This window comes from Setaria viridis, chromosome 9 (assembly GCF_005286985.2).
Source record: "Setaria viridis chromosome 9, Setaria_viridis_v4.0, whole genome shotgun sequence".
Taxonomy (NCBI): Eukaryota; Viridiplantae; Streptophyta; class Magnoliopsida; order Poales; family Poaceae; genus Setaria; species Setaria viridis.
In genome coordinates this window covers 7,813,429-7,927,732 of record NC_048271.2, presented here as the reverse complement: position 1 = coordinate 7,927,732, position 114,304 = coordinate 7,813,429, and the positions used below count along the sequence as shown (strand labels likewise).

General features: G+C 47.5%; 13 protein-coding genes and 4 pseudogenes across 24 annotated transcripts; 10 read left to right on the top strand and 7 right to left on the bottom strand.

Annotated features, from left to right (window-relative positions):
- Positions 1-3,392: 3,392 nt before the first annotated feature.
- Positions 3,393-7,962, top strand: LOC117836611 (putative linoleate 9S-lipoxygenase 3). Its single transcript, XM_034716079.2, has 7 exons — positions 3,393-3,690; positions 4,178-4,470; positions 5,100-5,337; positions 5,486-5,821; positions 5,949-6,034; positions 6,162-6,577; positions 6,669-7,962. The coding sequence occupies exons 1-7, from the start codon at positions 3,501-3,503 to the stop codon at positions 7,702-7,704; spliced, it is 2,595 nt and encodes an 864-aa protein (XP_034571970.1). The 5' UTR covers positions 3,393-3,500; the 3' UTR covers positions 7,705-7,962.
- Positions 7,963-15,580: 7,618 nt separating this feature from the next.
- On the top strand, positions 15,581-21,582 carry LOC117837920 (probable linoleate 9S-lipoxygenase 4). 2 transcript variants are annotated; one of them, XM_034717734.2, is made up of 9 exons: positions 15,581-15,979; positions 16,698-16,987; positions 18,531-18,774; positions 18,863-19,207; positions 19,300-19,406; positions 19,497-19,604; positions 19,709-20,016; positions 20,164-20,427; positions 20,545-21,582. In XM_034717734.2, exons 1-9 carry the CDS (start codon positions 15,769-15,771, stop codon positions 21,329-21,331), a joined length of 2,664 nt encoding a protein of 887 aa, XP_034573625.1. In that variant the 5' UTR covers positions 15,581-15,768; the 3' UTR covers positions 21,332-21,582. The 2 variants fall into 2 exon arrangements, with proteins under 2 accessions (XP_034573625.1, XP_072146491.1); XM_072290390.1 differs by lacking the exon at positions 16,698-16,987 and having other exon boundaries at positions 15,859-15,979.
- Positions 21,583-24,453: 2,871 nt separating this feature from the next.
- On the top strand, positions 24,454-29,402 carry LOC117838364 (probable linoleate 9S-lipoxygenase 4). The gene is made up of 9 exons (XM_034718368.2): positions 24,454-24,821; positions 25,548-25,837; positions 26,441-26,684; positions 26,777-27,121; positions 27,212-27,318; positions 27,403-27,510; positions 27,608-27,915; positions 28,000-28,263; positions 28,350-29,402. Exons 1-9 carry the CDS (start codon positions 24,611-24,613, stop codon positions 29,134-29,136), a joined length of 2,664 nt encoding a protein of 887 aa, XP_034574259.1. The 5' UTR covers positions 24,454-24,610; the 3' UTR covers positions 29,137-29,402.
- Positions 29,403-29,548: 146 nt separating this feature from the next.
- LOC117838363 (protein ETHYLENE-INSENSITIVE 2) lies at positions 29,549-36,571 on the top strand. 2 transcript variants are annotated; one of them, XM_034718366.2, is made up of 9 exons: positions 29,549-29,766; positions 30,016-30,163; positions 30,250-30,609; positions 31,264-31,350; positions 31,504-31,617; positions 31,711-31,923; positions 32,659-32,838; positions 33,403-35,961; positions 36,278-36,571. In XM_034718366.2, exons 3-9 carry the CDS (start codon positions 30,358-30,360, stop codon positions 36,557-36,559), a joined length of 3,687 nt encoding a protein of 1,228 aa, XP_034574257.1. In that variant the 5' UTR covers positions 29,549-29,766; positions 30,016-30,163; positions 30,250-30,357; the 3' UTR covers positions 36,560-36,571. The 2 variants fall into 2 exon arrangements, with proteins under 2 accessions (XP_034574257.1, XP_034574258.1); XM_034718367.2 differs by lacking the exon at positions 31,264-31,350.
- Positions 36,572-36,598: 27 nt separating this feature from the next.
- Positions 36,599-44,854, top strand: LOC117838366 (protein ETHYLENE-INSENSITIVE 2-like; annotated as a pseudogene).
- A 571-nt stretch (positions 44,855-45,425) lies between these two features.
- Positions 45,426-50,249, top strand: LOC117838365 (protein ETHYLENE-INSENSITIVE 2). The gene is made up of 9 exons (XM_034718370.2): positions 45,426-45,490; positions 45,663-46,051; positions 46,319-46,405; positions 46,519-46,632; positions 46,728-46,940; positions 47,055-47,270; positions 47,803-48,699; positions 48,793-49,246; positions 49,712-50,249. Exons 2-7 carry the CDS (start codon positions 45,800-45,802, stop codon positions 48,697-48,699), a joined length of 1,779 nt encoding a protein of 592 aa, XP_034574261.1. The 5' UTR covers positions 45,426-45,490; positions 45,663-45,799; the 3' UTR covers positions 48,793-49,246; positions 49,712-50,249.
- A 2,405-nt stretch (positions 50,250-52,654) lies between these two features.
- LOC117838399 (uncharacterized) lies at positions 52,655-61,688 on the top strand. The gene is made up of 19 exons (XM_034718413.2): positions 52,655-54,215; positions 55,705-55,809; positions 55,927-55,992; positions 56,074-56,238; positions 56,377-56,451; positions 56,534-56,682; positions 57,025-57,160; positions 57,249-57,318; positions 57,395-57,522; positions 57,621-57,677; positions 58,302-58,487; positions 58,741-58,833; positions 59,034-59,119; positions 59,219-59,285; positions 59,390-59,456; positions 59,540-59,676; positions 59,982-60,073; positions 60,179-60,245; positions 61,153-61,688. Exons 1-19 carry the CDS (start codon positions 52,803-52,805, stop codon positions 61,315-61,317), a joined length of 3,324 nt encoding a protein of 1,107 aa, XP_034574304.1. The 5' UTR covers positions 52,655-52,802; the 3' UTR covers positions 61,318-61,688.
- Positions 61,689-62,137: 449 nt separating this feature from the next.
- LOC117836125 (uncharacterized) lies at positions 62,138-65,180 on the bottom strand. Of its 4 annotated transcripts, none has more exons than XM_034715500.2 (3): positions 63,783-65,160; positions 63,106-63,168; positions 62,138-62,674 (listed from the first exon to the last, which is right to left on the bottom strand). In XM_034715500.2, exons 1-3 carry the CDS (start codon positions 64,854-64,856, stop codon positions 62,282-62,284), a joined length of 1,530 nt encoding a protein of 509 aa, XP_034571391.1. In that variant the 5' UTR covers positions 64,857-65,160; the 3' UTR covers positions 62,138-62,281. The 4 variants fall into 4 exon arrangements, 3 of the variants coding, with proteins under 3 accessions (XP_034571391.1, XP_034571392.1, XP_034571393.1); XM_034715502.2 differs by having other exon boundaries at positions 62,469-62,674; positions 63,065-63,168; positions 63,783-65,180; XR_004636020.2 differs by having other exon boundaries at positions 62,542-62,674; positions 62,791-63,168; positions 63,783-65,178.
- Positions 65,181-67,621: 2,441 nt separating this feature from the next.
- Positions 67,622-70,783, top strand: LOC117840560 (suppressor of disruption of TFIIS). The gene is made up of 7 exons (XM_034721078.2): positions 67,622-67,799; positions 67,938-68,101; positions 68,254-68,291; positions 68,429-68,516; positions 68,617-68,850; positions 69,329-69,394; positions 70,409-70,783. The coding sequence occupies exons 1-7, from the start codon at positions 67,763-67,765 to the stop codon at positions 70,604-70,606; spliced, it is 825 nt and encodes a 274-aa protein (XP_034576969.1). The 5' UTR covers positions 67,622-67,762; the 3' UTR covers positions 70,607-70,783.
- Positions 70,784-74,982: 4,199 nt separating this feature from the next.
- LOC117836981 (uncharacterized) lies at positions 74,983-76,962 on the top strand. Its single transcript, XM_034716509.2, has 3 exons — positions 74,983-75,421; positions 75,976-76,114; positions 76,698-76,962. Exons 1-3 carry the CDS (start codon positions 75,087-75,089, stop codon positions 76,779-76,781), a joined length of 558 nt encoding a protein of 185 aa, XP_034572400.1. The 5' UTR covers positions 74,983-75,086; the 3' UTR covers positions 76,782-76,962.
- Positions 76,963-77,023: 61 nt separating this feature from the next.
- LOC117836979 (pentatricopeptide repeat-containing protein At2g13600) lies at positions 77,024-80,103 on the top strand. Its single transcript, XM_072290696.1, has 2 exons — positions 77,024-79,924; positions 79,994-80,103. Exon 1 carries the CDS (start codon positions 77,024-77,026, stop codon positions 79,523-79,525), a length of 2,502 nt encoding a protein of 833 aa, XP_072146797.1. The 3' UTR covers positions 79,526-79,924; positions 79,994-80,103.
- A 1,645-nt stretch (positions 80,104-81,748) lies between these two features.
- On the bottom strand, positions 81,749-83,128 carry LOC117836980 (fatty acid elongase 3-like). The gene has a single exon (XM_034716508.2). It carries the CDS (start codon positions 82,820-82,822, stop codon positions 81,989-81,991), a length of 834 nt encoding a protein of 277 aa, XP_034572399.1. The 5' UTR covers positions 82,823-83,128; the 3' UTR covers positions 81,749-81,988.
- Positions 83,129-84,211: 1,083 nt separating this feature from the next.
- LOC117836982 (uncharacterized) lies at positions 84,212-89,013 on the bottom strand. Of its 7 annotated transcripts, none has more exons than XR_004636217.2 (4): positions 88,260-89,013; positions 87,470-87,609; positions 86,881-86,962; positions 84,959-85,588 (listed from the first exon to the last, which is right to left on the bottom strand). XR_004636217.2 is itself a non-coding variant. In XM_034716511.2 (2 exons), exon 1 carries the CDS (start codon positions 88,772-88,774, stop codon positions 88,289-88,291), a length of 486 nt encoding a protein of 161 aa, XP_034572402.1. In that variant the 5' UTR covers positions 88,775-89,011; the 3' UTR covers positions 86,708-86,962; positions 88,260-88,288. The 7 variants fall into 7 exon arrangements, 1 of the variants encoding a protein (XP_034572402.1); XR_004636216.2 differs by lacking the exon at positions 84,959-85,588 and adding an exon at positions 86,708-86,773; XR_011897032.1 differs by lacking the exons at positions 84,959-85,588; positions 87,470-87,609 and adding an exon at positions 84,212-84,928 and having other exon boundaries at positions 88,260-89,011.
- A 492-nt stretch (positions 89,014-89,505) lies between these two features.
- LOC117835195 (uncharacterized) lies at positions 89,506-92,278 on the bottom strand (annotated as a pseudogene).
- Positions 92,279-92,759: 481 nt separating this feature from the next.
- LOC117839893 (uncharacterized) lies at positions 92,760-95,765 on the bottom strand. The gene is made up of 6 exons (XM_034720324.2): positions 95,288-95,765; positions 94,893-95,007; positions 94,561-94,766; positions 94,428-94,455; positions 93,642-93,750; positions 92,760-93,126 (listed from the first exon to the last, which is right to left on the bottom strand). The coding sequence occupies exons 1-6, from the start codon at positions 95,576-95,578 to the stop codon at positions 93,045-93,047; spliced, it is 831 nt and encodes a 276-aa protein (XP_034576215.1). The 5' UTR covers positions 95,579-95,765; the 3' UTR covers positions 92,760-93,044.
- A 6,697-nt stretch (positions 95,766-102,462) lies between these two features.
- Positions 102,463-108,995, bottom strand: LOC117835194 (uncharacterized; annotated as a pseudogene).
- Positions 108,996-109,164: 169 nt separating this feature from the next.
- Positions 109,165-110,845, bottom strand: LOC117836749 (purple acid phosphatase 2-like; annotated as a pseudogene).
- Positions 110,846-114,304: the final 3,459 nt, after the last annotated feature.

Genomic DNA, 114,304 nt, shown 5'->3' with positions numbered 1-114,304 from the left:
AGTTATTCAACCTCATACATGTGGGACGTCCGAGGTCGCACAAGTGCATTCTCAATGCACGGCTCGTTACATTGCAAGATGGATCGCTTCACTTGTTCATGCAGATCCGATGTTCCTATAACCGTCATCATTGAAACCATCAAAGGATTCACAAATTACATGGTAAATTATGGAAAGGCCTAGAGGGCTAAGCAGCATACTATAGCCATATTGTGGGGTGATTGGAAGGACGTTTATAGTAGGGTTATAAAAATATTACAAGCGATAGCACGCTACAAAAGTTGTTGGCCCTGTAGAGTTGGGAACAAATTTGAATTATATAAAGATCCGTTACATATGAACTTACAATGTAATTCTTGAAAAGACCGCGCTCCGACTGCCTACCACTTCTTGTGACTTCATTGTACTCCGGGAAAACATCTTCTGGATCCGAAGGTAGGTTCTTGATGTTGGCAGCATCCATTGCAACCTTGAGCTTCAAGCGTGTGTTTTGTTTCAGCCAGTCCAAATATTGATTTAGCCCCACCATAAACCCTGTTATTTGCTCATAAATTCCATGTGTTGATTGCGTGTCATAAATTCCATGCGTTGATTGCGTGAATGTGCTTCTCCTCCCAATTCTTGGCACCCCTTTACTTGCAACGATCAATTTTTCATTTATTTAGAAAACCATCAAGGTTAGATGGTTACCAATTAATCAATTTCATGGGTATTTATCGGGAAACTAAAATACATACTGGTGCAGATCTTGACCTGTATTGTTACACTCTGGAGGGCAAGTTTGAAGAACTCCAAATTGCTGCATCACCCTATTTGGAAGATGGTACTCGATGATGTAGAAGAAAATTAGAAGACAAACAGAACGCCGATACTCAGCGTCTATCTTGCAAAAGGGACTAAGCTCTATTTCCTCAACCTCATTCCTACTATACGGCTCCCAAATTACCTACAGATGCAATTTCACCTCCCTAAGCAATTGTGCTTTCCTATAAATACTATATGGCACAGATGGTAGTTTTGAGAAGATATTGCACTTACATGGCTCCTTGTAAGGCAGTCAATGGCGTTGCTATAGTCATAGTACTTTCCTGGGTTGCCGTAGATGGTAGAAACGTTGTTCCACAGGTACCTGAAAGTAGGCAACGAGTCGTCGCCGTCATATGATAAATCCTGCAACACATTACCAAATCGAATGTTACTGAAATAACATGTGTCTGCAAACAAGTTATATAAGGGACCAAAGTGCGTACCCCGTATGCGTGGCGTTCCGGTCGGCCTATTAGAAGGCGCTCTCGCATCCACAATTGGAGAAGGTACGCACAACCATCAAGATTAGCATTATTTTCAAACCTCCTGCAGGCATCATTGCACACATCTGACAATACAACCATGCAAGAGTTGCAGTCCTCCAGCTATAAGTTGCAATGTTCTCTCACCCTTGCCCAGTGATTGGTAGCCACATTCAAGAAATGGTGTTCCTGCTAGAATCGGGGAATAGAGACCCAGACACCATATGCCACAACCATGTATGGACGTACCTAGCAACAACTCCATCCTGAGCAGCAGCGGGTGGGCGATGACCAAAGTGCTGGACAAGCCAAGCCGAACTCACTCCTGTAGTTTTCCTATCCTTCACGTCTTGAGGGAGATCTTCAGGCCTGACTCCAAGCAACAAACGCACCATGTCCCTCCATCCAATCGGATTTATGTTCCCAGTCATCGCTCGTCCATCCACACGAAGTCCAAATAGCATGGATACGTCCTCACGTGTCATCTCACCGAAGGGAAGGTGGAATGTGTGTGTCTCCGGCCTTCACCCGTTGACTAGCACTGTCAGGGCAGCATTATTCATCTTCGGCAGTCCCGCCTTCACCAATGTTGCAAGCGGGAGGAAACCGGCCCGTCGAAGGTACGGGGCATACCTATCATCCCACTCTAGAGGAGTGTGAGTGCGGGGCCGTAAAGTGTTCAAAACTTGCAAACAAAATTTATTGTACAACGTTGTCAACACATCATTAATACCAATCCTCCATGACAAGATTAACTACAACTTCATAAACTTAGAGCTCACATACCTCTACGCGCACTTCAAGCTTCCTCCCACGGTGGTGATCATCGTAGAACATCTTAAGGAGTGGATAACGCGGATGGTGCCATTATTCTAAATCAAATATCAAAATAAATTTTAGAAACAAAACTTCAACCATATGACACAATTCATAACTTCTACATTTCCAATAACATCAACCAACATATAATCACTTTAATATGCAGTAACAAATTCGTAGCTTCAAAATCTAAGCATTAATTTTATATGAAAACATATGTAGTAAGCAATAATCATTTCTAATCAATTCTAATATTCTACGTCTTTATCAATAAATAAACTCTTCCATTACTAACTTCTAAATTTCCATGAACATCAATCAACCTTTTTTGAATTATGAATACATCCCCAAAGCTACATTTTATTTATTCATGCTCTCCAATATAACTTCAATATCTACACCACCAAAATCCATTTAAATCCGAATATGCAATACAAACTACATGATACACAGGCATTACAATCGTTTCCATGAACATCAATCAACCTTTTTTGAATTATGAATACATCCCCAAAGCTACATTTTATTTATTCATACTCTCCAATATAACTTCAATATCTACACCACTAAAATCCATTTAAATCCGAATATGCAATACAAACTACATGATACACAGGCATTACAATCGATCAATGCAACGATACAACGCACCTAACAATGCCCGATTCATACTCAAACCACCATTCAAACTCAAAACCTAACCTAACTCCACTTCAAATCCTACAAATATCACCAAATCTAGAAAAACTACTTGGTTAAAGTGGAGGAGGTAATTTCAAGGAGCAATTTCTCCGTGGTTTCCCCTCGAATCCAGTGGGGGATGGAGAAGATCTAGAGGGGAAGTGGGAGGAGCGGCGCCATGGGAGGGAGGAAGGGAGGGAGGGTCGGGCGGAGGGGAAGAGAGGAAGTGGGCAGGGAGAAACAAAGGGACTAGCGGGCCCAGCTGTTATGTGCTGAGTCGCGCGACGCCACCTGGCGCGACTCAGTTGCGCCAAGGCATGTGACGCGACTCAGCCTGACCAGCTCAGCTAGCTCGGGCACCCCACGCGTCGAGCTAGCGTGGAGGGTCGGTCGCACGATATGCTCTGGCGTGACTCAAGTATTAGTCGCTTCAAGTAGCGTGACACGACTAAAATGGTTTCTTCTTAGTTTGGCACGGGTGTTTTTAATATTTTAGATTAAAAAGGTTAAAAAAACCGCGCACGCCGGCACGTACTCGAAGTCGAAGCCTGCTAGCCGCGCCGCGCGGCTCCGTTGCAGCTCGCCTGGCTATAAATCCCCAGCTCGACCCCGCTGCCTCTCGGCCCCTCTCATCAAACACGCACAGACGCCACCGCAAAACCAAAAGGCACCGGGTAGAGGAGGAGGAGGAGCTGGTTGGAAGCGGTGAAGATGCTGAGCGGGATCATCGACGGGCTGACGGGGGCGAACAAGAATGCGCGGCTCAAGGGCACGGTGGTGCTCATGCGCAAGAACGTGCTCGACCTCAACGACTTCGGCGCCACCGTCATCGACGGCATCAGCGAGTTCCTCGGCAAGGGGGTCACCTGCCAGCTCATCAGCTCCACCCTCGTCGACCCCTGTGAGCACCGCCCTCATTTCCTTCCTTCCATCTCTCTAGATAGAGAGCCTCGATCTTGATTGGCTTGTCCCTCTGTAGCTAGCATGTTTTTTTCTTTCACCATACAAAGTAAAAGCACTATTTGGGTGGCCATGGCTCGGCTAGCTTTGCCTCGGCCCTCGGTCATCTTGGACGGGACATGTAAAGAATCGAGAGCAACACCGAGAAAAAGACAGCAAAGCCTGTAGCTTCAGCTTGAATACAGAGCACCAGATGCTGGCTTGCTCGTGACAAAGTAAAAAAGACACACACAGTTGCAGCTCAAAAATCAAGAGATCAGAAACCACTTTTCACTTTGAACTAGATTCTTTATCAGTTTACTATGCCCCCCAAAGTAATCTCCTGGCGACGCGTGCATGCGCGACACGCCGGCCGACACGCGACGTGCTCTCGCTCACCGCCGGCCTCCCATCCCTCTCGCGCGCCGATGCGTGCTCTGTGTGTGCAGACAACGGCAACCGCGGCAGGGTGGGCGCGGAGGCGAACCTGGAGCAGTGGCTGACGAGCCTGCCGTCGCTGACGACGGGCGAGTCCAAGTTCGGCGTCGCCTTCGACTGGGAGGTGGAGAAGCTGGGCGTGCCGGGCGCCATCATCGTCAAGAACTACCACTCCGCCGAGTTCTTCCTCAAGACCATCACCCTCGACGAGGTGCCGGGGCGCGGTGCCGTGACCTTCGTCGCCAACTCATGGGTCTACCCCGTCGACAAGTATCGCTACAACCGCGTCTTCTTCTCCAACGATGTAAGTCGCCGACGCCGACGACATTCCTGCCCGTACCTGTTGAAAGTCTTTCTCACGACTCACAGTTCTAACAAGTAGTTTATCTCATGTCTTATCAGTATGGATTTTCTAAGATTATTGCTAGTACGTACTGGGACTATGTGTCGATTGGCGTAGGTATGAAAGGATATTATGGTGTGGTGAAGAGAATTCAATGGAGTGGCACCAGTGCAACTGCCACGGTAGTTGAAAAATCTAGTGCTAGGGACTGGAATGATCTCCTGAGTTCTGACACGCAGAGAGAGGCATGTGGATTCACGTGACTAGCAGCACGTCCGTTTCGTCCCCCCGAGAAACTTTTCGAAACGATTGATGCCAATGCACTCGAGTTCACTTTCGAGATGGTAAAAGGTCATGATGATCGATCGAGTTGGTCCGGTCTAAGTCTTGGTCGTCTAGCAAATCAGCTGTTAACATTTGTGCCTTTTTCTGTCGAAGATAGAGTAATTAATAAGGAGTAGTATCAATCAACGAATCAGGGATGGTTAAGTAAAAGTCAGTCAGTCAGTCAACATGTTGATTTTTGTGTTTTTTTATATATAAAAAAATAATATGCTCATCTTTGTCTCCTGTGCCGGACGCCGCCGCAGACGTACCTGCCGAGCCAGATGCCGGCGGCGCTGAAGCCCTACCGCGACGACGAGCTACGCAACCTCCGCGGCGACGACCAGCAGGGCCCCTACGAGGATCACGACCGCGTCTACCGCTACGACGTCTACAACGACCTCGGCGAGCCCGACCGTGGCAACCCGCGCCCCGTCCTCGGCGGCTCGGACGACCACCCCTACCCTCGCCGGTGCCGAACCGGCCGCAAGCCCACCACCACCGGTGCGCGCGCGCTTGATTATTTGTTTGTTTTCGGCGACATATTACTACTTCCGATGACACGTGGGTCCATCCAGACGCCAGGTGGACCCACTGTCAGAGAGAGTACTAGCTGCAGGGTTGGGTTGGCTGACGTTGACTTTGGCCGCAGACCCCAACTCGGAGAGCCGGCTGTCGCTGGTGGAGCAGATCTACGTGCCCCGTGACGAGCGCTTCGGGCACCTCAAGATGTCGGACTTCCTGGGGTACGCGATCAAGGCCATCACGCAGGGGATCGTGCCGGCGGTGCGCACGTACGTGGACACCACCCCCGGCGAGTTCGACTCGTTCCAGGACATCATCAACCTCTACGAGGGCGGCATCAAGCTGCCCAAGATCCAGGCGCTCGAGGACATGCGCAAGCTCTTCCCGCTCCAGCTCGTCAAGGACCTCCTCCCCGCCGGCGGCGACTACCTCCTCAAGCTCCCCATCCCGCACATCATCAAAGGCACGTGTATCCAAGATCCCGCACATCATCAAAGTATCATGCTGTTGACTGTTGAGTGCATGATGGCACAGCGAGAAGCTGGTCGACGAGCTGACTGAATGTTTGCGTTGCGTTCTGTGTGGAACAGAGGACAAGAATGCGTGGAGGACCGATGAGGAGTTCGCGCGCGAGGTGCTCGCCGGCGTTAACCCGATGATGATCACGCGCCTCACGGTGAGCCAACTTACTTCTGCAGAGACTATGAATGCAATGCAAGCGTGTGTGGATGACTGGATTCACCACGTGGAAATCAAAGGAAATGAAATGCGCCTGACGAACGTCTGTCGCTGTTCGATCGCAGGAGTTCCCTCCCAAGAGCACTCTGGATCCCAGCAAGTACGGCGACCAGACCAGCACCATCACGGCGGAGCACATCGAGAAGAGCCTCGAGGGCCTCACGGTGCAGCAGGCGCTGGACGGCAACCGGCTCTTCATCCTGGACCACCACGACCGGTTCATGCCGTTCCTGATCGACGTCAACAACCTGGAGGGCAACTTCATCTACGCCACCCGGACGCTCTTCTTCCTGCGCGGCGACGGCAGGCTGACCCCGCTCGCCATCGAGCTGAGCGAGCCCTACATCGACGGCGGCCTGACCAAGGCCAAGAGCAAGGTCTACACGCCGGCGTCCAGCGGCGTCGAGGCGTGGATCTGGCAGCTCGCCAAGGCCTACGTCGCCGTCAACGACTCCGGCTGGCACCAGCTCATCAGCCACTGGTACGAACTGACAATATCACTTGTTTTGCATGTGCGGATGAATTTACTACTCATACAATGATTAATCCTGAAATTAATCGATCGATCTCAGGCTGAACACACACGCGGTGATGGAGCCGTTCGTGATCGCGACGAACCGGCAGCTGAGCGTGACGCACCCGGTGCACAAGCTCCTGCACCCGCACTATCGCGACACGATGACCATCAACGCGCTGGCGCGGCAGACTCTCATCAACGGCGGCGGCATCTTCGAGATGACCGTGTTCCCGGGCAAGTACGCGCTCACCATGTCCTCCGTGGTGTACAAGGACTGGAACTTCACCGAGCAGGGCCTCCCGGCCGACCTCGTCAAGCGCGGCGTGGCGGTGCCGGACCCGTCGAGCCCCTACAAGGTGCGGCTGCTGATCCAGGACTACCCGTACGCGAGCGACGGTCTGGCCATCTGGCACGCCATCGAGCGGTGGGTGGGCGAGTACCTGGCCATCTACTACCCCAACGACGCCACGCTGCAGGGCGACGCGGAGCTGCAGGCCTGGTGGAAGGAGGTGCGCGAGGTCGGGCACGGCGACCTCAAAGACGCGCCCTGGTGGCCGCGGATGCAGGCCGTGACGGAGCTCGCGAGCGCCTGCACCACCATCATCTGGATCGCGTCGGCGCTGCACGCGGCCGTCAACTTCGGGCAGTACCCCTACGCGGGGTACCTCCCGAACCGGCCCACGGTGAGCCGGCGCCGGATGCCGGAGCCCGGCACGGAGGCGTACGCGGAGCTGGAGCGCGACCCGGAGCTGGGGTTCATCCACACCATCACCAGCCAGATCCAGACCATCATCGGCATCTCGCTCATCGAGGTCCTCTCCAAGCACTCCTCCGACGAGGTGTACCTGGGCCAGCGCGACACCCCGGAGTGGACCTCGGACGCCAGGGCGCTCGCGGCGTTCAAGCGGTTCAGCGACGCGCTGGTGGAGATCGAGGGCAAGGTGGTGGCCGAGAACCGCGACCCGCAGCTGAAGAACCGGAGCGGGCCCGCCGAGTTCCCCTACACGCTGCTGTATCCCAACACCTCCGACACCACGGGCGCCGCCGCCGGGCTCACCGCCAAGGGCATCCCCAACAGCATCTCCATCTGAGGCTGCTGCGGCCTGCACGTCTAGGTGTAAGGTGTTGCGCGCGCGTCTGGAGGCCACGAGAGGTGGCGCTTGAATAACTCTGTCGCTTGTGTGTGCGTGTGCGTGTGTGTGTGTGAGAGAGAGAGAGAGTGCGAGCGTCGTCGTATGATCGATGCCACGTGGGAGCTTGTAGAGGTCGGTTAACGTCTGTGTGAGCCGGCACATGGAAATAACACGTAGTGGTGCTGTACGTTATAAATAAAGTGAACGTTGCACAAACTGGCATCTGAAGTCAGAGAACTGGCACACAAAACTGCCAAAGCTGTTGGTGCATGCTGCATACTCATCGCGATGGGGCAAGCAGTTGACTTGAGTAATGTGGAAACTGTTGACCTTAATGTTGTAGATGCAATCGTTCAACTCTTCACCGGCTGGCATGAACCGCTGCTAGTATACTAATATATCCATTAAAAAAGTAGACCTTACAGATTGGTTGGCACAAGCAGAGTCATATAGTGCAGAACACTAATAATACATAAAAGAAAGCGCATACATCACGCAGGAATCTAATATGAAGGATGAAGCCAGCTTAAGCTTGACTTAAGCAAGCTGAAGCTTGACTTGAACTCCTAATGCCGGCTGCAGGCAGGGAGATTAAGAAAAGCCCGTTAGCACTGCACCCGCGTCAGAACCACTGACAGAGCAATAATGTTCCATGGAAATCTTTCAACTGCATGCTGTACCTACGAACCTTTCGGTTTGGTGAGCACCTAAATTATATCACTCTCTGCGGGGAATTTGGATGAGAGCATCTGCTTAGACCCGATTGGAAAGCGATACGCGATCGCCGATCGCGTTGTCTAGCTCGTCAGAAGAAGCGCATTCCCGCAGACCACCAACCATGAGTCCGCATCAGCCCTTTTCAGTTATCCAGGCATTGACGTGGCTTGAGCTGAACAGCAGAGAGCGCTAGAAGTTTACTTTACCAGTAGTGGCCGGCAGCCCAGCAAGGCTGAAACTTCACTCTCTGTAGTGAGCACATTCTTGTGATTCAGAGACCAGAGCTGCAGGCTGTGGCTGTCGGTTTCAGTCTTGATGAGTTGGGCATTACGGAAGATTCTCCTCTTTTTTAAAAACTAAGAGCAAACAAGTTTAACCCTTATCATATCAATACTAATTAGGAGGACTAAATATGAACTAATTATAAAACTAATTGCAGAAGTCCTAGGCTAATTCGCGAGACGAATCTATTAAGCCTAATTAATCCATCATTAGCAAATGGTTACTGTAGCACCACATTGTCAAATCATGGATTAATTAGGCTTAATAGATTCGTCTTGCGAATTAGCCTCCATCTGTGCAATTAGTTTTGTAATTAGTCTATATTTAATCTTACTATTACTAATTGGAGGCTCCTTTTGAAGCTTCCAGGTGAAGCCACCTAGGATTTCTAGGTGGACACTCTAGAAAAAGAGAGAAATCCTAGAAATTCTCACAAAAAAGCAAAACATCCAACCATTAATCGATAGATTCAAATCATCATAGCCATTGGATCTATTATGTTTTCTAAAAAATTACCCACCTATGCCATTATGAAAATAGCCTAAAGTAACCCCCATAAATCTATATATAAATTACCCACCTCTGCCATTATATAAAATAAACTAAAGTAACCCCTAACCTTCATCCAAATTACCTACATATGCCATTATAAACAATATTTAAAATAACCCCCTAATTTGCAATTGAATTGCCTACCACTATTACTTAGGTTTAAACTTAAAGTAACCCCTTAAATTTCCGTCTATATTACCCACATATGCCATTATTAAAAATAACATGAGGTAACCCTACATTTGAATCAAATATCCTTAATTAAAAATATACAGCAATATATGATTCTAAATTGTCCATATCTTTCACTATTGGTATATCGTACAATTAAGGTCTATACGCATGATGTGTGTCACCATTTATAAGGATATAAAATGATGATAATATAGATTTCTATGCTAAAATTGTATCTCAAACTTAGGGTTCATTAAATAAATTCAAGCGCATACCTACGATGCAAAGTGAAAAGTTAAAGATTATAAATGTGGTTGAAAATATTATAGAGTAATTACGAACTAAAATCGATCACAATTGGATGAAGATATTAAGTATATATCTACATAAATATTGTGTTCGAATATTTAACAAACGAGAGGTAGCTTATGGTAATAGTTTTGTAGCAGTGTAGTCTCATTTTTTTTCCATTGGAGACTCCGCAATAGTTCCCACGAGATAAGCTAGAAAAAAGAGACAAATTCTTATAAAAATTAAAAACATCAAACACCAATCCTGTAAACTCTAATAATCATAGCCATTGATCTATTATATTTTCTAAAATGTTACCCACCACTGTCATTATGAAAATATTCAAAAATGAGCTCTAAACCTATATCTAAATTACCGAGCTCAGCTATTATAAAAAATAATCTAAAGTAACCCATAATCTTCATCCAATTTACTAATACACGTCATTATAAAGCATAACTTAAAATGTCATTCTAAAATTTTATCTGCGTTACCCATGTGTGTCGTTATTAAAAATAACCTAAAGTAAACACGTAAATATTAATCTAATTATCTTCATGTGCATCATACAGAAATATCAAAAAGTAAACTAATATATGATTCTAAATTGCCTATTTATGTCATTATTAATATAAAAATACTAAGTTAAAGTATATGCACATGATGAGTACCACCATTTAGACTATTTATACATGTATGTGAGGAATTGATGAAAAATATTGATTTGTATGCTAAACATAGTGTAGGGAGGATTGGAGGTGTGATACAAAATGGAAAAAGTACGAATATGGATGAAAACGTGCATAGAGTAATTATTAATTAAGAATCAATCACAACTAGACAAAGATAGATACATATATCTATATAAGTATTATGTTGAAGTATTGAAAAATAAGAGAGTAGTAGGTAAATAATTTTGATTATTAGCTAGGAGTTTAATTTCTAAATAATTTTCAAATACAATAGCTTCTAAAAACATTAACCTGTGCGGGAGCACGGGTTGATGGACTAGTACTCCTAATCAGTATCAAATATCTGATGTGATAGGGGCTAAACTTTAGCCCTTAGAAAACAAACACCCCCTAAATCTCTGCATGGAAGATCATCACAATCCTAACAAAAAATCTTTAGGCCTTCCGAAACGAAATCTATTCCGTATAGATTGATTTGATCTAGTTTAAAATTTGACCTAACACAAAATAACCGTTCGGTCGAATCAGAATAGATCTGATTCTATTTCAGTTTGTTTTGGTTATTCCGACCTCTTAGCAGCCTAGAATCAATCCTCATATCTTAACCTCTGGAACAAAACTCTCCGGGATCAAGTAACACAACCGGATTCAATCATTTTTCCCATTTTCCCTTCAGGAACAAATCCACTCCATGCACTCCCCAGCCGCCCAGCGAATACAACTCGCTGGATTTCTGCCGCGCTAAGCTCCAAATGGGGCTGCCAGACTGGAGCGACGTGGTGGGTGAAGCTGCTAGGCTGCTACTGCTACAATAATTGGAGGGAACATATGGAATGATGGGGCGCTGTAATCTATTCTCCTTGCTCATTTTATTCCTCACGTGTTTAGTGAGACTGTGCTTGTGATCTGATAACATCCCTTTTGGTGGTTAGCCTTTTTCCATTATGAGAGAGCACTCCAAAGCAGCACTTAGCACTTGACTAATCGGTCAACTTTTGGCACCTTTCGCATGGTCTTGTTTCTTAGTAAGGCTGCACCTAATGAAAGCATCCAAATCATTAAGAGATCGATCCAAAGGTCTAATTTATCTCGCAGATTAGTTGTCTCTAGCTGGTGTAGTAGTTGGCGATGTTCGTTAGTTTCAGTCTGTACTAGTACTTCCATATAACTTTCTTATCTGCTTTTTACATGTATCTGTTCGCTCTACACTCATCTAATCACTCGTCAAATTTGCGTGGGACATATTATTTGTAGTACCACATCGAATTGTTAGTTAATCCGTATATCACTTAATTTTGTGCTAAGTAATCATGTCACTAGCAAAAATCGGTTGCCTAACATATATAGATTAGTATAGCGCGTATGAGTAGCATACAATATGCCATAGAAGTTTTCACAATTATCATAGTGAGCGACAAAATTCTCACAAAGTTAATCCAGGTAAGAACCAAATGATCCCATAAACAAAAAAAAATCTGTGTTCATCCACTTTAGTTTCCACGGTCTTGATCTGCCATGTTTTCTTTAAAAGGCTTGCTCGGTTAATCCCCTTCCCAAAGGGGTTGAACAGGGACTGAGTGAAATTAAATCTCTTACAAGTTAAGTAGGCCCCCATAACTGCCCTAACTAGAGTCTTGATAATTCCCATTAGTATATTATTTCCTTTCTTAGCATATGTTTTCTTCCACAACAATCTAGTGTCCTTATTAAATGGCGCCCTTATCTTCCATTGAGAATCATAGATACAGCTCCCAAATTTTTCCATTGTAAAAAACATCATTTTTCCATTATCGAATATATAAAGAAATGGTTATTAGTCTTTGAAAAGGAGCAATGTCCTTTTCTATGGGCAAGAGCTAATATGTTAGAATCCGAGTTATTGAGACAAACCCATTTATTCCAATGCAATTATTAATGGTACTCACGTCTATGTTCTTATATTATGCTAAAATGTGAGTGGCGAAGCTACAAGAAAAAAGTCCAATTTCCATTGAAAAATCAAAATTTGGTGCCGCTGGGTCGATGCTGGATCTGCCGTGGTCAGCATGTCCTTTGTATTCTTGTGCTACCAAGAACATTTGTGAAGGATTCATTATCTGCAGGAGACAGATAGCTCATGAAAAATGCATTGGCTGCGCTCATTTGACCCAATATCTGCACGAGTTTGCATAGGGCATCAATAACCGAGGACACTTGATCTTGTGGAACTTCTCGTTGTTGTCGTCAAAACGAGTGACAAATTGTTTCAGGAGGTTGATCCGAGCACAAACCAAACACACCCATAACCTTAGATATCCTAATGTCTGCCATGCGAATTATGCTGTGAAAAGTATAGCCATCCTTTTTCACTCCCTTTTCACTCTAGTTTCCACAGTCTTTGGAAGACCAAGAAATCCTTTGACGCGTGCCAACTAAAAGGAATCGCGCCTTTTCTGATCAATGTTCCTACAAAGGTGTTTAGTGTAACTAATTGTCTCCCAGCGCCTAGCTTGTGGGATCACGAATGATTCACGAACAGATGCTGAACTGTAACGCCATGTGCATCGCAACCAAAAGATCCATCTCGCAAGCCAAAAAAGAAGAAGAGAGGAGGAGGACGGAGGGACTATTATGACCTGCCCCGCATGCTTTGGACGTTCTCAAAGGATCATCAGGGCGTGGACCCTCGAGCGCAAGTGTTTCACGTGGCAACGTGCTGCCCGTACCCGTTAGATCCAAGGCGGAATGTACCTAACATTAAATAAACGTGGAATGATATTTTGCGTACCAACCAGACCGTACAATAATCGTTTCTGTAGCATGGCCCGTCTGACACCCTCTGCATCTCTGCTGCTATTGAAAATTTGGATCAGCTTTGTCCATCCAATCGTCCAAGACAGATGATCCAGGTGCGCTGATCAGAAGGCGTAGGATTCGGTCAAGTCGAGAGCAGAGAGTTGAACAGGAGGAGAGTGATTTAGTTATCGAGACCGACCGATCGTCACAAAAATCTATAGGGTGTCCATGTGAAAGAGTTCTCTCCCCTGCGAAAATTCGTTACTACCGACCCGACTTGTTCTTGCATTTTTGGCATTGAATCCATGCCTCAGAATAGCAATCCACGCGTCTTTCCCTGAACTTGGTTTACAAGCCAAGACCGGCATCCTCCTGAATTCCTGATGCTTGCATGGACCGAAAACATGAGGCCGACAGTGCCTATCCAGGCAACACATTAGTTTCTCCTTTTTCGATGGCTCACCTTCGCCGCAAAGCTTCCGGAATCAGTTGCCGTGGAATAATCTCGCGCGCATAGCCATATACGATCCGTCATCGGTTACCACGCGACGCACCTGCCGTCCGTGATCTCGTTCCATCTACAGCTCTTTATAACAGACAGTAGAACTGCGCCAGATCTGATCAGGAAAGCCGCTGGCTGCAGATTAGGACGATCGCAGGTTAACAGTTTTTTCTCCCAGGTCACCGTACCGCCGTGTGTGGCCATCAATGGACCGCTGGCCAAATGTGCGGGAACAGTGGTCGCGGGCCCAAGTGGGGCCTTTGTCGTCGTGTTACACGATGACACCGGCTGCTGTAATGTCAGGCCCGCCGGATTGATCAACACACACATCCTAGTGTCCAAGACGCAATGACAAGCTACTACATACAGTGGCAGCAATCAAGCCCCGTAACATGTACAGGTCTCCCGGCTTTAAGTAGTTCCAACCATCACCGATAGTAACTTGAACCCAACGGCCGTCAGGCCTCCTGCCTAACTCTAAGCATCTTAGACCTGGTTTGGTTCCCTGCTTATTTTTAGCATCCGTCACATCGAATATTTAGATACTAATTAGAAGTATTAAACGTAGACTATTTACAAAACCCATTACATAAGTGGAGGCTAAACGGTGAGACGAATCTATTAAGCCTAATTAGTCCATGATTTGACAATGTGTTGCTACATTAAATATTTGCTAATGATGGATTAATTAGGCTTAATAGATTCGTCTCACCGTTTAACCTCCACTTATATAATAAGTTTTGTAAATAGTCTACGTTTAATACTCATAATTAGTACCTAAACATTTAATGTGACACGTGCTAAAAATAAGCAAAGGAACCAAACGCCCCCTTAGGAGATAATCTTTCCAATAATTTAACTCTGAGCACATAGCTTATAACATGAATGATCCCTACATCATCATCACGTATTGTTGAAGTGCGTGTATGTTATTAAAATATGAGAAAATATTCTATGAGCGAGTCATATGTAATGGAGGATGCCGTGCTACTTGCTCTTCCGTTTTAGCTGGCGTACCGTGCCCAGCCACTGTGACATGGAGACTTATCCGTTAGATTGATGTCGGATCGATAGAGCACGACTACTAGCTCCTGGTGGCTAGTACTAGCTCGCAACTGTCCGTCGATGGTCGTGTCGCCCTCGCGCCCAGCAAGGGCGCCGGCGACAGCTCCGTGTGATTGGCATGTTAGTGCCGATGAAGCCTTAAGGCCCGTTCGTTTCGCACTCACAACTTCACAAGCACAACGACACGACACGACGCCTCCCCTCTCGCTCTCGGCCTCGCAGGCAGGCTGTGGGTGGTCCATCCGTGCGCTAGTGGCCGCGCGCTGGGCCAGCCACAGCCAATCCGGGGACACGCACGCATGCATGCACCAAACGCGACGACCGGGTTGACCGGCGAAACCGCCCGCGGCTTTCCGAGCCCGAGCCCCCGTCTACCGTTTCCTCGGCGCCTTGTGCTTGGGCAGTCAGCTCGAACTTCTCCTCGGCGACGCCCTCCCTCGGTCTCGCCTGCGCGCGTGCCGTGGAGTACGTGGACCTGCCGCTGCCGGGGAGCCGAGCCGGAGACCCCAGAGAATAGGAGTAGAAAAGAGACCGCGCATGTGCCGGGGCCAGCCCGAATGGCGTTTTGTTTGCAGGGCCACCGTTAACCAGCAGCCGCACGATCCCCACCCCACGTCACCTGCGACGCCGACGCGCACCGTCGGATCCGCGTTTTTTTTTGTAAGAAATTTTTAATCGTCTAGTCGTCGCCGTCGCCATCGCTGGCAGGAGCAGCAAGCGGATACGGCCACTCGGGTAGGCTGCGCGCCTGCGCGTCTGCGCCAGCCGTGGCCGCGGCCGCCTATTTATCGCGGCGCGGGGCGGCAGCAGTTCAACACGCCTGCCCTGATTGCCTGCCTTTGCTTGCTCGCTGGCACATCACATTGGCGAGCGAGCGAGCGAGCGAGCAGGGGAATCAATCGCCGGTGGTGACGACCCCGATCCGCGGAGCCTTCCCGTCCGGTGCGGTCCTCCCCGAGGAGGAGAGCGAGGATGTTCTGGCACGGGGTCGCGGACCGGCTGAGGGGGAAGAACAAGGAGGCGTGGAACGAGGGGAAGATCCGCGGCACGGTGGTGCTGGTCAAGAAGGAGGTGCTGGCCGTCGGCGACTTCCACGCCTCGCTCCTCGACGGCGTCCACAAGATCCTCGGCTGGGACGAGGGCGTCGCCCTGCGGCTCGTCAGCGCCACCGCCGCCGAACCAAGTAAGCGCTTCCGGCCTACCGCCCCCTCCCTGTCTCCGGAGTTCCGACACCGCCCCGGGCGGGCCCGCGCGCGGCGGCCGCGGGGGTCAGACGCGCCGCCCGGCCGCCGAAACGCGCCGCCCGCGTCCCCCCGTGCGTTTCGCCGTCCATGTCGGTTTCCTTTTTTCTGTTCGCTTGCTGTCTCGGCCTCGGATTCCCGTAGCCGTTTGGTGCCAATTGATTTTTGCCCCCAAAAAACAAGCCCGATCTCGCAATAAACCTTAGTGACGAAAATCTGTAGAATCTGTTCTCGTCCAACATAAGTTGTGATCATAATGGAGGGAGCCATGGCATGAGCAGGGGATATGGGTTTTGGCGTTTCGCCGTGGTATGCCAGAGGGGGCGTGCGGTTTCAAAGTTTGAACCGAGCAGCTTGCTCCAACCCTCTCCCACCGTGGGGACCCTTGGAGGAGTTGTTGGGGTGCATTCAATGCAATTGAGGGGGAGCAAGAAGCATTAACTAGTGGAGGGTCGAGGTGGTGTCACAGCGCAACACGACACTGGGAACCTGAGATTCGCTGTAGCTTCATCGTCAATACTCAATTCAGGGTCGACGGGACGCGCAGGCGTTCAGGGCCCTCGGAGATTTTACTGAAAATTCTTCAGGGAGCATTTTCTTTGGATTTAGCTGCGGCAGTTTGTGTAAACGGGTTCTCCGCTGTCGTGGATCGATTCGCAGGCAATGGAGGCCGGGGGAAGCTGGGGAATGAGGCGCACCTGGAGGAGGCGGTGGTGTCCCTCAAGTCCAAGACGAACGGGGAGACGGTGTTCCGGGTGAACTTCGAGTGGGACGAGTCGCAGGGCATCCCGGGCGCCGTCCTCGTCAGGAACCTGCAGCACGCCGAGTTCTTCCTCAAGACCATCACCCTCGAGGGCGTCCCCGGCAAGGGCACCGTCGTCTTCGTCGCCAACTCGTGGGTCTTCCCGCACAGGCTCTACACCCAGGACCGCATCTTCTTCGCCAACGACGTGAGTAGTACTGACACCTGCGCCCTCCCTTTGGTTGCTTCCTGCCGCATCACGGATGCACAGTGCATTGTGTAAACAAAATTTTCGATTATTTTATATGGCTTGTGTAGCGAAAATCACCATCCGTTTTGAGTAGAAACATGCGGAAATCTCGTGGTTCCATCAAATGCATACAAGAATCTGCCGGTCCAGTGACAGGCCCTGAGCTTGGAAAAACTGAAACATCATTGGAGGCGGTGGTACTATACTTGATGATAACTTCACGTAGAGAATATGATGCGATGGGTGTGAACAGTAGTTATAAGGAACTTTGCATATATGTATGCCATATAAAATTCGAGAGTTCGTTTTCGCTGCTAATAAGAAACAAAAATGCTAGTTTGATTGCTATGAAATGGTTATGGACTATGGATCGGATGCTGGTCAACTTTAGATTTTTAAAAGCCTGTGTATGGAACTATGGATTAGGTGCCATGTTAGGTGTACCAAGATCCTAATGGTACGCATTGTCTACTGAAAAGTACAAAGCGCCGTGATGCAGAGTGATTGCTACTAACCTATTTTAATAACCCCCCTGGGTAGGATAGACCCGAGTTAGCCGCCAAAATGGCGAGCTTGGTCTTCCAGCGCAAGTCCACAGTTGGCCTTATTGGTACCAACAATCATTGCCAGAGCTGCACACCACAATGTGTTATTGAAAAGAATATTTAACATATTATATGTACATCTTGCGGGCAGTAAAAGGATTAAAGTTACTGTCTTCTGCAGAATATAACACTGTCTTAGTGACATCACACAGTAGAAAAGTAGGCTTCTATTGTTTCCATGCGGAAGTCTTAGTCTTGCAGATATTAAAGAACTTGGCTTGCCTCATCCGTTCAGGATGACTAAATCTAGTCTTCTACTAATTGCCTTAGATTACAAGAGCAAGTTGCCCATGATCAGCAGCTCCCTGGTACGTTTAGTAACAGTTGATTAAAATGTCAGCAAGTTGTGAGTCTTAATTAAGCTTTGGAAAAAAGATCCATCATGGCATATTCATTATGCTCATATGTTGATCCAGAACTGGTTGGTGGGTCTCAAAAGCAAGATAACAAGTCTGATAAAAAAACCATAATTCTCTCTTAATAACCAAAAGAAAAGGAGATAGAAATAAAGGGTTTGTTTCAGTAACGTTGCAAATTGAACACCCCGAAGTCTGAATTTGCTCATGTTGTACCATAATAAGCACATATAGATTAACCAGTAGTGGAAACAATCTAGTGGTTGATATGACTAGATAATTTGCTGAGTGGTAAAAAAACATATTCACTTCAACTCGCCATGCTTTGTAAGGCTATATAGTTTTCCAATTTGACTATATTGGCACTAGATCTGTCTGACAGAAAAAAAACTCAAGTCAATATAGCCGTTGCGGTGCTCTCGTGAGACATTGTGGAAAATAAGCATACCTACCAATTAATCATCATACGTTTAACTTCTGCCAGGACTTTTATCAAGGCTATAGAAATACAGGTCAGCTCACTCTATTCCTATGTTGCAGACCTATCTGCCAAGCAAAATGCCTGCAGCATTGGTGCCTTATCGGCAAGATGAACTCAAGATTCTCCAAGGTGACAATAACGCTGGACCATACAAGGAGCATGACCGTGTCTACCGTTATGACTTCTACAATGACCTTGGCGAGCCAGACAAAGGTGAAATCCATGCACGGCCGATCCTTGGTGGCAGCCAAGAACACCCATATCCCCGTCGCTGCAGAACTGGCCGGGACCCAACGGAAACTGGTAAGTTCAAGACTTCAAGGCACTACATTGTTCATACAAGATCTCACAAATTTGGCTGAAATCCTTTGTTGCTCGACCTTTTATCCAGACCCAAATTCGGAGAGCAGGCTTTTTCTGCTCAACCTGAACATCTACGTCCCGCGTGATGAACGCTTTGGACATCTCAAGATGTCAGACTTCCTTGGGTACTCACTGAAGGCAATCATTGAGGCTGTTCTTCCAACAATAGGAACCTTCATTGATGATACGCCGAAGGAGTTTGATTCATTTGAAGACATCCTAGGACTCTATGAACTTGGTCCAGAAGCACCCAACCACCCAATAATAGCAGCGATAAGGGAGAAAATCCCCAGTGAGTTCCTTAGAAGTATTCTGCCAAATGGTAGTCATGACCATCCCCTAAAGATGCCCCTTCCAAATATCATCAAATCAGGTAACTGAACTTCTTGGTATTTTTTGTGTTAATCCACTGTTTGAACGGGAAAATAGTTTTTATTTGACTGTGTAAATCTTGGTATACATTAGATGTATTGAAAAAGGCTCCAGAGTTTAATTTTGGCTGGAGGACTGATGAGGAGTTTGGAAGAGAAACCCTTGCAGGCGTGAACCCAGTAATCATCAAACGCCTGACGGTTAGCATCTTACATCATTTAATAATTGACAAATACGCTTGCCCCACAATCGAGTAAAAGAGCCTTAAAAGTTCTCTTCCATGATCGCAGGAGTTCCCTGTTAAAAGTACCCTGGACCTAAGGCAGTATGGAGACCATACCAGCAAGATCACTGAAGCTCACATTCAGCATAACCTTGAAGGCTACACAGTGCAGAATGTATGCTGGACTGAACACATGCACATATAAATATATAATTGAGGGATTCAGTGCAGATAATTTCCTAAAACTGTTGATTGATTGTCATAACAAACTGTGTGCAGGCATTGAAGAAGAACAAGCTCTTCATCCTAGACCACCATGATCATTTCATGCCATACCTCGACCGGATCAACAAGTTGGAGGGCAACTTCATTTATGCCAGCAGGACCCTGCTGTTCTTAAAGGACGATGGCACCCTGAAGCCCGTGGCCATCGAGCTCAGCCTGCCCCACCCTGATGGTCAGCAGCACGGTGCGGACAGCAAGGTGTACACCCCTGCTCACACTGGCGTTGCCGGCCACATTTGGCAGCTTGCCAAGGCTTACGCCTGCGTCAATGACTCTGCTTGGCATCAGCTGATCAGCCACTGGTACGGATACCACTCTGTTCCTTGATACCAAAACTCTAATTGTTTCTGGTGCCTTTATGTATGTACAGAGATATACGCTAGTCAAAATAGTGCTCTCAATGGTGATGGAACGGAAATAGTGATCTTTGTGTGCGTATGTGTTTGCAGGCTGAACACGCACGCAGTGATCGAGCCCTTCGTGATCGCGACAAACCGGCAGCTCAGTGTGGTGCATCCCGTGCACAAGCTGCTGAGCCCGCACTACCGTGACACGTTGAACATCAACGCCCTTGCACGCCAGACACTCATCAACGCCGGTGGCATCTTCGAGCTCACCGTGTTCCCGGGGAAGTACGCGCTGGAGATGTCCTCTGACGTGTACAAGAGCTGGAATTTCAACGAGCAGGCTCTCCCCGCTGATCTCGTCAAGAGGTACGTACATAATACATAGAGCAGCAAAAACTTATAGCAGTGACGAGATCCGAATGCAAAAGAGCTTCCAGAAACACTTTGATTCTGATGGCTTTACTCTTTTGGTTGTGCGTTCAGAGGTGTGGCCGAGCCAGACCAGTCGAGCCCGTACGGCGTGCGCCTGCTGATCAAGGACTACCCATACGCCGTAGACGGGCTGGTGATCTGGTGGGCAATTGAGCGGTGGGTCAAGGAGTACCTCGACATCTACTACCCTAGTGACAGTGAGCTCCAGCGCGACGTGGAGCTGCAGGCCTGGTGGAAGGAGGTGCGCGAGGAGGCCCACGGTGACCTCAAGGACAGGGACTGGTGGCCCAAGATGGACACAGTGCAGCAGCTGGCCAGGACTTGCACGACCATCATCTGGGTGGCGTCGGCGCTGCACGCGGCCGTCAACTTCGGGCAGTACCCGTACGCCGGGTACCTCCCGAACCGGCCGACCGTGAGCCGTCGGCCGATGCCGGAGCCAGGCACCAAGGAGTACGCGCAGCTGGAAGCTGGGCAGGAGGAGGCCGACAAGGTGTACATCCGCACCATCACCAGCCAGTTCCAGACCATCCTGGGCATCTCGCTCATCGAGATCCTCTCCAAGCACTCCTCCGACGAGGTTTACCTCGGCCAGCGCGACGAGCCGGAGCGCTGGACATCGGACGCCAAGGCGCTGGACGCGTTCAAGAGGTTCGGCAGCCGGCTGGTGGAGATCGAGAACAGGATCAAGACGATGAACGACAATCCGGTGTTCAAGAACCGGAAGGGGCCTGTGGAGATGCCGTACATGCTGCTGTACCCCAACACGTCAGACGTGGACGGTACGAAGGGCGAGGGGCTCACGGCCATGGGCATCCCCAACAGTATCTCCATCTGAGGTTTAGCAGATGTATCTCGTGGGATGGTAGGTTGACGCTGTGGCCTGTGGCGCAGCACGTTTGGGCACTGTGAATCTTTGGTGCGCCACGCCGTAATGTGTTTCTTCGTTGGTTTTGTGAGGGTGTAGTGGAGAATTTAGATTGATTTGTAGGGTCGAGAGAGCAACAGCCGCAGTGAGGAATGAAAAATGTTGTCGTGTATGTATTCTTTCTTGATCATGAATAAAGGTACACCAGCTCATTTCTTGGACACGGAAGCCTCCAAACCAGTCATTTCACTATACTCCCGTCAATGAGCACCTTTTAGATGAGGTTTGATTCCGTTAGCCAGACACACTAAGCAAGTCATAGGGCGCCAGGACTTGCCTAACTGCTAGGCCATCCAGTGGTTTTGGAGTTCTTAACCGGGCTAACTTAGGAAGGATTTTGCAAGTTCTGATTAATAATGAGATAGTCTGGTTCCGCACGAAAACAATCCATGTTTCTTAACTTTTTTTTCTTCTTCTCTCTATTATTAGTTATTACCTTGTCTTTCCATCCCCGTGTTGTTCATCTCTTGCTCTTGGTGACTTAGGTAGGTGCCAATTGTGCAGGACACAGAATGAATCCAATGACACGCACTGTGGCCAAATGTTCATATTCCAAGGCAGCCTAGACTCTGTAAACACGTGCGCAACTCAGACTTTTGCATATTGGTGAATAGACTTGTAGCTTCCCCAAAACATTTGAGGAGTTGTTGCAGGTTGGTCATGTCTTTTTTCTTTTATCGAATAAGCAAGAGAATTGCGCACCTTCGCATAAAGATAGAAGAAGTTTAAGAATTACAACAACGCGCTTCACAGAGCGTGCGCCTCCAATTCCTAACACACTATGACGGACTATTACAAGAATAGATAGCAACGGGTGTAGGTATGTGGTGCCAGTGGGTAAGCTTGGGCTATTACTCGCCGACGAGACAACCCAAGTTCAAACTCCTGCCTTGATCCACCAGAGCTCACCCTCCGCCTTGATCTTTTGGAGAAGGAGATTCAGCTGCAAACGATCTCCTCTGAACACACATGCATTGCTCTCTTTTCATAAATCCTATGTGACGGTCATGTCTTGAGGAGAGGGTCGGAAGAGTGCGGCATCGTATGCATAAAAGGCTTGTTTGGAATTTGACGGGGTCTGCTCCAACTTACCATAAGCGCTAGGCGAGGTGACTATAGAAACAAATAGCTTATGATGATTTGGTCATTATCTCAAAGTTACTTATGAAGGTATGGTGAGCGGGCTTTATAGAAATTTTACCTATGTGCGTGTCATGTACTGTTTTCTTTTCTCTTTTATTTTTGATTGTAAAAGTTCATATTTTTAAATGCTCCAGAAAGCTATGAATCTAGAAAACCAAAACGACCTACAATTTGGAACGGATGGAAGTATTAGAAAGGAATGGATCTATCACAGAGGAAATCCGGTCTTGAATGCCTATCATACCATATGGGTCTACTCCCTTCGTTCTAAAAAGACTGTTCATTTAGCCTTCAAAACTTGTCCCACAAAGAGTATTTATATAACTTCCAGACCATCCAACAAAGACCCTCATAATACCTTCTTGCCCAGTTAAGGAATCGATCATTTACTCCTACCATTGATGCCCGAGCTAGACTCGCTAAACAAGAAAGGATAATAGGTCCCATAATTATTGCAAACGTACATGCATAATTAATTCTACTCGGTAATCTATCTGATTAGGAAGAGCTATTAAGTACTCGGTAATCCATCTAATTAAGAAGAGTTATTAAGGATATTTTAAATTTTTAGCATTGCTACTATCTTATTTAAAATTTTCCAAACAAACCGAGGGATTACAGCTGTTAACACCAAAATTTGGAAATATGCTGTGAAAGGAAGGAATCGGCCGATGATGCACAAAATGACGAAATCTCCTAACTAAGGCTATTTGCGAGCTGGCCGTAGAGATCAGGAACATGTGCATGAAGAAAGAGAAAGCAAGAAAGCTAGAAGATTAAAAGAAGTCAACGCACACATGTGCACGACAAGAGTTCCAACAGTCTGGCATCCAAGGGAAACGCACGTACGGGAGGTTGTTTTATAGAATAAAATATTTTGGAGATAGAGTTGGTTAGGGATAAGCTTGGTTAGAGATAGAGTTGGGTTAGTTAGAGATAGAGTTTTGATTAGAAAATATTATGTACGTGACTTGCCTTGTATGTGATTAAAATGTCAATTATGTAACGTCAAAGGCCATCCGCCCTATAAATATAAAGGGTCCTGGCCATAGTAACAAGCAAGCTTTTGTTGTCAACAACAGCCTTATCTCAAGCTAAGGCCAGTCCTAGTGCAAGGTTTCATTGCACTATTTCCAAAGATGTCACATCATCCCATGAGGTGTATTCTCATGAATGAAACAGGAAGTCCCAGGGCACAGTTTCATTTCACGATTTCATAGGATGCCCATGATATTTAATTGTGAGGCATGTGATTGGATATGGTTAGATGAAATGAAAATCTATAGCCCCCAATGCAAGTTTCAATAAGTTTCATAGTCTTGGAAACAGTGTATACACAGTTTCATCCTGATGAAACTCCTTCCCTCTCTCACTTCATAACTACCATGCTATGTCATCACATATGCTGATGTGTCACCATATTTAATGTGCATGAAACCTCTGTAAAACCCCCGCTGGGATTAACCTAAGGCCAAAATCGCTCGGATCCAAAGCCGAAGGGCGCTCGTACGGACCAGTCTGTCTGGGAACGAACTTCGTCCGTTGAATCGGCATCACCACTTCACCAGACCCTACCAGTCCTACGGCTTCCTGGGCCTCGCTCTCGCGGCAGGATTTGCACGTGTTTCCCCGCTACCGAGCTGGGCGTCCGTGTTCCACGCTCGCCCTCGCATGCATAAACGGACCCAGCCAGCCCGGCGATTGGCTGTCATCCTCTCCGGCGCGGCATGGGGCATACATTCATTACATACATAGTGACATATAGTGTGAACAGGGGCGACCGAGACGATGGGGGTGCCAGTATGCATGCCTCCGTCCCGGTCCCCCCACGTGTGGCACGACACCTTGCCCGAGTTGCCACGGCCTATAAGTTTCAGGCTCCCAGCAGCTCGTGTCAGCAGCAGCAGCAGCAGAGCTCAGTAGGCCACGTACTGTTCCATAGCCGCTAGCAGCTTGGTTTGCTGGGGGGCAGCACGTTGGCAGGGCAGGGGCAGGCAGCAGGTCACTCTTTCCTTTGAGAGCGCGAGGAGGAACAAGCTAGCAAGCATGCTGCTCCACGCGGTGGCGGACCGGCTGGCGGGGAAGAACAAGGCGGCGTGGAAGCACGGCCGGATCCGCGGCACCGCGGTGCTGGTGCGGAAGGAGGCGCTCATCTTCGACCACTTCCACGCGTCGCTCCTCGACGGCCTGCACCGGTTCCTCGGACAGGACACGGGGCTCGCGTTCCAGCTCGTCAGCGCCACGGCGGCCGACCCCAGTAAGCTCAATATTAGCAAATGATGGACACGTGTGGTGTAGTAACACGTTCAAACTCAATATTTTTCTAAAATCTGTTATATTGATTTTGAGAATATATTTGTTCCGAACTATTGTTCCTTGACATATAATTTTAATATAAAATAAATTTAATTATATTATTATTACCTTAAGATCTTTGTACTGTACTGTTACCCGTAGCGATGTACAGAACAATCAATTTTTTTCTCTCCCAATATTGAGGACGAATGTAGAGACATAGTTAACATAATGCTCTCTATAAACAATGTACTAAGTAGTGAACGAATGGATGTTTCTATATTTTCTTGATTAGGTTATTTTACGATGGAACCTGTACTTATTCGGATTCGAGTCCTCTACTTAGTGGGTGCTTGTATTGCTCTAAAATTTATCCATTAACGGTGCTATTTTAGTAAGTGGCGTGCCCTCGAGAGGTGAGGTAGAGCTGCGTGCCTTCATTTAGTGCTGGTCCAGGTGCCTCTCGAGAGGTTGAGTTTGTTTCCTGGAGAGAGAAATGACACGTGGAATTTCACGAGAATTTCGTACCAAGCTATTCAATTCTCGTAAAATACTAAAATCAGGGGAAATCCTGTTGTCTTTGGGCCGTTAAAACAAAGGGGGCGAGGGGCAGCCCACGCTCATCTCCTCTCCTTTTCTGTTCTGCACTTCTGCTGACTGTTGTCGTGGGCATGGCGATCGATTCCAGAAAATGGGGGCAAAGGGAAAGACGGGAAGCCGGCGCACCTGGAGGAGCTGGTGATGACGGTGAAGTCGACGGAGGCGGGGGAGTCCATGTTCCGGGTGAACTTCGAGTGGGACGACTCGCAGGGCATCCCCGGCGCCGTCATCGTCAGGAACCACCAGACCGAGGAGGTCTTCCTCAAGACTCTAACCCTAGAGGGCGTCCCCGGCAAGGGCACCGTGGTCTTCGTCGCCAACTCATGGGTCTACAACCACAACCACTACGCCCACGACCGCATCTTCTTCGCAAACGACGTGAGTTGTTCTCCTAGATTCCTTCTCCCTGAATCACTCTCTCCTGCGTTGTGCGTTGTTTCCCATTTCTCTGCTGCTGTAGTACTATCCTGCTTATTGATGGACACTGCAGTGTATATACATAATTTGTGATTCAACTAACATTGCACATAAATTTTAGACGTCTTGTAAAAAAAATCCCATCCGTTTTTAAGGTGGAAACATGTAAACTTTTGAGGATCATGTAAGCAAGATAGTAAAAAACAAGTTACTGTCTCTTCATAATCAGAGACGATATGGAGACAGAAATTCGAGGTTCATTTTAGTGCACACAAAATGGCTCACATTGCACAAAGATAAGCACGCACAGATATAATTCATGAACGGAAAGAACTTAATTGTTGATATGACTAGATCATTTTGCTTACTGGTAAGAATATACAGCGAACTTGGCATGCCTTTGCTAAAATTTAGAATTTATACTCTGATATGTCAATGCACAAATATAAGCATACTTATGTTATCATATAATTATCTCATTCCATACTTATATCAGCAATACTTTTGTTTAATGTTACAAGAGAACCAGCCACCTCAGTACATCACCCTCTTTCTACATTGCAGACATATCTGCCTAGCAAAATGCCTGCGCCATTGGTGCCTTACCGGAACGAGGAACTTAAGATTCTCCGAGGTGACAATAATCCTGGACCATACAAGGAGCATGATCGTGTCTACCGTTATGACTACTACAACGACCTTGGTGATCCAGACCATGGCAAAGATAAGGTACGGCCGATCCTCGGTGGCAGCAAAGAACACCCATATCCTCGCCGTGGCAGAACTGGACGGCGCCCAACGAAAACAGGTGAGTGCAGGTCACTGCATTTTCACCCATACAAGGTTACGGAACCATGCAACATTTGGCTGATATCCTTTGTCTCTTGATCTTCTATCCAGACCCAAATTCGGAGAGCAGGCTTTTTCTGCTCAACCTGAACATCTATGTCCCGCGTGATGAACGCTTTGGACATCTCAAGATGTCAGACTTCCTTGGGTACTCCCTGAAGGCAGTCATTGAGGCTGTTGTTCCAGCGATAGAAGCCTACACCGATGATACGCGAAATGAGTTTGATTCATTTGAAGACATCCTGGGACTCTATGAACTTGGTCCGGAAGCACCCAATAACCCACTAATGGCTGAGATTAGGAAGAGGATACCCAGTGAGTTGCTTAGAAGTATGTTGCCGGTTGGTGCTCACGACGACCCCCTAAAGATGCCCCTTCCAAATGTCATCCAATCAGGTATAAACTTTCGGCGAACATTTAGTGTTGATCCGGTAGTTCGTACAAATAATTGTTTCGTGATCTTGCCTAAATCTTGGTTTGCACTAGATGCACGCAACAAGGTTCCACAAGATAAGTTTGGCTGGAGGACTGATGAGGAGTTTGCTCGAGAAATGCTTGCAGGCGTGAACCCAGTGGTCATCAGACGTCTGAAGGTTAGAACCTTGTATCGGATGCATTTTCTCCCATAGGAAGTTTTAATATAGTATGTTAATTTTTTTCCTGTTTGATGATCACAGGACTTTCCTGCTAAAAGTACCCTAGACCGAAGAGTGTACGGGGACCATACCAGCAAAATTACTGAAGCCCATATTCAGCACAACCTGGAAGGCCTGACAGTGCAGGAAGTATGCTGAACAACTTAACCGATGCATAACTGAAACATTTGGTACAGAAATAGTTGGCAGGAACTATTGCTTTATTCTGATAACACAACATTTGCAGGCGCTAAGGAAGAACAGGCTCTTCATCCTGGACCACCACGATCACTTCATGCCATACCTTGACCAGATCAACAAGTTGAAGGGCAACTTCATCTACGCCACCAGGACCCTGCTGTTCTTGAAGGAAGATGGCACGCTGAAGCCCCTGGCCATCGAGCTTAGCCTGCCCCACCCCAACGGCCAGCGGCATGGCGCGGTGAGCAAGGTGTACACCCCTGCTCACTCAGGCGTCGAGCGCCACATCTGGCAGCTTGCCAAGGCTTACGTATGCGTCAATGATTCTGGATGGCATCAGCTGATCAGCCACTGGTACGGAGATCTGCCTCCATCTGTTCTGAAACACTGCCAGAGAAAGTTTGCTGTCCCTTTGATGTTTCGTGTGCCTTTTTGCAGGCTGAACACGCACGCGGTGATCGAGCCGTTCGTGATCGCGACGAACCGGCAGCTCAGCGTGGTGCACCCCGTGCACAAGCTGCTAAGCCCGCACTTCCGCGACACGATGAACATCAACGCCCTGGCACGCCAGACACTCATCAACGCCGGTGGCATCTTCGAGCTCACCGTGTTCCCCGGGAAGTACGCCCTCGAGATGTCCTCTTTCGTGTACAATAACTGGAATCTCACGGAGCAGGCCCTCCCCAACGATCTCATCAAGAGGTACGTGCAGATATAGGAACTTGATCAGGATGCAACAGCGCGATACCCAAACTGTATGGTTGATACGGGATTTCCCGAGCTTGCAGAGGCGTCGCCGTGCCGGACGCGTCGGACCCGTTCGGTGTCCGTTTGCTGATCAAGGACTACCCGTACGCCAAGGACGGCTTGATGATCTGGTGGACGATCGAGCAGTGGGTCAAGGAGTACCTGGCCATCTACTACCACAACGACGGCGAGGTGCGGCGCGACGCGGAGCTGCAGGCGTGGTGGAAGGAGGTCCGTGAGGTCGCGCACGGTGACCTCAAGGACAGGGACTGGTGGCCCAAGATGATCACCGTCAAGGAGCTCACCAGGACGTGCACGACCATCATCTGGGTGGCGTCGGCGCTGCACGCGGCCGTCAACTTCGGGCAGTACCCGTACGCCGGGTACCTCCCGAACCGGCCGACCGTGAGCCGGCGGCCGATGCCGGAGCCAGGCACCAAGGAGTACGCGCAGCTGGAAGCTGGGCAGGAGGAGGCCGACAAGGTGTACATCCGCACCATCACCAGCCAGCTCCAGACCATCCTGGGCATCTCGCTCATCGAGATCCTCTCCAAGCACTCCTCCGACGAGGTGTACCTCGGCCAGCGCGACGAGCCGGAGCGCTGGACGTCGGACGCCAAGGCGCTGGACGCGTTCAAGAGGTTCGGCAGCCGGCTGGTGGAGATCGAGAAGCGCATCGTGAAGATGAACAACGACCCGGCGAACAAGAACCGGACCGGGCCCGTGAAGATGCCGTACATGCTGCTGTATCCCAACACGTCGGACGTCACCGGCGAGAAGGGCGAGGGACTCAAGGCCATGGGCATCCCAAACAGCATCTCCATCTGAGCAGAGCAGAGATTTTCCCCTAGATGATTCTACATGTTGCTGCTCGGTAGCTATGCGTCGTTCCCCTTTTTCTCAAGTCTGTGCGTGTGGCGTGTCACTGTGCATATGGTTTGTCCATGGGCTTTTGCCTGTGTTGGGATGGTTGCAGTCAGCGGAGTCTTTGGCGGAGAGAGGGAGGGGTCCGCTCGTCGGTGAGTGAGGAAGAGTGTGCTACTTTTCTGAAAAGCTACCACAGTTATTCCATCAAATGATTTTTCCACGACTCACAGCTACTTCTCCGTAATCTACGACCCCAGCTACTTTCTTTTTTTTTATATCGCTGCTCAACCAAGCGCACCCCTGAATCATCATACGATTCACTGCCGTCGAATCCATTCTGAAACAGCCGACCCGGCGAAACCAATGGCCTCCGGCCACAGCCCCCCGCCCGACTCTTCCACACCCGCGCCGCAATCCGCTTCGCTAGTCGGCTACTCGCGACGTAGTACATCCTATTCACTCACGCCCACGCTGGCCGCCGCCGCATCCTTGCTCTTGCTCGCGTCGCGCCCGCCTCGGCCGCGTCCCGCCTCCGCCCCACGCTGGCGCCCGCCGGCCGTCCTTGCTCGCCGCCGCCACCCGACTACCGAGGTACGATACCGTTTTGCTTTTCGGAGTCCTCGGTGGCTGGTGAATCCCAAGCAAAAAAAAGAAAAGGTTCCTTGTTTTTTTTTTGGTTCAAAACTGATTCGAGGCACTGAGCTACGCTGAGCTGGAAAGAGTGCTCCTTGGTCCGACGTTTCGCTGCCGCAATTTTCGTTTCTCATCATTTGAGAAGAGCGGAGTGCTTGATTTCGGTTTGCTTTCCCCTCCTCATATGGTGCCTTGATCTTGTTTCAGGTCGGCCCCCTAGGTGTTGCTGCTTCAATACGGCGGCGGTGTGGTTCTGGAATAGTTGTGGTGGGAAAGGCTGGATTTTCGTCTCCGGTTGGGAGGATACTCGGCCTGGTCGCCCATGATTAACTCTGCTATGCGTCTCACCATTTCGGTATAAGGAAACACATCATATTCTCACAGTCCACAACCATTGCAACAATTATGTAGTGTTTATTCTTTGTCAATTGTGGTCATCAGTTTTGGAGGATTGGATCAAGGTAGATAATACGAGGACCTGAGCTTGATAAGCAGCTGGGTATTTGGTTCGAAGGTGTGGATCCAGACTGATCCCGTTATTTCTACACCATGGATGGTGTGTGGAGCATAGAATCTCTGGCTGCTGGTGATGGCCGGCATAACCTTTTACGAACCCTTGGGCCGACACTCCTGATTTCAATGGGGTATATTGACCTTGGAAAGTGGTTGTCGACTGTAGATGCTGGATCTCGGTTTGGGTATGATCTTGTGCTGCTGGTGGTACTTTTCAATTTCACAGCTGTTCTATACCAGTATCAGTCAGTTTGTATCGGCATGGTCACAGGGAAGAATCTTGCAGAGGTACGAATTTAGTTAGTCCTTTCTTACTTAGTAGAATTCTCACCAGGACTATCGCATAGAGACAACCCCGATTGTAGCTGATAGTACAAGATATTAACAGAAAATTGAGAGTTTTGGTATTTTATATGTATGTCGAGATCTTAATTTCACAAATCCCCTTTGAGTCAAGCAAACATTTTCGAGTAGATAGAGGGCTGCTTAATTAGATCAAACAAGTGCCAGGTTTCATGTTCATGTGCCTTGGGGACGGTTTTATTACTGCTATTATATGAAATTAAAAACTGTGGTGTAAAAGAAAATATTTTTGCACTTGTTGCAGCAAAACATGATGGTTATAGAATAGGACTCACCACAGAAGAGATAACTATGACAGTACAACATTGTGGTGCCAGTGTTATTTTTCCTCTGGAGATTGAATGGATGATTCGGCGCGCGTGCGCGTGTGTGTTTTGAAACCTCTCAGATTTACCCCTTTTTTAACAGAAGACAAGGAACCTCGTTCTCATGAATTAACATCTATTTACCAACTTTGTAGTTTGAAGTTTAAGTTCTGTTGGGAAAATAATTATGTGATGTACATTTTCTTCAGCTATTTCAGCATATTCTTCTGCTGTTCTTAGCATCTTACTTGTGTTAGTTTTACATGAACGATAGATTTGCCACCAGGAGTACAGTAAGACAATCTGTTTTGTTCTTGGTCTTCAGGCAGGACTGTCCTTATTTACTGCAGAACTAACCATGGTATGCCTGCACACTTTGGACGAGTCTATATTCCGTCAATGCTTCCTTAGGGGATATTCATGTGCTCATGCTATGCATACATTACTTCTAGAGTAAAGTCTACCAGATCATGGAACTAGCTCCCATCTTTCTAACAACTTTTGTCTATTTTAGGTTGCAGGCATAGCAATTGGGTTCAACCTTGTGTTTGAATATGGTGATGTCATTACAGGCATATGTTTTTCAAGTGTTTTAGTTAATCTGCTACCATACGCTGTCTCCCATCTGGTAAATTTAATCACTCCAAAGAACTGCATCATATAAGGACGACCTGCTCTAATACCTTATGTATTTCTGGTTTTGTGTGCGTGCCCATTCTAGGGCAAGAGGATGGCTGGAACATTCAATGCTTGCCTTGCAGGCTTTGCGCTTCTTTGTTTCGTTCTAGGTTTGTTAGTCAGTCAACCAAAAGTCTCCATCAATATGAATGTGATGTTCCCCAAGTTGAGTGGTGAGAATGCTTACTCACTGATGGCACTTCTTGGCGGAAATGTAATAGCACACAACTTTTATGTTCATTCATCAGTGGTTCAGGTAAATCAAGCTGTCTCTTGCTCGTGATTAGTTGCAATTATCAGATAACGGCATAGCACATATAGATTTACATTTGTTGTGCTACACCATGCCAAACTTGTCTTCCATAAAAGGGTGATGTGTCGTTTCCTTTTTCTGGATGTGTCTTCTATGGTGTATGTGACTTTCCAATAATTAAATTATACTACCAGGACCTCAATTTTATTCAGTTGAAAGTGCTTTATTTTCCACCTATGGCAGAATTCTTATATAACACATCATTAGAAACACTATCTACTATAGTTTCTGGTGACTGACAATGAAACTATCTTTGGTAGCATGTCATTTACAGTCCGTAACTTGATAACCTGAGTGATAATGAATCTCAAACAGAGAAACGTAGGGGTCTCCCAACTGTTTCAGCTCAAAAGAGAAGCAAAGAAACAGATAAACATATTTTGATACTCATCAATGATCCCTGTTAAATCCTTGACTATTTCAGATCACCTTCATCAGTGACAGCCTGATGGGCCCCGAATGTATAGAGAGGGCACTAATTAATGACACACTAGAAGTCTTACTGGATTGTCATACTCAAATTGCATAACCACTCACTCAACCATTCAGATCTTTCCTTAAAATCTACACATCAAATCATTGCATTATACTTTCGTAGTCTCCATTCCATTCTGATAAAACAGATCACTTTCCTTGATCTGCCTTGGTTGTATGTTAATTCAGATATCATATTTGCAGATTCAAAGAAGATCTCCAGCTCCTACCCTTGGTTCCCTGTTCCATGACCATCTGTTTTCTCTATTATTCATATTTACTGGGGTTTTTCTTGTGAACTATATTCTAATAAGCTTGGCGGCAGATGAATCCACTAACATAGTACTCAGCAGCTTTCAAGATGGTATAGAGTTAATGAACCAGGTGCGTCCAATTTCTATTTATCTGTCAAGCCCTTTGTGCTACTGCCTATTACTATTAGTATTCTAGCAGCAATCGAACTCAGAAGTTCAGGATCTCTAGCATATCTCTGTTGGATTGTTTGCAATTGTCCAAAATGGTTAAGAGTACGAGTATATTGTCCACCTTTCCTCAGCAGTTTACGCTTTCGAGTGAACTAGGTGTGGCTTGAGAGCTTGTTGGTAGGGAATCCTCTTTTCTTAACTTGATGAATAATGAGTCCCTGCTCATATATTTATAGTTGGGACCTCCTAGCACATCCAAACTTACTAAAACATGTCGATGGACCTTCTACCTTAAAAGAGATAGCCGTCTAATGTAAATATACCGGGTAATATCCTTACTGACCTAACTTATATAACTGTCGGGCCAACAGCTAGAGGAGCCAGTGGCGTGTGGATCAGTCCGTCACCTTTACGTGTCTTGTGGGCATTACAGCATGTAATTCAGTAAAAGTACCATGGCTTTGAATATGGATTCTGCATTACTGCTCCTTGCTGAGTTCATGTATATCTTCATCTCCTGCAGATGTTTGTGAGTCCTGCAGCGCCAGTTGTGTTGTTAGTGATCCTTCTCTTTTCTAGCCACATCATCTCATTGACATCTATTGTTGGTAGTGATGTGATTTTAAAGAACTTTTTTGGCGTTAAACTGCCTCATTCTGCGCATCATCTGCTACTTAAGGGCTTCGCTGTGATTCCTACTATCTACTGTGCAAAAGTCGCAGGTTCTGAAGGGGTATATCAGTTACTTATTATTTGCCCAGTTATCCAGGCTATGTCCGTTCCTTCATCTGTTATCCCCCTTTTTCGTGTTTCCTCATCAAGATCAATAATGGGCAGCTACAGGATATCTTTGTATGCTGAAATATGTGCCGCTCTTGCATTTCTTCTTATGCTATTTACAAATATCATTTTTGCGGCGGAAATCTTGTTTGGTGATAGCACCTGGACAAACAACCTCAAAGGAAACACTGGAGGCCTTGTATTAATTCCATATACCGTCATGGTCCTAATTTTGTCTGGAACTATTGCTTTTACGCTGTTCCTTGCTGTTACTCCACTAAAGTCAGAAAGTAATGAAGCTGAAACTCAGGAGTTGTCTGTGCACCCACAGAGAGAAACATCGGACATTACTCATCATAGAGAAGAGACTTATCTGGAAAATGTTGCGCATGAAGAGGTTCATTGGCCTTCTGTTCCAAAGGATTCATTGGAAGGACATGAGAAATCAGCTTTGGGGCATACCGAGAGTTCTGAAATCTCTACAGAATCTGATCATGATGCTCAACCACCAACTGCTCATAGGGAAATCAATCCAGAAGCTCACCCCACACCATCTATATTCTGTGAGGAGCCAAAATCTGTTGAAGCTGATTTGACAGGGCCAATATCAAAAGTTTGTACTGATGCCATAGTAGAACAAAGTACCGCAGACAATATCAAAGTGGAGAGGGCAACTGAGAAGATTGTTCAAGTAGAAACAGATTTTTTCACACAGAAGGATACTGATGTTTCACATGATTTGGAATTTGAGAAATATCCTGGAGGTAAGGCACCTTCTTTCACTTCTGATGGTCCACCTTCTCTTACACTGAGCAGGGGGAACACTGATGCTGGTAATATCAGTGGTACTGATACCCTCTCAAAACAGCCTGTACTGGGCCGCGCAGCAAGGAGGCAGTTAGCATCAATTCTTGATGATTTCTGGGGGTGTTTTTTTGATTATCACGGTAAGCTTACGCAAGAGGCCAGCACTAAAAGGGTCAGCTTTTTTATTGGACTGGACTTGAGAGCAGCTGGTTCTGCTGTGAGAAAAGATAATCTGTCCATTGAAGCTTACAGGAGCCCCATGATGAGAGATGAGATGCATGGGTCAGCTACTGCACTGAACAAATGGGACTCTAGTGATAAGGAACTCTCTAATCCAGACCTGAGTTTTGGGCTCCAGATGGGTGCCATGGGTTCGCCAAGCTGGTCTCAAGGCACGCATTTACCAAACAGAGATAGTCCCAGTTCTGGCAGAACCTTCATTGAGCAAAATGCTGAACTTTTTTCCAATTTCCATGCACCATCTTACTCAGATAACCAGTTTTATCAGCCTGCTACCATTCATGGGTATCACCTAGCAAACTATTTAAAAGGCATGAATGCAAGTCGAAATCTGCAGTCAAGCACTCAACTGGACCCACGCCGACTTCCTAGATCTTCTGAATCTGCTATTACTGGCTCTACGATGAATGCTCATAACCAGGATGTGCTTGGATCACTGGGACCTAGCTCTATGCAAAGCCCAACATTGAACCGCTTAACTACAATGGCAGTGGATAGATCTTATTACGATCCTACCTACGTTGGTGAGAGTGTAGGCTCATCTGCTTACTCAAAGAAGTACCACAGTTCACCTGACATATCTAAGGTTATTGCTGCAAGCAGAAATGCTTTCTTGGATGAAGCAAATTTGGGCGGTCCTGCTGCAAATCTGTCATACCTTAGTAGGTTGGCATCTGAAAAATCACGGTATATGGACTCAGCGGGCAGGTCCTCATCTCCATTTAACATGCTCTCACAACATAACGCTCAGAGAGAGAACTCTATGCAGTCGAGTATGAATATCAACACCAAATCCCTTTGGGCGCAGCAGCCATTTGAACAATTGTTTGGTGTGCCAAGTGCAGAGTTGAACAAAAGAGACGTGAACACTGCCCGTGGACCAAGTAGTGCCACAAAGGAGGATTTCTCTTACACAGTGGTTGAGGCAGAACTCGTTAGCTCTCTTAGATTTTGCATCATGAAGCTGTTGAAGCTGGAAGGATCGGGTTGGCTCTTTGGTCAAAACGGCGGTTGTGATGAAAATCTAATTGATCAAGTCTCTGAAGCCGAGAGAGTTTCACGAGAAAAAACAAGTGATGACAGAGACGCCAATGCCATGTGCAGAGGGCCCAATTGTGGAGATTATTGCATTTGGCAGGCTTCCCTGGTTGTGAGTTTCAGTGTCTGGTGTATCCATCGGGTGCTAGACCTTTCCCGTGTGGAAAGTAGGCCAGAACTTTGGGGGAAGTATACTTACGTTCTCAACCGTCTTCAGGTGATCCTTCTGTCTCCATGTCTATTTTTCAGCAAATTACAGAGCATGTTCTTACTGCTAGAAATGGGATAAACTTGAGAAATAGATTACGCCATTGGTTGTGCACTTGTGCTGGTGCCTTGGCAATGCAACAAAGTTTGTTAAACATATTTGAACCAAGTTCCATTGTCCTTTAAAATGTTCCATGCCAATTGATTAAAGCAAAAAATCAGACATATATCAGCTTCGTTTAGAGTTTGGGAATTTTACGTCATGTTTACTCTTGGGGTTCATTTTGTCTCCCAATATTTCTGAAAAATGTTTATTCTTGATGTAGGGAATCATTGAACCTGCATTCTCCAAGCCCCGGAAACCCCTAACGGGGTGCGCCTGCCTCACGAACGCAGGCACGGTTGGCAAGCCCATCCCCGGCAGCTTCACTACGGCTGCTGAGATCCTGGAGGTGATCAAGGGCGTGGAGCAGGCTGTCTCTGGCCGCAAGGGCCGGATTGGCACGGCAGCTGGAGACGTCGCCTTCCCCAAGGGGAAGGAGAACCTGGCCTCCGTGCTCAAGCGATACAAACGTAGGCTCTCCAGCAAGACGCTGGCAGGGCACTAGAACCGGGGGGGGGGGGGGGGGGGGGGGGGGGGGGGGGGGGGGAGGCCATATTCTTGCATGCTGGTTTTGCAGGCCGACTAGCCACTACAGGCTGTCAGGCCGTGTGCTATTTTGCTGCTTCTAGTGTCATGGGTTGCAAGATTTTCCTTTGCACCTTTTTTGGCCTCTGGTCCGTCCCAGTTTTTGCATTTGATGTTCCCAACAAGCGGCCGAGGGTTGTCCGATGTACGTCATGAGTTGTTGTTTCCTGAAGCAGACCTGTTGTAAAAATGTACAGTTCAGTGTAACTCCAAGTCTCCAGCTCACTTTTTTGGCCTTCGGTGCCGTACCATGTGAAATTGTAGGAATGCTGCTGCTCTAAAAAAAATTGTAGGAATGCTGTGTTTTTGTTTACAATAACGGCAAGGTTGCGGCTGAGACTTCCCGGGATCATTTTGCCTGGTTCCTGAATGTCCGGTAGTTCAGGTTCAGGGATTTCAGTTCAGATGCAGACCATATGTCGCCGAGGCCCGTCGCTCCGTCCCCTTGTGAGATGCCATGGGTAAGCCGCCACGCGACCTTGGGGCGAGCGGTTCCGGCGTGGAGGGTTCCGCCGTTCCGGAACAACGCCGCATCCCTGTTCCGGCGCCATGGTGTCATGTCTCCATCTCTGTAAGCGGTAAGCCCCGATACGTGGCGGCCATGCCTTTAGTTTCAGTGATGGTCTAGGGGACACAATGGCCTACTGCTCGCCGCCATCCGCCCGGCCTGGCGGTGGCGGCCTCCACCTCGGCGCCGTACAGAGCTAATAAGATGAGGGCAGGCTTCAGTTGTCTTCTTCAGTTCTTCTATCACTGTATAAGAAGAAGAAAAAACATCTGGAGTAAGTCATACGGATTTGGTTCTTCGCAGGCACGGAGCTACACCTAGTTGTTCTTTTTTTGAGCGTGTCTGAGTTCTTTTTGGCTATTCCTGCACTTAATTGGAAAGAGGATTCTTGGTCCGACAACTTGCTGGCTTATATGGTGCTTTGATCCCGTTGCAGGTGGCTCGGTGTTAAGGTAAGACACTCCCTGTACTAGTTCATGGTTACCTCTGCAGTGCTTCTGCTCACCATTTCCATAAGTATATATTATCCTCAAATCCCTAGTAGTCCCAACCGTTTGCAAGAATTCAGTGGTGTTCATTTTTTGTGAAGCTAAAGATTGTGGAATGTCGATTGTGATGGATGGAGCTTAGATCAGGAACGGCATGCCCTGGTTTTTACAGTGCTAGCTGTGGATGGTCATCATCTCTGAAGAGTGTGGTAGTCGACTGCTTGGATCATAAAGACAGAGAGCAGAGGGCTGGAGTTTGATAAGTTGCCTCCTGCCTAGGCTCAGTGGTGTGCCCCCATACTGAGCTTTTGCTCATCATCATTGTTTCCACAACATGAATGCTGTGCAGAGTATACAATCTCTGGCCGCTGGGGGTGCTCAGCGTAATCTTTTCCGAACCCTTGGACCAACACTTCTGATCTCGATGGCATATATTGACCTTGGAAAGTGGTTGGTCGCGGTGGATGCTGGATCTCGTTTTGGGTACGATCTTGTGCTACTGGTGCTGCTGTTCAATCTCTCAGCCATTTTATGTCAATATCTGTCAACTTGTATCGGCATGGTCACCGGGAAAAATCTTGCACAGGTACAGACTTACTGAGCACTTTCTTACTGTTAAAATCTGTGGAACTCATACCAGTCACCAGTCACCACAACCACCACCTGATATCTCACCGGTTCTAGCTGGTATAATTGAGTTTAGCATTATTACCTCGAGAGTTGTAAGTACTTATGTAAGTAATGATGATAATTTGGCAATCTCTCACCTGTGTACCTATCAATTATCTTGGAGTAGACAAGGATGCCTTCAATTACAAAGTTTTGGATCCCCTGTTCATCCCTTCAGAATGTGTGTATCAGTTCTGTTTAATAAATACAAAGTCTTGGTCTTGAGCCGCACCCCAAAAAAACGTTTCTGAACAGAACATGATATGACTGAAATAGTTACTATTTGCTGCGTGCCTGTATTGTTATTTGTGAAATTTACTTCAGGGTTGGTTGGAGGACTCCGGAAACTGCAGAAGTTTCTCACAATAACCCTAATTTTTATATATACAATGACAGTACAGAATACAGATCACATGTTTTATTTAAAATCTCTCAGTTTTCTTTTAATACAAAAGGAAAAAGTGTTAGATATTCATATCTGACAGCAGCCTTTGTAGCTTTGGGAAAATTCTATCTAGAAAATACTCCTTTTATTCTATATTTCCTTAAGATGTTTTCTGGATAGGCTTCTGGATATCTTAACTTACTTTCTACTTTAATTTTACATGACCAAATAGATTTGCCACCAGGAGTACAGTCAGGTGATATGTGTTGTTCTTGGTCTTCAGGCATGGCTATCCTTGTTAACCTCTGAGCTAACCATGGTATGTCTATAAACTATAGATTTTTCCTTCTCTAGCAATGCTTACTGGAGCATGTCAATGGCTCTAATCTTTTAAACACTTAACGTCTGTCTATTTTAGATTGCAGGCGTGGGAGTGGGGTTCAACCTTGTGTTTTGAACGTGATGATCTTATCACAGGAATATGTTTTGCAAGTGTTGTAGTTAATCTGCTACCATACACACTCTCCCGTCTGGTAAATCTGTAAATCCCAAAATAACTGCATCATAATAAGATGACCTGCTCTAAGTTTATGACCTTCTGTGATTCTGGTTTCCTGCTCGTGCTCATTCTAGGATAAGAGGGTGGCTGGCATGTTTAATGCCTGCATAGCTGGCTTTACACTTCTGTGTTTTGTCCTTGGTTTATTATTGAGTCATCCCCAAACCCCTGTCAATATGAATGTGATGTTTCCCAAGCTCAGTGGTGAAAGTGCTTATTCACTGATGGCACTTCTTGGCGCAAATATAATAGCTCACAACTTCTATACTCATTCATCATTTGTTCAGGTAAGTTTCAACATCTGTTACTAAGGCTTGCATACAGTTTTCAGATGACACGTAGATTTGGTGCACTTAGTTTTGTGAAACCTATCTTGCATTAAAAGTTTGTGTCCTATCAATCCTGAATGTGTCATTTACAATGAAAGTGATGTTTCATGTTTTACCACAAGAGTGCTGAATGTAATGAATACATAGTAAGAAAATGCTTTATCATGATGAGGAACAGGATTGTTGGTGTTTTTTTTTCCTTGAGAGAAAGGATTGTTGGTGTTTTTTTTTTCCTTGAGAGAAAGGATTGTTGGTGTTTGGTCATGCTGCTGCTTTCATGTCTAAAGCAGCCTATTCGCAGCATATTTTTTGTTCGTTCGTGTTGCCAGAGTTCTCATAGTATGAACAAGTCTTCTGCATTGTTGTTGTATGATCGATTACTTTATAAATTGATCTTCATCAAGAAATCATACTGCGTTGATTAACAAAAGCAGTACAATGGATCCAGAAAATAAATGGTAGTTAAGGTTGTTAGTGTTTTAAGATATCATAATTAACAAAACACATCAAGTGATTGCAATTTACTTTGTACCCTCTTCTCTTTGACAGACCAAATCACATTATTCTTGGTTCGTTCACTGATTATTTGATCTTCTATGGTTTGTTGTGTGTTGATTCACATATCGTATGTGCAGGTTCAGAGATCTTCGGTTGTTACCCTTGGTTCCCTGTTTCACGACCACCTTTTCACTATATTATTTATATTCACGGGGATTTTTCTTGTGAATTATATTCTCCTGAGTTCAGCAGCAGATGAATCCAGTGCCACAATGGTCATGAACTTTCAAGATGCTATGGAGCTAATGCACCAGGTTTCTCTCAAGTTTCTTCTTATTATACCTTTGTTCACTTTCTGACACATATTAATGTTTGAGCAGTGTTAAAAAAAAACAAAAGTTAGGTATCTAGAATTTCTCCTATAACTCGCATGTTTGGATTTGCAACTGTATGAAATTTGTTGAAATATGAATACAGTGTCTACCTTCCCCCCAAAACTTAAGCTTTCGCGTTTTCCATTGGTCATCGGTGCATTGAATTGTGATATGGTATTCTTGACCTGGCCTGCACAATTTCAATAAAAAGATAATTGTAATACTTTTTTAGCTCATCTCCTGGATCTTATGGAGAACAGAAATAAGTGGTGTCATTGAATTATGAGCATATTGATCACTGTTCTTCAAGAACTTAAGCTTCTGTATGAGCATCATGTTTAATAAAAGGGAGAAGTCTATTTTTAACCATCCAACTATCGTATCATCTCGGTTTGGTTTTGACCGTCGAATCGCAAAAACAGAAATCTTTGACCACCCAACTATCAAAACCGTTCCAATTTAACCCCCCTTTGGCATGGCTCTCCCACTGGCTCTTGCAGCAGGTTTTGCACAAGCTGTACCAAACGTCTCAAATGAAAACAGCTTCAACCTGTGAGCCTTGAACCGCACAAAAGCCGCTGGCCAAAACAACTGGACGGGATGAGCAGCAAAAAATGGCTTCGCCGGCTTCTCCCCATCCACGTACGTGATTTTCCATCCTTCTCCCCGGCTGCTCTCCTCCCCGGCGCACGCGCGCCGACGGTCACCTCCCTGCGCCGCGCCCCACCGCCTCCTGTGCCGCGCCTCGCCTACACCCCGCCCGCCAGGTGCACGCGCTCGCGCGGGGCCACAGCGTGGGGGCATGACCGCCGGGAGGGAGAGTCTGGGAGGGAGGAGGGAGGAGAGAGGAGGGGCCGGCTGGGATCGGATAAGGAGAGAGGAGGGGCGGTCGGGATAGGATGAGGAGAGAGGAGGGGAAAAGAAAAGAGGGGGAAAGAGAAATAAAAAAGGAAAGAAAAAGAAAAGGAAAATGAAGAGAAAAAAGAAAAAGAAAAGAGAGAGAGAAAAATATAAGGGTATTTTGGACATTTGACATCTTCTTTGTATTCTAAAAAGCTAGCAGAAGCCATTTTTCCAAATGTTTTCGTACAAAATAAGATAGAGCCAGAAAAAGTTGCTTTTCCATAGGAGCGAGAGCTCTTTTTTCACGAGTCAAAGCTGTGCCAAACGGGGCCTTAGCATGTGTTTGGTTTGGAGATAAGAAGATAAGAAGGGATAGGACGGTGCCGTTCCTATTTTTTTGGGATGGGATCATCTCGTCTGATGTTTGGTTGAGAGGGATGGATTCATCCCAGTTTTTTGTTTGGTACGATGGATTAAAAATGAGGGACGGATGACTGCATGTGTTTAGTGGGACCCACATGTTATCTTCTTTTCTTTCTCCTCACCCTTATCTTCTCCAACCAGCCCCATCTCCCCATCCGCCGCCGGCCAGCCGGTTCCTGCGCCCGCCGGAGGTCCCTGCCGCCCCAGGCTGCGCCACCCCCGCCGGAGATCCCTGCCGCCCAGGCCGCACCGCCCCTGCTCACCCCCGCCGGAGGTCCCTGCTGGCCGTGGGCACCGGTCGCGCCGCCGGGGGTGCTCGCCCCGCTGGCCCTGGGCACCGGCTGCCGGAGGAACAAGTCAGCCCCGTTCGCCCCACCGACCCCGGTCGCCTCGCTGGCCACAGGCCGTGCCGCTGGCCGTGGGCACCGACCGCGGCGCCGGGGGCGCTCGCCCCGCTGGCCCTGGGCATCGGCTGCCGGAGGACCCCGCCGGCCCCGTTCACCTTGCTGGCCACAGGCCGCGCCGCCAGAGGACCGCACCCCCGCCAGCCTTGGCCCCAGGCTGCGCCGCTAGAGATCCCGCCCCTGCAGGCCTTGGGCCCATGCCACGCCGCTTGTGGAGTCTCGCCGGAGACGGAGAAGGAGAAGCCCCCGCGCCAGTTTGGTCCGAACGGAGAAAGACGAAGCTAGACGGCCTCGAAGTGGGATGACCCCGTTCACTCGTTTTGGCCGGACAGGATCATCCCGCATCGTGATATTCCCATTTGTGGACCGTCTCATCCCTCGTAGCTCCAAACCAAACACTATCAAATATCAAATTTGGGATCGTCCCGTCCCGTCCCCGGTACCAAACGCACCCTTAGCCATCGGGCTGTGTTGGTGGGTGGCTTCGATGGCGTGGACGCCACATGGCGGTGGGGGCCACATGTCAGACTCTCTCTCTCCTCACTCTTTCTCCTTTCCTCTCCCTCGCTTCTCTCTCCGCCGCCGGTCGCCCTCCCCCGCGCCTCCCCTGCATCGTCGGAGGTCGAGCAGGAGGAGCTCCGCCACGGGCTCAGTCCACCGGATCCGGCGCGGCGCGGGACGGCCACCGGAGACCGGCGTGAGGCGGGGGCGACCGGCCGTGGCGGTGAGGGGCGTCGGAGGCGCGACGGCCTAGGCCCCGGCGCGGATCCAGATCTAGGGGGTCCGTGCGGGAGGAGCTTGAGCGCCGCCGCTCGCAACCCGCTAGTCCAGGCCGCGGCGGCCTACGAGCACGGCGCAGACGCGGCAGCCTTAGGTGTCCGCGCGGGACGACCTCAGCGGCGACCTCGGGCACCGCAGCCTGCGTCCCCGGGTCCAGGCCTCCGAGCGGGAGGAGCTCGGCCGCGACCTCGGGCGCTGCTCGGTCCTGCAAATCCGCGGCGTGGCTAGCGACGGGCCCCAGCGGCGAGCGGCGGCGACCCCGCCCCGGCCATGAGGCGCCGGTACTCCTCACGATGCAGGGGAGGCGCGGAGGAGAGATAAGAGAGGGAGAGGAGAGAAGAAGGAGAGAGGAGAGAGACGGTCCTGACATGTGAGCCCTACTACCACGTGGCGTCCATGTGGCGTCCATGGCAGCGAAACCACCACCCACCAAAACTCGATGGTCAAATTTGAACGGTTTTTATAGTTGGATGGTCAAATATTTCTGATTTTGCATTTCGATGGTCAAAATCAAACCGAAACAAAAGTTGGATGGTAAAAAATGGACTTCTTCCTTAATAAAAACAGCCATCATTTTTTAAGTTTGGATTCCACATGAAGCCCCTTCCTGAATTCTGTGGATTCTTGTCTTCTGCAGATATTTACAAATCCTGCGGCACCAATTGTGTTATTAGTGATCCTTCTCTTTTCTAGCCATATCATCTCATTGACATGCCTTGTTAGTAGTGATGTTATTTCAGAGAACTTCTTTGGTATAGAACTGCCTCTGTCAGCACATCGTCTGCTACCTAAGGGTTTTGCTATGATTCTTAGTATCTACTGTGCGAAGGTTGCTGGTCCTGGAGGGATATATCAGTCACTTATTATGTGCCCAGTTATCCAGGCTATGGTTCTTCCGTCATCATTTATACCCATTCTGCGTGTTTCCTCATCAAGATTATGGATGGGAAGATACAGAGTCTCTCTATATGTTGAAATATTGGCCTTCCTTGCGTTCCTTCTTGCGCTGTTTACAAATATCATTTTTGCAGCGGAAATTCTGTTTGGTGATAGCACTTGGACAAACAACCTGAAAGGAGACACTGGAAGCCCCGTCGTACTTCCATATTCTGTCGTAGTCCTAATTTCGTGTGCATCGATTGCATTTACACTGTTCCTTTCTGTTATTCCGCTAAAATCAGCGAGCAATGAAGCTTAGACTCGGTTGCTGTCAGTGCACTCACAGAGGGAAACATAGGAAACTACTTATAGAAAAACTGAAATATATGGAAAAGTTTGTACGTGAAGAAGTTCAGAGCTCTTGTGTCGGCGCTGTTCCCATGGATTCACTGAAAGGAAAGTTGTGCACAGGGAGAGCTTAAGAGGTCTTCCATTGGCACCGTCCCAAGGGGTTCATTGGAGGGTCATCAGAAATCATTGGAGGGTTCATTGGAGCTTTCGACTGCTGAATCTGATTGGGTCTCTGGGCAATTGAATGCTGCTGATACAATGATTAATCCTGAAGCTCACCCTCACCGTACAGAACCCACGAGGAGTGAAAACTCAGTTGGTGTTGATTGGACAGAGCTTCTTGCAGAGGTTTTTACTGCCATCGTAGTAGAACACACAGCTGCAGAAAATGCCGGAATGAAGAGCTCAAATGAAAAGGCATCGTCGAGGAGATTAACAGTGCTACCATCTTTTCGCGCTTTGCTAGCACTGTTCCAGGCTGCCTGCTGTTTCTCAGGTCCTGGGCGCCTGGGCCTGAGAGCCTTTTCACCGTTGGCCACTTCCTTTTTTTTTTTTAATTTTGCATGGGGATGTTCTTGCAGTGGCTAAAGGTGTCCCTGCATCTGCTACACGAATGAGAGGCCTAGAGGTTGTACATGAGATGCAATAATTTGCTGAACCAGCATTGTAAACTCCTGAGCAGAGCTTATGTCGCTATATGATACTACTCCTATTATAGAGAGTTAGAGACTAGAGCATGGTAGACAGTTGGAGAGGCTCTATCTCCTGCTGGCATGAATCTAAGGAATTCGTTTACGGATCCACACGTGACACGTCGCTGAGTTGTGTTGTGCCTGATCAGGGATCACCGAAAGATTCTCTTTGTGGTTCAGGCCACCTGGGCCAGCTTTCTCTCCACTGGCCCTCTCCCATCTCTTCTTTGCAGCCCATGCATACAAGCCCAGCACCTGCGCACGCTCTCGAGTCTCGAGCCGCTCGGCCGAACAAGCAGGTTCGCCCGGCGCGGCGGCGCTCCAGGTCACCGCCGTCCGCCAGTCCCCGTCAACCTCGCGCTTGCGCTCGACTTGGATGCGGGACCACGTGACGCCGCCGTTGCCAAGCCCCGCTGTCCCTCCTGCATGCCTGCCACCCAGCTCGCCTCTCGCCACGCGTCGTCGCCCCGCTGCACACGTCGCGCGGCGCGCCCGCGGACATCATGGATCGCGCGCTGTCCAGGGCAGCCACACACGGCGTCTACAAGGCTACAGGCCCCAAACCTAGCCAGAAGGCGACCTCCTCTTCTCCGACCTCGTTTGGTGGTTCCCGCGCTCATCATCGCCCGCCCGCCCGCCCGCCATCTTCGGGTCGTCGCATCACCGCGGGTAAGCAAGCCACCACCCGTTTCTCGCGCTCGGGGTCCGTCAACCAAGCCTGCGAGGCTGCGATCGCCTAGCTAATTAGGCTATTGGTTACGAAGCCTTCACCATTTGTCTATTTCCGTATAATGAAACTCCTATTATTCCCTCGCTCCTAACAGCTGTTGGCCATTTGCAGGAATGATGCACTGTTCCTTTCTGAAGCTAGTTGACCAAAGTAGTGGATTGTGATGGGTGCAGCTTAGATAAGGATAATACCGAGAGCTTTTGCTTCTTTAGAAGCGGCTTTTGTTGACCATCCTTGTTTTCTGCACAATGGATGGCGTGCGGTCTATAGACTCTCTGGCTGCGGGGAATGCTCCACATAATTCTTTCCGGACCCTTGGACCCACACTCCTGATTTCGATGGCGTATCTTGACCTCGGAAAGTGGGTGATTGCGTTGGAATCTGGGTCTCGGTTTGGGTATGATCTTGTGCTACTGATGCTGTTTTTCAATTTGTCGGCCATTCTATGTCAGTATCTCTCAAGTCGTATTGGCATGGTCACCGGGAAGAACCTTGCAGAGGTACGGTTTTTAGTCCCTTTTCTTGCTATTGCAAGTTGTAGAGCTCTCATCAGGGCCACCGCGTGGTAGTCTTACTGGTTCTTGCTAATTTTCAAGAGATTGGCAAAACTTTGAGAAATTTTTTTAGAGTTTGAGATGCAAAATTTTCTGAATATGTCCTGAGTTTTGTAGTTACAGTGACATACTTTTAATAAATAAATAAAGGAATAATGTCATAGTCTTCCAGAGATTATAACTTGTCTGTAACATTTGTACATGAACAAATAGATTTGCCACCAGGAGTACAGTCAGACGATATGTGTTGTTCTTGGGGTTCAGGCAGGACTGTCCTTGTTAACTTCCGAAGTATCCATGGTATGTCTACAAACTTCAGAAAAATCATTTATGATGCTGCTTTATCCTGGATGTTTACGTGCTCATGATATACACTTTACCAGAGCATTTAAGTAACGTTTGACATTTGTCAGATTGCAGGCACAGTAGTTGGGTTCAAACTTGTATTCGAATACGATGATCCTATCACAGTCATATGGTTTACAAGTCTTGTAGTAAATCTGCTACCATACACGCTCTCCCTTCTGGTAAATTTTTAAATCCCCAAATAACTGTATCATAGAAAGATGGCCTGCTTTAGGACTTCATGTAATTATGGTTTCTGTATTTGTGCTCATTCTAGGACAAGAGGATGGCTGGAATGTTTAATACCTACGTAGCTGGCTTTACACTTGTTTGTTTTGTGCTTGGTTTACTAGTCAGTCATCCAAAAAACCCTGTCAATATGAATGTTATGTTCCCCAAGTTGAGTGGTGAAAGTGCTTACTCACTGATGGCGCTACTTGGCACAAATATAATAGTACACAGTTTCTATACTCATTCATCAATTGTTCAGGTATGTTCCAGCATCTGTTGCCCATTCTTAGTTATAATTGCCAGATGACTTTGGTGCACTTTAAACTGATTTTTTTTTCTTTGATTCATTCGCTGCTTACTTTTATCTGCTTAGGCTTCGTATGTGTTAATTGAGATGTCCTACGCACAGGTTCAGAGAAGATTTCCGGTTCTTGCCCTTGGCTCCCTATTTCGTGACCACCTTTTTTCTATAGTTTTCTCCTTTTCTGGGATTTTTCTTGTGAACTATGTTCTGCTGAGCTCAGCGGCAGATGAATCAAAAAATGCAATGGCCATTCACTTTCAAGAGGCAATACAGTTAATGAATCAGGTTCACATCTCCAGTTTCTTTCTTATTCGTCGAGTCATTTGTTCACTTGCATTTTTAGTGTAGAGCAGCAATCAAATTCTCAAAATTACGAGGAATAACAATGAGTTTGTTATTGTGGTATGTCTACTATACCTTGCATGTTTGAATTTGCAGTTATCTTGAGTAGCTGCTAGTATGATTACATTACCTACCTTTGTGCGGCAACTTGTGCTTTTGTGTGGATTGATAGTGCATGGAATTTCAGTATGTTATTGTTCGAGTCGAGATAATTGTTCAAGTAGCACAATTTTTAGAAAAAGATAATTCTATACATTTTGGCTGAAGTCATAGGCCTCATGGATCCTCTAGTAGACATGTGGTAGTGTTGAGTGAGCTTATTGCTCACCTGAAGCTTAAGCTTCTACATGAACTGGTTGGTGCAATTTTTTAAGGAATGGTTGGTGCATATTCAATAAAACTGTTATCCCTTTTGACCTTGGAGTTTGCATTGAAGCTCCTTTCTGAATTTTATTTGGCTTCTTTTATTCTGCAGATATTTACAAATCCTGTGGCACCAATTGTGTTATTAGTGATCCTTGTCTTTTCTGGCCACCTCATCTCAATGACCTGTATTATTGGAAGTGACATAATTTCAGAGAATCTCTTTGGTGTTAAATTGCCTCTGTTTGCACATCATATCCTACCCAAGGTTTTTGCCATGATTACTACTATCTACCATGCGAAGGTTGCAGGTTCCGAGGGGTTATATCAGTTGCTCATCATCTGCCCAGTTATCCAGGCTATGTTTCTTCCTTCATCTGTTATCCCTGTTTTCCGTGTTTCGTCATCAAGATTATTGATGGGAAGATACAAAATATCGCTATATGTTCAAATATTGGCCTTGCTTGCATTTCTTCTTACACTGTTTACAAATATCATTTTCGCGGCGGAAATTCTTTTTGGTGATAGCACTTGGACAAATGACCTGAAAGGAAATACTGGGAGCCCTATTGTACTTCCTTATGCTGCTGTAGCCCTGATCTCTTGCGCATCGATTACCTTTGCACTGATCCTTGCTGTTAATCCACTAAAATCAGCATGTACTGAAGCTGAGGAACTGTTGTCATCTGTGCGCTCACAGAGAGAAAAATTGGACAAAGCTCGTCAGAGCGAAGCTGCTTCTCTGAAGCATTCCAAATCAGCTTTTGAGCATACCAGTCATTCCAAATCAGCTCTTGAGCATGATGGCAATTCTGGTACTTCTATACAATCAACTGCTCATATTATTAATCCTGAAGCTCAACCCTCACCGTCTATAAACTGTGAGGAGACAAAGTCAGCTGTGGTTGACTGGACACAGCCAATGTCTAAAGTTTGTACTGCCACCATCGTAGAGCTTAGTACGCCGGAGAACTTAATTGTTAACAGCTTGAGTAAAAAGGATGCTTAGGTAAGTGCAAATGCTTGGAGGAACAATGACTCTGTTGTGGCACATAATCTGGAATTTGACTTCTAATGGGTCGCCATCTTTTACTTTGGGTAGGGAAGAAGATGGTGATGCTGGCTGGTAATGTCAGTGGTAGCCTGTCAACAATGTTTGGGCGTGTGCTGCAAGAAGGCAGTCAGGCACAGCGACTTCCTAGATCTTCTGCATATTCCTAAGTATACTGACTTGGTCATGCATGTTCGTAACCAGATGTGCTTTGAGCTGCATTTGAAGAATCACAATGCGTGGACTCCACAACCAGGCTCTAGTCTCAAACTTGCAGATAAGTGGGGCTCTTGCAGCATAAGCTTCAGAGAGAAGTCCTCTCTGTGCAGTTGGAGTATGAACAGCAACATTAAAAAATCCCTTCAGGCCTATCAATCATTCAGTGTAGAAAGCGATTAAGTAAATGAGAGTGAGGTGATCATTGGAAAGGGATCAATTAGCGCAGCCAAGGATAATTCTCTTAAACGGAACTTCTAAGAAAGTATGCTTGCATTCTTAACTTGAGGTGATCTTTCTGTCTTCTTGCTTTCTCAGCAGGCTAATTAAGAATCTTTCTGTCTTCTTGCATTCTTAACTGTAATCTTTGCACTGAAAAGATGTGCACCCTGAGAAATAAATCCAACCAATGCACCATCCACGCTGGAAACTTTGTTCTAATTAAGAATCTTGGTTTACGTTTCTGCAACAACTACGTTTCACATTGCAGTTAAAAAAAATATGCCTGATAATTAGAACTACTGAAGGTTTGAGCATACATCAACTGACAGTGCGATTTGGAACTTTATTACATCATGAAGCGGATGCATATGCCTTCAAATAAAATTGGATTTAGTCTGTTTTGATTCAAAAGAACTTATGTGCAGTTTAGTTTTTCTTTAGTGAACATGCAGCTGCCCAAACTTCTATTCCAACTGAGCTCATTTTCGCTTCCAGTTTGCTGATCATTGGTTTTCTACTTTTCCTGATGTAGGGGACCCTTGGACCAGTATTTCTTCAGGCCCCAAGAAATGTGCTTTTCCTGAGAGAGCAGCTGCAGCCTGGTTGCAAATGCAAAGGTCATCCCTGGCACGTTCACCGCAGTAGCTGTGATCTAGTAGTCGATCAGTGATGTGGAGGAGGCGACGTGCAACATCCGGCGCATGAGATGTGTGCGGGGGTGTAAATTTCACCGCAACCTGCGCACTTCGGAGTTTGGACGGGCACATCACAGAGTTCAGCCCGGGATTCCTTTGAAGACCATGTAGCTCAGGTTAAGGAAACATGCATGAGTTGAGCTCAGATCAGATGCAATCTGCCGTCATTTGGATTTGATGGTTCTGCGCGTACGACTTGTGCTGGTGTGCAGCGCGCCAATGCCAGGCCTTTTTTTTCTTTTTGATACTGGTGCTTGTGCAATGCCAGGCTTGGAAAGAGATTTCCATGAGAACATCCGAGTCTGCACGACGTGTGCCCATCCGCTAGTTGGTTGGATCGTCGGGTTGTTCGTACCCGGTTCGACCGTTTTGCTGCTTGGTTGGAGTTGCTGACGTGTACCAGGCGTGAAATTTCATTCTCAGTCATCTCTCTGAGCTTGGAGCATCTATTACATCTCCAGGTCGTCCTAGTTCCTACCACCTGCGTACTGATTTGGCAAAGAAAAAAAAAGAAGGTGCCTACCACCACGTTGTGCTTTTTGCCTGTTGGATGAACGAGCAGCACAGATCTTGGGAAGCACAGGTGGCGTGCGAAAATTGGAGCGAAGCAAGGGCAAGGACACCGTGCGCGCTGCACGGCTGCTTCGATTACAGGCCGTCCCAGGGCCCAGTTGTGTGGGTGCGCCGCCCTTCGCCCGTGCGTGCCCTCGCAGCAGAAATCCGCGGGATCTGGCGCCGCTGCGCTGTCGCATCTGCTGCAACTGCAGCCCTGCGCCGTGTGGGCACTGTGCACGTCCAGATCGATCGCCCCCAACCCCAAGTTGGAAACTGGCGCGGGTGACAGCCGGGGTCCGGGGACCGCCGCTTCCTGCGATCCGGCGGGCCGGCGCGCGATCGTTGTCGCGGCCGCTGCATATACGATGATGCCACCGAGACGTGCCCCTGAGCCGCGCTGCCGTCCCACCCCGTACGAGGAGGCACTGCTGCGACGCCTGGGTGGCGCGGCCTGCGGGAAGGGACGGGGGACCTCTTGCTTCCTCCTGTCCAGCTATGCACAGAGCACGGCCAACTTGGCAGCTGCACGATCCATGACGTTACCTGTTTGTTAGAATGACACAGCGCTGGTAGTCTGATACCGTGTGGCCAATGGTTAGACGCTCCCAAGGCGTCACAGAAAGAGCTGTACCTGCCAGCGCTAGGAGGCGATGAAGCTCACGGTTTGCTTTGCCTTCGGCGCTCGCTGTAACGTCGGGTGTTCCTGTGCACGTCCCGGACTCCCGCGCCGATCAAACTCCACCCCGTGCACTGTGCTCCAAGCTGGAAGAAACTGACGCAGGTGATCGATCTGGACGCTGGACGCGTCCATCTTCACGGGCACTCCCGGCGTCCCGCCGTCCTGCGGCGCGCGCGTTCGCAGCCGGGCGGAGCCGATGGGATCCTGCGCGCCGCGCCATCGTTTTCGCGATGCCGATCCCGGTGCCCGTGCCATCGGTGTTGGGACTCGCGAGTCCCCTCCCGCCGCCGAACGGCCCCCGAGCAGAAACGGCTGCGGCGTCACGGTGTCATGGGGTACGCCGTACGCGGCACGTTGCATTGCGCGGTGCGGATACGTACTCAGGCCGCCGCTTTTCATCAAGACATCAAAGCAGCTGGAACGCGTGCAGGCACGAGTAAATGAAGCGCGAGGACCGGGCCGACCAGATGTCGTGCCCGCTGCACGGCCGCTTCCATCCCGTGCAGCTCCGGGGTGCGCGGCGGCGCCTACTTCATGCCTCCATCCATCATGCGCACCCCCCCCCCCCCCCCCCCCCCCCCCCCCCCCCCCCCCCCGCGCTACAGCTGCTTTTGGCTTGCCTTTTCCGCGCGCCCTCGCAGCAGAAACTCTTGCGATGTCGCCTCTGCGATCTTCATGCCTATACGGACGTGCGCCTTTGCAGCCAGACGATGACCCGGGATGGGATCGAGCGCGCGATCGTTGTTGGGAGCGGCGGCGAGCCAGGCGCCAGCCGGGCCGGCAGTTGTCTCGACCCGATGAGTGACGGCTGGCTTGATGGTTTCTGATGCGCCATCAAATCTGCGGGTTCCGCATCAAAAGATTACTAAGATCGCTGCCAGATTTTTTAAGAGGTTGTTGGATTAGGCTATTGGATTTGCTTACATGATGCTTCAGACTTCTTGTTGGATTAGGTTTCCAAGCGGCCAAGCCTGTTGCGCGTTTTTCACAAATATTAAGTGATTCATACGTTCTAAAGTCCTGCAACACAAATTATAACGAATCTACAGATCCCCTGCCTTCACTTTAGATTTTTTTTAATCAAACGGAGCCTTATTTTTTGTTAAATCTGAAATCCTTGAGCTTATTGTGGACAATTCAGGAGTATTCATAAAAGAACAGTTCCGTACAGATTTTTTTAAGCCAGGTAGCCAACCGCCCAACCTTTCGAAGGTAACCAGAAAAGAGAAGCCACTAAATCAGAATATGATTGACCTTAAAAAAAAATCAGAATAGCGCTTTAGCAGAGTGAGCTGTGGCCTGCCCTGCTCTGATTTTGAGGATCAACCGGGGCCCACTTCTCATGGACCAGCTCAAACTCCTCCCCCACCCCCCCCCCCCCCCCCCCCCCCCCCCCCCCCCCCCCCCCCCCCCCGCCAAGCCTCTGGCCCCTGGGCCCCGTTTTCCAGCACGGCACCACCCTCCAGTGTCCGCGGCCCGGCCGTCTCGACTCTCGACTCCATCGCCCCACCCCTCGCTCTTCCGCCCGCGCCTCCCTCCCCTCGCCTCACCGCGGCGCTAACTTCCGCCCGCCCTCCTAAAATTCCCCCGCCTCCCCTCGCAAAACCATCCTCCAAACCAAAAAAATCCCGCGCGGCCGCCCGAATCCCCCCCTGTCCGCTCCACTCGCGCCTCCCCCGCGCCGCCCCGTGGCCATGGATCCGCAGGCGGACGCGGCAGCGGTGCTGGGCGCCGACCCGGCGGCGCTGACGGCGCTGCTGGCGGACCTGACCTCCCCGGCCAACGAGGCGCGGTCGCGGGCGGAGCAGCAGTTCCACGCGCTGCGCGGGTCCCACCCGGACGCGCTGGCGCTGAGCCTCGCGCACCTGCTGCTCTCCCCGGCGCACCCCTCCGCGCCCATGGCCGCCGTGCTGCTGCGCCGCCTCATCGCCCCGTCGTCCCAGGCCTTCGTCTACCCCGCGCTCGCGCCCGCCACGCAGTCCTCGCTCCGCGCGCTGCTCCTCTCCGCCGCCTCCGCGCCCGCGCTCCCCAGGTCCGTCTCCAGGAAGCTCTCCGACGCCGTCGCCGAGCTCGCCTCCTTCCTCCTGCCGTCCAACGCGTGGCCCGACCTGCTCAGCTTCCTGTACAAGTCCATCGACTCCCAGTCCTCGCCTCCTGGGCTGCAGGAGTCAGCGCTCAACATTCTGGCCCGCCTGGCCTCTCACCTCGCCGCCGTCTTCCCCAACCTCCACGGGCTCCTCCTCGCCGCGCTGTCCCATCCCTCCTCCGCCGACGTCCGCGTCGCAGGGCTCAATGCGGCCATCAGCCTCATCCAGTCCCTTCCCTCCGCCGGGGCCCGCGACCAATTCCAGGACCTCCTCCCGGCCATGATGCGCGCTCTCGCCGAGTCGCTCAACTGCGGGAACGAGGGCTCCGCGCAGGAGGCTCTGGAGATGATGATTGAGCTCGCTGGCGCGGAGCCGCGGTTCCTGCGCCGCCAGCTTCCGGACGTGGTCGCCTCCATGCTGCAGATTGCCGAGGCCCCAGGACTCGAGGATGGCACCCGCCACCTTGCCGTCGAGTTTGTTGTGACCCTCGCTGAGGCAAGGGAGCGTGCTCCCGGGATGATGCGGAAGCTGCCGCGGTATGTTGGGCGGCTCTTTGCAGTGATTATGACTATGCTGCTCGATGTCCAGGATGAACCGGCGTGGCATGCCGCTGTGTCAGAGGAAGAAGATGCTGGAGAGACCGGAAGCTATGTCTTCGCACAGGAGTGTCTGGACCGGCTGGCAATTGCTGTTGGTGGTAATACGATTCTGCCCGTTGCAGCTGAGTTGCTTCCATCATTTTTCTCCTCTGAGGATTGGAAGAGGCGGCATGCAGCACTGGTGACAATAGCGCAGATTGCAGAGGGTTCTGCTAAGGTGATGATTAAGAATCTGGAGCAGTTGGTTGGGATGGTGCTGAATTCATTCCAGGATCCTCATCCTCGGGTGAGGTGGGCAGCGATTAATGCAGTAGGGCAGCTTTCAACGGATCTGGGACCTGAGTTACAAAATCAGTTGCACCATGTTGTACTACCTGCACTGGCTTCAGCAATGGATGATGTCCAGAACCCACGCGTACAGGCAAGTGAATTGCTGTATCTTTTTTTATTTCACTTGCTTCATGCAATTGTTCCTTTTACTACCCTTTTTTCTGTGTTGGTTTCTGAAAGCAGTAATGATCCTGTACTCCACGGGCTTAATGCCTATGGCTAATTACTTGGTTTTAGTTTATAAACACTGCTGCCTTAGTGTGTGATGTAGTATCCACAGAAGTGTAGTTAACCAAGTTAATTTTGAGTGCAGTGGGTAAGGGATAGCTAATGACTGTTTTTGGATATGGTAATGCACTAATGCACATTAGATGATTAGAGAGTGGTTAGGGTTTCATTGTTGTATTTAGTGTATTAGCTGCATCATAGTATCCTTTTACTAGTTTGTGTGTGCTATGTAGAAGCCTTGAGGTTGGCCATACTTTGGCCTTTTCTTTGAGTCTATTCAATATTGATAAGACATAACATAATGTTTTAGGTCTGAAACATATAAACAGGATTCACCATTCTTAATTTGTTTTTGGAGCCAGCATCACAACAGTTGTTACATTTTGGCCATTTTGTTCTTCAATTAATTTTCTATACCTTCAGCGTTGCACTTTGTTGCTAAGATGTTTATGCATAGTGCTTGCTGAATGTTTTGTGTCACGCATGACATGTGTAATTTACTCAAGTTTGGAGATGTTTTCATGATTACGTCTACCAGATTGATTGTGAGGCTAGGAGAAAGACCTGCTTCAGGTGCCTCTTTGATTTTCTAAAGAACTCATGCCTTAGATATATCCGGTTAAAAAACTAGAAAAATATTATAAATGGATCATCAGAAGGTGTGCTCAGTACTCTGAGCAGTTATAATTGCAACTAATCCATAATACAATCAAACTAGTGATTGCATATGAACCACGAAAAACATGTGCCTTGTGTATTTTAGAACTGAGCTCTGTGCATGCTTGCCACTTTGGTGCCATAACTTGAGATGCTTGAGGTGCAAATTTGTCTATGCATGCACATATTGTCTATGTTCAAAGCATTGACTTCTATTGTTGCTGCTGCTACTTTGGATAATCATGTATGAGGTGCAAATTAAGATGCATAAAAGGTTCAACTCTTCAGAACTGATGATTGCACTGGAACACCTGTTGTAACACTATAGTTATAGTTACTACGTTTTGTTGTCAAATTGAATCAATTTCCAGCAGTTTTAGTACCATTTTAGTTCAGTTTTGCTGGTTTTCTGGCTTTATGTTTGTAGTTCAACTATTCTTGCAAGTTATTCAAGTTAGTAATCTCTGATGAATGTAGTGGTATAGTTGACTGCATTGGTTTATAGTAGAGTTGAGGGCTTGAGGTTGAGGCTGGTGGACATATGTGTATCAGACACGCAAAGCCCTGCATGCATCTGATTCTCCTGCCACATGCTTTTGTTTGTTATTTGACTTGCCATATCTGCTCCTCATCAAGCACATCAGCTGACCAACAAGGCATGCTCAAATAATTATTTTGTTTTCCTATGAGTTCAGGCACATGCTGCATCAGCTATCCTAAACTTCAGTGAAAACTGTAGACCGGATATTTTGACACCATACCTGGATGGAATAGTTGGGAAACTTCTATTGTTGCTTCAGGTGGATCTCACAGCTAGTCTTTCACCTTAGCTGTACATACTATAGACATCAGATATGAATATAATGTCTATTCAATTATTGTAAAAACTTCTATATATATATGTTTTTTTTATGTAGACTGGAAACCAAATGGTGCAAGAGGCTGCTCTAACTGCTTTAGCATCAGCAGCAGATTCTTCTCAGGTATATCTGAATTACTGTTCAAGGCTTCAAGCCCTCTGGTCAGCATTCTTTCTAACAAATTTTTTTATTTCATCAATTCAGGAACACTTCCAAAAATATTATGATGCAGTAATGCCATACCTCAAGGCTATTCTTATGAATGCAACTGATAAATCCAACAGAATGTTGCGTGCCAAATCTATGGAATGCATCAGTTTAGTTGGTATGGCAGTTGGGAAACAGAAGTTTAAGGACGATGCTAAACAGGTAGGGGTTCGCTCGTTGTCCTTCTGGAAAGGCATTTCAAACATTATTATTCTTTGGCCTTTGTTTTGAATAAAATAAATAAATTAGATTGTAGGAATGTTATGACTCATGTTGTTAATTCATTTATTTTTGTGTTAGGTGATGGAAGTTCTCATGACTCTGCAAGGATCTCAGATGGAGGCTGATGACCCTATAACAAGTTACATGCTGCAAGTATGTTAGAGCTTGAAACCTTATTCTCAATCTTTGCCAATTCAAATCTGTTTCACATTGATTTTTCTAATCGCCTCTGTAGGCATGGGCAAGACTGTGTAAATGCCTTGGTCAGGATTTCTTACCATACATGAGTGTTGTTATGCCGCCTCTGCTCCAGTCTGCTCAGCTCAAACCAGATGTGAGTGTCACCTCTGCTGGACCAGAAGATGGTGAATCTGATGATGAGGGGTACGTTTAGTTTTTTCTTTCTTATTTTTGATACCGTGGGATTTTTGTTATGTTTTGTTATCCTGGATAAATTTCATATGTCGGTCAGATCCATATGATGAAAATGGTGATTCTGATGTGCGTGATTATTGGCATATCTTAAGAATTTTGGCCATGTCATCAATGCTTGTTTGTTATCCTGTATTGAATTCGAATTTTTCGGTCATCACATCCATCTAACCAGCAAGCTAATAAAAAACTATTTATATTAATGGTTTGGTATAGAAGGTTTTCTAGGTCTTATGCTTTTATCTATCTGATTGTGCTGGAATGTGAACTTACTTACAACCTGCCCTAGTGCAGTGTTGAGACTATTACACTGGGTGATAAGAGAATTGGCATCCGGACTAGTCTACTGGAGGAGAAAGCTACAGCATGTAATATGCTGTGCTGCTACGCTGATGAGCTCAAGGAAGGTTTTTTCCCATGGATTGATCAGGTCATATTACTATTTCAACCCCTTCCCCTTTCTCTTTGGGTTCTATTTTCTTGAAAGAGGCGCTACAACTATATCTGGATTTGTACAGGTTACAACTACACTTGTACCTCTCCTCAAGTTCTATTTCCATGAAGAAGTTAGGAAGGCAGCTGTTTCAGGTATGTGATGAGCACTTTTAATGTATTTGCGTTTTTCGCATGCTATTTAATAGTATACATTATATGATCTTTGCAGCAATGCCAGAGCTTTTACGTTCAGCAAAATTGGCTATAGAAAAAGGTCAAGCTCAAGGTCGTGATAAATCTTATCTTAAGCAACTATCTGATTACATAGTTCCAGCCCTTGTAGAGGTCATGCACAAAGTAAGGGCAGCATGCTTAAAAGTCATTACTTCTTCTTGATCTTTGTTATGTTGCTTTAACATTATTTGATTTAAGCATGTGATTGGAATTCTACACAGGAACCTGAGCCACAAATTTGTGCAAGCATACTGGAATCATTGAATGAGTCCATACAGGTTTGTAATACGTATTATAGTTTATTTGATATTTGCCCTGAAAAAATGACCATATTTCTTGAGAAATTAGAAGCGAAATCCGTACCTCAAGCACAGCTAGCTCTTTCTTGTTTTCACATTCTTTTGTTAACATGGCTGTTCATCTGACATGGTTTTATTATGCACTAGTCTCATCCACCTTACCAGACTACAATTGTGTACACTTGTTTGAATACATACATGCCACCATGCAAACCTAGATACACAGGCATGGTTCAAACAGTGCAATAATAAGATTGTTCAAGCTGACTTGTTTGAATTATTGCTGGTTTTCAGCATTTTTATTTTGAGTGAGTTCAGTCCTGAGTTTGCTTGGTTTGAGATGAAGCTCATATTTGACATGGTCCTACTACCATGCTAATCGGCTCTTCTGACACTTACCCACTACCCAGTTAGGCAGTTACCCTTCAGTGCAACTGCCTACTTTACCTTTTTTACAGATAAAGTCTCAATAGTTTTTTTATGTCTATACCAGAAAACATATTTATTAATTCTTGTAATCAACTAACCCCTTTTAGCTTTGTATTATATTTTTTCTTGTGCGCTGGTGACTCCAATAATCTGTTATCCATTTTACTTGATCAGATATCTGGGACACTTCTTGAGGAAAATCAAGTAAGATCTGTAGTGGAGGGAGTAAAAGAAGTTATAGTTGCAAGCGCTAATAGGAGGATAGAACGAACAGAGAGAGCAAAGGCTGAAGACTTTGATTCTGAAGAAGAGGAACTACTCAGAGAAGAAAATGAACAGGAGGATGAGATTTTTGACCAAGTAAGCTACTGAAATACTCAAAAGTTTCTAAGAGTCGTGCTCAAAAGTATATCAGATCCACTCATGTTTCTGATGATACAAAAATGTGTGTGCACTAAAACTGAGATATATACATAGACGCTAATTAGAAATGTACATGAAAGGTGGATGCATTATTGTATTGTACTTGGAACCTATTTATTGTGTGGGGACTAGTGCTTATTGCTGAACTTTATTGGAAATACCTTGAAAAACTTTACCTTTGTTACTGCAGGTTGGTGATTGTCTAGGCACTCTTGCCAAAACATTCAAGACATATTTTCTTCCATTCTTTGATGAACTCTCCATGTATTTAACACCTATGTTGGTAAGTGAAAAGTTGAACTATTAGATTTGGAGTCTGTGTTTTACTGGTGTTAGGGTAGTACCAGCACCGAGCACTACATCACAAGTTGGTTTAACTCTAATCTTACCCTGGAGCTCATATTCACAGGAACTGAAACTGTGTGTTAAATGATAGGTAAACCTAAACATTCTATGTACATTCTTAACTTTTCATTAATTTAGGGAAAGGATAAAACATCAGAAGAAAGAAGGATTGCCATATGCATTTTTGATGATGTCGCTGAACACTGTCGTGAAGCAGCAGTTAGGTAAAGGTTTTATGATCCCATGCAGAGCATTTGATGACAGAGAAAGATCATTTGTGGGTTGTGATAATTTTACATGTTTATGTGATATCTGATTCTCAGGTATTATGATGCATATCTCCCTTCTCTATTAGAAGCCTGCACAAGTGAAAATCCAGATGTTAGGCAGGTTTGTATTTCTTATTTGATGTACATCCCAGTTCAGCTAAATTTCTTAACAGCAGCCCTTCATTTCTTAAGAGTGTGTTTCCATTTTCAACTTTCTGTTTCCAGGCTGCAGTTTATGGAATTGGCATCTGTGCTGAATTTGGTGGTTCTGCATTTAGGCCTCACACTGGGGGTATGTGTTGAATTTGTCATGAATTAGATTTGTCTATAGTTGCATTTGTCTTCTGATGTTAATGAGCTTGTTTATTTCTACAGAGGCCCTATCCAGATTATACAATGTAATCAAACATCCTAATGCGCTGGATTTGGATAATGCGATGGCATATGACAATGCTGTATCTGCTCTTGGAAAGATATGTCAATTCCATCGTGATAGCATCGATGCATCTCAGGTATCTTATGCTTTCATGTGTCATATGTTTTTATTTAAGATACTCACCTGAACCCAGCAATCCTTTAGAGTTCCTTATTTTCATCTTTCTGAAGAGAGGCATATGGTTTGCCCAGCATTGTCATGGCATCTACATCTAGCCCGCTCCATTTGAGTCTTATTGTCTTATAGCATATTATTTTGTTTCTTGGTGCAAAAGTTAAAGTAATGACATATTCATATAACTGTTGATAGTTTGTTGCTGCATCATTAATTTCTGAACCATATAAAATTTCGTGATCATGCATAACTTGGTTCACTGAACAGGTCATTCCTGCTTGGTTAAGTTGCCTGCCGATAAAAAATGATTTAATTGAGGCCAAGCTTGTCCATGAACAGCTGTGTGCAATGCTTGAGAAGTAAGTGATCACCACAATTTATTTCTGCAGAGTTAATGTACTATGGTCTAAATTTCTATTCTATGCTATGTTTTTTAACAGCTATTACTTTTGTGTAATCAACAGGTCTGAGAGGGAGCTTTTGGGTCATAATAATCAGTACCTTGCAAAGATTGTGTCTGTTTTCGCAGAGGTACCTTTTGCTGTTTCTTAGTTTCTTGATTTTTTAGTTTTCTTTGTAATATCCTCATTTTGCATTCAAAAGTCTATACTAGAAAAACTGCAACTCATGCACTGTTGCAGAGGCACCATAGAGGATTGGTACATACTCCCTCCATATTTGATATGACATTTAGGACAAACTGATCAGTTACATTATAAAAGCATACAATCTGACCTTTCTTAGTGTGCTTGATAATCAATAATTGTATACAGGGTGGTCCAGAACTACTGATGGATTATGGTGCAAGCATGTGACTCTTGGAACTAGATGTTAAAATTGCATGTTTACTTGCCTATTGGAAATTTTACAAACATTAAATCACCTCTTAAAGCATCTGTTTACTGACTTTCATGGGTCAATTTGACTCCATTGCCAACTAATGAATATCTAGTTAAACCACTCAACTTCTGGGTGAAAACCTGAACGCGTAGGTGCTTTCGTGTTTACGCTATGTTGTATTTTATTTGAATTTTGCTACCTTCCACTTTACACCAAAGCATTATCTCATTCCATTCCAGAACAAAGTTTTGTGTTGGCCATCTATGAATGAGGTCCAAATTTTTTCAAAATTCAAATTAGGGTAACTATGAATGTATACAATGTGACTTGACCATGGAATGGAATATTATCTGCTTTTACATCATGATGCGAACATCTTAAAGGAACTCTGGAATTAAAAAAAAGGATTTTCAAGTCTTATTTAGTTTCAGCTGATGCTGCCATTCTAATGTGCTAATACCACACCCTAACACCCCAGTTCAAATGGCTGTAGCTTCTCAGGCTCTGTGGAGATGCTAAGGCCATTATATGCCAAGCAAGATCTCAATGGCTTTAGAACACTAGTTATTTAATCTGGTCTCTTGTATATAAAATGCAGATATTATGTGCTGGGAAAGATCTAGCAACAGAACAGACCGCCAGCAGGATGATTAATCTATTAAGGCAGCTTCAGACAACGTTGCCTCCTTCAGTATTAGCGTCGACATGGTCTTCTTTGCAACCACAACAGCAGCTTGCTCTACAATCTGTGCTGTCGTCATAGCAGACCAGAATAACCTCAATGGTGTAAAGCATATGGTCTTCACAGTTACCTTTTTGTGTTCTATTTATGTATGTTTGGAGCCAGGGTAGGGTTCCTGGGGTTTGCTTAGCATACATGGGCCCTTAGGTTTTGTATGAAGGGCAAAGCTTGCATCAGGTGTGTATATTGGTTGCAGAACTGCACGTGGATGTGTGGCTGGGCTATCTCCACATCACCGATGAAGTTGTAAAGCAATATATCTCGTTCATTTAGTAATTTTAGGTGGATTGAAAGAATTGTAAATTAAAAACAATTTTGATAGTTGATTTTGATGCCATATTTCTTAAGCCATCAGCTTGGTGCACCTTGTAGTGTAGCAAGCCTTTTCTTGATATCCTTCTGTGTGTGTGTGTGTGGGGGGGGGGGGGGGGGGGGGGGGGGGGGGGGGGATGGACGTCACATTTGTCAGTGCTTTCAGTTTGGTAGACTTACTTTTATCAGGGCAAAGCCTTTGAAGAGCAGTTACAGTGATGGAGCGCAACCCATCACCTGAACCTAAACTGTAGCTTCTGATTCAGTGATTTATTTATTTTGTTGTGGCATTGATTCAGATTGTTCATTTTCCTGCGCTGTTTCGTGATTACTACAATTTTTTTCTGGTAAAAGTATGGTTGATACTGGGTCGAGCTTACCTTGTTTTGATACGTATGGACCCGGGACGTTTATCTTTTCTGCATGACGATCTTTGTCAACTGTTTATTTTGATATTTGTGTGGAATGATTTCTCGAACAAGCAAGACATGTCTACAAAAAACGTGAAAATTCAGAGAAAAAATTAATATGGTCGAACCCAGCAACGTCCAACACTAGTATTTAAACCTGAATTCCAATTACAGTAGCTTCCACAATCCTGTAACAATCAGGTATGCAATTCATGTTCATAAGAATTAAGCAGTTCTCGAATCACGAATGAATCACACAAGAATCACGAAGCTGCCACTAATTGAAGAGTTTCTTCTGAATTCTTCGCGTTCTGCTCCGCCAGGAGAGACTGCAGATCACTTCCATTTGCCAGGCTGTTGAACTCCACTGACCTTGATGGATCAGTGGGGTACTTCCTCTGGCAGAATGTTATGAGTCTCTTCACGGACTGCAGGTACTTTCTGGTTGTCTCATCATTCATGATGTGAGCCACGCTGTTCGTGTAGATCTTCTCGCGGGCCGATCGCTCATGAATACCAACCATGGTCACACCAATTGGCCATGGCGAGTTGCCGATTGCTAGCTTGATATAATTGTCCACTGCAGCCAAATAGTCTCGTCTCATGCAGCACTTGACCACCTCCAACAATGCCTGTCGGACGTCAGGAGGGAGAGCCTGCAATTTGAGGCAAAATAATGAATGGGAATTGTAATACAGGTTGTTTGCACATATGAACCAAAGAACCCCTAGAGTCACTTAGAATTTAGAATCCGCATTAACTGTAATTTTACCTGTTATTACAGAGAAGACAAGTATCCTATAATGGCAAAATCTGACATACTAACAGATAACAGATCAGGCAGGTTAGGATCATAATACCCATTAGGAAACAGGTATCCTTTTCTTAATGCTGAATATGGCAATCCTCCAATCAAACATATTATTCTAAGCATACAGTGATATGGCTGTGACAATAACTTGCGATAATTACAGATCCTCAGAAATAACTAGATAATGTCACATGAAAGGTTTGATTGTGCTGTTATTTGGCGGGGAGATAGTAACCTGGGAAGTTGGGAAGATTGTAAGCGAATTAGCAAGCTTACTGAAAGCACAAGTTGCAACCTGATCATCAATTGTTGTGTTTGTGGATTCAGGATGACGCCCTCCTATTCAAGGGCAAAAGTAAATTGTCAACATATCCCTTCCTGTGTTACAGAGATTTTTACTCTCTGAACACATGAGAAGGAACATAAATAATACCAAAACCAATGAGGTTAAGAACACTATATATCATATCTGTTATCTTCCGTGTTTTCGTATTCCTTAAACCGATTGTCAGTGCTGTGTGAATCTTCATTCTATAGAGGGAATAAAGGAAGAATACAGATTTAAACAAATATTTGTCAGAAACCTTATGGAACTTTTAGAGTGCATTTCATCCTTTTATGAAAAATTAGAGCATCTTAAACATAAGCTAAAATAGACACGCAGTCTTAACAACAATACGAGCCATTCTTCTTTCACTGAATCATATGCAATCCACTAGCCACAGGAAGATATCATTCACGCTTTCTACACTTCTTTTGTCGCTAAATTAGTTGGAATTCATCGCTGTGAAAAGTATCGCAAAACGTACAAAGCATTTCACTTCAAGAGTATATCAGAACTCAGAAGGAATTAGAAATGCTATAAATTCATCCAGCAAATAATCAGTGTGACGATTCAGTCATTCAGGATACCGTAAGTAACACGAGCCAGTAGGCACATCCATGGTCCATACCTTCTTCTTGCACTGCTTGAATAGCGGGTCGAGGTATCGCGCGCACTGCTTGCAGGTGGCCACCGCGGCCTTCCCTTTGGCCGTACGCCGCTCCGCCTCGGGCATCTCGTCCATCTCCTGGCTCCACTCGCCCATCAGCCTCCTGAAGAACGCGGCGATCTTATCCTCGTCGCAGAGCTCCTCGAACGGCACCTCCCTCTCCTCGCCGTCGCCCTCCCTCCGCTGGGCCTCCGCGCCGGCCTTGGGCTTCGTCGCTGCCGCAGCCTTGACCCGCAGCGCCTGGATGTCGCGGAGGAAGTCGTTGGTCTGCCCCTCCCCGATCTCGTCCGCGTCGACGTCGGCCAGCGCGGTGGGGTCCTCGAGCACGTCGTTCAGACGGCGGAGGCGCGCGGCATCGTCCTCGCCGAAGAGCGTGGCCGGCTGCCGCAGCACGCGCAGGCGTCGGATGACCTCGTCCCTCGGGAGCGACTCCGTCTGGCCACTCGCACCATTCTCCGCTGGTGGCGCGTCGGCTGCCGCGGAGGCGGGCGAGGAGCCAGAGTAGGTACCGGGCGGCGAGGAGGCTGCCGGGTGGGAATCCCGGAGCTGCTTTTGGAGGAGGCGCCGGCGCTCGGCCTCGCGGATGCGCTGGAGCTCGCGGGCCTCGATCTCGGCGCGCCGGAGGATCTTGCGGGCGCCGAAGTCGGCGTCCAGGAGCTGGCGCTTCCGCTGCAGCTCGCGCTTCAGGACATCCATTGCCAGCTCCTGCGGTTGCTGTGGCGAAGTTCGCGATGGCGCCGCGCGTCGCGTCGTTAGGCTAGGGCCTCGATCTCGGCCGGGGCTGGATCGTCGGAGAGCTGCGGCCGGGGTGGGGAGGAATTGGTGCCTTGGCGGGGTCTGGAAGGTTCGGCTCTGTGGTGGATTTGGTGTGCCGGAACTTGAGGAAGAATGGAGAGCTCGAGTTCTCGCGCGAACCTTCTGGAGTCCGAACTCCCCGAATTCCGGATTGGGGGGCATTCGGCAATCAGTTGGGTGAATTTGGGCTGGTGGGCCAACCAAATTTTGTAGGACGAGAATGAGGCCCAGAATACACATGGGTACAGCGTGTCGTTGACCTTTACTCAAGTGGGCCGAAACTGAAGCTGGAAATCCCTGGATGGACGGGCAGCAGTAAACTCGCGATGGATCGTTGGCTAATGGCAGCAGAAAAGCATCAGGTCCCCCGTGGAATACACAACACAACAATAATCGCACTCGTTGGATCACGGCTACCGTTCTACTCCGGCGACGCGACGATAGGTGTTGCCACTTGCCAGCATAGAAAAAGGTCGCCGGCGACTCGCGCCCGATACCGCCATGCCGGCCACGTTTCTCGAATATAATCCGAGAGCGAGATTTCACTTTGTCCCGTGCATACCAACACTTCCGCCGTGAGCCCGTGACTCACACGACCCAACAGCTCGCCTGCCTTAAAGCGTACAAAGCCATAAAGCTAGACAGCTAGTGGGAGTGGCTGATGGGAACAGGCAGGAAGAATATCTAGGCCTTGTTTAGTTGGCTAAATTGGGAGGTGCCAAATTACTGTGCTGGCACTGTAGCACACTGTAGCATTTCGTTTGTATTTGTGAATTATTGTCCAAACATTGACTAATTAGGCTCAAAACATTCGTCTCGCAAAGTACAACAAAACTGTGCAATTAGTTTTTAATTTCATCTACATTTAGTACTCCATGCATGTACCGCAAGTTTGATGTGATGGGGAATCTTCTTTTTACATAGTGCTAAAGTTGGGAGTTGGGGGTAAAGTAAACAAGGACCTAAGCCACCGATCCGACCGGCGGTGTGTCCGACAGGCACAGCGAAACCGAGCGCAGAGCCAGACCGACCCATCAGAGCAAGTTTAATAACGCAGTTAGCAAGCGGGCTGTAAGGTTTCTCTCAGTCTTTTTCTAGCCCACTCGTACAATGGTTAGCTCTTCACCATTAATACATGGCCCACAAGTCATTCTCACAAAGTTTCTTGGTTCCTGTGCCCAAGTCAGCTGTAAGCTTATAGCCCGCTTCTCCTCTCTCACCTCTTCTCTCTCCTCCACGTCAGCATTAAGCCAGCTTACAGCCCCTCATTATACTTGCTCTCACGGAGACAGCCGCGTACGTGGAGCCCGGCCGCAGCTTGCTTGTCCCCTTTCCATGGTCCCAGCCGTGTCCCCCAACACGTGGAAGCCATCTATTGGCTCCCCTCTAGGGGCTGGCCCTATTTTTTTTTTTCCGTTAAGGCGTCAACAAGCCCGCATCGAGAAAATGGAGACATCTCATCAGTTCCATCCCCACGCTAACATTAGCAGCAGTTAGGAAGTCGATTCCGAAAAAATGGTGCTAATTACAACATATTGCTTCCATTAGCGAGGGAACATTTAAAATCAAAATAATAATGAGAAATTTTAGAGTGCTCGAAAAAAAAGAGAGCCGTGCTTCCGACGAAATCGAACAGTGCAAATAAAACAAGTATCGTGAAATAACTAAAGAGAAGTACCAAGAAGTACCAATTTAGTGGAACCAAGTACAAAAATAGTGAGAAATTACTACGATGCCCTTTTAATTATGGGTAAATCTATTTAATGCTTTTTAAGAAGGATAAGAAAGAAAAGTACCTGCAAGTACCATTGGTATTTTAAAAGTATTGTAACCAAGCTCTATAATAATTATCAGATTAGCATCTCCCCTTCGTCCACAAAATAGTAACGGAGCTGGATCTTCGACTGAATGTCTCATAGCAAGGTATTGTAACCAAGCTCTATAATAATTATCAAATTAGCATCTCCCCTTCGTCCACAAAATAGTAATGAAGCTGGATCTTCGACTAAATGTCTCATAGCAAGTTGAGTTTCTTTTGAGGTGCAAATTGTACAGAAATGATTAATCCAATTTAGTTTTTCGATGAACTAATCTAACTGATTGGAAGTGTGTCAACCTGAGGTAGAAAAGTACATGTACCTGAAGAAAAAAGAGCACAAACATAAGACTACTTGCTGACCGGACTAAAATGACTTGCTGTCGTACTACACTATAAAGAAGAGATCCTTAAAGGAATTAATGCCTACCAGGTCAATATCCCACCACGACAACCTTGACTCGACGACGCAGCCAGCCAATGAGAAAACACCAAAAATAAAATTCCTCACCACCCAAATCGAGATCCTACATCATGAATCGAGATCCCGACCACCCAATTCGAAATCCCGAAGCAGGAATCGAGATCCCGGTCATGCAAATTGAAATCCAAGCAGCCAGTATTGATTGAGGTCGATTTGGGCAGAAGTTGCTTCTGCCCAAATCGACTTCCTTGTCGCTGAATGGAAGTTTGCCGCAATCCAAATCGAGTTTTGTGCCGTCGCTCTAAATCGATCTCCTCACAGCATATGCCAGCGAGCAGCTTCCAGCAGCAGTGGAGGAGAAAAAATGGGAGGAACGGGGCTGACGGACGGCGCTGTTTTCTCGTGGCATGTCCACGTGGAGCTGGACGGGAAAAAAAAAAGAGGGCCCGGCCCCTGGAGAGGAGAGATTTGATGACCTCCACGTGTTCGAAGACACGGATGGGAACACGTTAAGGGAACAGGGAAGATGAAGCCCGTGGAACCCCGCCCTGGCTTCGCCGCGCGCCGTGTCGCCGCGAACGCGCAAACCGCCGCAAGGAACACGAGCCGCGAAAAGCGAGGGAAGAACCCAACCCAACCAAACCGAGTTCCCAAAAGAAAAGAAGGCACGTTGGTCGTTTCGATTTCGATTACCGCACCACATCCTCGTGATCCACACCCACGGCCCCACCCCTGCCACGCCCGGAGCTCTATTTAAACGACCCGCCTCTCGCCCCCTTCTCTCCCGCTCTGCTCTGCTCCCCGACTGATCTTCTCGAGCTCCAGAGATAACCGCGCAGCTCGCTCCCGTTCTGCTCCATCGCCGTCTCGGCATCTCCTGTTGCTAAAGCTCTTCGCTTTCCAGCCATGGCCGCGAACTCCCCCTTCGACTGCGTCCTCCTAGGTAAGTATAGTAGTGTCGAATTCAGGAGCGACGAGACGCTGCTGCCTCCGCCGCCGATTCCGATCACACGCCTCTACCATTTGACGAGCCGTAGGCATCCGATTAATACTTACTCCGATTGGTTGGTCTCCGCTGCAGACCTCGACGACACGCTGTACCCGGGCGACACCGGCCTCGGCCCGGCCCTGAGGCGCAACATCGACGAGTTCCTCCAGGCCAAGCTCGGCGTCTCGGCCGAGCGCGCCGCCGCCATGCGCGTCGAGCTCTTCCGCACCCACGGCAGCTCCCTCGCCGGGCTCATCGTACGTTCTCCCTTCCTTGCACACCGCGCCACAGACCTGAATTATTATTCCCCTTCCTGGATCGTGTGGTCGTGGCAGAAAGCATCCTTTTCTTCTCGTAGTATTTTCTGAATTTCTGATTGGTCTTTGGATTTCGTCATCGATTTCGGCAGGCGCTCGGCTACGACGTGCACCCGGATGAGTACCACAGGTCAGCAGAGAGCACGCAAGCAACACGCACACCACAACTTTATTTTATAATTCCTGCCGCCGATCAGCACGCATTAGCTGACTGCATTTCGTCCAAACCAAGTAACCAACTGAATTGAATCCTGCTTGGCGTTGCAGCTACGTGCACGGCAGGCTGCCGTACGACATGATCGCCGCCGACCCGCAGCTGGCGCGGACGCTGCAGAGCATCCCGCAGCGCAAAGTGGTGAGCGCGTCGATCCATCGGTCGCCCGGATTCTTCTCATCTTTTCAGGTGAAATTCATGTGCGTTCATTGCAACTGATCGGCTGGAGCTTTTTTGGCAGCTGTTCACGAACTCGGACCGCGCGCACATGAAGCGGGCGCTGGAGCGGCTGGGCGTCGACGAGGCCGTCTTCGACGACGTGGTGTGCTTCGAGACCATGAACCCGCACCTCTTCGGTGAGGCGAGGGAGGAGGAGCGCGCCGCCGGCGGTGACCCCCCGGTCGTGGTCCTCAAACCGTCGGTGGACGCCATCGTGGCGGGCCTGCGCGTCGCCGGCACGAACCCACGCCGGACGGTAACTACTCCTAACTGCCTGTTGCTCAACACTTCCGCGTTTCAACATCCTAATCCTGTCGCAAGTTTTTTTTGAGTTCTGTAGTGGACCAGCTGGTTGAAATCGACATTAGAGTTTCTGTCGTTCTCGTATAGTATGCTATGTTCGAGACAAACTTTGCAAGGTTCTTCAGGGTTAAACAAAGACAAGGGACTCATGTACGCTAAGATATTCTAAACCACATGCGTTTCATAACCATCGTAGTTAACTAGTGGTCACTCTTGGATGGCACCGTCGTCTATTGTGAACCCTCTACTTTAGTGACACTACACGAGGATACGATTAAACAGAGCACATATGCTTGCTGGAAAGTGACCTAATAGGTTGTATAGTACTACTACTTAAAAAATTATAATCAGTAGAACCAATAATCCGGCCCTTATCAGCACTAGCTTTGCATTATCAGCGATCACTAAAACTACCCTTGTTGCTCTGTCAGCTCTTCCTCGACGACAGCGAGAGGAACATCGCCGCGGGGAAAGCGCTCGGCCTCCGCACCGCCCTGGTACGTAAACGTAACCAACCAACCTCACTCTCCAACACACCTCTTCTTCTTCCACCTCGGTCCAAGCACAATCCGTGACGCACCCGCCCGGCTAAACGACGCGGGTCGCCCGGCGTCGCCAGGTCGGATGAGTACGTGGGTAGTTGGCCGATCGATCGGGATCAGGTGGCCGGTATGCGGCTTGCTACCCACCACCACCCGATGGCGACGGTGATGGCGCCGGTGCCCGCTGTCTTGTGATCGGGCTAGCGCTATTGGGTTGTCCTGTGATCAGTGGCCTTGCATTATTATTGCATAACATGCATGATAATCTTGATTGCTTTTGCTCATGCCATCATGCGCGCTTGCTAGCCAGCCAGCTGATTAAGTGCTCTGGTTAGTGTCTGTGGCTGGCAACGGGTAGGTGGAAGGTGATGTGTCTGTGATAGGATCATGCCCATGCGTCATTACACGATCAGCATAAACCAGATCTTTTTTCTTCGATTTGTAGCGATAGAAAAATGCAAAGGCAAATTTGCTTTCGTTCCCTCAGGTCGTTTTTCCATGTCCATGTTGAATCATTTTGAAGAAATTCTTTTATATTCTGATTTCTGAATATTATCAGCCGAAAAAGTTGAATTGAGCTGTCCCATCTAGCAACGTGCCGATGGAACGGTCTCTCTCTGCGCCACAAATCCGCGCAGAGCAGAGGAAAGAAAAAATATCTTCGTTTTGGGAAGGAAATAACAAGGGCATGGTGCGTTTTCAGTTGTAGCCGTACGTGACCTGTCAATTGCAGTTGGCCCGTCACGCCAGTCGCAACACTGTCTGGCTTTTGGGTGATCAGGTCGGTGTGCTGATACAGTACACACAGACCCAATGAACTGGGGCCTATTTTTTTTTCTCAATTAGGCATTTCAGATTGTAGCTAACCGTGGCTTGCATATGAGCGCCAACATATTGTTGCAAAATTCTCAATTCCTCTCTGAAAACCAGCATTAATTGATCATTCAATTACTTAATTTTGTCCATCAGGTTGGCAAGAGGGTGCGGAGCAAGGAGGCGGACTACGCCCTGGAGAGCATCGGCGCGCTCCGGCGTGCCATCCCGGAGATCTGGGGCGTCGCCGGCGGCGGCGAGGGTATCAGCGAACGCTCGGACCACGGCATCGACAAGACGCCCATGAGGTCCGACCTGGACTCCATCATCCAGCCCACGTCCATCCAGGCCTAACTCCATCGGGTTCCCCTGATGATCCTGCACGATCGATGATGCCACTAATAAAAGCTCTCCCACCCTCACTCAATCATCGTGTAAATTATTCTGATTGCTGATGCGTGTGTCCGTGTGTGAATACATGTACCTAGCTAGCTGACAGGCGTGTACAGTAATGCATTTCTGATCAGCTCACCGGCGTGTTCTAGAACTATCCCATTCTCTGGCTGGCATCGATCGGCATATTAGTTTATTCTCCGCCGGGCGCGCCATCGTCGACGGTCGTCCCCGTCACGTCGCGCTGTCGTCGCTATCCACACACCACGCCGCGGCGCCGGTCTCATCGTTTGCCGTCAGCGTCGGCGTGTCACCGTCGGCGCTGAGGCAGCTAGCTAGCTTTGGGACGAGACGAGGGATGCGACGAAGTGGCCTTTATCGAGGCCGGTAGCGCGTCTAGCAGGAGAGGGGGCAGCGGGGATGAGTCACGGCTCTTGTCCGGCGCGATCGCATCAGGATAGGGTTTCTGTTCAGAGCCTGCTGGTACAATCAGGGTGTTTGGTTCACCCTGCTTATTTTTAACACCCGTCACATCGAATATTTACATACTAATTAGGAGTATTAATGTAGACTATTTACAAAACCCATTACACAGATGGAGGCTAAATGGCGAGACGAATCTATTAAACCTAATTAATTCATCATTAGCAAATGTTTACTGTAGCAACACATTATCAAATCATGGACTAATTAGGCTTAATAGATTCGTCTCGCCGTTTAGCCTCCACTTATGTAATGGGTTTTGTAAATAGTCTACGTTTAATACTCCTAATTAGTATCTAAATATTCGATGTGACGGGTGCTAAAAATAAGCAGGATGAACCAAACGGGGCCTCAGTAATGTTGCCAGTGGACATCGTGTTGGACTGTAGTGGACTAGTGTGTCCGGCCTGAACGCTGAGGCGGAAGAGGCGTGCGTGTAGGGGATAGGCGGATAGCATGAGGATCAAGGATGGTCCTAATTTTCTTTTACACGATCTTCGTGCCCGTGCGTTCCTATAGACTATAAATTATTTATATTGTAATAAATGATGTATCTCACAAAATAATAATAGTGTGAGAATGAGTACAACTATTTAAAAAGTATTTATTAGAAGAAAATAATTTCTGAATTAAACCAAGATAGGTATGTAGTGATGCATGTCTATGCATAAGCGATCGATACAACGATCATTGTCAATTCCAGTGCCCTTGATGCATAAGCGATCGATACAACGATCATTGTCAATTCCAGTGCCCTTAACCTCAAGGCCTCAACGTATTTCCTGAGCCTGACATAAGAACACATGTTGATTACCTATCAGCACAATGAAGGATTTTGGTGTAAGGCTTCATCGGGATCAGTTTATTTTGTCAGCATGATGGTTCTTTAGTTGTGTACAAACATCCTTTCAATACATAAGTTGTAGGCAGGACTCCACGACAGTCCTTTCAAAAGTTAGCTTACTTGTGCTAAATGACCCCATGCGACAATTAAAACCATCGAAATGGGCTATCATCCAGTTGGCCCGTGTTTCTCGAACAGGTACTTGAAAAAAGATTTTTACTCTTTTAAAATTCCGTGAACCATCTCGGATTGCACTAAAGGAGAAGTACCACCTAGAGCTTTGACAACATCTTTCATCCATCTAATATTATTGATAAGCTACATTGTATGTAAGTAAATTTAGAAATTATTCACATGTAGTAAAAAATAGATTACAAGAAGGAAAGAATATTACTATGTTGGGAATTGCTTCTTTATTTCGATCGGCTTTTGGCAAGTCAATGACGTGATTAGTGAAGTAAATTCGTGAAGGACGAACCAACACTGGTTCCTTGAAATGTAGTGTCCACGGCCGCCACCACCACGACGAGAAGAACTTCCACTTGCCATAATTAGCCTAAATTGTCCAAATAAATTTGTGATAAGATAATTTGCCACCATTTTTCTTAACTAGTTAACTTTGCCACCAATAATACATTATCATATACGCACATCATATGCATTGAAATAAATATAGCCTTATGCCACAAAATATAATTACTTGAGCATCCGATACAAATTGATATCCAATTCAAGCAAAATCATAGCCATTTTAATCCAATACGTGTAGAAAAATCATTTTAATGCATCAAAAAATTATTGAAAAAAGACTAATAGAGAAGGGCGCGCGGGGCAGGCGTGGTGGCGAGCAGGGGAGGCGAAGGAGGGGGAGGTGCGACGACGGCCCGCGGGGGAGGTGACGGTGACAGCCTGCGAGCGGTGACGGTGACGGTCGGGGACAGGGCAACGGAGCCTGGGATGGGGTGGCGGCGGTCTGGGATGGGGCGACAGCGATGGGGACGGGGCGACGGAGCCGGCCTGCGGGTGGTGACGGGGCGATGGCGGCGGTCGGGGACGTGGGCGACGGAGTCGGGAACTGCTAAGTGTTTGGAGAAGATGAAGTATATGTAGGTGTGAAAATTTAGTACCGGTTGGAAGACCTGCCTGGTACTAAAATTGCTCCATTTAGTACCCGGTAGAGCTACCAACCGGTACTAAAATTGGTAAACTGGCGCACACTTTCTTTTATTTTCCTAAGCTTCCTTTCCCACGCGCACTGTTTTTTATTTTCCAAAGTTTCCTTTCACTCATTCTAAAACTCATTCTAAAAGACTCTCCATTATCCTCACTCTAATTCTCATGACATACGTAGAGTATTAACTAGAGTAAATTATATATATAAAATAGTAGAGATAAAAATTCATTATATATACATACTAAGTCTTACATAAATGAGATATTTAGAACTTAGGATCGTCCATATCACGACCGTTAATTTGGGAGACAAAAAGATACACGAATCCTAAAAAAATGGTACAACATAAGATCTACGAGTCCACCTACTCTGGCTAAATTAATATCATAAAGGAATATTGAAATAATTGTTCAAATATCTTTTAGAGCAAGTGCCACATTTTCATAATAGAAGTATGGTGGTCCAATAGCCTGTCCAGTCAAAATGACCTATTCACTCAACATGGCCCATTTTGGCAATCCAAAACCTACCAAAAACTGATGGGTTAAGGTCAGTGAACAAATCTCAACCTGAACCGGCTATTGTCCATCATACTTCTATTATGAAAATCTGGCTCCAAAAGTTGTGTGGAAAACTATTTCAAGATTTTTTTGTGAAGTTCAGCCAGAGTTTATGGACTCGAGGTTCTTCTGTTCTCCGGTATTGACGGAGCGGAGGTGTTACATCCATTGCCAGTCGATCTGTATTGTATTAAGTGAAAAATGGACATAGAGCTTTGTATTAGATAAAGAACTTGATCAATATTAGATAGGGGAAAGATAAAGTAAATATGTTTATAATATTTAGTCCTCACTCTAAAAAACTCTCCACTCTGCTCACTCTAAAAGATGAACAAGTACTTCATTTGTAACATAAAACCCATTCTAAAAAACTTTTCATTCTCCTCACTCTAATAAAACAACAAGTAGTCCATTTGTAACATAAAACTAACTTATTCAAAAAAAATCTAGAATATTGTGACCAGAGGAGGGAGAATAAAGTTGCTAACCGATTGATCGAAGAAAAACGAAGCCCGAGCAAATGTTTGAGCTTGCTCGGGGAGGAAGGAAGCAACTGATTTATAGAGCAAATGATTAGATGGGCTGGTAGCTTCAACCGGTACTAAATGGTTACACTTAGTATCGGTTCAAGCTACTAGCCGGTACTAAATGTTATTCTTACCATTTAGTACCAGCTAGTGACTAGCCGGTACTAAATGATTTTCCGAGGACTTTAGCTGTTGGTCATGCGGTCCGCGTGCCGTCATTTAGTACCAGCTGAGGCTACAAATTAGTACTACAAGGCTCCCGTGATCCTATGCGTGACGACCGATACTAACGCCGCACGTTAGTACCGGACGAAAATGCGTCCGGTTCTTTGTACGAATGCTCAGTTTTGAGTACTGATAACGATAAGTTTTGAGTACTGATAACGATAAGGAATCGTTTGGTGAGCTGAGTGTACAAGCACGTGTGTTGGTGCTTTTCCTGTATGAAACAGACGTACAGTTGCCAATTCTTAATCCATTTCATAGTTGGATGGGCAACCATGCGTGATCTTCAGCATGTTTGGTATACCCTGTCTCTTGCTGGTCGTACTCGTGGAGTCGTGGTCGTCTTCTTTTGCAAATTTTTTTAGGGGAACCAGGCCGATATGAGGACTTCCGTCCATTTCGGAAGGTCCATTTCCGCCCCGTTTTGCAACAAGGATGCCTATTCTGCTGGGCCGAAAATTCGGCCTATTAAGAAAACCAACTGCTTTCTAACTGCATGATGATACACTGCCCGATTTTGCCAAGATATCAAAGCAAACACTGGCCATAGTCGCAGTATCGGTAGCCGTACAGCCGCGGGCGGAAGCGGAACAGAGGGCGACGCCGTACAGCGAGCGGAGGCCGAGAAATGGGCGCGCCCTGCCTACCCTTCCCGTCCACGCCGCCGTCCTGCCCATGCGGCGCCGGCGTGGCCCGCTCGAGCGTGCCCATGCTCGCGGCCGCGCCTTCCCTTTCCTCCCCCTCGTCCGCTGCCGCCAGCGCCGCTACGCGGTTTCAGCTCGGCGTCAGGAGTCGGGGGCGCGCCGGCGTGGCGCGGGCCGGCGGCCGGGGCGACGGTGAGGGGGCCAAGGACGCCGGAGCGGCGGCGTTCTTTGGAGAGGACGGGGTGGTGGAGGACATGGACGGGTACCTCGACTACCTGTCGCTCGAGTACGACTCCGTCTGGGACACCAAGCCTGCCTGGTTCGTCCCTTTGCTTTGCTCCTTATCAGGAACAGTTTCTCGCAGCATATTTGGGTTTGACAAAAATCGTAAAAGCTGAAATTGACGAAACTTAGGATGGCTCAAACATTTAAGCTTGATTTGTTTGCTAATAACACATATCATAGAGATATCCCAAACTTGATACCATCGCTGTTGTTCATTGTAAGGTGTAACAATAAATACTAAATCACTTTAGTGTTACTGTCGTAAAAACTTGTTTCTGACAAACACAAAGTACATTTGCTAAAGTGCCCTCGCTGGAAGTTGTTGCTGCAGATATCTGCTCTCGCCCTGTCATTTCTTTAGTGTAATCAAGGCATGACTTAAGTGATATCTACACAGTCACATCATCCTATTTCTAAAATTCAATATATGGTAGTAAAGCTAGGCAACTGGTATCATATATTCATATGTCAGTGCAAAAGGAATTGATAACTTTTCCTCACATCTTCTCATCATCTTCATTTTTGTCAAATATTAACAGCTTGTATGCTCAAGTATTGTCATCATGACTATATTTCCCTCCTTTTCAGGTGCCAACCTTGGACAATATTGCTCACTGGAACTGCTGTGGTTGCGTGTAGTTGGGTGCTCCAGTCGGTTATAATTACTGCAGGAGTTTCTTTTATAATATGTGCATGGTGGTACATATTTCTATACTCCTATCCTAAGGTTTGTACAGCAACTGTGCAACAATTTAATTTCTTTTTTTGTTATTTTTAGATGATTGATTAGAGGTTGATATCATAATAATATATGTAACACAGGATCAATTTAGTTTTTTTTCAGCAACCATGAAAAAGATTCTCAGTCTTGATCAGGGAAGATAGCACATTTTCTTGATTTCAATGTACCATGTAGGCAACTCGTGTAGCTACAGCATGTCCTTTGACATAATTGCAATTGCAAAAAAGTAGGTATTGGATTTTGCATAGTGTGTTTTCAAACCGCAAATGGTACTCTTAAAATCAATGCAGAATTACCTTCGAAGTGGTCTGCCGTATTCTAACTAAGAAAGAAAATTTTTGGACATAGCATGGTATTGGTATCACTTTTCAGGGTAGCAACTACCAGATCGTCCATACTTTGTTGCCACTGGCTCCAAAACTTCTAGTTCATAAATGGGGACTGGCTATGTGGTCAACATGAGTCTGTGCTAGTTTCAAACTGGAGCTTATCAGTCAATCAAGCATTTCTTATGTGCCAAATACCTGTCCAAGAATGAACCTGTTCTAACTCTGGTGAATTCTCCCAGGCATACACCAAGATGATTGCAGAGAGAAGAAGAAAGGTAGCCAGTGGAGATGAAGATACCTACGGGATGGAGAAAATCCAGTGAGGATCTCCAGCAGTGCTGCTGTAGAGTGCAGAGCTTTCTTGTTTCTAGCATTGCTTGCTGAGAATGATAGTTAGAATGATTGTGCAGCTCAGGCTGTAGCACATAACACCAGTTGGCTTCAGAATGTATTTCCCAGAAATTGCAACATCATCACGGAATCATGCTGCCTTGTTTGTCCAAACCTTCAGTTTTCCATCCGTGTTTTTAGAAGATTCTGTTCGTGTTCACGACAGTAGCTTTGTATGTTACTAATCCGGGCCAAATTGTCCCAACCCAGCCCAGGTGACCGTACAGGCAGCCCAATTATCGCGCCTGATAAAATGCCAATATGCCACTCCCTCAATGGCGGAAGCTTACCGAACTTGAATCACGGGACTATGAGAGCGGCGGCCCGCGTGAGGCGACCGCGGCTGCAACGGCCGCTGCTGGAGCCGGCGCGGCCATCTCTTTCGCCGGCGGCGAGGGCCAAGACGGAGAAGGCACCCGCTCCCCTAACCCTTCCTCTGAAGGCCTTCAAGCTCCGCCTGGCCAACGGCCCACCGCTGGCGCCAACAGCGAAGGCCTTCAAGTCCTACGCCGAGACCTGCGCCTCCCTGCTCCGCCTCTGCCGTCATGCCGCCGCCGACGCCAGCAACCGGCCTACTTCCTCGGTCTCCTCCGCCCTGCCGCTCGTCCTCTCGTTGCACGCGCACGCTCTCCGCTCCGGCCTCGGCGCCGACTGCTCCGTCGCATCGAACCTCCTCACCGCCTACGCCGCATTCGCCCGCGCCGCAGACCGCGACCGGGCCTTCCGCGACTGCGTCGCCTGCGGTCCGGCCTCCTCCTTCGTGTACGACTTTATGGTGTCGGAGCACGTGAAGGCCGGGGACATCGCCTCAGCTCGCAGGCTGTTCGACAGAATGCCCGATCGGAGCGTCGTGTCGTACACAACCATGGTGGACGCGCTCATGAAGTGCGGGTCTGTGAGGGACGCGGTTGAGCTGTATGAGCGATGCCCGCTCCACTCAGTTGCCTTCTTCACCGCGATGATTTCTGGGTTTGTACGGAATGAACTCCACAGCTATGCACTCCCAGTGTTTCGCAAGATGCTAAGCTGCAGTGTGAGACCTAATGTGGTTACACTGATTTGTGTGATCAAGGCTTGTGTGGGTGCAGGTGAATTTGATCTGGCCATGGGTGTGGTGGGATTGGCGATCAAATGGAACTTGTTTGAGAAGAGTATTGAGGTACACAATTCTTTGATCACTCTGTATCTAAGAATGGGAGATGCAGCTGCAGCGCACAAGGTGTTTGATGAGATGGAGGTGAGGGATGTCGTCTCATGGACTGCATTACTTGATGTGTATGCTGAGTTGGGTGACCTTGAGGGAGCTCGACGGGTCCTTGATGCAATGCCTGAGAGGAATGAGGTCTCGTGGGGTACTTTGATTGCAAGGCATGAGCAGAAAGGTGATGCTGCAGAAGCAGTAAGGCTTTACAGTCAAATGCTCGCTGACAGTTGTAGGCCAAACATTTCATGCTTCTCCAGTGTGCTCAGTGCTTGTGGTACCCTTCAAGACTTAAGAGGGGGAACTCGGATACATGCCAATGCCCTGAAGATGGGTTCTACCAGCAGTTTGTTTGTATCCAGCTCTTTGATTGATATGTACTGCAAATGCAAGCAGTGCACTTATGCTCAGAGGATATTTGATTCCCTCCCACAAAAGAGCATAGTATGCTGGAACTCTCTTATTTCAGGTTATAGCTGGAATGGCAAAATGGTGGAGGCAGATGAGCTCTTCAAGAAGATGCCTGCAAGGAACGCAGCTTCATGGAACACGATTATTTCTGGTTATGCAGAAAATCGACGATTTGTTGATGCACTAAAATCTTTCAGTGCAATGTTGGCTTCAGGGCAGATTCCAGGAGAAATTACCTTGTCAAGTGTTCTTCTTGCATGTGCAAACTTGTGCTCTTTAGAGATGGGCAAGATGGTTCATGCTAAGATTGTCAAGCTTGGAATCGAAGATAACATCTTTATGGGGACTGCACTCAGTGACATGTATGCCAAGTCAGGGGATTTGGACAGCTCCAAGAGGATATTTTATCAAATGCCTGAAAAAAATAATATCACTTGGACTGCCATGGTTCAGGGACTTGCAGAAAATGGCTTTGCAGAAGAGTCTATTTTGTTGTTTGAGAATATGATGGCAAATGGAATATCACCTAATGAGCATACATTTTTAGCTATTCTATTTGCTTGCTCCCACAGTGGTTTGGTGGAACAAGCCATACATTATTTTGAAACAATGCAAGCGCATGCCATCCCACCTAAACTGAAGCACTACACCTGCATGGTAGATGTCCTAGCTCGAGCTGGTCGTTTGACAGAAGCTGAAGAACTTCTCATGAAGGTTCCAATTAACTTTGAAGCAAATGCATGGTCAGCTCTTCTGAGTGCTTGCAACACTTACAGCAACAAGGAGATTGGTGAGAGGGCAGCAAAGAAACTTCATGAGTTGGAGAGGGATAATACAGCGGGCTATGTGCTACTCTCGAACATGTATGCATCTTGTGGAAAATGGAAAGATGCTGCTGAGATGAGGATACTGATGAAAGGAGCTAGCCTTAAGAAAGATGGTGGGTGCAGCTGGTTACAGTTAAGGGGACAATATCACGCCTTCTTTTCTTGGGAAGCAAAGCATCCATTGTCATTGGAAATTTATGAAATCTTGGATCTGCTGATGTGGGAATCAACTATTTGAGTTTATTTGGTGGTTTGCTACGAAAGGGACGATTTTCTGAGAAAATGAGGATTCCCGTGTCTTCTCCAAATTCATGAAGACAAATAGCAGCACAGAGTTGTTTATGGTTAATTATTGGAAGGGAAATACTTCCCAGATACTGGTTTCTCGAGTCTTGATGCAATGAGTTACCCAAGTATTCAAGGATATATGCTTCTTAAGAATCATGAGCAACTTCTGGGTAGATCTTGGTTCGTGAATGATTTCATGGAGGAGAATGATGTTCTAAAGCCACTGCAAATTAGTTCATTGATTTTGATCCTGAAGCATTTGGTAATGCATTATGGTATACATGATTTGATGTAAACCAGCTTCAAAAAAACAACAGAGAAAATGCAACACCCCTTGCCGAAAAGTCTTGTAAGCTAATGCTCACTCATCTTTTTCTTCTTGAAGACCAATAAGTCCTGATGCTTCTGATGCACTCAGCTATGGCTCTTTGCCTCCACATGGCCACATGGGATGATCTCTGGGACCGCGCAGATTCTTCGATTTCTGAGTTGCCATCATCATCATCAGTTAATAAAAACTCAGATGCACATGTGTTTCACTTCCAGCAGTCTAGCAGTCAGTGTCCTGTTGCACTACTCACCGACTGAACCGCAGGTTAACCTGATCGGTGGCAGCCATCATCTGCCGCCTGCCGGTGTGTACGCGCGGGCGCGGCTTGACTCTCCGCGCCCGCCCGTCCGACCCGTCACCCGTGAGGCCCGGACACCTCAGCGGCTCGGTGGTTCACGTCGGCGGGCCCGCTCTTTTCTTTCTTCCGAACCTTCACCACTCTGCCCATCCGAGTATCCGACGCGCAATCAGCGTCGGGCCAAGCCAAGGCACCATCACTGAATCGCAAAACGCGTCGCCCTCAGGGGTCAGGTGCGTCTGCTGGGTTCTTTCCTCGCCTCCTCTCCCCCCACTCGACCACTGGAGCTCACACCACAACCGCTCCACCTTTACCAATCCCTCTCGTGTTTTCTTTTCTTGTTTGGTTCCAGAGAGTGTTGATCTTCTCACCTTGGCCGGTGGTCTGGTCGGCGTCGGTGGCGGGGATGGAGCCCCTGGAGGTGGCCATAACGATCATCTTCGACGCGCTGCTGCTGGTGTTCATGGTGAAGCTCTTCTTCGCCATGTTCCAGATGAAGCTCGTCGTCATCCTCTTCTACCTCGTCATCCTGCTCTTCGCCATGGCCTTCTCTGGCCGGGCACCCAGTAGCTTCTAGCAGGTCGTAGCACTAGCAGGGACAGGGAGAGCAGGTGACGAAACCTTTCTTTCCCCTCTTTTGTTCCTTCTTCTTTGGAGGGTAGATCGGTGGACTTGTGCAGAGCTACGTCTTGTGGGAAAATCATCTCGGTTTTTGTTTGAAGACTAATTTTTGTCCATGTATGCATGATCCGAGGAGTTAATTGCGTCAGCTTGAAGAAACCCTAATTTTAGTCAATCAAGAGCTTCTCCTACAGTTTCATACTTCTATTTCTAGGCAGATTCATGCTGCGCTTTTTGCCTGTGTGCCTTTTATTGTGGTTTCGTGGCTCGCAAAGAGCAGTGGTGCAGATGAAAAGTGATGATCAGTGAACAGTGTCGTTGCACAAATGCCCCCCTTTTCTTCTCCAGAAAAATTGCCATGTTTTTTTTCATCAAGTATAATACAGTTTTTGCATTTCTTTTGTCAAAGGGCCAAAGGGGCTCCAATTTCTCCTAGAACCCTAAATGTCGCCGTGTGATTTAAATAATTAAAGAAGCTTCCGGAAATGCCGAAGTGGTAGTCTTTCTCGGCTTCACGCGACGCAGATTTATTTTTCAATTGAAAGGAAAAGATACTTGTATGCAATCACCAATGACCTTTTGGCGTCTGCCTCGTATTTAAACATCAAAGGATCGCCTTTCTGGTATCAGCCTTTGCACAAGCTTTTGTCTATTCGCATTACATTCTCGTCCTGATGATGGATTGCTGTCAAATTCTCTGATGCATAAATTGATGCAGTCAGCGCACTATTTTGGGACCTGAACGTTCTATCATGATTTTCTTTTTGGGAACGTTCCATCATGATTTATGTTGCTTTCTCCAAATCTTTCATGCTAAAGATTGTTTAAAATTTGGTTGAAGATGTCGAAGTTGAATCAACGTTACAGCTTCGGTACCTGAGAACACTTCCATGCTGCAATTACTAAATGACATTTTTCCTAGCTTCAGATAAATGGTTCTACTTTTCCCTTTCACGATGTTCAGATAACTGATTCACCTACACCAATTCCCACAAGAAGGTTGTTGTAACATGATTGTAATTTGGGAACGCAAAAGCACAAAACTGAAATCAGAAATGATGCATGAGCCATTACAGAGGCATAATGCTAGAACCCGGAATTCTCACGAGCAATTGCTGCCGCCCTTGTTGATCCGGCAAATTAAGCCCTTGTCGGTGGCCTCGTCATTCCGCTTTCCCCTTGCTGCCACCCTTGGCGGCTTTGTAGGCGACGCCGTGGAAGTCGAGGAAGAGCGCCAGTAGCGACGCGTTGAAGACGGCGTTGAACACCCACCCGGCCATCCCCTCGCACCCGCCGGCGGCGAAGTGGAGCCACAACATCACGACGGAGGCGGCGAAGCTGAAGAGGAACTGCACGATCTGCAGCTCCGTGACGGCGCGCTTCAGCCGCCTCGGCCAGCGCAGGCCGACGCTGCAGGAGAGGTAGTAGGAGTACATGACGACGTGCACGCCGGCGTTGGTGACGAGCGCGATGGGCATCAGGGACTGGCGCGTGGCGAGCCAGAGGTAGCACATGGCGATGACGACGGCGTGGTGGTAGACGTGCAGCAGCGTGAGCGGGCGGCGGCCGAGCAGGATGAGCAGCGTGTCGCCGAGCTCGTACACCTTGGACAGGTAGAACACGTGCGCCCAGAAGAAGACGGGGCCCGACGCCTCCGTGGCGCCGCCCGGGGGGAAGCAGAACGGCCACGCCCACCGCGGCGCGGGCGCCGTGGCCGCCGTGGAGAGCGCGCACCCGGCGGCCATGGCGGCGGAGAGCGCGAGGAGGACCGTGTTGTGCGCCGCGGAGGCCAGGCGCAGCGCCCGCGGCGGGAGTGGCGGGAGGCGCGGGAGGACGAGGCGGTGGAGGACGAGCACCGCGGCGAGGTAGCCGCAGATGACGGCGGCCGCGAAGGACGGGGTCGCGCCGAGCGTGCGGCCCGGCTGCCAGCGGAAGGACGCCACCGCTGGGTGCTCCACCAGGAGCCACCGCGCCCGGCTCAGCAGCAGCGCCGCCATCGGGAACGCCTCGGCCTCGCTCGCACCGGCCGCTCAGACCTCGCCTGCTCCTTGCTGTGTGGTCTCCGCCCTGACACGTCGCGCGGACGGGACGAGCCGGTGCCCGGTGGGTAGCGTGGTGGCCTGGTGGGTGCCGTAGCCGTGGACCACGAGGCCCAGAAAGCCCACATCTTGAGAATTTGGGCACACTCACTTTTCTTTCCGAATTACTGTTCGACGAGAAGTCGAGACGCATGGGAAACAAATCGCATTCGACCGAGTTCACAGCAATTTTAGCTAAGCTAAGGACCCTACAAATCTGTACACAATAGATCAAATGTGTGCTGATAGAAGCATAAACACTTCAATTGGAAATCTATGGCACCAGCAACCTTAACTGTGATCCCTGAAAGTGGAAAGGTGATTTTATCATCATACCTAAATTCTTGCCTGAAGATCAAGAAAATGGTTCCAAGCAACTACAATATTGTTCTGGAAAGCAAGTGGAAATAAAATAGTGCACACAGTTCAAAGTAATGCTTGGATACCACCCATATTTGATCGGAAGTATATCCTGTTTTGACACTCGAAACAATGACTTCGCAGTTTTGACATCCCAAACATGAGGTCGCTTGATTCTTTGACATTTTACATTTCTAATATGTTTTCTTTTCTATTCTCATTATTTTGGCATATGAAATTACGATACTACCCTTGCCCTATCTTTCTCCTTCCCTTCCGTTCCGTTACCTCTACTAGAAACCGAGGCACGGCTTTGCTGGGCCGCGCTTGGATCGTTGTGGTGTTGTGGTCTTGTTCCCGCGTGTTGCTCCGTAGCTTGTTTAAGAGGAGACGCAACAATTTTACGATCTTCAGGTTTTGCTATTTTGGAGACATGATATCCGCAAGCGTGGAATTTTTATATATTACTATCGATATTGTACAATGGGCATGGAAGTGGTTACATGCAGAGTTGGTGCCAGGATTCAGCTAACAACCATTCGCCAAGTTTTGGTGCTATCAGGAACATATCAGATGAACTCTAGACATGGATCCACCAGTTCTCTGTTGCCAAGTTGTCATGCACTCCTCGACCCATTCGACATTCGACAGAATCTTTTTTTACCAAGAAGTTCTCCTACTTTTATAGAAATCCAATAACAGGCAGTTCATACAGATGACATTCGACAGAATCTAACTCCTTGATCATTTTGGGTAGAATAGAAGGAAGTTTATATTTAAAGTTGTGCACATGAAAGTAATTCAGTTAGCAGCTGCAAGTATCACACCAATTGATTACATCATAAGCAAGATGGCTTAGAACAATCAATAGAATGGGGAAATTGGTACTCAAGGACTCAAGGCTACATGCATGAAACATTAGTTAAAGCCTGAAAGGACAGTTAAATGTAAAGGAAAAATGCATAAGCAAAGAACTTTTCAATTGATAACATTATAGCACAGGTCGACTGATGCAATAGAGTATGTGTAAATGCTAGGTAACACTGTAACAGTAAGCAAGCATTTGTTGAACTTCAAACATTTGGTGCTGGGAGCACAATAGAAATTTTTTTTAAAACATTTGGTACAGATATTTGCTCTGAAAATCATATGAAGAATACATATCTAATTTCCACATAACTTACTGCAAGATTGTTCCGTTCAGCTTATCTTCCAACTTGATCACCAAGTCAGTTGCAGCAATAGTATCAGTTAGCCTAGTAGCAGCCAGTTACAATCAAGCGAGCAGGTACCAAAAGGAGAATTCAATGGAAGAGTCTCGAAAGGGAGCCTACCGGCAACTCTTCCCTTTGTAATCGCATTTTCAACTCGAGTGCAGTTTTCAGACATATCACCTTGTTTTTCGAGGTGCAGGAGATAGCTAGCGGTGCCAATTAAATTGCTTTTGTCATAGCAGAGTGCTTCCTGATCTTGTGATGTGAACATGTGGGGTTGAATCCCGATCTTTCGATGAGAGAAGGTGGATAACTCGATTTGGGGATGGAGACGACTTTCATGGCCCGACTATAACCATACAAGAATGTTGTGCCTTAGTAACCGATACACCACCTCTAATGATCACCGCGATCTTATGGAGCACGATCAACCAAACCATTAGGGTAATTCCTGCAAGCAATCGAGGAAAACAAGCAAGAATAAGTAGAACAAACAACTCAATTGCAAATATGAAGATAAAAACCAATCTAAAATCACAAAGTTAGGGTTCTAAATCGAGTATATCAGATGGTCTAATCAACACACGCGTCTACAAGGAAGTAGCAATGGCTAAACTTACATCTAAACAAAACCCAGTGATGGCTAAGGGGTATATGGACTTGGGAGGACGACCACCATGGTGTTGGGGTCGTGCTTCAACCCTAGGACACGTTCCTGATGGACTCAACTTGATACACGGCCCATTGGACCAAAATAAGGTGACACAACACCATAGATAGAAAAAAGCCTATGTAGTAAAATGACGATCGCGGCCGCCTCAGAAAAGATATGGATGAGTCTGGATCCATATGAAAATAAACTTGATAAGGTTTCCATGTACTTGAATGCCCCAATTCGAATCCGTATGCGACCGTGGGACCATCACAATTTGTGATGTTCTGCAGTCTGAATCCAACTCCGAAACGTGTTGGATTTGATCTCTTTCTTAAAGTGACGTGGTGGCATGCTGGGGAACGCTGGGAATTCTTGGATTTGGTCCTCCATCAATTTCTTTGGACCTCCATGCATTCCATGTGTGTTTAACACTTTTTTATATCTATGTATGTATTTCTGAAAATGACAATGATCACGCATCATGGTACAACATCAGTTCATCAAATGTATCAAATACAATCATGACAAACAATTATTCCATTTTTGAATTAAAAGTTGCTATTGTGGTTGTATCCGAGCAGGTGATTTCCTTATCTTGATTGATTTAAGCCGACCGTGGTAATTCATTGCATTTCTCGTTATCTGAAATGCTATCTGTTGATTCTGTATCCCCGTGCCTTAAGCACTGCTCTCATCGCCTGTCCCCGGGGCGGTGCTGGTCTGCTGCAATGGCATCGGTCTTACGCCCTTCTACGACGGCGGTACCCGTGGCATACTGCCGCAAGCTCACGGTCACCCACTCACCCTCGAGCCTTCGCTGAGTTTCTCGCCGGAATCTGTCGAGGACAGCGGCGGCGGCAAAAACTCTGTCGGGCTTTCCCGCGCCAACGCTTTGCGATCGTCCTTCTTGACCTTCTTGACGGCACATATCAAGAACGGCGACGGCGACCGATGACGACGTGGAGACACGCGCACCTATGGTGGATTGAATCAGCTGCTTCTATCGCCCGATTCGCTTGCAGGCCGCTAGCCGCCACGCCACCCCAGGCGATGTCCCGTGGCAGCGGACGGGAACGCCGGCCTGAAGCACCGCCAGCATGGGGACGCACTAGACATTCCACCACGTCAAGGTAGAGAGGGGAGGGACAGAGTCACAGGAGGCACGAGTATATCGGGTGGGCGCATAGCCCTGCGGCGACGCCCATCAAACGAAGTATTGATGGGGTGCTTCGCGAGTCATGGCGAAACTGCAGAGGTCGGGAGTCAGGACGAGTCTAAGAAGGACGACGGCTCGATCAGCTTCCAAATGCACGGACGACGTGGCTCAATGCGCGCTCGCGTTTTGTCCACAGGTTTCGTCAAAGAGATTCCTTCCGTTCTTTTTCTTCGCGAGATCCAGGAGCTTCCCGTCGCTGCTCGCCTCGGCTCTCCGTCGTCCGCTAACCCCTCCCCAGACGACGACCCGAGGTCAATGGCGTGGACGTGATCTGATCTGGAATGGAACCTGCGAGGGAGAGCAGCACGACGCGGCCCAGAGCCTATTGCGGGGCTCCTCCGCCGGCTCTTTCGACGGAATTGACTTGCATGTATGCCGTGTGTATTTTGTTTCCAAGTGCTGTTACCAACTGCCATATGTGTGAACTATATGTGGAAGTTAGAACTACTTGTGTGAACCATGTCTGGATGTTGATGAACTATGTGAACCATATGTGAACTTGTGCCATCTTGTGTTGCACTGTTTGATGTACCTGGTCGGATGTTTGTGATGAACTATTTATGTGTTGCTGTCTCAGGTATGCTCCAAGGGCTAAGATGGTCATTTTAGGTGTCCTGCACAGTGAAAAAGATGAAAATGTCAATGAATCAAGCAACCTCATGTTTGGGATGTCAAAACTGCAAAGCCATTGTTTCAAGTATCAAAACTGCGAAGCCAAATATTTCGAGTGTCAACATTGCAAATTTCTCATCCTCTGCAGTACCGCTCTCTACAATTGAGTCACTAATGCGTGGGACCAAAGTTCACGTGTCAGTGATTCAACTTCAGCTACATCCACATTCCGCCTAATTTCAAATTTCGCAACATGAGAAAATGCAAAGAAGATATTTACCAAATTCACATGAGCTAAAACCATGCCCGAAAATGTAAAAGCATGCCCGAAAATGTAAAAGCATCTATCAACATCACCATAAAAAAATTATCCACAGAATCAACAAAAAATCACGACTGAAAAACAGAACCTGCACTGAAATACATTCTGACTGTTTTGGTTGGTGATAGTAGTTCTTCAGAGTTGCATAGTTTAAAACTTGCACAGCTTAAAATGGCTTCTGCCATACCTCTAGGTCTCAGATATCTGTTGCGTCAAAGCAATCAGTGGACACCCAATTCAGGCATTCAGGCCATCCATGCTAACTCCAACACACCATTTTTCCAGGAAGTCAATTAAATCATGTCTCCAGCCATTGGTACACAAAGCCTAGCAACACAAAAGATCTTTTGAGTTTAGGTAGGTTCGTGTTGCTCCTCACATTCACATATTCTTCAGCTAAATAGTTAGGTATGTAGCCTCATTTAGCACATTTGGGCAAAGATCACGGTTGTCGCAATCGGATACCATGACCAAAAGATCTTTTGAAGTTGAGGTAGCTTTGTGTTGCTCCTCAGTCCTCACATTCACATGTTCTTCAGTCAAATAGTAAGATCACACTTCAGATACCATGACAACAACAGTGTGCATAACATCTTTGTATTCTAGTTCCATGGATCACCGTCATACGAACATATGATGTAACATACTTGGCGAATCTGAATGCATTCAAACGCTGGATATTTATATACGGCTCAATGTGCTGCATATCAGAAGGTGATCAACGAAACTCCATTATATTTACACAAATTCTTATTGGGAAGCGGAGTAGACACTGATTCTGAATTTTAGCATACTTTTAACTTCACCCATGCGATAAAACAACTGAGCCTTTAAATATTCCTTTCATCTAGGAGCATAGTAACAGGCAGATAGCACAGGAACCAAAATATCATTTCATCAGAGCACAAATGTAACCACACTCAGCCATTGAATTCATCAAGCAAGACAACTACATTGAATTAGCCTCAGCACATCACCTCCGGCATAGAAGAGGCAGCCCACGAGCTCAGAAGCAGCAGTCGCAGTCGAAGGGGCATAGCGCGGTGCCGCCAGCATCTGCCTTGCCAAACCCGAGCTCGTCGGCCGAGTATATGGCGAGCCCGTCCGCCGTTCGCCGCCGCGGTCTCTTCTCCTCGAACTCGTCGTCGTCGTCCGCCACCCGCCCCTTACCCTTACTCCCCGGTGTCTTGTTGATCTTCTTCTTGCTGCTGCCTCCCTCCGCCTTCTCCTTGGGCTTCTTCCTCTTGCCCCCATGGGCCTCAGCCTCCTCCAGCTGCGCCGGCTTCCGCTTCTTGCTCGCCTTGGCGGCGCTGAAGATCTCATCGATCTCGTCCCTTGCCTTCTGCTTCTTCGGTTTCTTTTCCGCCGCCGCCTGCACCGGCTGGTCCTCGGTGGGCTTCGGGGGCTTGGGTTTCTTGTCGGAAGAGGCGGCTTTGGGGTTAATAGGAGGGTTGGCGGCAGAAGGCTTCTTCTTGTGGGATTTGGTGGCCATCGGAGAAAACAGAGTAGGGGATTCGCCGCCGCCGCAGGAGCTGACTGGGTTCGTGGTTGAGGAAGGCGGCGAGAAGGGTTTGCAAACCGGGCTCCCCGTCGCCGGCGAGGGCGAGGGCGAGGGCGAGGGCGAGGGCGAGGGCCGGCGGGGAGGCGCGGGCGGCGCTCGCGTCGAGGGGCTCGGGCGGCCGGCGTGGGGCGCGGGCGGCGCTCGCGGCCGGCGGGGGGGGGGGGGCGCGGGTGGCGCTCGCGGCGAGGGCGGCCGTCGGGGGCGCCGGCGGCGAGGGGGCGGCGCAGGGAGCGAGGGAGATGGATTTGGGGTTGCGGCGCAGGGAGCGAGGGAGATGGATTTGGGAGGTATATACCTAGGTTGTTGTTGTTGGGCTGGGCTAGTTTTTGGGCCGAATTGTATACCTAGGGCAGCATCCACATCATTTGCTTCCTCATGTAGCCAGATTGCTGGATCGGCTATCTCCATGGCTCCGCTGGGGAGAGCGGCCTCGGCAAACTTATGCAGGTCCAAGGAATCTTTGAACAAGTCGTCAGTAGGGCTCCTTCCAGTAAACATCTCAAGCAACAATATGCCGAGACTGTAAACATCCCCAAGGGTTGAGACAGCACAATACTCGCCATACTCTACATGTATTCAGATTTCAGACATTGTTTGATCAGCACAATTGTTTATGTAAATACATGCATTGTTTATGGAAAAACATGCAAATGCAGAATATGCTAACAACAGTGTGAGTAGGATCTCCGGTTACCTGGAGGAACATAACCAATGGAACCTCTTATTCCAGTCAAGCTAACTGAATTTAACGGGCTCATGCCTGTGTTATCAGTTAAGATTTTTGATATGCCAAAATCTCCAACTCGGGCACTCATGTCTTCTGCAAGGAGAATGTTACTTGGTTTGAGACCGCAATGGACTATTGGTGGCTGACACAGGTTATGAAGATAGTACAGAGCATCAATGGTATCAATGACGATGTCTAGTCTCTGAGCTAGGCTGAGCGTGTTGCTTAGAGTGTGTATTTCAGATTCTGGATGAAGCCAATCTTTCAGACTGCCCTTGGACATGAATTCGAAAACCAATGCCTTGAATTCATGACCTTGTGGATCGATGCTTGAGCAACAAGTTATGACCTTTATGAGACAACGATGACGCACCCTTTGCAACGCCTCACATTCGGCCACAAAACTTCTAATAGACCCAGACTGTTGTATGTTGAACACCTTTACAGCTACTGTAGTATCTTGATCATGTAAAGTGCACTTGTAAACCGCACCATAGCTTCCCTGTCCGAGTAAATTGGCCTCTGCAAATCCATTTGTTCCATTTGACAACACATGATAGGAGACTCTTTCATACTGTTCATGCAGTGCCATGGGTATGAGTTGGATCCCCTGTATTTGTCTGAGCTTCTTTTGGATCAACTGAATGATAGCAACAACTAAAACTATGAATACCAGCCCACTTATTGATGTCAGGATGATTACAAAGGGTTTTGACAACTGTTTTTTACCTTTTTCTGCAGTAGGCGTGGAACATGGAGCTAAATGAAGCTGAGGGATTCCGCCACAAAGCTCACCATTTCCATCAATTGACAAGTAAGTTCGATTTGAAAAAACACCCCCTTTCGGCACTTCACCTTGCAAATTATTGAACGACAGACCCAGTTTTGATAACGATGTCAAATTCTGGAGAACTGTGGGTATCAGACCTGACAATTTGTTGTGTGCTAGATACAGTTGTTGCAGGCCGCCAATACTACCAAGGAAATCAGGGATACTCCCGGAGAGCTTATTCAAGGTTAGGTTAAGCAAAGTGAGACCTTTTAAATTCTTCAGAGATTGAGGTACGGTACCTTCAAACGAGTTATGGTCTAGCAACAATTGTTCCAACGATTGCAACTCCCGATGCTATCTGGTATGCTGCCTGACAACTGGTTTCTTGACAGAATCAGTTGGTCAACCTTTGCCAAGCTACCAATTTCACTAGGAAGTGGCCCAGATAATGAATTGTATGATAAGCCTAAGTAGATAGAAAGTTAAGGAAGTTTCAACATCTCTCCAGGAATCGTGCCATTGAGTCGATTCGTTGAAAGATCAAGGATAAACAGATTCTTCAAGTTTCCCAGGCTCGCCGGGATTGGCCCTTCCAACTTTCCGTAGTACGCATAAAGCCTAGTCAACTGGGTAAGATTTCCTAGTGATGAAGGTATGAGACCTGACAAACTAGTACTGTAAAGGCCTAACTCAACCAAGTTTTCTAGCCTACCCATGCTCTCCGGAATCACTCCGGATATGGAAGTATTTGCCATCTCGAGTGTTTGTAGACCAACCAAATTTCCAATGTTTGATGGAATAACCCCAGAAATCCTATTGTCTCCCAGATAAAGAGTTTGCAGAGTTGTCGACAGGTTTACAATTGAGCCAAGCAGTTTTCCATTGAAAGAGTTGTCAGCAAGAACTAGGCGCTGAAGCTTGCTGCAGTTTTTCAGCGAAGCGATGAATTCCCAGCCCTCCACGTCATTGGCTTCCAGCTTGTTTCCATTCAAGTACAGGTTAGCGAGACCTTGCAATATCTCCAGAGCAGGAGGAACATATCCGGTAAAACTGTTGCCTGTGAGGTCAAGGTCTGTGAGAGCAGAGGTTGGAGAGCGAAGGCGGGATAACTCCACTGAATCTATTGACACTAAATCCAAGAATATCTATGCTGTGGAACCTGCCACTAATAACAGAAGGAATAGTTCCACAGAGCATATTTCCTGCCACCAGCAACTCCTTCAGCAAGGACGAATTGTACATAGAGTGTGGGATCATGCCCGAAAGATTATTTGCAAGGAGTGCAAGGACCTGCGGGCCTTCAACGTTGCCCAGTTCCGGTGGGATATGACCCTTGAGCTGATTTCTGATCGATCAAGATACTGCAGGGATGACAGGTTGGCCAGTGATCCTGGGATGGCACCCGTCAAGCTGTTGTTCCTAAGTGACAGAACCTGAAGGCTTGTGAGCTTATGGCCAAGCTCGACAGGGACACGCCCATGGAGCCGGTTGCTGCCAAGCCTCAGTGACAGTAGGTTGATACAGAAGCTCAGGTTGGCTGGCAGCATACCGGAGAAGGCATTGTAGCTCAGGTCAAGCGTTTGCAGACGTACCAGACGGCCAATGCTTGCAGGGACCTCCCCCTTGAACCGGTTGGAGCTCAATTGAGCATTCTCAGGGATGTAAGGTTCCCGATGGCCTGGGAGAGGGTGCCGGTGAGCCCGTAAGAGGGCAGGCAACAGCATGCAGCATCTCTCTGGAGCGTAGTGCACCATTCCCTTGTGTGAAGACCGATTCATGATGCTACATTGCAATTCAAAATTTGTTTCCCTTCTTGACTTTTTGTTGTACCCTTGAAAGCCGTCTGTCATTCAGCGCCAGTGTTGACACGGCAAAGATTCATCCCATGCCATTTGGCTTGCTATTCTCGAGGGAAAATAACATATCGACCAGTCATTGCCGTAACACTGTTTTCCTTCTAGGAAATTTCCCTCCTAAACTTGTGCGGCTGTCTCAGTCACCCCATGTACTTGCAAATTAGACTTTGATAACCACATCATCTCGTCTCCGTTTGCAGCATTTGTCTTACATATTCCGCTGAGCTGTCAGGCATAAACCGAGTCTGACTCAGGTTAGCATAGCACGTTGATTCACAACAAGGAATACATGCTTTATACTCCCTCTGTTCTCAAGTGGCCTCCAACTGAAGTGCACAGTAGCACAATAACGAGAAATCCTCGCTGCTGAGGGGGCTTTGCTTGTCAGACTAGAGGGACTATCTGACAAGCTCCCAAGCATGAGTGAGCATGCTGATCTCATCGTATCAAAAAGCATGAGCGCGACTCGCAGATACGTTCAACGGCTCTAATGCATCATCAACTGAGACACCTCAAGCAGATGTCGCATTTATCCATATAAATTAGATGACAATTCACCACTTCTGAGAATCATACTTCACATTGCAATCACGTATGTACAGCTGATGCAACGAGCTTTCTATGCACAACTTGCTGATCACAGCACGTGATCATGATATCATAGCTCGTCTGCAGTTACAGCAGCGTCTATGAAAAGAAAATAAATGAAACAAATCATCACGCCTGGACAATCATTAATTCATGATAGAACACGTTGCAACCACATATGTACAACTGACGCGACTGAGTTTGTATTTACATTTTACAACTTGCTGATCATTCCACATGATGCTGGTGCTATTGCACTCAGAGAGCCTTCATAACAAATCTGGCAGATGCGGCAGCACCCTTCGCTGCCACCTTCAGGACATGACGGCTCTTGTACAACCTGAATCCAGTTCAAGAGGTAACGGTGAAAACAAGAGCCACTGGAGCACAAATTAAAAGACGCTAAGAAAAAACATGATGACAAGAAAAATAAAAAAGATCAGAATATTTTGCGATTATTAGTACTAAATTCCATCATACTTCCTCTGTTTGGACATATATGAGTCCATCGGGACATCAAAACAGTTTTAAATATAACACTTATACCAACAAGTATCTATCTATAAAAATATATTGTCTTAAATGGAAAGAGTTATGTATTATGAAAGTATTTTACATAATGAATGTAATAAATTAGTAATGTCAATCTTATGTGTCATTAATCTATATAAAATTTAGATATTTCCAATCAGAGGAAGTATATAAGATGATGAGAACCAATAGCAGGTTAGCATTGCAAAAATACTCTACAACCTAATCAAAAAAGAGAAATAGAAAGTTTAAACAATGATACACCATATGGGAGGTCGAGCGTTTTTGGTGTGCAACTGCAGATAGACATGGTGAGAAATTTACCCTGCTAATGTGATTCCCCAAGTAGTCAAGATATAAATAACTTGTCCAGCCTCCCAAAAGGTTGACCATCTCCACCGAGATTTCATGCTATCTAATGCCTTTGCAACAGCTGCTTATATATGTTAAATCCAAAAATATATTAGATTATCCATGAAGACAGCTTATGCAAATCCATTCACATATATGACACTAGCAAGGGGGAAAAAAACAAAGTTCAACCTACTGTGTGTTAACCACCCAACGTATTTCTAGGGTTAATCCAATAAGAATTTGAAAAACTACAAATATAGCATAGACTAAATCTGCACCGTCATCTACAGGAAGTTCGAAACTATTCATTTATTTGAGCCACACAATACCATCTATAAACTAGAAAGTTAGCATTCCCAGCTTGACCTTCACCAATACTACCTCATCAAGTATAGCAATCTGAAAACCAAGTGCTAAGAACACATAGACAACCTCGGTTGATATCTACTTTAGCTACGGTATTATCTCTATGAAGATTAACTTATGCTTAGCAACAGTGTACATCATACACTTGAGTTGCATACTCTCAAGTATTGTAAGGTGCCAGATCAACATCTTCTACAATTCCCAATATCTTGTATAATCAAGGAACTATGTGCATAAAAAACACGGTATGATGATCATTCACACATAGTAAGATACATAGCATAGTTGAGAATCTTAGGCGACGATTTTGAAAATGATGAATCCAGTAACCTGGACAGCTATTTAGGGGTATAACATGTAACTTGGGTGCAGAATGGAGGATAGACATACCCTTTTGGAGCTGTGCTGGTGATAATGACTGAAGGAAAATAATACAAAACAGTTAGAACAACATAGCAGTGGTGAAGAGGATGCTCATCAATCCTTGATAGCCTCTCAAAATAACTTTTAAACAAGCAAGTACCTTGGACTTTGGATCTTCAAGAATGCACCTAGCAACAAAGGTGGCAATACCATCAACTATGTCATCTTCATTGATTATAACATAATTTTCATCATCAATCCCACTAATTTCCTCCAAATTAGCCCCAGCAGTGTCACAGGCAACTAAGACCCATGATCCTTTCTTCCCATTACCCATTTTGTCTGGAATGTCTCCAATTTCCACCTCTGGTTGAATTAAAGCAGAAGGTGGAAATGAGTTAGGTTCTAAACACTTTGGCAGAATTCATTAGAAGAAACAATAGTGACCATAAAGTTTAGTAACAAACTTCACAATGTCTAGCGAGCATGAACCTGTCATATTGCCAGAAGATAGTTCAGTATGTTGACGTGCTGACTCATCCTGTAACTTCTCAAGATGAGCAAGGAAGCTAGCATTGTTAACCGCAGCCATCAGCCGATTGGATAGCTGCATCACAAAATCAAATTCAGAAACAATAAAATCACAAGAAGTATACAACTGTAAGCTGGACAACGCATGTGAATACACTAAAATGAATATTAGCTATATTGTGTTTCTTCTTATCTGAAAACAGTTAATAAATTAGCAAGTATCACACGGTAAGGTTAATCTACCATGCCCTGTAACTGATAACTGTGTAAGATAGTGCCAACTTCCATATGAAAAAAAAAAACTGACAATCAGCAACAGCATAATTCAAAGGGAAGGTGCCACACAGTATGCATACATCAGGAGGGCACTCCTTTGATACGCAGGGCGCGCCGTGGAGCTCTCGGAGGAGCGAGAGGTCGTCCGCGAGTCGGGCGCGGAGCATGGCGTTCTCCTCCCGAAGCCGCGCGGCCTCCTCGCTGGCGCCCCCGCCGCCATCATCCACCGGGGGCAGCGTGGTCGGATCTCCGTCTTGGCCCGCATGGTAGCCGGGGCGGTGGTGGTAGGCGTAGCGCGCGACCTCGGCGATCTCGACGAGGGTGTGCGCGACCTCCAGCGGGATCTTGTGTGCCGCCGAGCCCAGCGTCATCGTCGGCTTGATCGATCGATCGGTCCGTGAATCGCTTGGTCTAGCCTGGGGATGCCTTGATGGAGGCGGAATCTAGAGGAGGGCGGCGGCGGCGATGAGACGAACCCTAGCCGCGCAATACGCAACCTCGCCGTGGCCGACGAGTTTGATTGGGGTTGGGGGAAAGTGTTGGCCGAAAGAAACTGGGGATTAGCCACGTCCAAGTGGACCCCGTATATCGTTTTTTAATCAGCCCAGCTCGTTGGGCGTCACCCACGACACGATCATCGTCGTCCCCTCCTGTAGATGGCCAGATGGGCCAGACCCGCTGGACGGTCTGAGGCCCGGCCCTAAAAAGCTCAACCCTAACACAGTTCGGCACGAGGGCAATAGTGCCCGGGCCAGCCCGACCCTATGCACAGGCTAGTGCCTGGGCCGCAACCATGGCACGCCGAGCCAGCCCGAGCACGGCACGGTTTTTAGGTCGGTCCAATACTACTCTGATATAAATACATGAAATCCTAGTATTTCACTCATTTCTCCCCTCCCTCACCTTACAGCAGCCCTGTCTCTTTCCCTAGCTCCCTCCTGCTCCCCCTCAGCCTCTCCACCGCCAAGCACCACCAGGCCCTTCCTTCTTCTCCGCTGACTGTCGCCACCAGGAGCCGCGCCTGCCGCCACCAGGAAGCATGGCAGGAGCCCACGTGGGCCTTCGCCGTGGGGCAGGGCAGGCAGCCGCACGAACCCCAGCCTGGCAAGTGGCCACGCAGGCCTCCGCCGCAGGGGCATAACAGGTGGCTGCGTCGGCCTCTACCGTCGTCGGGTGCCACAACTAGGAGTCACGCCACCCGTCGCCGATAGGGGCACTGATGGGGATTTGTTGTTGTTGGATTTGTGTGATGTGTGTATATTTTTATGATGGATCCATGAACTTTGTGATGTGGTGGCTGGCCTATAGTGCCTGGCCTAGCACTAACACCGTAGTGCCAGCCATGCTAGCGAGCCGGCCAGGCATGATAAAAAGACCATCATGCTCGGCCTGGGCTAGTAGTTTGGCACGCAGTGCCAGCCCGGCCCGGCATGAAAAGGCTATTGAGCCTAATAGTGCCGTGCCTATTCGGACCGGGTCAAATCAGGCTAGTGTTGGGCGGCCCATCTAGCCATCTATACCCTCCTGGTGCACCTGCAAAACCATAAATCCGATCCCAAGATTGAATCTTTTTTCACCTGAGAATGATGGAGAGACAAGATTCCCAAGAAGAAAGTAGAGAAGATTGACGATGACTCCTACTTGCTGCGGCGCATTGTAGACGTCGGCGTCCAGTGGCATCTCCACCGTCTTCTGTTGGTACTCGCTCGTCACCCCGGCGTCCGCGGCGAGGACCGCCACCAGGCCTAGCCACCGGCGACCGCCCGACATGCTTGCGCTACCACTCTCCGGTTGCTTCCCCCGTTCTTGTTAGATATTCAGGCATAATTCGGTGTATTTTAATTCCAAAATTAAACATGTAAACATTAATATTATCATGACAAAGTGAGTGAATCAGAATAGGTGCACATGTTCATGTTTAATACAAACATAAGCATGAACAAAATGAAACAAATAAGTCTCAGTTTGTACCCTAGGATGGGGACGGTGCTGGAGGCACCGGATGCGCCGTTACCACCTGGATTAGTCATAATAATTGTAGGGTGCTCAGTCGATGTAGTCGTACAAACCGATGCAGGAAGAGGTACGTAGTGCAGTCCCTCGAACGGCACCAGGAGATAGGTGAAGTAGTCGTATGAGCCATCGAGATGTAGATGACGTAGTCGTTCAGGGAGCGAGCAGTCGCGTGAAGATGCTCCCCAAAAGGCAGATTGCCCACTATCCCATGCAGGACCTAGGCTTTGGAGGTCTGCTCTCGCCAGAGCTGTGCACGCAGCGCTAGCGATGGGAATGCAAGGTAGCAGTAGAATATAGTGAGGAGAAAGAGAGATCTCCTGAATAGGATTACCTAAGAGTTAAGGGGTTTTGCTCGTGTGAGAGCAAGAGGAGGTGCCTCTCTTATATAGGTTTCAAGAGGTGAGGTTCATCGAACCTGGACATCATAATACGATGGAAGTTACTAGCATTTTATTGATTGTGTTAATTGAGTGAATCAATTCTCATAATCAACAATAAACACCTCTCCTCAACCCCTAGCATTTATCGAACCTTTTAATTCTTATTTGATTAATTGAAATAAATGACCTAACCCAATTAATCCAACAGATCCCCCCGACAACTTGGACTCTAGAAACAGGGCAGAAGGAAGAGCCTGCAATGCAATGGAGACGGAGGCTGGAGTCGAGGCCGTTTATAAATAGATAGATCCCTTCTCCACTGATTTTTCTGGGATTAAACCAACCCGAGTCCAGCCTGTAGAAGAGTTGTGCTTTGGATCCACAAGTAAACTCTGTACTGCAGTCAAGAAATGCATGTCTCGTATTCCTACTTTTGATCCTGATAAAAAAATGCTAGGAGGATAATGCACTTTTGTTGCTTTAATTTCTCTTATTAGTATGTTCTTCAGGAGTGCAGTGCTGCATCTAAAAATGAATTTCTACCAAGACACACGATATAATAAGCAAATCAACCTCGAGGACAACAATGTGTCGTGAGTCAAATGAATGAACATGCAGCAAAAGATTTGGCCCTACAAATGCAGAGGTTTAGCCTGTATGGAAGTCCTTGTCCTGCTTGACGGGGCATCGTCAGGCTCTCTTTCACATGATGCATGAGGCAACCTCTGTGACACGTCACAAGCAGGCTTCAATAATTTGATTCATCATCCACCCAATTGATAAGAGTCTCGAGTCTGACTTATGCGACCAAGACCAACCAATTTGGGCTATACGCCTACGCTGATAGCAAAGCATTTTCGCATCCCATCTCATGCTGATGTCATGACGCCATAGACTAGAGCACAACCACTGATCGAGTAAAGTTAACGAATGTTTTCAAGGATGAACCGAATCTGTAATTCATAGTTTTTCACTAATTCATTTTCTCTGAAATGAAATGGATTTTTTTTTCTTCTCCGGACAAGCAGCAAGAGATTCTGAGGGTCGCCACGTCGCCATCAAATAAGCTGCAGCAATTTCCTTGGCTGAAAAAGAAGGTAAAAGGAGCACCGGCCGTTCGGTCAAGCTAGTTCTTTCTCGTGCAAACAAGCAAGCAAAGCCGAAAAGAAGGATTTTTGTGATGGGGCCATGCGTATCTTTGTTTCCTTTTCCTCTTAACTTTCTCTGTTGAAATCCACCTGACAATGATGGGAAAGAAGATCGATTCACGTTCGTGGTTTCTGGGGTTGAGTTGAGGGATGTAAAGCTTGAATCCGCATCCTATCCAATCAAAGTAGTTTTTTGCTATTTCTTTTCTTCCGAAAATCAGTTGGTACTGACTGATTGTAGAGGTTGAGGCTTAAGAGCACTGCAAACATCGCTGGGCCGCCTCCTTTGTGGGCTGAAAATGTGACTGAGTTGCAATGCTCTGCAACCAACCATGGCTTACTAACTGTCCATGTTATCACAAAACTCTACCCAGCACCAGCATCAGTCACCACTCTTGATTTGCTCTGACGAGCAAGCTTCTGAATCGACCAACATCCGCAACTTGCACCAGCCCTTGCAGCATTCATGCTTCATGCCTGTCTACTTTCTACAACTAAAGCTCGGTCTTTCAATTCGTAATTTGTGGTTACTGAAATACATTTTCAGTAATAAGGATCCACTCTGGAAAACTAACACCAGAGTTTATTGGTCACATAATATAAAGTTCAGTTTGTTCATTGAACGTTTTGCACCAAAATTCAAAACTACACCCTTAAACAACTTGAGACATTTGGTCTAAACCACACTTAAAACACATGGATTTCACTAGTCCTGCACATAATAAACCATATTCGCCCGTGTTTCAAAGAAGACATTTATTACTCCATTGCAAGCGCCGGATCAGTAGTGACATAAGCATAACATAATAGTAGCTCCGAACACCAAAACAACCCTACATATCGGGCTCAGGCAGCAAGGAAACATACACCATAACCATAGCAGTTTCCTGGCAAACACCGTTACCTTGCACGAATGCCAAAAATCAGATAAAGTAACTCTGGTAGGTCACCCTCCTGGTGACAAAACTCTTCCCAGCACCAGCAGCAGTTACACCTCTTATTTTGCTTTGACAACAAACCTTTGCCCTTCCCCGGAAAATACTTGGGCCTACCGCTACACACACGAAAGCTCCGGAGAGTAGATGTCCAACCTCTAATTGACAAGATCGGTGCTAGATTGCCGGGATGGAAAGGGAAGATGTTAACCTCAGCCGGAAGAGTAACACTAGTTAAATGTGTCCTATCATCACAGCCCATTTACCACCTAACGGTCTTCCCAACGCAAAAGTGGCTAATCAAACAGACCGACCGGACAAGCAGGAGCTTCCTTTGGAAGGGAGAGTAACCGGAAAGGGTCAATGAAGGCCACTGCCTTGTTAACTAGCAAATTGTTTGACCACCTAAGGAGCTGGGCGGCCTCGGAATCCTCGACTTCGAACGATTTGCACAGGCACTACGCCTGCTGGTGTTGGTTCAAATGGAGAAACGAAGACAGACCTTGGGTCGAGATGGACATACCTTGCGACAAAGATGATAAAAATCTGTTCCATGCATCCACACAAGTTAAGGTGGGTAATGGAAAGAAAGCAAGTTTTTGGCATTCTAATTGGCTGGACCGGGCTTCACAAAAAAACATAGCATCGCTGCTCTTCCAAAGATCACGACGAAAAAATTTCACAGTACACAGGGCACTGCAGAACAATTACTGGATTCCTCAGGTGTGCCCATTAACAACAGGGGAGAAAATCATACACAAGATTATGATCCTGACAGGGATGTCAGATCCACTGGAGATGGACGGAGAACGGCAAATACTCAACACAGAGTGCATACCATATTCAGTTCCAGGGCCGCACAAAAAAAATCAACATCGGTCTGATATGGAAGGCCAAAACAGAACCCAAATGTTGGTTCTTTGCATGATTCATAGGAAAATTTTAACAGCAGACAATTTGGAGAAGAGAGGATGGCCTCATGACCCCCCTGTGCAAGCTCTGCACCTTGGAACCTGAATCACCGACGCACCTATGCAAAGATTGCACGTTCACGCGACAAGTCTGGGAACATCTAGTGCTATGGTTTCACATGAATGACCTCCCTCCAAGCTCAGGGACGACATCGATCCTTGGATGGTGGAAAAAGTGTAGAGTAAAAGTGGAAAAACAGCACAGATCCACTTTTGATGGTCTCATGATCTCATTCGGGTGGAATGTTTGGAAAGAACGGAATCTGCGGACTTTCAACCAGAATACAAAACAGTCGAGGAAGTAGCTTTCTTAACTAGAGAAGAAGTTCAGCAATTCAACTTCGCAACACAACAACACGCGACCCAACACCCAAGCTAGCAGTTTTTTTTCCTTTCCAGAGTAGTGGACCTTCGTTTTCCTTTGGTTTTGGTTTCTCTGTTGTAGTAGTAGCAGTCGTTTTTCTTTTTGTCAAATTGTTTCTTCGCGGCGAGTGGTTGGCATGCTGCCAGTTGTAGTTCTTCTTTTTTCTCCTAATAAAAATTTGGCAAAGCTCTTGCCGTCCTTTCAGAAAAACAAACCTCCTCAGTCCCCCCCCAACATCCGCATCTTGCGCAAGGGCTCCTACCTCACCTGCACCAAACATAACACAAAAGGATTACTTCTTCCCGACAAGGGTGATCAGCAATCATGTGGATTTTTCTTTAACTGATTGTCATAAACGGAGACTCAAGAAGGAAGTACATGTGATGGTTCAATTACAGCTACTAAATGTAATGTTCTACGATCCACTCCAGTGGAGCCAACCATGTCTCTTTTATTGCTATCGGCGAAAATCATATACTACTATTCTTCCAATGTTTTGACTACAACCATATACTAGCTAACAAAACAAAGAATTTGCAATCAGGTGGTGCCCACACCACGCCTCCCAAACGATCTTGTTCATGTCTGGGAAGATGATCCTAAAAACTGGTTTCTGTAGCCAGACTTTTTTTTTTGAAAAGTAGCTTTTTTTTTGAAAAGTAGCTTTGTAGCCTGACTTGTCAGCCCAGGGGATTTACTACCTAGTGAAACAATTTAGTTTTGGCCGGCATCCAGTAATAACAATAGCAAAAAAAATAGAGAAAACACTTTATCTTAGGGGGTGTTTGGATACGAGGTGCTAAACTTTAAACTTTAGTAGGGTCACATCGGATGTTCGGATGCTAATTAGGAGGACTAAACATAAGCTAATTATAAAACTAATTGCACAGATGGAGTCTAATTCGCGAGACGAATCTATTAAGGCTAATTAATCCATCGTTAGCAAATGATTCCTTTAGTACCACATTGTCAAATCATGGACTAATTAGGCTTAATAGATTCGTCTCGCGAATTAGACTCCATCTGTGCAATTAGTTTTATATTTAAACTATGTTTAATACTTCTAATTAGTATCCAAATATCCGATGTGTGACAGGTGCTAAAGTTTAGCAGGGGTCGCAATATTTGGAATCAAGCTACTACGTGCTCAGTTCTATCCTCCTATATTAAACTAACGACCAGTACATTTAGGCCAGAGTAACCGTATCCACATAATATTAGCACCCTCTTAGTGTTTAGACGTATCAAAATCATATCCGCTGATTGGCGTCAAAATACTAGTACTTCAAGTTTTTTAACAAATTGACTGGAGCAGAGGATATCACTACTGTACAACAATCACCCCCTTAAAAGTGTTTGATAAAAGCAGTCAAGAAATTCAAAATTATAACTTGGTACCAACTGCAGGTTTTGTGATTGACCACTTGTGCGTGCTTATAGTTTATTTAACACTGTCAGTGTGTACCATACAGGAACCAACCACATGATCAGTTACAGATTGATAAGAGCCACCACATGCATACATGGCTATATAGCAAACGAAGAAAGAATAATTACCTTTAGCATTTATCAGATATTTGGAGATCTCGGTGTGATGGTAGCAGCGCATAAAACAATTATTTTTCCTGCTGTCGAGCTCAGCAATGCCCCGGAGCTTCCTGTCCCTCGCACCAACAGCGATCACCCATGCCTTACGGTCCATGTAATCCACCTTGGACAGCAAATAAATGACCAAATCACCATACCCGTCCAGCTCCAAGGTGGGGTGAGCTGTGAGCAGCCTCCTCAAGCTCATGGCCGCGCTTACTGGATCAGTGCGTAGCCGTGGCAGCGGCAGAAGCAGCTCAGAATGGCTTGGGTTTTCAACAACGATGTCAGTGACATCAACCTTGCAATCCTTGTCCTTGTGCCAATCCTTCCATGAAGTAACTGGAACTGGCATGGTCCAGATGGTGGCATTCCAGTATCACTACGGGAAAGTTAAAAATTGCCGAGTGTATTTTTTTTGCCGAGTGTTTTTTTTCGAGCACTCGGCAAACAAGCTCTTCGCCGAGTGCCAAGCCAAAAACACTCGGCAAATAAAAACACTCGGCAAATCGGGGCTTTGCCGAGTGTCAAATAAAAAACACTCGGCGAACCCACCTCTTTGCCGAGTGTCAAAAAAAACACTCGGTAAAGACGGGGGTTTGCCGAGTGTCAAAAAATGACACTCGGCAAAGAGGGGGTTCGTGAGTGTTTTTTTTGACACTCGGCAAAAAAATAATTTTTTTTCCTCTTTTCACCATGAAATTTTTCCTACTTCCCACATACAACATGTGGTACTCCACGTTAAAATTTGCTATATTTTTTGATTTATTTGCTATATTTATTTAATTAATTGTATTTCAAGGAAATTTTTGGTATAAGTCAAATTTGAACTGCAAGTGATTCAAATTATGGAACAAAATGAGTAGAAAAATGATATTCATGTTTTTCGGCCCAATTTGAGACCTGACCCATGAAATGACAAGAAATTTCGAACATCTTGTTCAGGAAACACGACCATGAACGTGTGGCACTGGTATTTTTAAATTATAAAAAAACAAGCAAAATCTGAAAATCATGAGATTTGTCATGATGTGATGATATCATAGGTGGAGGCTGTGGAAAAACATTGAGAATATTTTGCACATTTCGTCACGTACGATGTTTACAAACCAAAGTATTTCAGAAGAAAAATAGTAACGTTGAGAAGGATTGCATAAGATTTGGAGTCAAAATGACAGTCCAGTTTTGATTTGACTACAAAACTTTTTGTACAGTCAATAGAGAATATATATTATTTCATGTAAATTTTTGATAATTTTTTGAAACTGTTGGATATTTTTCAATTTTTTTTTAAAATAACTTTGCCGAGTGTCCTAGGTTAGACACTCGGCAAAGAACCCTTCACCGAGTGTCACCCCTAGGACACTCAGCGACTTAATTCCCCGGCTGCCAAGGACTTAAGTCTCGGCCGCACCGCACCTCTTCCCCCGTCACTCCCACTCGTCACCCTACTCCCACCTCTTCCTCTCTCCCTCCCGCCGCCGCCCGCCGCCCAGCGCCCCCGCCGCCGCCCGGCGCCCCCGACCCCGCCGCCCGCCGCCTGGCCCCCGGATCCGCCACCGCCCGCCCGGCGCCCGGCCCCCGGCCCCCGGATCCGCCAGCGCCCGCCCGGCCCCTCCACCGGATCTGCTTCCGCGCGGCGCCCCCCCCCCCCCCCCCCGATCTGCTTCCCCACCCCTCCCCTCCGTCACCGGCGGCGCCCCTCCCCGGATCGGGCGGACTCCGTCTCGGCCGTCCGGGGAGCCCACCGAGGGATGCAGCGGCGTGTGGTGGTGGCTGGCGGGGGCGTGTTGTGGTGGCTGGCGTGGGGGCGTGGTGGCAGCGAGCCGGTGCTGGTAGTGGCGGGGTTCATGGCGTGGCGGCAGGAGGCAGTGGCGGTGGCTGGCGGCGGTGTGGATGGTGGCGGCGGCGGTGGCGGCGAAGCAGGTGGCGGCGGCGGTGGCGAAGCAGGTGGCGGCGGCGGCGGAGCAGGATGTGCTGGTGGCGGAGCATGACTTTTTTTTATTTTTTTTCAATAATTGGTTGCCAAGTGTTTTCTGGGCACTCGGCAAAGTCTTTGCCGAGTGCCCGACACAAAACACTCGGCGAATCAGTGTTTGCCGTCAGGATTTTTGCCGTGTGTCGTTTGCCGAGTGTTACACTCGGCAAACGCTTCGCCGAGTGTTACACTCGGCAAACGCTTCGCCGAGTGTTACACTCGGCAAACGCTTCGCCGAGTGTTTTTGGGGCTTCGCCGAGTGCCCCTGGCACTCGGCATCTTCCCTGTTTCCCGTAGTGTATGGGGGCGATGTACAAATCACACTCAGCATCATCATCAGAGCCGGAGTCGTCGGAGGTGTCCACCGACTGCCGGGATGGCGGCAGATCCTCCCCAGGTCTAGTTTCCATCTCGATGTACTTGATCTTGGTTTGCTGCTGTTACCCTGGCAATGTGACGACAACGATCTCCCAGTAACGGTGCCGTCCTCCTCTGCAGAAGGAGCGCCTGTTGGCTTGCGACGGCCTGGGCAGCGGCACATCACGGAGCACGGGTTCCTCATCGAGCACGTCGCAGTGCAGGATGCCTCTCCAGAGATCGACTCAGCCGATGGTAGCCCTTGGGCCTCCGAGCGTGATGACCTTGGTGGTCTCGTGGAAGAGCAGCTCGGTGGCCGTGAGGGGGATTGGTAGCACCTCGTCCCTCACCGGCGCGTGGACGGAGAGCAGGGTGGAGGTCCAGTTGCCGGTGTCGGAGTCGTAGCGCTGGAGCTTGAACTTGCTGGCGCGGACGGTGTTCCTGAGGCCGGCGATGATGTAGCGGGAGGTGCCAGAGCAGCGGAAGATAGTGACCTCATTGTCTTGGAAGACGGCGCCCTTAGGGTGCGGGTGCGGGAGGCGGTCGAGTGAGGAGGCGCCCGGGCGCGGGCGAGCCGTGTAGACGAAGTAGTCATGGTGTCGGTGATTGGTGACGAGATCCAGGGCGCCCGGGAGCGGCACGCGGAGGAGAGCTAGGTCGGCGTGCGTGCTGATGACTTCGAGGGCCTCCTTGATGCACCGGACGACAGGGGTGTCGGCGGGGACGTCGGCCGGTGGCGGCGGGGCCTGGGAAGTGGGCGCACATGTAGGAGAGGCGCGGGGGTCGGGCGAGGCAAAAGCAGACGTGGATGGGTACGCCGGTACTCATCTCCCCGACGGCGGTGGTGGCGTTGGAGACGGCGGCGGCGGAGATGTAGGCTGTGGTGTCGAGGAGGATGGAGCTTGGGCTTAGGCCGCTGTCCTCCTCCGTTGGTAGGGAAGGAGAGGAACCAAGCAGGGAACGTAATCGTCCATGGAGGTGGATGATCTCAGCAAGGATTCCGATCTGATCTTACCGGAAGCGGTGGGGACGAGGAGCCCTGACCGTTCGTCGAACAAGAAAGCAAGGAAGGGGAACATGAAAGAAGGGACCGCTGCATGGACTTGCATTGCATCTCGAAACGAAAAAAAAAAGAACAAAGCTTGCAACTGGCGCCAGGGCATGCCGTTTACAGCTGCTAGATCACCTTCACAGTGGTAATGAACTTCACTTGACGATTCCTTTGTTCAAGCCACTGTTAATTATTAATTACTGATGCTTGATGCTCTAGATCCTACTAACGCTAGAAGAATCCTTGGTTGTCACAGGCCGGATTGTCCTGGGACTTTTGGAGAAGACGTTCCTAAAGCTCTGCTGCACTGAACCTCGGCCCTGTTTTTCATTTCCATTTTTTTGCCACCCCAAATCAACTTACTGTTAGTGCTCCTGTATTGCTACGTGGATCAAGCAAGCATAGCAATCAATTGCAGTCAGTGCACTCTTTTCTTGGGATCCTTGCCAGTTGCCATACAATCCTTGCCGATGGCACGGGTCATGGCCGCTGGCCGGTCACACATGGATCTCAAAGATCCATTAGCCAGTGGACGAGGTGTCGGGAGCATGCAAAACAGTAGCAGTTTGCTGGCCAATGTTCTCGGACGGCAAAGGAAAGGTATAATAACAGTTACAAATACGCAAGAACCAAGTACCTGGTAACTGGTAAAATAACAGATTCCCTGCATAATGTTACTGTCTTACAGGGAGATGACCCAAATGAACTACGGGACCTATGTAATCCAGGTCACGAACCTCCTCGCTGCGCAGCTCCAGCAGCAGTTGCACCCCTCAAATTTTGATCTTGAAAAGCAAGCTCCTGAATTGCCCCAAAAACCACATCCCATATCTCTTCACCAGCTTCATCATAGACCACACTTAACGCCTCTGTCTACTGAACCTGGTTCTTCTTACAAGTCTCCCTGCCTCACCTGCATCAAGAACAAAACATTGTGGATTTACTTTCTTTCCTAACAAGGTTAAACTATACTCATTTGTTTTTTTTTTGTTTTTCAGTTGACCATTTGTAAACGGAGTTCAAGCAAGAATTACTTTGGGACAGTTGAGTCCCTGCTGCTAAATGTTATAAATACACCCTTGGAGCCAACTACAGAACCGCATTAAATTTTTGCCAACAAAGACCATATTATCAGAGCAGGGGCAAACCAAAAATAAAAATAAAACAAAAGAGGTCTTTAAGCTGGGTCAAAGACAAGTGAATGTGACAACAATTCCTAGCGCTGAAACACTAAAGCATTATGCTCCAGAACTGAAACATGAACACGATAGCCATGGCCTTTTCTGATTGGTTGCTCCATGATGCTGATCCACCAACTTGCAAGATAGTTGATGCCAGTCCATTGTGCCACATGATGCCAAGTCTGAGCCTCCTGCAAAGGGAGCAGGTTGGCGAGTGCAGCCAGAGCAACACTGTCCCAGAGTCTGGTCTATTCTGATAGACTGATCAAACAAAGAATTTGCACTTCCAGGCCTTCTAGACAAACTTGTTCATGTCTAAGGGGGTGTTTGGAAGGAGGGGGCTAAACTTTAGCCCTGTCACATCGGATGTTCGGATACTAATTAGAAGGATTAAATATAAGCTAATTATAAAATTAATTGCAGAACCCTTAGGCTAAATCGTGAGACGAATCTATTAAGCCTAATTAATCCATCATTAATGAATGGTTACTGTAGCACCACATTGTCAAATCATGGACTAATTAGGCTTAATAGATTCGTCTCGCGATTTAGCCTAGGGATTGTGTAATTAGTTTTGTAATTAGTCTAGGTTTAATACTCCTAATTAGTATCCAAACGTTTGATGTGATGGGGGCTAAAATTTAGCCCCCTCCTCCCAAACACCCCCTAAGAAGCATGGTCCTAGAAACTGGGAGTTGTAAACTGACTTGGCAGCCCGGAGTATTAAACTTGTTCATGCAGGCCTTGTGATTGGCTACACATGTTTAGTTACTTTATTTTTGAACAAAAGAAAGTATACCATACAGCCATACCAGATGACATTTGTAAGATGATAAGACTGTCACATGCATACTAAGCTACGCATTACGAATATAAGTAGATGAAGATAGTATAGTTAGTTACCGGTAGCCTTGGTCAGATATTTGGAGATGTCAGTGGAACAGTAGTAGCGTCTGAAGGAGAAGTTTTTCCTGTCGTCAAGCTTGGCTATGCCTTGCAGCTTGCTGTCCTTGGTGCCAACAGCAATCACCCATCCCTCACGGGCCATGTAATCCACCTTGGAAAGCAAATAAACAACCACATCACCATTCATGCCAAGCCCCAAGGTGGGATGAGCAGTGAGCAGTCTACTGAAGGTCACGGACACCTCCTCTGGATCAACGGTCAGCCTTGGCAGCAGCTCACGATGCATTGGGTTGTCGATGGCAATGCTGGCCGCATCAATTGTGCAATCCTTGTGCGTGCCAATCCTTCCATGAAGCAATTGGCACAGGCATAGTCCAGACGGTGGCTGTCCAGTAGTCATCAACATCATCATCATCGGAGCCAGAGCTGGAGCGATCCACCTGCTGTCCTCGAGATGATGGGACATCGCCAGGACGAGTTCGCATCTCGACATACTTGATGCTCATCTGCGATTGCTCTGGGAGTGTGACGACAGTGATGTCCCTATGACCATACGGGCCTCCCTTGCAGAAGGAGCCCCTGTTGCACCTTTCAGGCTTGGGCAGCGGCATGTCACAGAGCACGGGCTTTTCATCGAGCACGTCGCAGAAGAGGATGCCCCTCCAGAGATCCACCCAGCCGACGGTGGTGCATTCGAGCGCGATGACCTTGGTGGTCTCGTGGAAGAGCACCCCGGTGGCCGAGTCCGGGATGGGTGCGCCGGTGCTCATTCGCCCGGCGGCGGTGGTGGCGTTGGAGACGGCGGCGGCGGAGATGTAGGCCGTGTCGTCGAGGATGACCGAGCTCGGACTCGAGCGGTTGCACTCCTCAGTTGGGAGGAGAGGTGGATCCAAGCAGGGGATGTATTCATCCATGGCGACACGGCGCGATCCGATCAGATCTCACCGGAGACGACGGCGAGGCTGAGGAACCAAACCGTCCAACAAGAAAGGGGAATACACAAACTGGTCATGCAGCCATCTTATTCTCATGTGTAAATACACATCTCTTGCATGAAGTAGACAGAATTCTACATCACATCCATTTTCATGGCAGCAATATCATGCTGAACAGCCATCTTATTCTCATGTGTGTACATGTAAATACACAAGTGCACATGTCCTGCATGCATATATATGTAGGTAGAACTCTACATCATCGTATCGATTTTCATGGCAGCAATATAAGTAATAGCCTTATTATTGGCAAGCAGTGCACAATTCTCCTGCATTATTGCCTACGCGTAGGCAACGTTTGAGTCGTAGACGGAGTCGTCGTGGTTGGGCATGTGGTAGCGGTTGGTGAACCAGGTGGTGCCGGCGGTGACCTTGTTGCCGTCGTAGTTGCGGTACCAGGCGTAGTGGGTGTGCGTGTGGTTCTTGATGTCCAGCACGGCGTGGCCGTAGCTGTACTCCCGGAACGCCGAGTAGGCCGGCTGCGGCCAGGTGAGCTCGTCGGCGAGGCCCTCGATGTTACCGCCGTCGCCGATGACGATGTAGACGGGGGCGCGGCGGTCGGCGACGGGCGTGCACTTGCCGTCGGTGACGTTGTACTTGTGTTGGAGTACCGGTGGCTGCGCTCGTAGGTGTGGACGTGGCCGGCGAAGACGATGTCGACGCGGGCGTCGACGGCCATCTGCTCGAACTGCACGCGCGTCGGCTCGCCCTCCATGAAGTGGAAGTTGTTGCTGTTGTACCAGGGCAGGTGCGCGCTGATGAAGAGCCACGGCGTGGTCTCCCGGTCCACGCGCTTCAGCTCCTGCTCCAGCCACTTCCACTGCGGCGTGTACTTGCCGAAGGCCAAGTAGGAGGAGAGCACGATGATGTGCGCGGGCCCCATCTTGACGGAGTACCATACGGCTCCGACGAGCCGCTGGCGCGGTACGGCGTCGGGTATCGGTGGGAGAAGGGCTTGAACGCCACCGTCTCTCCGATCTCCGGCGCGTAGTCCATCTCGTGGTTGCCGGCGGTCCAGATCCAGGGCTGGTACGCGACGCTGCGCTCGGAGAAGCGGCCCCAGGTGTCCCAGCGGTTGTTGTCGTGGAGCGGGTGCTTGTCGGCGTAGGAGAGGTGGCCGACGAAGAGCACGGCGTCGCTGGTGTGCTGCTCGTAGTGGGTGAGCGTGCTGTTGGAGTCGGGCATCTGGCCGAGGTCGCCGATGAGGCCCAGCCGGAGCGGCGCGCTGGGGCCGGGCGGGGGCGGCGTGGTGAACCAGAAGGTGCGCACCGTGTCGCCGAACCCCATGACGTAGTAGTAGCGGGTGCCGTGGTCCAGGCCGGTGAGCGTGCAGTGGTGGATGAAGCCGGAGGTGTAGTTGTAGAAAGTGTAGCGGGTGGTGGCGCCCTCGGCGGCGAGGTCGAGCCGGTCCGCGGCGCGGCCGTAGAGGACGGTGCTGTTGCCCTCGGCCTCCACGGTGACCCAGGACACGAGCATGGCCGTGCCGGTCTGGTCCCCGAGCGTGATGTGCACCTGCTGCGGCGCGTTGCGGCCCGGCGGCACCGCGAAGACGTCCGCGTCCATCGGCATGTCGTCGGAGGCCTGGTGCTTCCGGCGGTACGTGCTCGTCACCCCGCGCGGGCGGTGCGCCGCCTCGCCGACGGCGACGAGCGCGGCGGCGAGCACTACTACCAGCGCCGCCGCAACGGCGGCCTTCCTCCTTTCCATGGAGGCCAAGTTTTGCTAGCTGAGCGGAGACTGGAGGTTCAGGGGTCACTGCCCTGCCGTGCTGCATGCTACTGGTAGCTTTAAGTAGAGGCGTAGAGCGGAGGCAGGCCATGATCAGTGACGAGGCAGAGTGCAAGGACGAGAGGGACAGTAGGCGTGTGGTTGCCTGCGTAGCAGACGACGTGGATCCATCCGCACCATGCGCATCAAGTCGTTTGGAGCCTAGCTAGCTAGAATAATATCGCCGGGTTTTTTTTTCAAAAAAGAGTAATATCGCCCTGTCAGCCTCGTATCCATATCTCTTACATCGTGACTCGCTTGTTCATAGTAATTGGCTTGTTGCTACCTTCCGATTATATATCAGATTGATGTGTATTAGCTCAAATGTAATTGGATATATGCCATTGCAAATAAAACAGAAAGGAGACAAAATGTAATTGTTGGTGATGATCATCTGCCGAGGCAGAATCATCATATTTGCAGAGGTAATCATTCTGCCTCGAAATATAGTTAGTTTTAATTTGGCAATTGCTATATCACACTCGAGTAATTTTATTCTTCCCGCACTCGAATTTAGCTACTAAAGCTTCCTCTTAACCTCCAACAACAGCTTCTTCTTCACCTCTGGCAAGTTAGGGTTTAGGATTGGGTTTAGGGTGGGGGTTACCCGTTGCAACTGGGTGTAGAGGGAGTTCCGCGGTGGCTCGCTAGCCAGCGGTGGCGGCGGTCGAGACAGCGAGACGCCACCGAAGCTGGGTGGTGGTTGACCTCCCGGTTGGGCTGTGAAGGTGGCAGGGCGTCAATTGTCAATTGGTTAGCAATAGCGGCGGCAGAGGCGGCGTTACGCCGTCAGAGCCAGGCGAGGAGCTATCTGCAGCGGGGGATCACAGATGGACTTCAGGAAGAAGATGATCGGGGTAGAAGCAACATTGGGCGAGGATTTAGTGCCGGGTTGTGGTGGAGGGTGGCGGTGGAGGTGGGGTCGCACACGGCGCCGCCTGCGCATCTGCGGCGCTGCGATGGGTTCTGGCAACAGGGTGAGGATGAGGAAGGCGATGGTAAAGATAAGGTGTAGAGAGAGAATTAAATCGCAGCCGTTGATCTGAGATCGTGTGGATGAAAAATTCGAGTGTTAGGGAAGATTCCAATGCTCGCGCATGCAACTTTAATTTTGGTCCTAAATCAAACTTGTGATAAAAGCTAATAATTTGATGTTGGTGCATGAATCAATTTCGAACCCGGTTGATGCATATATGCCATCTCAGAATTATTGAAGGTGATGGAAACAAGCTTAGGCCATAGCTGGCAGAGGTGTGGCAAGCAGGCGCCGTGCGATGCGTTAACGTTCCACGCGCGTCTCCATCGATGCATTCATTTTTGAGCTGATACTGATAGGTATAGCTAACCTGTCTTGTTCGTGCAATATTGTCACGTGGATAAAAGTTAGTGCTGCGTCTCGTGGACAAGACAGAGACCTCTTGATCGGCTAGTTCAATTCTTGGCTCCGTACCGGGTCAAAAATCAACCGGTACTTAGAGTTAGAATCAATGCTCAGTTTTCCAGTTGTGCTACTTCACCTGCATCATGCGACGTGGTCGCTGTGTCGGTCCGAGCGTTGAGGTCCAGCGATGTGTGTCGGAGTCGTCGTAGCGCTAGCTGGAGCCGGTTGTTGAGGGTGGGTGTTCCTGCGTGGACTGCGACGACGACGTAGCTGGAGGCCCGGAGCAGCGCAGGATGGAGCGTCCTTGAGGCACCTTACGGCGGCGGACCCCAAGATGGTGCTGACGACGGGGCCTGGGAAACAAGGAGAGGCAGAAGGGATACGCGGATGGGTGCGCCAGTGCTAGCTCATGGCCTGCTGCGGCGGTGCTGGTGTTGGAGGTGCCCTACGTCGAGGAGGACCCAGCTAGGGCTCAAGCCGCCGCCCTCCTCGGCTGGGAGGGAGCGAATACGGGACAAAGGATTCGGATGTCAGCAGCGATCCACCGGAGACGACGGCGTCGATTCATCCTACAGTAGCGGATTGTGAACTCGTCATTACCTTTTGAGTAAATTACACCCACCATACAACAACTTGCGAGGTAGGTGCAGATTGGTCCAACAACTTGTGAAATATTTAATCTATTAAAAAACTTATCAGGTGCATGCAAATTAGTCTAACAACTTGTAAAATGCTCAATTTAGTACAATAATTTGATAGGTGGGTGCATATTGGTCCAAAAACTTGTAAAAAGTTCAATTTAGTGCAATAGTTTGGCAAATTGATGCACCTACAGTCCAAACATTACAATAACAACGTATTAAGTTCCAATCAATAATTCTTATTTTTTGTCAATAAAAGTAGTTGATCGTGACATGTCTGTTGCTTCTCAAGTGTGTACGTAACTTATTTTTTCATTAGTTAAATTTTTTCATTAGTTAAAATTGAATCAAATTTTAGAATTATGTTATTAGCATCATCAAAAGACTAAAGTCCACAAGAGAAATCCTGGAACCTTAGGTTTCTTCTGCGCTTATGCTCATGTATTCAACAACCGTAGAGAAGCATGTATGTCTATGCTTTTTTAGCCCATTTTTACTTTTTAAACAAGTACAAGTGGCTTAAAAAAATATTATGCCAAACTTATAAAAGGTGTTGTTAGTATGCATTAACATATTTTTTAGCTGAACAAAAATGCATATAATTAAAATGTAAAATCAATGAGGGTGAACTTATCAATATTGAATATGAAATTAAATATTTCTAATTAAAATTAAATTATTATATAAAAAATTAATATGAAGAAATAGCATTAATTTCTAAACACTTAAGGTTCTATATCAATGATAAAATAATAATTAACATATTCCGAGTATGTCACCCTTGCGAATATCAATGATAAAGTGTTTGGAAATTGATCTTCTCAATTAAAGTATGTAACTTTGTGATGTGATCGAAACTTATCCAATTTAAGTTCGTGTAGTTTTTGCAAAGAGACCAAACTTAGCATTTTGCTAGACTTTAGTTGGCATCTCAGGGCCACAAGATAGAACAGTAGTGAGATGGAAGAGCAGAGATATGCAAGTCGTGTGCGTTAAGGGCAAAGTGCGTAAATTGGACACCCGGCAACGGAAGTGCAGATACAGGAAGGATCAGGTTGCATCACAAACACATGCAGCTTTGTGCAACACCAACAGACTCAAAACCGCCACTTTGTGCAAGGCAGCAAAGCCATAGTGTAGGCAATAGATTAGAAGGAGAAAACATATGAAGGATTGTGATGACAAAATCACCATGAAAGAGGGCCATGCCGGCACCAGTGATAGTGAGGCGGTTACCATAGCCATTGGGACGTGTGAGAAGTAGAACACTTGGGACAAATTTGACCAGCTTCACTAAGTGCTTGCATGATGATGAGGCCACCGCGCAAACCTCACACATTTCCATCCACTACTCCAGATCGGCCTATCACCACTAGCCCTAAACCCAACATCATCGCCGGTTTGGCCTCCAATTGGATTTGGATCGGCGGTGATAGTGT

Excerpts from the sequence above, each read along its gene's own strand:
- LOC117836611 (XM_034716079.2), top strand. The coding sequence starts at position 3,501 with ATGCTGAGCGGGATCATCGACGGGCTGACGGGGGCGAACAAGAATGCG. Across the intron at positions 3,691-4,177 it reads CTCCACCCTCGTCGACCCCT|ACAACGGCAACCGCGGCAGG; the intron begins GTGAGCACCGCC and ends CTGTGTGTGCAG. Across the intron at positions 5,338-5,485 it reads CCGCAAGCCCACCACCACCG|ACCCCAACTCGGAGAGCCGG; the intron begins GTGCGCGCGCGC and ends CTTTGGCCGCAG.
- LOC117837920 (XM_034717734.2), top strand. The coding sequence starts at position 15,769 with ATGTTCTGGCACGGGGTCGCGGACCGGCTGAGGGGGAAGAACAAGGAG. Across the intron at positions 16,988-18,530 it reads GCATCTTCTTCGCCAACGAC|ACCTATCTGCCAAGCAAAAT; the intron begins GTGAGTAGTACT and ends CCTATGTTGCAG. Across the intron at positions 19,605-19,708 it reads AAGGCTACACAGTGCAGAAT|GCATTGAAGAAGAACAAGCT; the intron begins GTATGCTGGACT and ends AACTGTGTGCAG.
- LOC117838364 (XM_034718368.2), top strand. The coding sequence starts at position 24,611 with ATGCTGCTCCACGCGGTGGCGGACCGGCTGGCGGGGAAGAACAAGGCG. Across the intron at positions 24,822-25,547 it reads CGCCACGGCGGCCGACCCCA|AAAATGGGGGCAAAGGGAAA; the intron begins GTAAGCTCAATA and ends GATCGATTCCAG. Across the intron at positions 27,122-27,211 it reads TCCAAATGTCATCCAATCAG|ATGCACGCAACAAGGTTCCA; the intron begins GTATAAACTTTC and ends GGTTTGCACTAG.
- LOC117838363 (XM_034718366.2), top strand. The coding sequence starts at position 30,358 with ATGGATGGTGTGTGGAGCATAGAATCTCTGGCTGCTGGTGATGGCCGG. Across the intron at positions 31,351-31,503 it reads TTACTGCAGAACTAACCATG|GTTGCAGGCATAGCAATTGG; the intron begins GTATGCCTGCAC and ends TGTCTATTTTAG. Across the intron at positions 31,924-32,658 it reads TTCATTCATCAGTGGTTCAG|ATTCAAAGAAGATCTCCAGC; the intron begins GTAAATCAAGCT and ends TCATATTTGCAG.
- LOC117838365 (XM_034718370.2), top strand. The coding sequence starts at position 45,800 with ATGGATGGCGTGCGGTCTATAGACTCTCTGGCTGCGGGGAATGCTCCA. Across the intron at positions 46,406-46,518 it reads TAACTTCCGAAGTATCCATG|ATTGCAGGCACAGTAGTTGG; the intron begins GTATGTCTACAA and ends GACATTTGTCAG. Across the intron at positions 47,271-47,802 it reads CAATACAGTTAATGAATCAG|ATATTTACAAATCCTGTGGC; the intron begins GTTCACATCTCC and ends TTTATTCTGCAG.
- LOC117838399 (XM_034718413.2), top strand. The coding sequence starts at position 52,803 with ATGGATCCGCAGGCGGACGCGGCAGCGGTGCTGGGCGCCGACCCGGCG. Across the intron at positions 54,216-55,704 it reads TCCAGAACCCACGCGTACAG|GCACATGCTGCATCAGCTAT; the intron begins GCAAGTGAATTG and ends CTATGAGTTCAG. Across the intron at positions 55,993-56,073 it reads CAGCAGCAGATTCTTCTCAG|GAACACTTCCAAAAATATTA; the intron begins GTATATCTGAAT and ends TCATCAATTCAG.
- LOC117836125 (XM_034715500.2), bottom strand. The coding sequence starts at position 64,856 with ATGTGTATTCTGGGCCTCATTCTCGTCCTACAAAATTTGGTTGGCCCA. Across the intron at positions 63,169-63,782 it reads TCAAGCAGTGCAAGAAGAAG|GAGGGCGTCATCCTGAATCC; the intron begins GTATGGACCATG and ends GCCCTTGAATAG. Across the intron at positions 62,675-63,105 it reads GGTTGCAACTTGTGCTTTCA|GCTCTCCCTCCTGACGTCCG; the intron begins GTAAGCTTGCTA and ends CTCAAATTGCAG.
- LOC117840560 (XM_034721078.2), top strand. The coding sequence starts at position 67,763 with ATGGCCGCGAACTCCCCCTTCGACTGCGTCCTCCTAG. Across the intron at positions 68,292-68,428 it reads CACCCGGATGAGTACCACAG|CTACGTGCACGGCAGGCTGC; the intron begins GTCAGCAGAGAG and ends TTGGCGTTGCAG. Across the intron at positions 69,395-70,408 it reads TCGGCCTCCGCACCGCCCTG|GTTGGCAAGAGGGTGCGGAG; the intron begins GTACGTAAACGT and ends TTTGTCCATCAG.
- LOC117836981 (XM_034716509.2), top strand. The coding sequence starts at position 75,087 with ATGGGCGCGCCCTGCCTACCCTTCCCGTCCACGCCGCCGTCCTGCCCA. Across the intron at positions 75,422-75,975 it reads TGGGACACCAAGCCTGCCTG|GTGCCAACCTTGGACAATAT; the intron begins GTTCGTCCCTTT and ends CCTCCTTTTCAG. Across the intron at positions 76,115-76,697 it reads TTCTATACTCCTATCCTAAG|GCATACACCAAGATGATTGC; the intron begins GTTTGTACAGCA and ends GAATTCTCCCAG.
- LOC117836979 (XM_072290696.1), top strand. The coding sequence starts at position 77,024 with ATGTTACTAATCCGGGCCAAATTGTCCCAACCCAGCCCAGGTGACCGT.
- LOC117836980 (XM_034716508.2), bottom strand. The coding sequence starts at position 82,822 with ATGGCGGCGCTGCTGCTGAGCCGGGCGCGGTGGCTCCTGGTGGAGCAC.
- LOC117836982 (XM_034716511.2), bottom strand. The coding sequence starts at position 88,774 with ATGGCCACCAAATCCCACAAGAAGAAGCCTTCTGCCGCCAACCCTCCT.
- LOC117839893 (XM_034720324.2), bottom strand. The coding sequence starts at position 95,578 with ATGACGCTGGGCTCGGCGGCACACAAGATCCCGCTGGAGGTCGCGCAC. Across the intron at positions 94,456-94,560 it reads TTGAAGATCCAAAGTCCAAG|TCATTATCACCAGCACAGCT; the intron begins GTACTTGCTTGT and ends ATTTTCCTTCAG. Across the intron at positions 93,127-93,641 it reads TGGGGAATCACATTAGCAGG|GTTGTACAAGAGCCGTCATG; the intron begins GTAAATTTCTCA and ends AACTGGATTCAG.